This window comes from Mustela nivalis (genome assembly GCF_964662115.1).
Source record: "Mustela nivalis genome assembly, chromosome: 1".
Lineage (NCBI taxonomy): Eukaryota > Metazoa > Chordata > Mammalia > Carnivora > Mustelidae > Mustela > Mustela nivalis.
This window is the reverse complement of record NC_139020.1, coordinates 17,988,178-18,132,356: the sequence shown is the minus strand read 5'-3', so window position 1 is coordinate 18,132,356 and position 144,179 is coordinate 17,988,178. Positions and strand designations below refer to the sequence as shown.

The following is a 144,179-nucleotide window of genomic DNA, read 5'->3' as shown; positions in this document are numbered from 1 at the left end:
CTTGATATTGACCCAAAGGAGCTGAAAATTTATGTCCACACAAAAACCTGCACACAGATGTTAATAGCAGCTTTAATCTCAGAAATGCCAAAAAACATGGAAGCAACCAAGATTTCCTTCAGTAGGCAAATGGATAAACTGTAGTACATCCAGATAATAGAATATGATTCCCCACTTGGGCTACCGAGCCATTAAAAGACACTGAGGAATCTGGACAAAGCCCATATAAAAAGGCGGTGCTTCCAACTCTATGACGATTACATGGAAAAGCCAAAACTACGGGGAAAATACAAAGATCAGTGGTTGCCAGGAGTTGCAGTGGTGAGGCAGAGCTAAACAGGTAGAACACAGAGGAGTTTAAGGGCAATAAAAATTCTCTGAATGATATTATGATAGCAGATACATGTCATTATACATTTGTCCACCCAAGAGTGACCGCTAAGGTGAACTCTAAGTTTCGGATGACCAACATGTATCAATGTAAGTGTATCATTTGTAACAAATGTACCACTCTTGTGGGGAATGTTGATAATGGAGGAGGCCTTGTATGTGTAGAGACAAGGAGTATACATGAAAACTCTGTAACTTCCTCTCAATTTTGCTATAACCCTAAATGTGCTCTTAAAAAAAAGAAGAAGTCCTAAAACAAAAAGAAAAAAAAAAAAAAGAATATGCAACTTGTCTGGATTCTCTTGTTCATCCTCGGACACCTTCTCAGTAGGTGCACAGTTCCAGGATACTTAACTCCCTGAAAAATATTAGAGTCTGCACACTGTTTATTCCTCCCAAGAGTCCAAAGTTGTTTAGATTAGTAATCTATACACACCTTTTCTCCATATGGTATTAGATCTTCTGTTTTCTACAAATTGACTCAGTGTGGGTAGAACTTCTCAAATTCTTTTATATCATTTCTCAGCGAGGGTAATTTGTGAATGCTACTCCCTTTCATTCACTTTTTCCCATTTCCAAGGCCAGCACTGAAGTCCTTATTAAATTACACTCAATTCTTCTTAAAACAGGCATGGAGGGGTGCCCGAGTGGCACAGTAGGTTAAATGTCTGACTTTTGGTTTCGACTCAGTCTTGATCTCAGGATTGTGAAATCAGGCTCCACACTCATCATGGAGCCTGATCGAGATTCTCTCTCCCTCAAACCCTCCCTCAACGCACTCTCTCTCTCTCTAATATAAATAAACCTTTAAAAAAAAAATAAAGGCAGGCACAGAGATGCCGAAGAGTATGCAAAAGAGCCACTGCGAATATTTAAATAATATTTGAAATATAATTATAACGTTAGAAATAAATCTCTGTAAAGAGACAACTGGGATTATTTTATTTACATAAAAATACAAAAGGCGGGTGCCTGGGTGGCTCAGCTGGTTAAGCGTCTGCCTTTGGCTCAGGTCGTGATTCTGTGGTCCTGGGATGGTGATTCTCCCTCTGCCTCTCTCTCTCTCTCAATATGTGACTCATGAATAAATAAATAAAAAATCTTTTTTAAAAATACAAAGAGAAAACCTAATATATTATCAAAGTCAAGGAGTGCTATGGACTAGACTGCATACCCCCCATGGACTAGACTGCGCACCCCCCCCCCAAATTCATATGTTGAAGCCCTAACTGGTCACCAATGTGATTCTACTTGGAGATCAGGTTTTTAGGAGGCAATTAAAGTTAAATAAGGTCAGGAGAGTGGGATCCTAATCCAATAAGATTAGAGACCTTGTAAGAAAAGAAAAAGAGATCTCTTCAGATGCGCGCTCTCAGAAAAGGATATGCGAGCACATGGTAAGAAGATGGTCAGCTGTAAACCAGGAAGAGAGTCCTCACCAGGAATTAGACTGGCTCACACCTTGACCTGCACTTCCAAGCTTCCAGAACTGTGAGCAGTAAATGTCTGTCGTGAAGCCGTCCACTCTCTGATCTTTTGTTAGAGCAGCTAGAGCTGACTAAAGCAGGGAACAACATCAGGGTAGTACTGAGTTTACAGCTGGTTCCAGGTGCCTGTTTATGCAGGATCTTCCAGAAGAAACAGAACACAAGAACAGACAGTGCTGGCACTTGAAGAAGTCTCCCTGGACATTTCAGAGAGGGGGGCCGATAAAGACAGTGGAGAGTGATTTACGAAGAGTGACTCATCAATTCACCAACCGAAGTTGAGAACAGGGAGCCAGGCCAGGGCAGATAAGAACGAGGCTGAGGTCGGATAAGGATGAAGTGAGTGACGGGGCTGGGCAGAGGAATTGTCTCTGTAAGCGATGCTGGTAGACATGGAAGCAGAATGGTCGCTGCCGACATTGTTCATGAACCAAAATATTTTCAGAATCCTATTTCAGTCCTGAGACCCTAACTCTTCACCCGTCACATAAAATATTTCCAACAGACTATGACAACCTGGCTTCCCAAAAGCAGAAGACATGAGCCTAGAGCAAAAGATCTTTACTCTGAAAAAGTTTAAACATGAAGATTATGGAAGAAGTTATGTACAGAAGGCAGCATATATGCAAACAAAGGACGTTCATGAGACAACTGGTGCATACAAATGATTAAACAATTAGGGCACAGCTAATCAGAGCCTGAAACTCCTTGCAATAAACACTACTGTCCTATTCAGAGATTTGACTTAACCTCCCTGTGCTTTGGGAGGGGGTGAATGGGAAAGATAAAGTTGAAAGGTTAATTCTCTGTAATTTGTAAACTCCACCTCTTGGACAGAAAAATATATATATATTTTAAAAAATTAAGGCCACTCCTTTATCCTCTGAAGGGAAAGGCACCGCAGCATTTGAGAGTGTCCCATAACACTCTCAACCAGGAACCCATTTACAGAGGAAATGTGGCTGAGAAAAACAGAAGAGTTCATTCAGATTTGTGCTTCCAAGATGTTATAAACAGTGACAGGAATAAAAATTAAATTATAATAGAAAAAAAATACTTCTGAGGCTTTGTGTCTGAAAAATAAAAACAAACACTATTTATTAAGTCTGAACATCTTCTAGAGGCAACATTTTTAGCCTCGGGTATTAATTACGGTTGCGCCACTAGGGGTCTAGAGGAAGACAATTCAACCCCACTCATCCCCAGGGAAAGAGCATCCACAAGTTCACAGAGTCATGCATTATTTCCATTTCATTGTCCAACAGAGTAAAGAATGAACTGAAACCCTGTGCTGCATTAAATAACCTGGCCAAGCCTGAAATGCCCATTTCTTAGCCCACCCTCTAAAAAGTATTATCTACTTTGAGAAATGTCTCTTATACTCTTTTAAGTTTAGTATTCAGCCCTTAAGGAAATATTTTTTTCTCCATGATTAATTTTTAAGGCAAGAGACAGTAGGCTGGTTCCTAACCATTCCCTGTGATTAGTGAGTTTTCTGCAGAATCTGGGGACTTACGGTGCTTTTAGCAACACTTCTTCATTAGCATGTAATTAAACCAGCTGCCGCAATCTATTCATTGTTATCTACAGTGTTGTGTCAACAAGTGCAGCTCTTATCTGGGAGGTCACTGGGTTGACTTGTTCAGTCCCTGGTGGACCTGAGGAGTCCTAGAGGACTAAGGACGCCAAACAAACCAGCAAAAACATCCGGATCCATTTGCTAGGGCTGCAAATGTGTTAACAAAGTAACACAAACTGGGTGTCTTGAACAACAGATGCTTATTGCAAAGAAATGTATCTTTTCATGGGGAAGGTGGAGATCTAGGTGTTGGCAGGATGGATTCCTTCTGAGTCTTCTGAGGGAAGGTTCTGGTCCGGTCCTCTGCCCTCGGCTTGTAGCTTGCCATCTTCTCTCTGTGTCTCTTCATATCCTCTTGCCTCTATGTGTGTCTCTTTCTCTACACACAGCACCTTTTTTATTTATTTATTTTTATTTTTTTTTTTGGCATAAGTACACCAGTCCTATTGGATTAGGAACCCACCTTCACACTGCCCCTTAATTAATTACATCTGCAACGACCCTATTCCCAGATAAGGTCACAATCTAAGGTACTGGGGGTTAGATCTTCAATATTTAATTCTGGGGGGACACAATTCAACCCACAACAACATCTATGGAACAACAATCGTGCCAGCAAATGACCTTTACTTAAGCTTTTACTTGGAGCAAGCACTTTGCATCCATCCTTTTTATTAGCTGCTATAACAAAATACCATAGATGGGTGACTCAAACAATGAACACTGATTTTCTCACAGTTCTGGAGGCTGGAAAGGCCAAGATCCAGGTCAAGCAGGATTCTGGTGAGAACTCTGTCCCCGGCTTGTAGGCAGCATGCCTCCCACTGTGTACTCCCATGACCTCTTTGTGCAGATGTGGAGACGGCTCTGGGTCTCTTCCTCTTCTTATAAGGATAAGAGCCTCACTCTTCTGACCTCATTGAACCCTGGTCACCTCTTCATAGGCCCTATTTCCTAATACAGTCACATTACAGGTTAGGGTTACAACACAATAATGAATGGCTGGAGGTGGGGGCCAAGACACACGAGTCACTCCATGGCAATCCCCAATGGAAAATCCTATTCTCCTCATTTTAGAAAAGAGAGAGAAATGAAGAAGAAGAAAAAAGAAGGAAGGAAGGAAGGAAGGAAGGAAGGAAGGAAGGAAGGAAAGAAAGAAAGAAAGAAAGAAAAGAAAAGAAAAGAAAAGAAAAGAAAAGAAAAGAATAGAATAGAATAGAATGAGAAAACTGACACATAGGAAACTTAACCCCAGGTCCCACAGCTAGAACTATATACAATGAGATGCAAGTTGGTTTACTCCCAAAAACCATCCGTCCACGATTATTGGGTGTCCCAAACTAGGACGTAACATGAGGAAAGGGAAATCTAGATAGGCTTTGCAGCTGTCTATACTCAGCAGAGGGGTATGACACACCCTGGTAAGGACCATGGTTCCTTTCCCCACTGGCAACTGCACTGTTCTGCTCCAGATCCTGAATGATCTAGAAGGCAGGGAGGCTGAACAATGGGAGCCACACACACGGGGCCGGGGCTGGGTCTGAATCATATCTCCGCTACCTACTAGGACCGAAAGTGAAGTGTTTGATCTCTCTGTGCCTCAGGGTCCTGCATGGAAAGTTTCAGGCCATGGTCTGGCACATAGTAAATTTACACCTGCTTTAGAAATGTTACTTGTTATCATTATGGCCATATAAGCCTTAAGAATGGAGAATTTTTGTTAAGATTTTATTTATTTATTTGAGAGCGAGGGAGAGCACGAGAGAGAGAGAGAGAGCATGAAAGCAGAGGCAGAGGGAGAAGCAGGAAGAGATTCTGCACAGAGCCGGGAGCCTTGATCTCAGGACCCTGGGCCCATGACCTGAGCCCAAGGCAGATTCTTAACAGACTGAACCACCCAGGTGCCCCAAGAATAGAAAATTTTTAAATGCTTCCAAGTTCCTTAACCAACCCCCCGCCATCTTTAAGGACTATGTGCTCTAACATGCTTTCAGAGGTTCCAGAAATGAATTTTCTGGCATCAGCTTAATACACAGTCTTCTAAGCTGTCGTCTGCCCTAGGGATGGAGACCCGGCTATGAAAGAGCTGCTCTGGGATCTAGCAGTGATTCTGCCTTATCTAGGACAAGGCGCCAATCCCAGGGCGATGAGGCTAAATCCGCATCAGACCACCACCTCTCTCGCCACATTTCTTTCTTCTTCCTCAAGGTCTGAACGTTGATTACACTAACGCACAAGAATGAGTTACTCCACGAGTCTTCCAGCAGATATGTCCCATGTGTTAGATCCGTTTTAGTCCCCAGAACCCTTTCAGTCCCCTGTGTCAAATGACCTGCTCCCCGGAAATGTCCCCCTTTTGGTAGGATGGGAGAGGTCAAGAGGAAGACGGTGAGGTCAACTCTTTAAAACACTGGAGTCTCCTATGCTCCAGGAAAATGTCCTGAAGGTGGTAAGGGGGCAAGGAAAGAATGCTGCAGAGGTCGACGTCAAAGAAGTTTCGAGCCCTGTATCCCAGCATCCCCAAAGACAAATGTGGGCAACCCGGCCTATACCTCTCAAACCGAACTCTTGACTCTGGAAGGGTCAAGAGGGGAGCTGTCCCATGGAGGAGTCACTTGGGCCATTTCTTCCTCTGTTAGGGACCCTCCAGCCTCCGCTGGATTTCGTGGGGGAGAAAAAAGCCTCGCGTTTACTTCTGTGCGGCTGCCCCTTCTTTCTCCTGTGGAAGGGTTTGTCGAGACACCCCTGCCACCCAGGCGCAAAGAGTAGCAACTTCCCCTCCGGCCGACCGAGCGCTCATTTGAATGCGTTTCCTTTTCATCACGAACAAAGGTTGGAGTCCGAGCCTGGCAGCGCGGGGGCAGGAAAGTACGCGGCGTGTGTCGGGAGAGAAAACACAGAGAGAATGACCCGCGAGAAAGGGAAAGGGGGAAACACCAGTCCTCGGGGGCGCTGGGCTTTTTCGACTTTTCCTTTAAAAAGAAAAAAAAAAAAAAAAAGTTTTTCAAGCTGTAGGTTCCAAGAACAGGCAGGAGGGGGCCGAGGCGGGGGGTTTTACAGCACAGGCGGCCGGTCGGTTATGAGTCACAAGTGGGTTATAAAAGGGTCGCACGTTCGCTGGCGCGGGCTTCCTGTGCGCGGCCGGCCCCGTCGGGCCGCCTGCAGCGTCGGGACCGGAGCAGACGCGAGCGCCGGGACAGCGGAGGCCGCCGGGCCGCCAGGTACGCCGACCCTGCCCCCGCCCTTCCGCGCGCGGCGGCCCGCGGGTCCCACGGCCCCCGCCCGGCCCCAGGGGCGGGGGCGGGGGCGGCGCGCACGTGGCCGCCGGGCGCCCGTCGGAGGGGCGCTGTCCGCGGGGCCCGGGCCGGGGAGGGGAGGGGAGGCCGCGAGGGGTGGGGGGCCGCGAGGGCAGGGGCGCGCGGAAGGGCGGCCGGGAGCCCCGGCCCTGGACGAGCTCAGCGCGCGGGGGGGCCGAGTGTGTGCGAAACGCACTCGAGAGGGACAAGGGTAGAGCCAAAGGGACTGCGTTCAAAACGAGTCCTCTTTCTTTTCTTCTGAAAAGCAGCTAGGAATCGACCTTAGTTTTCTAAGGGTTAGAATCCGAACTTACCGGATACCAGTGCCTGTTTAAGGAACCTGAGGCCGGAGCAGCACCTTCAATGAACTTTGGGATGTATTCGCTCCCGTGGTGCCAAGGGTGCAGGTTTTTGGCAGAGCACACAGAGCTCTTTATCCCTAAAACCCCTGTGGGTGTCTATCCTCCACATTTTACAGTTCCCGAGGGTGGGCCGGGTCTTTTGATTTTTACCTCATCCTAAGCAGACTTATTAGGATGATTATGAATCAAACTGAAGCTAGAATTACTGAAGCTGACGGCTGGCAAAGATCTAAATGAGAATCCAGTCCTTAACGATGAGGGACCTTGAGGCCCAGAGAGGTGAAGTTACTGCTCCAATACCACACAGCAAGTCTAGGATTCCCCTATGATTTGAAGAGGCCAACAGTATCTAATGATGGTCATAATTTAACTTATAATTTGTGTCAGATAGATGAGGTTCAGTGGAGATAGACTTTTCACATGTTATGTAGATATTTCAAAGCCCGAGTCACTCATTAGGTTCATTTATCCCCCTGAAGAAATAGTGCCTCTTTTATATGGCTTTAACATAATGGATAATCTAAATGAGCTAAGGCAGCCTAACTTTTAATAATCCTGGGACTGATCTTTTCAGTCCCAGGGTATGTATATTTAATTGCTTATCTGTGTGAACAGGAATATAAGCTAAAAAGTTGAGGAGGCAGTTTGCTGCGCATTGTCTCATTTGATAGTCATAATGATAGGAAATTGGCAGAGTAGGTGGTGGTCTGCTCGTTTTGCCCACGAGGACGTGTGGCTCACAGAATTTGTGTTTTCTCTGGTAAGGTCATTAGGTTCTTAGTGTAAAGCCTGCCTTTAGGCACAGATGTGAGATGTGGGATGTGGGATGCTGGGGGTCGGGGAGGACTCGGGACATTAAGCCCTGTCAGTTCAGGCTCATTTCCATCAGACTTTGTTGCTTCCATGATTTCGTCAGAGGACCCAAGCGCATTCAGTAATTACTTCTGTTGCACGGGCTACTCCTTAACCGTCTGTAGTAACTGGGTTTCCCCCACACGGCCAGTCGCTCACCTTGACCACAGAACAGAGCTTCCTAACCACACATATCAAGAAAGAGAAACATGAGCGCTGGCCGAGACCCGTTTCAAGGCAGAACAGTGGCATTTGCACAGATTTCTACTCTGTTTTTATTTTTTAAGATTTTATTTATTTATTTGACAGACAGATCACAAGTAGGCAGAGAAGCAGGCAGAGAGAGAGGAGGAAGCAGGCTCCCTGCATCAGGATGCAGGGCTCGATCCCAGGACCCTGGGATCATGACCTGAGCCGAAGGCAGAGGCTTTAACCCACTGAGCCACCCTGGCGCCCCTTCTACTCTGTTTTTTACCTGACTAATCATATGTAAAAAGTATAACTTAGTGGCCTTTAAAAAAAAAAAAACAGAATCTCTAAGTGTCACGTTCCCTGCACGGGAAGGCCATCATCACGTTCTGTCTGTGCCAAACACCATGCTGGATGCTGGGGAGAAGTCAGCAGGGATGACAAAAGGACAGCCCTGCCCTCATGAATCTTAAAAATCCAAGAGGTGGAAAGGGCTAACAGTACGTTGCTCTGCAAGTTGGCATGTCAGCTGCAGTGAAATAGTACTTAAACTAGTTCGGATGTGCTGTGAATTCTGTCCTTCTTTACTTTCCAATGGCCAACACGGAGAATGAATAACCTTCATCTTTCTTCATAGCTCAAGTCAGTCTTCTGTGAATCAAAAAATCCACTCCCGAAAAGCCCTCCTAGGTTTCAACTTTCAAATAGGTTTTTTGTTTTTTTAAATCAGCTATTTTATGTCATGACCAAGATCTGCCATAAAATCTCAAGGAGGTTTTTAGAGTATTGGTTCTTAAGCCCCTTTTTCCCTACCTGAAATCTAATGGAAGCTGTCTGTGCTTTGCTCAGAAATTTTAAGAAGAGAATATACACGCATCCTCACACACAATTTTGCATTCATGGCAGTGGGCTTCAGGCTTCCTTGAATCTCAGTTGTGACCCCTCTTGGGGTGGACTTTCATAATCCGTGTTCTGAAGCCAGTGGAAGTAAATAGCTTGAATGATGGTGAGTGGCGTGTGGAGCCTCTACCTCACACCTAGACAGAACACCTCTGTCCTTGACTAGTTGGCATCTCTACATTTTTATGAGTCACCAGCTGTGAATCATAGCTGAAGCTACCGATTTTAATAGCTTTACTGCTCTGGTGGTATGCCTGGAACCCACAGCACACAAGCCTGGTATTATGGGAAGGGCACCAGCCTGAGAACCATGGTAGGATTCTTGTCCCACCTCTGTGCAAATTTCAGTGCCTCGTTCTGCTCATCTCTAAAATGGGTGGCTGGGTTTGAGTCATTTCTAAAGTCCCTTAATCTGATGAAGAAATTCTATGACCCCAGCATGACTACCACCTCACTTCACTTTCATACATCTTCTAAGGCGCAGCTGGACTCAGTGAATTCATATCCTCTGTCCAAAGAGAGTCAGAGTAAGTAAGTACCAGGATCATTGACTGGAGAATGTATGGTTGTCTTTCACTGACCTTCAAAGCTGCCACATGTTGGCTGAAATTGGATAGAATAAGAAAATTGTGAAACCCTTCTTCTCAAGGATAGATGTTTAAATTTTTTAAAAGCCTCTCTCTATCCCACCTTTGCACTGACTCTGCTCTTTCTTAAATGTATTCCCTTTATCTCAGTCTCGTAAGGAAAATAGCACTTTTAACGGGATGACTGCTGTGTAATTCTCACCCACCATGAAACACGGAAGCTCTGTCCCATCAGTCTTGTCTTTGGGTTTCCAGTTCAGGGCCAAAAGCACACTTATCCTCAAAGTAACACGTCGCACGTCTAAGCGATTCAGCATCCCTGCTCACCAGACTTTCAGCAACATCAAGAACAGAGAACCGAAAGGCACAGTTCCTACCCCGACACACGATGACGTACTAGGTAGAAAAACAAACTTCATAGCAGTCCAGTAGCATGGTTTAAAATTTAGATTTGTGCCAATTTGGTACCAACAGTGCCCAGTTCTGAAAAACAGCATCCACGTTTGGCAGATGGGGGTTAAGGCAAGGGCAGAAAGATGAGTGAAGAGTATCAAACAGCTGATTTAGTGAAGTTGTGCAACTGGTGTTTGGGTAAGGCAAAATGACACACGACGATGACATCTGTGGAAGTCTCCATAATGAGAATGTTCTATACACAGAGGAAGCAGAGGAAGCTCCTGGCTATCCTAACTAAATGCTGTGCTTGGCCACTCTCGGGCCAGCAGAGTGGTTCAGAGCATGGACGCCAGAGCCAGGCTGCTTGAGTTTGTGTTCTCCAGTGCCCCTGCCCACCCACTCTTTAACCTGGGGCAGATGACTGCCCTGTCTGAGCCTCAGGGCCACCAGGGATCAGAGGGGAGGATGATCTAACTCACTCCCAAAGCCGGTCTAAGGAATAAGAAGTCCAACTCGTGCCTGGCCCAGAGACCCATATAAGTGTTTGCAATGAGTTTGTATACATGTATAACCTTGCATATTTCAAGAAACCAATTCGGAAAGTGAGATATAAATTCAATTTGTAAAGGGTATAGGTACAAATGGTCTCTAGTTCTTGACAAGGTGAATACTTGTTTGGTTGTAAAGAGTTTTTGAGAGTTTCCTAACACACTTTTTTTTTGTCTCCTTAACCCAAAGAAAAACTAATAAGACACTTCAGAAAACTCCTAAGGAAACATTTTGGTATACATTTATGATTTGGAGATTAGGATACCAAAGAATTGTTTTCCTTTGACTTGTGTTTGTTGATAACCTCTAATTTACATAGTGATTCAGTCGGACAGTTGTAAATGTATCTTGTACTTTTCAAATGACAAGTTCAACAGGTGGTAGCCGGACAGGTACCTGCAGGCCCTCAGCAGCGACCCACGACTGATGCCGCTAGTACCGCAACCAGCATCCACTGAGCCTTGACTAGGAGCCTAGCACCCATCCTCAGTGTTTCACGTTCACTGTGTCCTTCCATCTTCACAGTGACCTTTTGAGTAAGTTCTGTCACTATCTCCATTTTTAAAGAAGCAACTAAGACGTAAAGAGTTTAGTTAAATTGCCAACTATCACACAGCCAGGAACACTGCTGGGGTCAAGAAAGGAACCCAGGCAGGCTGAAAACAGCAGAGCAGGAACACTCCAAGACCTTCCACTTAGACTCACAACATTTGTCACATCTGCCTTCTTTCTCTCTGTCCCTATCCATCTCTCTCTCTCTGTTGGTGTCTGAATCACCGCTGGCATCTCACCTCTAAATGCTTGGACATGGGCACCTGGGTGGCTCAGGCATGAAGCATCTGCCTTCTGCTCAAGTCATGATCCCAGGGTCCTGGGATCGATCCCGCATCAGGCTCTCTGCTCACCACTCCCCCTGCTTGTGTTCCCTCTCTCTGTGTCTCTCTCTGTCAAATAAAAAATAAAATCTTTAAAATAATGGAATAAATAAATAAAATAAATGCTTGGGCACATGTCTCCTAAGAATGAGGGCACACTCCTCCACAATGAAATGAAAACACATATTATTACATCCAAGGATGGTTTTAAAAAACAAGAACCTAATTTTTACCCATAACTTCAGATGATTATTTCTGGTAGTATCCTCCAGCTTTATCCTATAATGGCCATGCTTTATGGAAGGAGATCCAAGCCTGAAATCCCCCAAACATAAGTAGTCCATTACTACTGCGGAGTAGCACCAGACCTCATTAGTGTATTTCCACATTTATAAGCTTCTATGATACTAGTTCTCCAAAAATCTGCATATTAGTTCAATCTCACTGAGTTGCTCCAGTGCCAGAGCCAAGCCAGTTGTGCAAACAGAAATGCCTTTGAAGTATCTCAAGCATTTACTCTCAGAACTAATGAGTGTTAGCCATGTATCAAGCTCTGAAGTAGGACCCTGTCTCTGCCCTCAAGGATACCTCAGCCCTGAGGAAGAGACAAGAGAAAATCACAGCATGGTGTGAGGCAGAGAGAGAGGGTCACACCAGGACCCGAAGAGAGCCCCGCCTCCAGGAGTTCACTGTCTGTAAGAAAAAGAAAGAAAGCAAGGTGAGCAAGCCCGTATCTGAGAAGCAATTTAAGTAGGTAGACAGTGCCTAAGTGTACTTAGGACACACATCTAGAGACACCTTGAGGAGTACCAAACATGACCCTCTTTTGGTGTGTTAAGACACTGAGTAGAACACTGTGGGGATGTAAGTAATAAAGGGTATGGTGTATGCCTTGTAACAGGGTATTCCCATATATCATAAGAAAACTTTTAAACAGGCAAAACCAAACCTTTTGTTCCCAGAACTTGCTCAGTTTTTCTGACATAGTTCCCAGTACACAGATTCCCCCTTGTTTGAAGCCATGATCACGTGTAGAGAAGTGTAAATAGAGAAGTGTAAACTGTGGCTCATAGAAATAGAAAAGAAGACTTTTCCTAGGATGCCAGACACACGGGCCCTAGTACATGTAATGGACAAAGTGGTTACCCATAGTGTGTTCCAAAGAAGGCATTTTCTAGAAATTCCACACTGAGAACAAACACTGTGAACTCAAATGGAAGAGGAGGAGGTCTCTAGAAAAGGTAACTCTTTAAAGGATGACAGAGCAGTCCAGAGTTGCTAACTGCCATCATGTCTCCTTTATCCCTTGGGAAGTTGGGGATAGGGATAGGGGTAGGGGAAGGATATTGAAAATAAATTATAAACAAAAAAAGAAAATTATTACAGTTCTCTTGTGGAAATATATTAAAACGTTTAAGTGGTTAGGCATGTGGAAAAGCTTTGGAGAACTTATGAAAGGAGAACGAATGGCCATGATTTAGAAGAAAAGAATGCATCTCCCTCCTGAGCTCTCTCCTTCCTGCCCGTTGTTTCTATCCAGGTTGGTTTGGTAACATTTTCCCCACGTTTCGGGCCAGCAGCTGAGCTGGCGGGAGGTTGGGGTAGTGAGGAAGGCCCTCCGCTGTGACACACTGGTTCAGGATGGGGGCTGGACTCGGGCTGGCTCTGGACCTCCTCCTGCTTACTCCACAGAATTGCTCTGGGGCAGATGCTTCTAACCTATTTTCTCCCCCATTCTTATCTGAGAAGTGAAGGTATTAACACTGGCTGTTGGGAAGGCTGCTTAGCTTGGACATAAGATCACAAGTGGTTTCAGCAAAAACTTTCTAGTTCTAAAATTGGGGAAAACAGGGATGCCTGGGTGGCTCAGTTGGTTAAGCGCCTGCCTCCAGCTCAGGTCATGATCCCAGAGTCCTGGGATCGAGTTTCACATCGGGCTCCCTGCTTGGTGGGGAGCCTGCTTCTCCCTCTGCCTGCTGCTCCCCCTGCTTGTGTTCTCTCTCTCTTTCTGACAAATAAATAAAATCTTCAAAATTGGGAAAAGCAGAATAATCCTCTGTGGTCCAGATTCTTTCTCATTTGTACATTCACAGTTAAACGCCACTCATTATGACGTTTCCATAGTGATCCTATGAATTCCACGTTGGTTTTCTTCGGAGAGAGTTCAAAAGTATGTCACACTTAGTTTTATGTATTAATATCATTACTGGCATATATCTTTAGAAACATTCATTTTCTGTATTTCAAGATACAGAAAGGTATGTTGTATTAAAGCTGTCTTGCATGCAAACCAGTCTTTTCAGCAGGAGCTCTTAATTTAGAAATAGTATTTTCCTTAAAGAATTCCTAATTAGGGGCGCCTGGGTGGCTCCGTGGGTTAAAGCCTCTGCCTTCGGCTCAGGTCATGATCCCAGGTCCTGGGATCGAGACCAATATCGGGCTCTGCTCAGCCTGCTTCCTCCTCTTTCTCTGCCTGCCTCTCTGCCTATTTGTGATCTCTGTCTGTCAAATAAACAACTAAAATCTTTAAATAAAAAAAAAGAATTCCTAATTAGAATTATCAAAGGATGTTAGATTTTTGTGAAAGCAGATGACATAAAGAGTTGGTCATTTTTTCCCTGGCAATGGCTTATACAGAGAATTTTTCTTAAATGTAAGAAAAAAGTTAATGATATTAAAAAGTGATCTTAGCATTCACCAAGAGGTCAGGATATGGGTGACGCTGACAGAACAATCCATTTTACTTTTAGAAGATGCATTTCTGTGCTTTTGAAGACAGGAAGACAGGTGCTACTTCCAACCGCAGTCAGTAGCAGGCCACACCATCAATTCCTTTTCACTGCTGGAACTTGGGTAAATTCAAAAGGAAACATAATATTCTTTGCCCATTTCCTGACAGCACAGAAGTTGACTTAGCTTTAAAATCAGTTACTGACAGGGCACCTGGGTGGCTCAGTCGGTTAAGTGTCTCCCTTCAGCTCGGTTCATAGTTCCCAAGTCCCATGGGATGGAGAACTGAGTCAGGCCCCCTGCTCAGCGGGGAGCCTGCTTCTCCCTCTTCCTGCTGCTCCCCCCGCTTGTGCTCCCCTCCTCTCTCTCTCACTCTTGTTCTACCTCAATAAATAAAATCTTAAAACTCAGTTACTGAGATGTAACATAAAATAATCACATTCTACAGAAAACATGATTTTTAAAAATTCATACAAATAAACAGTTTAGAAAACCAGCCACTTGAATATTTTTTGTCACAATACTAAAGGTCTTTATGAAGAATTACTGAAAGAATACACTTTCTAGGAGATTTTAGACCATGTAGGGAGTTCAAACACAGAGGGCTGAACTAACAGTCAGGTGCTACTGTTTTAAATCATCTGTGACTGTTCTAGGCTGGACATGAAGAGGGTGAGCTCTTGAAATATTTGGAGTATATCCTAATCTCTTCTCTAAATCATTCTTTATCCCCATTAAAACTTTCCCACCCTGAGTCCTCTCTCCTCAGTCCTTTATCTCTGATTCCAAAGATGACTAGCTAACTCACCTACTAAGTCCAAGTGCCGATGGGAGGGGCTTCAACTCAACCTTTTCCTTCCTCTCCAGACAACTTCTTTCCATTTCAACAACAGCTTACCGGAAACCTTGCCAGCCAACTTCCTTCTCTCACCCCAAGTATGGTACTAGTGGTAAGAAATTCAGACTAAGTGGAAGGGAAGGGAAGCACTATGACAGATGTAGAATTTTTAGAGGGGCAGGTTTTTGAGAGATCATGTTTGCAGCCACCTTTGACCTTAGGTCAAAATGGTAATCAAGAAATTGTCATTCCAAAGATTAACCATGACAGTTCCAGATTTTCTCAGGATCTGGATCTTCACATACCTGCATTAATCTTCACTGCTTATTATCATGACCTAAGCCAAAACAGCAACTTCCAAATATAAGAAATCAGAGTAACTTCTGGGGAATACCAGATATGCTTTCTTAGGCAATTAGTCACTAGTCACTTGTAGTGATTGGATCCAAATAGGGATCAACACTGAATTCCATTTTAACGCTTGTGTTTTTTACCGGTATATAAGAAAATTAAATAAATGTGGGAAATACTTCAAAGAAATTATCTGCATTTAACCATTTTAATTTTCAAAAACGTAATTTCTTTTCACCCATTAAAATGGCTTTGGATGAGAATTTGTACTGCTCCATCAATATAGGATCATGCCTGTTAGCAGAAATTGGTGTACATTCCCTTCATAACAACAAATAGTTTCCAAGTAATTGCACATTTCAGGATCAATAAACCCATGATGGCTGAGTTATGAAATTCAACCACTGTGACTCTTTTTTAAAAGAAAATTCTATGGCATGCAGTTCTTTTGGTAGGCAAATATTAAGTAGCTGGTGCTAGGAATAAGAAAAATGGGAAAATATACAGGCATATACAATTGTGGAAGGCTATAACTTATAATTCATCATGAAAAGAGATCCTTAGTGACAAATTTAGGACATATTCTGTTCTGAATATATAGCTGATACCATCTTTCCTGGCAAATCAGTAAGGTAAGAATTAAAGGATTGGGGTACTTGGCTGGCTCAGTTGGTAGAGCACGCAACCCTTGATCTTGGCATTGTGACTTCGAGCCCCACTTTGGGTGCAGAGCTTACTTAAAAATGGGGGGGGTGAGCCTGGGTGGCTTAGCCGGTTAAGCATCTGCCTTCAGCTCAGGTCATGATCCCAGCGTCCTGGGATCGAGCTCTGCGTCGGGCTCCTTGCTTAGTGGGAAGCCTGCTTCTCCCACTCCCTCTCCCTCTCCTTGTGTTCCCCCTCTTGCTGTATCTCTCTCTGTCAAATAAATAAATAAAATTTTTAAAAAATAAATAATTTTTAAAAAGATAACATTGAAATCATGTGGCCCTCCTCAAAAAAAAAAAAAAAAAATCATCCTTTAGGAAAGCTTAATTTGAGGAAAATTTTCCCCAGAGTGCTCCCTTCAGTTCTTACTACCAGAGGAAAAGTAGGCTTGCCATATGATGAAAGATATCTGGTACTATTATTTATCTAGCATATACCGAGGGCTTCACCTTGGTAGATTTTTATCTAAGGTGAGAAGGGACGGTTTTGACACTCAATTACTTTGAAATCCTAGACTTGTGCCATAGTAAAGCTTATCTTGACAATGGATGTGAGCCTACAAGTACTGTGGAGTGAGGGGTTTTGAAGCAGGTCTTCAGAACCACTCTCGTGAAGACTCCTGCTCTAATTTATATTGTGTGATCCAGACAAATTTCTCATGTATTGCCAAACACTGGAAATTATGCTTGTCACAGTCTTAACAAATGCTTAGCAGCTGTGGCTATTGATTGCTGGGTCTAGAATTACGTCCAATTCGTGTCCTACCACTCTACCGGTGGGATGGCTGTATTCTGTCCTCACTGCCTTGTGACAGCATCTTCTGCCCAGTGTCTTGGCTATTAGCCCAGCCTTTGTTGTCTGTGATCACTAGTTTTCGTTCAGACACAGAGCAATTCTGTCGTTGCTTAACTTAGTTAACAAGCCTCGTCAAAAACACTGAGAGTGAGCTCAACTTCAATACTCATGGGCCTTCTGGCCAATCGGATTGTCTACAAGTCTACTGAACATACTTTTTAAAAAGCTGTTCTCGGATATTTTCTCCTTTCTTCTGTTTATTGGGGTTAATGTTTTTCATCTCTCATTGTTTTTAACGATTTTTTACGATTGTTTTACGATTTTGTAGTAGAGTCAAACTGCTCATTCTCTGCAGTTTTAGGAATTCATCGTGCCTGAGAAGTCTGTCTAGATACATGTACCACAGTTTCTGCTTGAGCACTGAGATCAATGATGCTTTTCATTTCAGCATACCTTCAGAGTCTGAGCCAATAAAAAGAAAGGTGTTAGAATGTTTAATACAGTATATAGCACATTGTGAAAAACATTTGTCACTTTTCTGAGCACTCTAATCAATTTGTGAAAAAAAGATGAAAGACAAAAAAAAGAATCCAACTATTATACTAAATGCATTTTTTTAATACCTGTGTTCAGATGTCATCTTTAAAGAACAGGAAGAAAATGTGTGGGTGGAATAAGTATGCTATTTACCTTTAATATGAATTAGAAAAAGCTCTTTAAAAAAGGTTTGAATTATATTGGTTGGAGAAGAACCAACATAAGGATATTAATATTTATGGAGTATTTACTATATCTAAGGCACTATGGGTAGGGGGGGAAGTTATTTTTACAGTCTTTATTGACTAAAAAAAATCTGTAAAAGGCATTAAAATCCTCAACTGACATCATTTGATTCAAAGCTCTTCATCTTTAAGTTAATTCATCTCAAAAAAAAGCAAAGGTAAGAAAAAAATTACTATCAGTAAGAATGATATATTTCCTTGGTTTGGAAATTTCCAAACCACGATATTCTGCCCTGTCAAAATACATTCATTGGGGAATTTTTTACTTTAGAATTTCTTTTGAACTTAATCACAGTTTTTACATCTAGCTGGTTTCATGATTAAATAAAAGAGAAGGTGATTCCCCTCTTGTATGGAGGAGACCACATACTTGAATAGTACTCTAACTTCTAGGTTCTGCTATAGTAGCACTGAAACCAGAAGCTTGTGGGAGAAATGTCACTTTATCTGAGAGAGTAAAATCAGACTCTAACAGGAAGTAGCAAATTCATCTTTTTCTTTTTTCTTACTCCACTCACTGCTGAAGACAAGAAGTTTGAGAAACAGTACTTTTTAAGTCATACTTCCTTTACGTAGATCAAAACCAAAGCCACTGGGTGGTGCTTTCCCCACGGGAATCTCTAAAGAGCAAATGGGGCCATTTAATGATGGATTCATTAAAGGAGGGACCCCGCTGCGTATACCACACCTCTTGAAAAAAATAATAAAGCTAAAGCCTCAACTGTTTACTACAGAATAAAAATCTAGCCCGAATCTGACCTTTATAAACCAGGTGAATTCAGGTTTAATTTTCACAAATCATAAAACACTATTTTGAATGTTTTGGCCTTTTACTTAAATGATCTAGTTCCCAGGTAAAACTTAAATCAAAAACATACTGTCAGAACTCAAGGGTCGCCTCTTTACATTTTAGCGTGTGGCGACTCTGAAGAGTTGTTTTGGTTTTGTTTTAAAAGAACATAATACATATGCATAAGTAACTCCGAATTTAAAATATAGATTTGAAAATAGTCCTCAAATACACTTAAAGGTAAAAATGCCTTTTAATCGCCAGTTTCCCTACCCTTTTCAATAAATTACTTCCTGGGATTCAGTGAGCTCACTCTCTGTCTTAAAAGGAAAATAAAGACTGTTTTTGCTTTCAGATTTATATTCCCTCACTCCAGCTTTATGACTGCATGTGCACACACAACCATTTCTCTCTCTCTTGCAGGTGGCGCAGACCAGGAAGGGGAAATCTGTGGTTTTAAATTCTTTATGCCTCATCCTCTGAATGCTGGAGGCTTGCTGTAGGCTGTATGCTGTTAATGCTAATCGTGATAGGGGTTTTTACCTGCAACTGACTCCTACATGTTAGCATTAACAGGGTATAATGCCTGTTACTAGCATTCACTGGAACAAATTGCTGCCGTGGGAGGATGACAAAGAAGCATGAGTCACCCTGCTGGATCAGCTTAAGACTTCAGGCTTGATTGTTTTTGTTAATCATAATCTGGTCACCGAGAAGTTCCACCTTCAGTTTTTAAGAGAGTAAGGTCATTCAAAAGATTTACCAGCAGCATTCTGAATGCAACCACTTTTACATGAATCTTCAAGCCCACATCTTTGTTTTTATTTTTAGTGAAAAATGTATTTGCGTAGTTTTTAATTCAAAGTTATGGTGTGTTCACTGTAACTGTTCAGCAGCACTCTTCATAACTCAGCTGAAAGACATATGAACTAAACATATTCTGAAACAAATTTCTAGAATATCTCTGTAATTAAAAATTAAAAGGACCCTGCAGTTGCATCATGGATGGCCCAGCAACATTTTTAAACAGATTCACAAGTTGGCATTTTTCCCCCCTCATTTAACAATTTCCTATTTAGACAGTAAACACTTTTATTTGAATCTTAAGGGGGAACTGTATGGCTATGACAATGAGTTTTTTTAGAAATGAAATATTTTACCAATTAGCATGGTAAATGATGCCTGAGATAAACCTCTCTCTTTTCCCTACAAGGCACAAAGGCTTAATAAAAAAAAAAAAAATTTTCATATTTGAAAAGAAGTCCCAAATCTAGGTTCTTGAGTTTAATAGCTTGGCCACATAATCATGTTGTGGGGTCAGAGAATCCACTTTTCCTCTCAAAGTCTGTGTGTTCATCCACAGAATGGGGCTAACACTTTACAAGGTTGGTGTGAGGCTTATGTGAAATAGAACTAATTTGTAAAATAGAATGTGTTACATTAATGTTTTAGTAAAATTCATCCAAGAACTTGTTACCCCCCACACACACTTTGTTAGAGAAAAGCGAATGATTTGATTTACAGAACTGTTCAGATTTGGATTTCTCTGCAGCTGGTTTTTTTTTTTTTTTTCCATAATTGACTATATCATTTACAAATAAACAGTTAATCATAATTGTTAGCATATTTAGCGATACTTGTATTAGCAGCTCTTCTCAACATTTTGTCAGTTGTAAGCCAAATAAACCTCTTTTAGTCACTTAGTTGATTTAAAATAATTTGTTATGGCCTTTTTTCTTTTGCAAAGTATAAACTGTAATTTCAGAAGTCATTTATGCAAAAAAACAAACCCAAAAAAAGACAATGGGAAGAAATTATGAGAATACCAGCGGGAACAGTCCTGATCCCCAGGACGTGGTAGTCTCATCTCAGGGCATCCCCTCCACCTGGCCCGCATTTGTGCTTGAGTTGTGTGTGCTGCCAAGATAAATTTCTCCTTTTTTTTTTTTTTAAAAAAGATTTTATTTATTTATTTGACAGAAAGAGGGGGGGAGAGAGAGAGCACAAAAAGGGGGAGTGGCAGGCAAAGAGAGAGGGAGAAACAGGCTCTCCACTGAGCAGGGAGCCTGACTGTGGGACTCAATCCCAGGATCCTGGGATCCTGACCTGAGCCGAAGGCAGTTGCTTAACCAACTGAGCCACGAAGGTGCCCTAAATTTCTCCTCTTAACCCTGGAGACGGACATTTGGCTCCAAGGAACCCCAGAGTCGGCACACCACATTGAAGGGAGTTCCTTCAGACCATGCATTTATCTGCACTGCTCATCTCTAAGAGGAGTCCTTGTTTGGAGTCCCAATTCTCCACACCCCTGCTTGCTGCCTAGTCAGAATGTTAGGCCTGGAATAGACTCATCAAGTATTACGTTCCTGCTGTGATAAGGAAAAGCCATGAATATCGAAAAGTCAGCTTAAGAAAAACTCTGCCATGAGGGACACCTGGGTGGCTCAGTCAGTAAAGCATCCAGCTCTTGGTTTCGGCTCTGGTCATGGTCTCAGGGTCCTGGGATCCAGCCCCACGTCAGGCTCGTGCTCAGCACAGAGTCCGCTGAACATTCTCTCTCCCTCTGCCCCTGCCCCTGCTCGCGCTAAGTAAATAAAATCTTTAAAAAAGAAGAGAAAAGCCATGCTGTGAAAGGCTTTATTTAAAGAGAGCTTGAGTACATGAAACTTGGGTGAGTTCCTTAATCTCTGTGAGCCTCAGTTTTCTCACGGGTGACATGATAGGTCTATTTCAGGAGGACGGGGAGCTCAAGCGAAAGAGGGCGTGTAAAGAGCGCAGTGTCTACTACACATTACGTGTTAAATGAACACCGGCTTTAACACTTCCAGATTTTGGTTATCAAATCCAATGGGCTCTCCCTGACGGCACACTAGCTCCAACCTAACCATAATCCCATGGTGACAACCCAGTGAAGCGAGACCTGCCACGGGTGCTGGGTGTTCTCTGATACCCAGCTCTTCCTGATTTCCCCATCTATTGGTTCTCTTGACCGATAGGCTCAGCTGTGCCAAAAATTCTTGGAACATGCATGACACTGGGTGTGTCTTTATGTTGGAGAAAGGGGTAAGTAGCAAGTGTATATATTTTGAAGTGACAAACTCAGGGGGCCTGAAGTGAAAGCAGGTGCCGTGGCAGATGGAAAAGGTAAAAGGAACCTGATTTTGTACACAGAATGCTGAACAGAGTGAAGCATGACATCATGCAGGACATGGTTTCTTTAAAAAAAAAAAAAACAAACTTTGAATATTGAATATCAAGACAGTTGCCTAGGATCTGACCCACTTCCCTAGAAACTTGCTGAATTAGAGACTACTCACTCTTAGCAAAAAGACTCAGTAACTAAAAAAAAAAAAAAAAAGAAGAAGAAGAAGAAAAGAAAGAAAGAGAAAAAAGAAAAAATAGAATAAGGATGGGGAAAGAAATAAAGTCAGGGAATTCAAGACTATAAACATGGAGTATGAGAATTTTTCCAAAAATAAAGAGATGACAAGTACTTTGATCAAAGAAAGTAGGGAAAACTTCTGAAGAAGAAAAAGAGCTTGAAGAAAGTAAGAAGTCTGATAAGGAATAGCATGGAGGACATTAGGAGAAGGAAAGGAAAGTGAGTTGAGGGGAACTGGAGGGGAGACAAACCATGAGACACTGTGGACTCTGAGAAACAAACTGAGAGTTTTGGAGGGGTGGGGGGTTGGGTAAGCCTGATGGTGGGTATTAAGGAGGGCACGTATTGCATGACCTTGGACTAGCCATAAAATGCATAAAATGAATCTTGGTACACTGAAAATATAAAATTAAATTTAGAAAAAAAAAAGAAAGAAAATAAGTCTGTAAATGGGAAGCACTCAAAAGAAGTTGGCCCATTAGGTGGTTTTTCAGGTAATATTGACTAGGAAACAGTGAAATCAAGAGTAAAACTTGCACCTAACTGTTCAGCTTTCCACTCTGGACTTCAAATTCTTTCACAGCAGTAAGGGTAAGGAAATAATGTATACATAGAGGGTTTGGGTTTTTCTGGTACTATTATAACAGATCTAAGTGTTCAGGAGGAGCCTTCATCTGCTTAATCCATATACTCCTAACCACTGGAGTACGGATTTGTTTTAGATAGATTTCTCAAATATCACTCTTCTACGCTTCTTTGCAGTATTCAGGGATTTCCCAGGTCACCGGCTCTAAAACACTCCATCACAATTTGTTGTGATGTATAAATGACTGCACTAGAACAGGCGTATCCTAGAGGCCAATCCACTGTCTTGTAGGTTTATCTCTTATGCAAATACTTACTGACTTAATCACACCGTTACTATTCCAAGTCCAACTGTCCAAACAACTTAAGTTTAAATATACTGAACATTTTACTCTATACCCACAGGCTCAGAGAGGTGATTTTTAGTAAATAAAAGGTCATTACAGCAAACAAATGACTGAAAAGTTCTACATACAGGTGAAGAGCTGGGGCAGTGATTCTTACTTTGGAAACATGTCAAGGTGCAGGCTCTCAGGCTCCCACTGCAGAGCTGTGATTCTGTAACGGAGCTCAGGAAGCGACCTTTTACCAGGTTAACCAAGTGATCCAGATGCAAATGGTTCCTAAATCAACTCTGAGAAACAGCGGTTTATACCCAGTGCTACTGCTGATGTGGCAACCAGGAATGGCGCCCAGCAGAAATCCTGCAACACGCAGATGTAATTCGGTTTCCTGTTCACACACGGTTTATTCTGTGTAATGAGAGGTTCTGCCACACGGGTGGAGCGACAAGGTACCCAATCATTTTGGGGGATAAGCAGCCATTAAAATGCAGGTCCCATTATCCACCCCAACCAAAAACATTAACGGCCTTGGACTAGCCATGCCCATACCATCAGCGGCGGCTTAGAGCAGTCATTAAGGAAGGTCAGTGAAGGGATCGGGTGTCAGTTCCTGCCTCAAGAGTGGCTTGACTAAGAAAACAATCACAAAATATCACCACCACCTTAACTGGCTCTGTGCTGCCAAAGCTTCACCAGTCAGGAGACTGAAGAGTCCACTTAGGAAAATCCTACCCTTTCCCAAATGCTGACAACTCAACAATTTTGGATCCTTTAGCTTGTGCCTAGCACATAGGAAAAGAATGCTAGAAAGCATTGCACCCACAGTGACTTTTCTAATCAGTTCTCCCAAAGTACAGTATGTAGCTCTCCTATAAAAGTGCTTTGTGGGGGCGCCTGGGAGGCTCAATGGGTTAAATTCTGCATTCAGCTCAGGTCATGGTCTCAGGGTCCTGGGATCAAGCCCCACATCAGGCTCTCTGCTCAGCAGGAAGCCTGCTTCCCCCTCTCTCTCTGCCTGCCTCTCTGCCTACTTGTGATCTCTTTCTGTCAAATAAATAAATAAAGATCTTTTGAAAAAATAAAAAATTTTTTAAAAAGTGCTTCATGCTGTGCCCATACTTATCTGTGTACATGTTGCCCTCTCTTCTAGATCATGAGCTCCTGTAGGAAAGAAATATCATTTTATACTTGTCTATATCCCACTGAGCTTAGGGCTTGAGTGGAATGAGAAAATGTATCCAAGTTTTCACCGCCTTTGGAAATACAGCCTGTTCTGATGTTGAGACTATCTGTGCCTGGCATATGTATATGTCTTGATTATAGGAACCATTTTTTTAAGTTGACCTGTATGGACTCATTACAAACAGCTCAAGCATCAGTTTGGCTTCTCTTAAGTTCTGCAGATAAAGAAGGCTATCTCCATATTCATTTTAAGAAATTCCATTATTGGGGCACCTGGGTGGCTCAGTGGGTTAAAGCCTCTGCCTTCAGCTTGGGTAATGATCCCAGGGTCCTGGGATTGAGCCCCAAATCAGGCTCTCTGCTCAGCAGGGAGCCTGCTTCCTCCTCTCTCTCTCTCTCTCTGCCTGCCTCTCTGCCTACTTGTGATCTCTGTCAAATAAACAAATAAAATATTTTTTAAAAAAATAGGAAAGAAAAAGAAATGCCATTATTGAAAGACTATATATGAAAATTTGTCCTTTTAATCTCTACAGACAGTCTTGACAATAACACCCAACTTGGAGATTCCTTAGAAATAACACTGCAGTAGTAACCTCTCCTAAAACTTCCCTATTTTCACTTTCTTTCAACATATGTAACCATATATGAAAGCCTTAAATCTGTTCATTGAATAAATTTATCTTTTAGTACGTTATCTATACTATCAAAACTTAAAATGTACATAGTCTTTGATCAACAGGATCACTTATAAGAATTTATATTATAGGGGCACCTGGGTGGCTCAGTCAGTTAAATGTCAATGACTCTTGATTTCAGCTCAAGTCATGATTGTGGGGTTGTGGGATCGAGCCCTATAATGGGCTCCATGCTCAGCATGGGGTCTGCTTGTCCCTCTCCCTCTGCTCCTCCCCCTGCTTATTCTCTCTCTCAAATAAATAAAACCTTTAAAAACAATAAATAAAATAGGGGTGCCTTCGTGGAGCAGTTGGTTAAGCACCCGACTCTTGGTTGAGGCTCAAATCATGATCTCGTCGTCATGAGATCGAGCTTGGTGTCTAGCTCAGCACTCAGCACAGAGTCTGCTTGAGATTCTCTTTCTCCCTCTGCCTCTCCCACTCATGCTCCTCTCTCTCTCTCTCTGAAATTAATAAATACATCTTTAAGATAAATAAATTTTTAAGTTATAGATCTACAAGCACATGTGTACAATCATACATACGAGTTACCAATTGAAGCATTACTTTAATAGCAAATTTAAAAATCAACCATCGATTAGATAATTGATGGAGTGATTAGATAATGGTATACCTACAGGTGGAATACTGTATACTGAAAGAACAAAAATTAAATGTGTAACTTCTAAAATAGAAAGGAGGGGGCGCCTGGTGACTCAGGCAGTTAAGCATCTGACTGTTGGTTTGGGCTCAAGTCATGATCTCAGCGGTGAGATCCAGCCCCATGTCGGGCTCAGCACTAAGTGTGGAGCCTGCTTAGGATTCTCTCTTCCTCTCTTTACCTCTACCCTCACCCTGCTCACACTCTCTCAAAAGAAAAAAAAAAAGAAAGAAAATAGAGATAGTCTAAGAAAGGAAAAAGAGAAAATAAGAAAAATCAGATCAAATACTTAACAAACAATAATGTAAAGAAATGATACTCATTGTAAAATATACATGCACTAAAACTTATTAGAATATGGTAATTCCGGGCGCCTGGGGGGCTCAGAGGGTTAAAGCCTCTGCCTTCGGCTCAGGTCATGATCCCAGGGTCCTAGGATAGAGCTCCCCATTGGGCTCTCTGCTCAGCAGGGAACCTGTTTCCCTTCCTCTCTCTCTGCCTGCCTCCCTGCCTACTTGTGATCCCTGTCTGTTAAATAAATAAATAAAATCTTAAAAAAAAAAAAAAGATGGTAATTCCAAGACTCGGTTTTAAAAGAAAATGACAATTTCATGCTATTTGCAAAAGAGACTTGAAACATAATGACAAAAAAAAAAAAAGTTGAAAGTAACAGGACAGAAAACCAAATACCAGGAATATAGTAATAAAAGCCCAAGGTAATAACAGAACGAGATTAAAGAAAAAATAAATTAAGGAAACCAGATTAAAGGGGATGAAATCATTATGAGGGATACAGAGGATCCTTATTTAGTGATAAAATGTGCTAGCAAGCTACAAAAACCCAAACCAGAATACATGTGTTAACAAAAGAGTCTTAAAATACAAGCAAATACTGATTTAATTACAGCAGAAACCATCAAAGCCACAATCATTGAAGGAGCATGGATTTAAGGGAGAAAAAAAGATTCCTCTATGCTTTTTTAAAGAGAAAACTTAACATAATGACACAAAAAGCTGAAAGAAATGAAAAAATATTTATCATATCCTGAAGAAACCTCATGGAGAAATTTCAGTATCAGAAAAGCAGATTTAAGACAAATGGCTCAGAAGTTGACAAGATGATCCCACAATACCCACTATAATGTTGAAAAAGAAGACTAAAAAAGGACTGATCCTACCAGAACTCTGACTTATTTAAATTCCAGTTAGTTAACATCCAATGTAACACGAGTTTCAGGTGTAGAATTTAGTGATTTCATCACCTAGTGTTACTTCAACACCCAGTGTTACTTCAAGTTAGAAAAGGCTTTCTTGAATTTCTTAGGCACATATAAATCATAAAGGAAAAAATGGATAATTCGACCACATTAAAAATAGACAACACAAAGTTAAAAGGTAAGCCAAACTAGAGAAGGTATTTACAGTAACAAAAGTTTAACTTTCTGAATATATGAAGAACTCCTGATGAAAGGACCAAAGATCCACTTCAAAAGGAGGTTGGGGGGATAAACTGGTAACTCACAGAAGAGGAAACCTTCTTGGATAAAAAAACAAATGAAAAGATGCTCATTGTCGCTCTATGTTCAGTATTAAACAAACTGATTAAATGTTAGGATCAGGCATATCTAACCAACCTGAATGTTTGATGAAGGAGAGGGGAAACAGACCCACCACTGTTGACAGGGAGTAAACTGCTACAACTATTGCAGTAATTAATAACATTTAGTAAAGCTGAAGATGTTCCACTTCTAGGTATATACCCTAGAGATACTGTCAAATGTGTACACAAAGAAACATACACAAGAATGTTTTTTGTAGGGGCGCCTGGGTGGCTCAGTGGGTTAAAGCCTCTGCCTTCGGCTCGGGTCATGATCCGAGGGTCCTGGGAATGAGCCGAGCCCTGCATCGGGCTCTCTGCTCAAGTGGGGAGCCTGCTTCGCCCTCTCTCTCTCTGCCTGCCTCTCTGCCTACTTGTGATCTCTGTCTGTCGAATAGATAAATAAAATCTTTTTAAAAAAAATGTTTTTTTGTAATACTAAAAAGGGGGCACCTAGTTAGCTCAGTTTGTGGAGCACGCAACTTGATCTTGGGGTTGTAGGTTTGACCCCTATGTTGGGTACAGAGATTACTTGGAAATAAAATCTTAAAAAAATAAATAAAATAAAATAAAAAATCAAGACCATCCTCAATGGCCAACAACAAGAGAAGTGAATTAACTGTGGGATTAATCACACAACGGAATAGTAAACGTTATCAACCAGCTCTGCACATTAAACTAGCTCTACACATATCTACATGTTAAATGTGAAAACTAAAATGCTGAGTGATAAACTTTAAAAGGATACATATCATGAAACAAATTATATTTAGTTTAAAACACAGAGGATACTATACATTGCAAATCATGAAGGGTTAAAGATGTGCATGAAAAAGATGGTAGTTCTTGGAAGAAAATAACAAAAGGGAGATTTTCAATGGGCAATGGGTAGGTAGCTTTTTATTTTAAAAGAAGGATCTGAAATGAATAAGGAAAAGGCTAACAATGGTTAAATTTGGGTAGTGACTATATGTCAACATTCTTGGCTGCAAACAGGATCTGCTCTTGCCAGTTTAAGCAAAAAAACAAATGGCTCACAAATGGCCTCAGGCTTGGCAATCTGGTTATACAACTCCGAAACATGTCATTACAGCAGAGCAGCTGTAGGGGCAGAACTACTGAGCATAGCTCTCTGAACCACTGTGGCCTTGAAAGCCACAAGTCACTGCTCCCCTAACAAAATGGATCCCATGAGCCACACTGTCTTCGTGGTGTCCCGTCTCAATTTCATACAAGTATGTCTAACTGGGGACCTAGGATGCCTGCCTGAGCCCCCAGCTACAAGGAAATTTTGGAAATTATGTTTTACTCTTCTTCTACTCTATGGAGAGAAGATCCAGAGTGGGAAGTTGTCAGAGTGGATGTTCAAGCAGTGCTAGGTATTCAAAAAAGGAGAATAAATATCTACTTAAACAGGGGTTAAATTATTTTGTTATTTTTCTGTATGGTCAAAATAGTTCAGAATTTTTTAAAAATCGAAGTATAAATTCACCAAGGGGATGGGAGAGGAAAGCTGCCGCAGATGAGAAATTTCCAAAAGATGGGACTAATAGAACAGCAGAGGACGTCACCACTTAGAATGTGGAGAGAACCTGTCAGAGAGACAGACAACCTGCCCAGATGAGCCTGGAGAAGCTCCGGTGGTAGAAGACAGAAAACAGAAGAAGGGCTAAAAAGAAAGGAATTAGAAGTCTATATACAAACCAGCTGACCTTGACCCCTCATCCCCATGAACCCCAGTATTTCCCCCCCAGGTAAACTAATGGAAGGATCTCGTGAAATAAGTGGGAGCACTATCTGGGAAGAGTGAGAGCAGTCAGTAAAGACATCTATGACCAAGGCTGAAGAGCTCTTCATTCTAGCATTGAGAAAACCCCCATCATAACTGTCAGTGGTATAAGAAGTTCAATTAAAAAGATTAGGATATAAATGAAAAAGAGGGGGGAGGGGAAATACAGGAGACCAATACAGAAGACCCAAAATCTAATAAAAGGTATTAGAGAAACAGAAAAGAAAAATATTTAGAAATAAAAACTTCCTGGAGCTCAAGAGATATCAAAAAAATGTTTTTTTAATCTAGATACAGACATAAAATTTACCACTTTATAACACCAAGAATATTAAGATCCTAAAAGTATCCAGGGTGTGTATGTATGTGGGTATATGGCAGGGTGAATGGTATGGAGGAAGGCAGGGTTCCAGAGAATAGCTTATATAAAAAGGAACACAATCACATGAGTATCAGATTTTCATTAGCAACATTGCCAGAAGATACTTGAGTTGCTTTCAAAGTCTTGACAGAAAATTATTTTTCAATCTGTAATTCTCTACCAGCCAAACAGCTGATCAAACTTAAGTTTGCAAAACAAAGGTACTTTAGACATGCAAGGGCTTAACCTCTTAGATGTTTTTTCTCAAGATGTAACTTACTGTGGACTCCAGCACAATGAAAAAGTTAATAAAGCAAAAGGAAGATACAGTCTCTAGGAAGAAGTAGATCCCACCTAGGAAAGAAATAAATTCAGAAGAAACCTGTGCACTACACCCAGAAGAAATTTTTTGGCAAAAGTTTTAACAGACTGACAATCAAGACTTGCCCCAGTCACGGGAAAGCAGAACTCTGTTATTGGGACTGTCATTTGGCAAAACCTTTGGGAGGCTAAGATCTGGTAGCATCTGCCAGTAACTCTATCAGAAATCTATTCCTACAAAGTATTTATATGTGAGGCAGTGCAGAGGATGAGTGAAGTTACTTGGGTCTAAATTCCAGCTTTGCTATTGGCTAGTTCTATGGTCTGTTTCCTCATTTACAAAACAGAAACACTTTCTCAAACGTTGTGAGGATTAAATAAGAAATTCCATGTGAAAGGCTTAGCATCATGGCCAATATATAATGAATATTCAGTTAATTAGTAAATTCTGTTAACCTATCCACAAAACACTTGCACTTTTGTGTTTTTTTGGTTTTTTTTTTTTAAGATTTTATTTATTTGTCAGAGAGAGCGAGCTAGAGCGAGCACAGGCAGACAGAGTGGAAGGCAGAGTCAGAGGGAGAAGCAGGCTCCCTGCGGAGCAAGGAGCCCGATGTGGGACTCGATCCCAGGACGCTGGGATCATGACCTGAGCCGAAGGCAGCTGCTTAACCAACTGAGCCACCCAGGCGTCCCAAACACTTGCACTTTTGTACAAAAATATTTATTGTGCCATTGCTTAAAATGGCAAAAATGGAAACTAGTTTTATGATCTTTTATGTTTTTAAAAGATCCCATTTGTATTTATACATATATGTTTATACATGTAGAAAAAGGACTGAACAGAGAAAACATGTCAAAGTGTCCTATCTGGGGAGTCAGAGAGGACAGGGTTGTTTCTGCACAAAATTTTTACTGTGAACAGCGTAAGTTGTTTTAAACTTTAAAGAAAGTAAAAAGTAAATAATAATAATAGAGGGAAAATAAACATCAGTGTAAGTCTTAGGGAGAAAAAAGATAGTTAATTTTCTTTTTTTAAGATTTCTTTATTAATTTAGAGGGAATACTCAAGGAGCGGGAGGGGCAGAGCCAGAGTGAGATAAAGAATCCCAAGCAGGTGCTCGCTTCGGCAGCACATATACTAAAAAAAAAAAAAGAATCCCAAGCAGACCTCCCCCTGAGCATGGTGTCCATATGCTGAGCACGGAGCCTGACAGGGCTCAATCCCATGACCCCAAGATCATGACCTGAGCCAAAACCAAGAGTGGGACACCCAACCGAGACACTCTGGTGCCCCAATAGTTAATCTTTATAAGAACACACAAATATTTCATATAAAATTTTTATTTTATTATACATATTTAAATTTTAGGAAGTTATTAGGTCGATGCACTTTCCTCTGTAGGTTTAGTTTGATCTTCAGTTACCTGTAAATACATGAATACTTTACTTTTCTAATAAATAACCACTTTTAGTTTTACTCTTCCCCCACCATTTTAAATCATTCCATAGTCCTTTTCCTATTACCCTTGGTCTTTCTCCTTCATTAGTAATTATTACAGAAAGTTAAACAGAAAAAGAAGAAAATGCACAAGGCCAGGTTCCCAATATAGATTATCATGTAAAGTACAACAATTTCATTAAAAATATAATCTGAAGCATATAGCTAGGCTTCTCCAGTCTGTCATTTTATTTTTCAATTACAAAATGAAATCACTCACGTACGAAAAATACCAGCAATGCTGTCACACAGTATTTTAAATCAGTGGATTTTCTTGGGAGGTATAATTCTATTTTAAATATGGTATATTACAGGTTTAGTAGAAGTAGGTATCTGTACATCCACATTTCTACTCTGTGTCACTCAAACACATCAAACAGCTAAACTTACTCCTCATTACCCTGACACTCACCCCCACCTCCAGCATTATTTATCCCTGTGAAGGTCTCTACCCAGCTGCCCACACCTGCTATTCGAGAATCCACTGTTCTCTTACGTGCATATTCAACCAACAGTCCTACTAATTCTACCTGAGTGACTCTCACTGCCACACCTAAGCTTCAGGACCTCACCACCTTCTATCCCTCTAACAGGACTGCTAGTTTAAGCCACAGCTTTCTTCCATGCTGCTCCAGAGTAAGCATTTAAACACAAATAGCTGACCCATAGGTTACTTCCTTTTTCACATTCCCCAGTAACCCCCAATCACTTCCAGGAGGGGAATGCCAATTCTTTAGCATGGAAGACAAGCCCCTCTTCATACGCTATTTCCAACAGACTTTGCTGGATTCGTCACCCACCCTACAGAAGACTGTACATTCAGATCCATCTTCTATTCCTCTCTCTCTCCATTCCTCCATCTCTCTAGGCATTATCTCCTCTGAGATAACCACCAACCCAACCCCAAGCAAATTATCTGCCAGGCCCACTTTCAGTCATCCTCTAAGCCAACTTAACCAACTCCAATCCCTGGGAACCCTCCTTAACCGATCCTCCAGCTTAGTCCAGGTCCTTTGCGGTATGCCAGAATTCCACTTGTACACCCAACTGTCAGCTTGCAAGTCTAGTTTCCAATAAAGTAGCCTCCCTGAGGCCAGTAAGTAGGTTTTATTCATTTCTTTACCTACAGCTCCCGGCACATAACACACATTCGACATGTCTATGCTAGTTGAATCAATGCACCATATGTTTAACCTACTCCCTTTAAACAAAATGGACAGAAGGAAACTGAACCAGAATAAATTTTGCAAAAACAGCTATTCCCTGATTTCTATTACATACTCTAGGTTACTACCCCCACTATTTTTCTACATCTATGATAAACTCATTTCTCCTCTAGTTTCCTAACCTAAAATGATGATTATGGTGAAGGGGATTAAGAGCGCACTTAATCGTGACAAGCACTGAGTAATGTATAGAATTGATGAATCGTTGCACTGTACACCTGAAACTAATATAACACTGTGTGTTAATTACACTTGAATAATATATATGTATATATATAAATTAAAAATAAATAATAAAATGATAATTGTTACCAAAGAAACAAAATTTTTCTATCCATTCAAAAGTACTTTCTTTTCATGAGGAAATTATATGTACTCTTTACACAAGAACATTATGACTAAGTGCCTCAATAATAAATTCTATCTGTAAATTCATTAATAGAGACTAGGTTTGTACATCATCATAAAAAATTATCAATACTTACCAGGTAACCCATACACCAAAGGTTGGGCTCAAAATTTGCCATGACACATATATAATAAACCCTGAATGGGTTAACAGACTGAATGTAAATGCACTAGCAAAAACAACTGAAAAACCGTATGAAGAGATATATAATCAAGTGGAAATTGTAAGAATGGGTATTTGTTCGGAGGTCACTTTGCAAATGGTTCATGAAGACAGTAAGACTTGGATGAGGTACTGAAGAATAAGTAGGATGTATTCATTCACAGAGAGGAGGAGAAAAGGACAGAGAGTCCAGACAAAAAGTGCCATGAGCAAGCAAACTTGAAAATAAGTCGGACTTAATAATGTTAATATATATTTGAAAGTTACTGAGAGTAGATTTTAAAAGTTCTTACCACACACACAGAATATGTAACTCTGTGAGGTGATGGCAATGCTAACCTTATTGTGGTAATTAGTTTGCACTACATACAAATATAGAATCATTACAATGTACATCTTAAACTTACACAATGCTATATATATATCAATTATAAAGCTGCAAAAAATAAAGTGATATAAGACTGCAAACTAAAAAAAAAAAAAAAAAAAAAAGAAGAAGAAGAAGAAGAAAAAAGATAGTTTGATATATGCTTGCAAGCTTGAGTGGAAAATCAAGGTAACTAGGAAGGGTTTATGAGGCCAGATTACATGGACCAGCTAATCAATGATGTACGTAAAGGACGAGCACTTAGCCTATGAACGAGTAAATAGGGATAGCAGAGGTCAAGAAATACAATCACTCCTACTGGTGAAATCACAATCATCCCTACTGTGTCAGTTTAAAGGCCTGACACAAAATGAACTACAAAACACAAGAACTCAAATACTATTCTTCAGGACATCTGCACATTTAATATGTCAACCAATGTCAAGGCAGTTTCAAAATATATCTGACAAACTTTAATCTTCCCATGCTCATTAAGTCTACAAAAAAATTATCAAAGACATAATTAACATCTCTGGACCCTCTAAGAACTATTACTACTATAGAGCAGCATTCTTATTCTTCTTCAAGTTCTACAGTATCCTCTCCATGATATTAACAAACAAAAAGAGAAGAAATGCCAAATTACAACTATTCTCTTGCCAAGATACTACTGGGGTCACCAACTATAACACTGCTTTAGCTATTGAGACAACTAATTACTTTTTTCTTTTGTTTTCTTTTCTTCTCTTTTTTATTTGTTGTGTTGTTGCTTGATTCCAGTAAAAATTTCTTCATGGAACAGTAGTCATTAGCCGTCAAAAACACTTACCATTTTCCGAGATCTTTCCAACAACTTATTCCATATCGTAAAATGTGCCTTGAAAAGAAAAGATTCACTATGAATTAAATAAAGCAATGAAGTTAAAATAAAAGGAAATGAGTCTTAAGTAGGTTTTAAACAAAACAAATACATAAGAAGTCAGGCAGTACTAACGAGCCTAAGTAGTTACAAAAGTAGATTCGAGGAGGAGAAAAGGTACTTTACAGGACAGCTGCTGTGTCTGGCATGTAAGAAAAGCAGACATAGCACTGAAAATGCCACTCGTCCTCTTTTCTCCTTCCTAATCACCACCATCGCAGACAGCATTCCTTCTAATGGGAAGCAAAACTCTGCCTCATTTTCCCATGGGCTGTAGTTCTTTCCCTAAATAGCCATTTTCAACAAACTAGAGGTCATTCTTCAAACCACTAGCAATCACAAGGAGAGATTCATCAAGAACTGATATGACCAGTGTTGACCGACGGTGACACCTTCACACTGAAATGGCAGTTTTAGAGGATTTAACACATTACCTTAAAGAACAAGTAAAAACTAATGGAGACAAAATAATTATAGAACCAATTACTTAATCCTTAAAAATTGTATATAGTTGGGGATTCTCAGAATGCACAGATGAAAACTGTGTAAAATGCATTAAGGACTGCATCAATTTTACTAAGTCATTTAAAGGTGATACTGAGGGATACGGGTGGGCCAGTGACTATGTCTCACTGAATGACCTGGTAAAATCTATGATAAAAGATAAAATTACTGTATGTACATGTAAGCCCTTCTGGAGAAAAGAGCAGCATTGTATGTTTAAAGGGAAAACCACACCTGACTCCAGCAGAATGGACAATGGGTGCAGACCCTCCGGTGTGGCTGGAAGCCGGTGGATGATGGAGAAAGTGGTATGCGAGGTCAGAGAGGCAGGCAAAGGCCAGATAATGTAGGGCTTTGTGAGACAACATACAGGGCTAGGATTTTTTTTTTTTTTTTTTAAGATTTTATTCATTTCAGATAGAGAAGGAGAGAACACAAGCTGGGGGAGAGGGAGAGGAAGAAGCAGGCTCCCTGCTGAGCTGGAAGCCCAATGCAGGGCTCAATCCCAGGACCTGGAGATCATGACCTGAGTGGAAGGCAGATGTTTAACCACTGAGTCACCCAGGTGCCCCCAGGGTTGGGATTTTTAGAAGAAGCCCCTGGAATGTATAGGGCAAAGGGATTACATGATCTGATTTGTATATGAAAAAGGTCATTCTGGATACTAAGTAAGGAATGTGCTTCAGGGGCCAGAGTGAAATCAAGGAAGGGGTAGAGTAAGGCGGGTTGGAAAGGGTGGTGGTAGCAGATGTGATGCTATGCGACAGAGGGACTCCGGGCATGTTTCAGTGTTAAGAATTTAAAGGCCTTGCTGATGAATGGGATAGAGCATAGATGGGAGGGAAATGGAGAATCAAGGATTACCTCTCAGCTAAGTAGATGGTGAAATGCAGAAAGCTAGCAAAGGAAACGGGTACGTGGAGAAAAATCGAACGTGTCAAGGACAAATGCTAAAAAGTACAAAATGTTGATGAATGAGATGAAGGATTTAAATGAAAGATATACTATGTTCATAGACTAGAAGATACAATTTAGTAAAGACATCAATTCTTCCCAAATTGATACACAGGTTAAATAAAATTCCTATCAAAGTCCAGTAAGACTGGTCAAAACAGAAAGATTATCCTAAAATTAAATGAAAAAGCAAAGAACCTAAAATAATTTAATCAATTTTTATAAATAATAACACAGGATGAATTCTTCTACCTGATTCAAGAACCATTTACTGCTACAGTAATCAAGACCATGATACTGGTAGGACAGACACACAAACCAATGGAACAGAATAGAGAACCCAGAAATAGAACCATAGGGATATCCCCAAATGATTTTAACAAGGTGCCAAAGCAATTTAATGGAGGAAGGAAGACTTTTTAACAAATGATGTTGGATGGGACGCCTGGGTGGCTCAGTTGGTTGGACAACTGCCTTCGGCTCGGGTCATGATCGTGGCGTCCTGGGATCAAGTCCCGCATCGGACTCCCAGCTCCATGGGGAGTCTGCTTCTCTCTCTGACCTTCTCCTCGTTCATGCTCTCTCTCACTGTCTCTCTCTCAAGTAAATAAATAAAATATTAAAAAAAACAAAACAAATGATGTTGGAGCAATTTGACATGTATAGGCAAGAAAAACGAATCACAACCTGAATCTCAGACATTATGTAAAATTTAACAAAAAATGGAACACAGAATTAAATATAAAACTATAAAACTGTTAGGGGGAAAAAAGGAAGAAAATCATTGGGCTCTAGGTCCAGGCAAAGAATTCTTTGAATCAACACCAAAAACATGATCCATACACAGAAAAACTGATAAACTAAACATCAAAACTAAAAACTTCTGATCTGCCCAACTTCTAATCTTCTGTTAGAAGGATGAAAAGATGTAATTACGGACGGAAAATATATGTAAACTTGTTATATATATATACAATGAAAGACTAATAGCCAGAATATACTAGGAAAAAAACTCTTAGAAATTCAACAGCAGTAAAAAAAAAAAAAAAAAAAAAAAAACTAATTAGAACATAAACAAAAAAAATAAACAGACATTTCACCAAAAAAAATATACAAATGGTAAACACATGAAAAGTTGTTCAACAAAATTAGCCAACAGGAAAATGCAAATTAAAGCTACAGTATGAAATCACTACGAGCCTATCATAATGGCTAAAAACAGTGACAATGTCAAATGCTGGCAATGATCAAAAAACTGATTACTCACACACTGTTGATAGGAATGGTCAAATGGCAGAGTCACTCTGGAAATCAGTTTGATAGTTTCTTAAAAAACTAAGTATATGCCTACCATATGAGCCAGCAATTGCACTCATGGGCATTTATCCCAGAGAAACGAAAACACATATTCACAAAAATGTTCATAGCAGCTTTATCCATAATAGCCAAAAAACTATAAATATATATATATATATATATATATATATATATATATATCCTTTAACAGGTGAATGGTTAAATAATACACAGTAGGTCTATACCACAGAATACTATACAGCAATAAAAAAGAACCAACTACACAACAACCTTGATGAATCCTCAGAGAATGATGCTGTGAGAAAAAAGCCAATCCCCAAAGATTACATAATGTATTATTCCATTCATGATATTCCTGAGATGGAAATTTGTAGGAGAGAGCAGACTAATAGTGGCCAGAGGTGAGGAGGTGGAGGTGGGGCAGAGAAGAGTGGGTATGCCTATAAAGGGCCAAAAGGAGAGAGCCTTGTAAAGAAATTGTACTATATCCTCATTATGTCAATGTCCATACTCTGGCTGTGAAACTGTACTGTTAGTTTTGTAAGACGCTATCATTGGGAAAACTAGGTAAAGGTAACTTGGAATCTCTGTATTATTTCTTATAACTACATGTGAACCTACACAGATTTTGAATTATCTCAAAATCCAAAGTTGAATTTTTTAAAAAAAGGCATTAACAAGGAGTGGGAACAATATGGAAAATAACAGACTCTGGGTCATAAATAGATTAGGAAAATTAAGGAGAAAAGTCTGCCAAACCTAAACCTGAAAGACATTCCAGAAGGCCTTACCAATATGCACGCCAATAATCTTCAGTGCACCCTCCTTCCCTATACTAACTCGAAAAATTAAAATTACTATCCCAGTTTGATTCAACTTTTTCAACTAGTATTTCTTTTGTGAATGATCAGTTTACATTCCAGCGAAAATTGTTTTTATCATAAACCTGAATTTACAAAGTATTACTGTCACACAACTTAATGAAAATTAAAATGTCTGTCCTTCAAACTGGTATAAAATCAAGACCAGAATCACAATCACTCCCCAAACTGGATGATCTGAAACTTTAAACTTTACTTACTCTTAAGTGTACGGGTAAAGACAGACCCTGGAATCTTCGTACAAGACCCAATGGGGTGGCTTGAAGATTATGAACTGCCGACACTTCATACTGGAAACAAATACTTGTTCTTGGGATAAGAGGACCCTCACTCACATCAATGAAGTCACCAAACCTGATTTGATTTTAAAAACAAACACATTGAACCTCAAAATGAAACCATTTACAGTAGTTTAGAAAAAAATCTATTTATTCTCTTTGGGACAATGTCCCCAAGTCAAGAACATTTCATGTGGGTCAATTCAGTCTCTACTGCTCCTGACACAATAATCTCAAGTGAGGAGGCTAAAACTATGAAAATTAAAGTCAAGCGAACCCTGTTCTTCATTAGCACTGATAAAATTTTACAGAGACTTTTAGACCACTGAACGTAACATGCTATCGAATGAATCCAATTTCTAAAACCTTGTAATCTATAACCTTGTAACAACTCATTGTAATAGAGTTAGGAACTCAATGTATAAAACAGATTGTCCGAAGAGCAGCTTTGTAGAAAAAAATTAACTCTGAGCCAAGAAAACATGAGACTGAGAAAAAAAGATATAGGTCACAAAGTCACTTCTGCGCATGCATTATGCATTGTCTTATCTCCCTCATCCCTGTATCAGAAAGCACATTCCTATTTTACTTACTTATATGTAACATAAGTAGTAATTAGTATTGACATTTGTGAATACACATGAATTATGTTCAATTCGTAGCAATGAATATTTTGCCCAATTTCAAAATTAACTTTTGAAAATCACATTTTTAAACAATGGTTTTCAACTCTTAAACAATGGTTTTCAACTCTTGAAATGCTGAAATAAAAATAACAAACAATAGAATGAGGAACAGAAACCAGAACTGCTCCTGAAGATAATTTAAATCATCCAGTTACCACCCTACAAAAACAATGAACAAAGCAACAGAAAATAAGATAATGAGAATAACAAATTTGAGTACAAATGCATCTTTTGCAGTCATACACCACATTGGGTAACCACAATAAAGCTACATCTTCCTATAAATTAGCATGACAGCCAATTTATTTTTACTTACCTGTGTAGCTTAACTATTCTCTCAGGGTTCTGAGACGCCTTCTCTTCTATGAAATCCATTTTGTACCTAAAAAGTGGCAAAGAAAAAAAAATTTTACTTCTAAATATACAAAATTTTTAAAGGGCCCCTCCTTTTCTCTTCCCCTTTAGCCATAGTTTTTGAAAGAGGGGTTTACACTTGGGAGCCTCCCCTCATGCCTCACGTCCTTCAGTCTGGCCACGATGTCACAACTCCACCAAACTCCATCTCTCCGAGTGCTCTTTTCCTCTGGCCTCCATGACACTCCCTACTGCTGAATACTTTAACTCTCTGGCCACTCTTCCCCCTCTCCACTCTCTAGTGGACCTGTCCTACAGCCCCTTTTCACTAAGTAACCTCCCTGGGCTAGCTCCTTAACATGCACAGCTTTAATCCCACTTCTGTTTTCCTCCTTCCACAGTTCAGCTTTTAATCCACATCCCTCTTATGAGCCCTGAACTATATATCTAAGACCCTCCTGAACATCTATTAGACTGTTTCACAATTACCTTACACTCTGCAATTCTCACACAGAGCAAAAATTTACTCCTTCTTTTCCTGCCAAATGTATTCTTACTCCTGAGTTTCCTAGCTTAGTAAATGACACCGCCAACTACCCACACGTCTAAGTGAAAAACTTCAGAGATTTCCTTGATTCCTGCTTCTCCTGCCACACCCCCTCCATCCAATTCATTGCCAAGTCATGTCAATTCTATGGCCTAAATGTTTCTCAAATCTACCCAATCCTGTTACTACAGCTAATAGCAGAGATGGAACTGCATAACCCAGGTTCAAATCATAGTTTTACCACTATTAAGAGCCCTCTTTACCCCAGAGCTAAACGAGTATTAGGAGGGTGTATGTCAAAGTTGGGAAGCATGAGTTGACGTGAAAACATCCACTTACTCATACCCCTTCTGCCAAAGCCCCCCATACATTATTAAGGGAGCCAGTTCCCTTAATATTTGTCCCTTTTGACCCACCTCTAAGAGATGCACATGTCCCCTGGGAGTCAAAGCCATGTAAGGCTCCCCCTACAGCAGAAGGCCTAATCACTGACCTACCTTAACCATCCAAAATTCTCTATTCCCTCAAACTTGCCCCCAAACCATCCCTAAACCTCCTTCCACACATTCAGCTAACTTTCTTACAAGCCCTCCTAGACTTGTAAAGTGGAGTGGAGAGAATGGGAAATCTCATGGAATGAACATCTAGAGTACACTATGGTGGCTATGGAGCACTTAATGTAATTAGCCCGAAATGAAATGTGCCTTCAGAGTAGAGGGGGGCGCCTGGTGGCTCAGTGGGTTAGGCCTCTGCCTTCAGCTTGGGTCGCAATGTCAGAGTCCTGGGATCGAGCCCTGCATGGGGCTCTCTGCTCAGCGGGGAGCCTGCTTCCCCCTCTCTCTCTGCCTGCCTCTCTGCCTACTTGTGTTCTGTCAAATAAATAAGCAAAATCTTAAAAAAAAAAAAAAAAAAAAGTAAACTACATGAGATTCTGAAGACCTAGCATGAAAAACTGTACAGTATCATCAATTTTGTAATATTATTTTTTTAAAGATTTTATTTATTTATTTGACAGAGAGAAATTACAAGTACACTGAGAGGCAGGCAGAGAGAGAAGGAAGCAGGCTCCCTGCTGAGCAGAGAGCCCGACGAGGGACTCGATCCCAGGGCCCTGAGATCATGACCTGAGCCGAAGGCAGCGGCTTAACCCACTGAGCCACCCAGGCGCCCCCAATTTTGTAATATTGATCACATGCTGAATTACCATTTTAGATATATTGTTTAAATAAAATGTATTACTAAAATTAACTTCACCTTTTGACTTGTTTAATGTAGCTACTAGAAAATTTAGTTATATAGATGGCTTACATTATATCTCTATTGGACAGCATGACCCTAGAATTGTAGCACAGGAAGTATCTTGGTATGTTCTAATAATACAAGGAATTTTCTTATAGAATCAATGGTGCTTTGGGTCTATAGAACTACCTGCAGTCTAGTTCAGTTAAACTAGTATGTTCCTACTGCTTTCTTAGTACACTGGTTCCAGGATATGCGAAATACTATAAACTAACCCTATGCAAACTTACATCTCATTTTATAAATACCTAAAGAAATTCCAGCCCATAACCTTGAATGAATTGCAGGGGTATATTCTGTCTTAAGAATCTAGTATCTGTTATTTTTTTGCAATGAAGATTTCCCTAATTAGTTCTAATTTCAATTAGATTAATATTAAAACATAGTTTATGTTGTTACAATTAGTAGAAGGTGGTAAAGTTTAAGTTTTCTGAGTGAGAAAGGGGACTGAGGACCCAGGGAAGATTTAAAATGTTGGCAAAGAAAATCCACCAGATGAATAATTCTGGTGCAGAAGACTAAGACCTGGCTATGTGAATGTTTTATTTTGGTGTTAGCTCCCTCCAGAGGACTGGCATTCTCTATCTCACCCCTGTAGGAGGGTGAGAAGGAAAGGCTGCCAAATGAACAAAATGATACAGTTCCATGGATGCTATCACTTCATGATGAAAGGAAAAAGGGGAAACACACTGCAATGCTGCTATGAAGTGAAGGACTTCTCTGGTCAAAGAAACAGAGAAGTAAGACAAACAGAATTATCGAGGGGAGGTCTTTTCTCTGTGAAATAAGCAATGAGATGAATCAAAGTAAATAGGCTGGTACAGAAAAAGAGATCTGAGAGCTAAAAATAAGTGTCCTTTGCACATCAGATATAGAGATTCTTAAGAGCTAAATTTTCTTCATTACATATAACTTCAGGAGGTTGAATCTCACTTCCAAGGGAGCCAACACTTACTTGTTGTGCTGAAATATTTCTAATGCCACTTTTGCTTCCACTTCCAGAACTTCAAATGGAAGATCTTTATAAATTAAAGTGTGAGCATCTTTCGTGAAGGAACGTAGATTCTCCTTCAAAATGAAAGTATTAACTTTTTGTAACAATTGACTTAAAAGCATTTCTCCATAAGGCAGATAAAACTGTATGCTAAATACTATAAATCCAACTAAAAGAAAAAGCAAAAGCAACTTTGTTAGGAGTTATTAATTTATAACAATTAAGTATTCAGACCATAAATTTAACTATTGAAACTTGTAATTTACTTGTAATTAAGATATTAACCTATATTAATTATTATAGATAATCCTACAAAGAAATCTTAATAAACATTTCATTCAAATTATACAACCCTTACAGTTTATTAAAACATGACGCAATTAAAAATGCTAATAAAAAGATACAAAAATGTGTTTACATTTTAAGTAAAACTAAGCTTTTTTAAATGAACAGGGAAATTATTGTTTGTCATTCAGAACATTTTACCAGGAAATACAATGTCATCATTGGCCTTGCCCAAAATATAGCATACATTTAATATAAAAATTCATGTTTAATAAAAAGTCACTTTTATGCAATTAAAATGACTGATTAATACACATTAACAATATTTATGACACTTTTAATAAAAGCTGTAATTGAGTTTTCATACTATAAATCATTTTTAATACACAAAAGACCAAGCACTGTTACGCAAGTAATTTTTGTAATAAAATTCTTTCCATAAACTTCCTATTAGATTTTTTTTGCATGAAATGACTCTTCTCCATTCTTAAAGGGACAATTTATAACAAAGCCACATTCATGATTTTATACAACTGTTACTTGAATGTAACTCTTCACCACTTTTTCTAAGTGATCCACCCAACCCCATGGTGCCTGTAATTAGTACATTTCTTTTTTATTTAAAGTTTTACATTTAAAAAAAGGAAAAGAAGGCAGCAAGTTTCATACATAATGAGAACTCTTAATCTCATTAGTTCTTACTTAACCCCCCAACAAGTGAGAATCCTTTCTTAAATCTGAGGGCATATCTGAGAGAGAAATTACACTGACACCTGTTCAGAGACCACAGAGTTCCAATCCCTTCCCTGTATCCCCCTGCACCCTCCACCTTTCTTTCTACATCTCTTCCCTCTCCCCTCTCTCCCTCTCTTCGCTCCTTCCTGTTTCCCTCTGCTGTCCTTCTTGATATTAACCAATTTAAGCAGGATTATACAAGAAATAACTTCCAAAGCCAGAATTACTAATTACTAGACATAAAAAAAAAACTCCAAAATTTTGCAATAAGGAATTACAACATTTCACTAAATCTAAAATATACCATTAAGAAAAAACGCTACCATGCTATCTATAGTAAGATATATTTTTTTTCCAGAGATGTTAAAATGTGAAAAAAACGTACACAGTAGCATTGATAAAATGGTATGGTACATCACCTTTCCTTTCCTGATCTCCAGACTTCCATGTGTAGGACATACAGTTTGGCTTAAGAATCAAGTATTTGCCTCTTCTCCCCAGTGATAACTGAATTTCTAGGCTTGACAATTTAAAGTCATCAGTATACTCTCCTTACAGGGCATCTGATCTAAATCATCTTTGTTAGCCATGTGCTACCCAGTTGCCAGACCAACAAGGACAACACTCATTACACAATCAGATCATTCACCAATTGTCTAGTTTGTTGCTATCTGAGTTAGCTTTGTCAAAGCCTGATTCTTAATTCACTCTATCCTCTACCCTCTATCCCTCCTTTCAGGGTAACCTTTGTGTATAGGGAGATCTCACAGCATGCAACAAGCTAAAATCGTTTAGGGCAGTGGTTTTCAAATTGTGCTCGGATGATTCAAGAAAGTAAGGCTCCAAGCTTCCACCACTACATCAACCAAGATGGTTAACCTTCTCTATTTTATATTCTGGGCATCTTGAAAACCACTATCTTAAGAAACAGAATGAACAATACTAGGAAAAAAGTACTTCAAGTAAGACACAAAACTTCCACACAACTGACCACATTGTGAATACCCTCATTCATCTGCCTCTATCTTAAATTCACTGAAAAAGCCAACAACACAGGTAGGGAGGTAGGTAAGTAGGGTCTTTTAAATTAAATATTCTTAACATGCAGTAGCATTCAACAATTTAGGACTCATTCTAACAACAAAAGGCCCAGATTCTAAAATTAATATTCCAAACACTATACTTACTTTTGTTGGCATCCACTCATCAAGTCTCTTATCCAGAACTACATCATAGCAGAAGGCTCCACAGATTACTGTAAATCCAACCAAAATGAAAGGCAAAGTCAAATCTGTTACAATAAAGTGACTTATTGGGAACAAATATTTAGACCATAAAAAGAAGGGCCGACAATCTCTCTGCACTCTACAAACTAAAAACTGTCACCATTATCCCAGCTCTTGCCAAAGTTCTACAACTTGGCCCCACCCAAAAAACTAATTCACCTTTTGTTAACCCAAAATCACAAGTATGTTTTTCAACATTCATGTTTTCTTCCAGAATAGTATCACTACAGAGATTTCAAATAGTTACTAAACATAAAAATTCCAAAAGAATATTTAATATGTAGGTGAATGACTAAATGGACATAAAATGTTGAATTTTTTGTGTTCTAAACTGCCTTATTTTTGTTGTTTTGCCTTTCTTAGAATCATTCATTGAGCTTTTTAAATATTTTTGGTGTACATACTTCTATATATTTTTTAAATTACAAATGTGATCCTACTGCACATACTGATGCAAAATCCTAGTTTCACCAAAATTACAAAGAGTGTGAACTCTTGATTCTTCCCAATATGGTTCCTCTCCAGAGTAGTAGATGTTTCTGGTGAAAAAGTGCCACCTAAACACAGCTTTCTCCAGAATTCTATTTATATTCTCATTTCTTCTTCTTCCACATATTTGATTCAGAAATACATGCTTAAAGGCAGGAAACAAACGCGGAGACAATGTAACTACATGAAATTCATATTCAAAAGAAACATTCTCCTCGAATTCCGTTATTACATAATGGACTCCATTAATTAAATAAGACGTTTCATTACCCTTTATAAATGGAATATATGTATGATAGCAGTATATATTATATAAAATTAGACATAAGCTAAAAAAAAAAGCATCTCTATAAAATACCAAAAATAGGTATGAAACCACTGAAGGATTATAAAAATATGCAAGTGTGTGTGTACATTACCAGGAACTTCTGGAGCTCGGACCAAACTGACCACATACTCATCTTTGAACGCCCTCTCTATCACACAGCCCATGATCATGGCACAAGAACGCCAATAAGCCTGGGAAAATAAAATACACACAAACATAATACATACGAAGATTCACTAACATTTCTTCAGTATTAAAATTTAGGTTAACTTTTGACTTAGGAGCTCTTTCTCTGTCCATCCTCAGCATGGAGCAACAGGGAACATCAGGCCGTGGCATTACCTCTCCCAAGCAACAGGCACAAAAGAATGTGCTGTTAGCAATGTTTCTGTGCCAGATGCCATGCACTATGTTATCAAACAATACATAGTTTTACTATCTGGTTGCAACTTTATGTTTAACCCAAGATAAAGGTAACTTGTTAACAAACCTGTGCTAAAGTAAAAATAAATAAATAAATAGTATTAATATAAACCTGTTTATACCATATATAATAAAGAGGAAAAACTCAACTTTTAAGAATTTATGACTCCTGGGGCGCCTGGGTGGCTCAGTGGGTTAAAGCCTCTGCCTTCGGCTCAGGTCATGATCCCAGGGTCCTGGGATCGAGCCCCACATCGGGCTCTCTGCTAAGCGGGAAGCCTGCTTCCTCCTCTCTCTCTCTGCCTACTTGTGATTTCTGTCTGTCAAATAAATAAATAAGATCTTTAAAAAAAAAAAAAAGAATTTATGACTCCTACACTCTAACTAACATCACAAGGCACATCACTCAAGTTATTTGTATTTACAGCAAAGCAACCTATTAACTGGGCTTTCATTTTACCAGCACATTTGACCCATGGACAAGCTTAATGTGGGTATCCATGCAATGACCTGATCAGAGTCATAAACAGAAACACAAGTCCCACAGCAGACCTGCCCATACTATGTCCCATACTGGCACCACTATAACTGGGCAACTGACCTTCATAAGCACTTCTCACCTGAGGACTAAAAAACTGGGCTCACTTGGTTGTGTGCAGCAGAAACTGCTCCAGGATTTACTCTACAGAACCACATACCATATATTAGAAATAACAAATCCAAGCTTTGAAGGCAAGTAGCAAAATGCAGCTCATCTATCCTACTTAAATGTTTTTAATGTCTGTTGAACTCCAGAGTCAGAACACCTAGATTAAAATCCAAGCGCTACAATCTCCTAAACTGGTAAACTAGGTCAAGCTACTGAACCTCTCTTTGTTTCAGTTTACTTATCTGGAAAGCAGGAATAACAGTACCCATTTTTATGGGATTTTTATGAAGAGTAAATGAGTTAATGCCTATAAATCAACTAAGATAGTGCCTGATACATAATTAATACATGATGTGAGCTATTATCATGTCTATCATTTTCTTAAGTGTTTCATTTCAACATATACTTATTGAATACCTACTGTATGTAAGTCAAGAACTAGGTCCAACAGGGGACATAATCCCTGTCTTCACAGAGCCAAGAATCCAACGCGTTCAATGGTTCATATTGCAAGGCAATATTAAAATATTATATCTAGAGACATTTATCCAAGTGCTGTGAAGCCCTAAAGAGGGATTCGTTCTGACAAGAAGAAACTGACAACATCCCAAAGAGCAAGTAGCATTTTAATTGAACTATAAAAGAGAAATAGGATTTTAAGAGGGAGGAAAGAAAATACCCAGAGTTAAAGAAGAACATCAGCAAAAGCCAGGAGGCTAAACCATTAGTGACCAAGGCCCTTAGTATAACCAGAGCAAAGAGGAAGTGGAAAGCTGCCACGAAAGTAAGCTCGAAAGCAAGGTGGGCATCAGATCATGCACGGGGCTTGAAAAGGAAGGGGAATAACCTTCATGTCCTTCCTGAAAGTTAGCAGGTAGGAAAAAAGTGGCACAATCTTTAGTCATGTCACTTAATGAAACTCTTACAGGGCTACTCAGGAAGACTTTAGAATTAAAAATGGGGGCAGGACGCAGAGTTAAAAAGTTACTGAAATAATCCAACAATGATCAAAGGCTGAATTGAAGCAGTTTTGGGAATGTAAAGTAGAGAGTGATCGATAAATGTCAGTGCAGCAAAGAGATGAATGTAAAGACAAGTTAAATAGTTTTTCTCACACCAAAATACAAAGAAAGGATGCCAAGTTCAAGGATTTTTTGAACTGTGGAAACGCCTAATCTAACAAGCAAAACACTGGTTATCTAGTACATTACATTTGACCTTGGCCACATTTGCACATTTAATGGTCTGTAGCAAAAGTATTTTAATTAAAAAAAAAAAAAAGAAGAAGAAGAAGAAGAAAACTAAGGGGGAAAAAAGAACACAGAGGCAGAAATACCTTATTCACTTCTCCTGGATCACGATCTTTGAAAGTAAGAAATTCAATTTCACAGGATTTGGTCAAAGGTTTATACATGTCCCAAGGCTGTCCGTCCACAAGAGCCAGAATGGACTTCCTGCAGTACCACTCACTTAAATCTAGAGATTTAAAACAGATTGAAGGTCTAAATCTAACAGAACCCAAAGTGAAAACTTACATGTTTATGTGCTCCATTAAGAAATAAAACAACAGAAAAGCAAAATTCTGCAATGACTTCCTTCAGGGGAAAAAAAGTCTTACAACTTACATCTGTAACTAATAAAAAAATATTCAACACATCCAATATATTCTTACTAACAAAACTGCCCAAACTATTTACAAAAATCATTAAGGCTAAGTCTAATTTCAAATTAATCTGTCAATTATTAAGTAGTAAAACAATTTTCCAAGAGCTACACTTAAATATTAAGAGAGCAGTATCATGGATATATTTGGGTATGTACCCACATAACTTTATAGAGAAAATATCTAAATATATATCCAGAGTAAATCTGGTCTAAATGGCTTTGGGGTCTTGCATCCAAACCACCTCTTACTTCCCTAACATGGCCTGTTCAAGTTAAATACCAGTAACAGTTTTTAATTATCAGTACGAATTCACATATAAGCCCATCATCTCTGGCCTGTTCTTTGACCAGAAGGCAAGTGCAACTCCAACCCTGGTTAGATGTTTTTCAAGTACAGAGCTACTCACAGAAGGGGTCAAGCTCCTAGTACAGGGTCTAAGTTCCATACAGAGGGGTCAGGTCTGGTTTTGTTCACTCATTCGTATACGCAGAACCTAGCACCATGCCTGTAGCATGGTAAGGACTCAAAAGCGTACTGGGTGATGTGAGAAGGTACGAACGACGAGCCAGCATCAGTGCAGGAGTCGAGCCAGCATCAGTGCAGGAGTCGTGCTGAGGGCACTCACAGGCTTCGTGTCGATGTGCAAAACGTACAAAGCTCCTTAAGGACCTGTACTTTGTCTTAACCTCCTCTGTAATCCTAATGCCTATCACACAGCAACGGTCCAGGAAATGTTCACAAAAGTAGTAAACAATGATCATAAGTACTAATTCAAGTGCCCAAACAACGGAAGATCCAGAGTAATATGCTAGCTTAAGCTTTTAACTGAAATTATTTATTACTTAAATGAAATCATTACTGAGTTTTTCAAAAGTTTAAACAATGCAGCTAGCCCTATATATGAGCACGCATGCTGGTGTACAGATCTATTTTGAAAGTTTTCTAAATTTCAATATGACCAGTTCTATCAAAGGTACTTTAAAAGCATTTTGATGGGGGCGCCTGGGAGGCTCAGGTCATGATCCCAGGGTCCTAGGATAAAGCCCCACATCGGGCTCCCTGGGCACTGGATGCCCTGCTCAGCGGGAAGCCTGCTTCTCCCTCTCCTACTCCCCTGTTCATGTTCCCTCTCTCGCTGTGTCTCTCTCCATTAATAAATAAGTGAAATCTTTTAAAGTTTAAAATAAAAGCATTTTGATCACAAATAATCTATACAGAGGCCCTGTACCCTTCCTGTACACACTGAATCACACAGAGGGCACAGTGATCTCCTTTAAAATATGAACACAACACGTAATTTGACCCTCATCACATGCACCCCATGCAAATACCACTGACACATTTACTAGGTAGACACATGGCTGTCAAAACATAGTATGGACAAATCGTAACGCACAAGGAGGCAAGTGGTAAGCAGGTAAGACTGAAAGGAGGCCATAAAGACTAGAAACAGGAAAAGGCGGCCAGAAAAGCTGGTCATCCGAGGTCAGGGCTGTCCCTCTACCCCAAATTTCTTTGATGAGCTCCCCACAGTGACCGCCCCCATCACCCCAGGGTGCTGTCTAAAAAGGGCAAGCACACTAGTGACACCTCTGCCTCCTCACGCCTGGACCAGTTAACAGCACCCCAAACCCCGACGGATTCAAGCGAGTCCGGGGACCACCGGTGCGTGACAGGGCCGGCGTTTCTAGACCCACGGGGAGTCTGAAGAGCTCAAGGCAGCGATCAGAGAGCGAGAGCAAGATGCCCGAGAAAGGAGAAGGTCTCCAACCAAGTTCAGGGAGCAACCACCGAGTCTCGCCTCCTCGGAACCCACTCTTCCGCAGAGGTGACGCAATAAAACAGCCAAAACTGGATCCTGGTTCGCTACTTACGCATGGCACAGTTGTAAGGAGTGGAAATGTTTTTATTCATCACAAAAACCGTGCCAGGGTCGGTTTTCCCAACGTGTTTAACTTCGATCTTCTCGGTGCGGGGAGTGAAGGACAGCTGCCTGTTCTTCTCTTGATTGAAGAGATCGTTCTGCCTTTCTGCCCGTTCGGTCGGGGACAGGCGGGAGGCTGGCGACGTCGCGATCGACCCTGGGTGGAAGTGACAAGCCAGGTCGACGGGGAACCAACGCGTAAGGCGGCGGGGATGCCCCACCCCGCACCCCGCTCCTTGCTGGACCGGGGAGGCCACGCCATTTTAAACCGCCGCTTGCCAAAATGCGCTCCGAGGTCAACCTGAGGCGCTTTCCAGGGTTGATGATGAAAAAGGCCAGCGGAAGAAATCCGCCCCGGCCCGGACCCCGGCCCGGACCCCGGCCCGGACCCCGGCCCGGACCCCCGCCCTGGCACGCGGCCGCCTCCCCGCCCGATCTGCACCGCCCGCCGGTCGGCCGTCCCACTCCGAACTCGAGGACCCCAAGTCAGCCCCGTCGCTGGGAAGGGGAGCAAAGCGGTCGCTCTGGAAGACCCTGGGGACGAGAAAGCTCCAGAGCACGGAGCGCCCTCGCCCAAACGATCCATCCCAGAGCGGGAAACGCTGAGCCTGTTTCCCAAACCCTAAATGAGAGCGGATGTGCAGTCCTCCCACGGGAAAACGAGCCCCTGTCGCGCCGGGGACGCGGGGTCCTTCCCGGCCGGCCCTGAGCTCCTCCCGCGCCCCCTGCGCCCCGAGGTCTGGACCCTCCGGCCGGGAGCCGGCGGCGGCCGCCGCAGCCGGGACCTGAAGCGCCACCTCCGCCCTCGACCCCGTACGTGGGACCTCCCAGCACCCGCCTCGGGCCCCATCTGAGTAGACACTCCCTCAAGCCTCGGTTTTCGTCCGCTCGGACGCTGACACTCACTCCAGCCAGCCCCGCCACTGGGGGCGGCCCGCCAGAGGCGCAGCCCCCGGATCCCCACGGCCATTGCCGCCGCCTCTGCCGTAAGAATCGCCTCGCGCGGGTCCTCCTCTGCACCCCCTCCCCGGAAACTCTAAGCACGCACCCTGCGTTCCGTAGACCAGATTAGTTCCGATGCCCCCGCGCTCGGGCCGCGGGCCGCCGCTAGGGGGCGCGCTTGCGCCTCGCTGAAGATCAGTGCCGGGAGGGCGGCGTGCAGAGCTGGGGTACGTTCCAGGGGCGCGTAGCGGGGCATGTCCGCCAGCCCCGCCGGCTCTGCAGGGAAACATCCTCCCTCTTTGGAGTCGCGCAGTCTGACTGGCTCCCTCACCCGCCTGCCTCCGCGAGTTCGAGCCCGGAGAGTTGGACGAAACCCTTGCTTCCCGCAAAGAGTATTTCTGGGGAGGAAAAACCGGGGAAAGACGACGCCCGTGGTCACCCGGCGGGTCACGCTGATGACAGCTCAACTCTCGGTTTTGCAAGGGTGAGTTCTTGGGTGGGCGGAGGGACCTGTGCCAGGCTTCTGCGTTTACTGGGCCACTGAAGGGAACTCTATGAGCCATAGAACTCTTTACAAATTAGTTTATGTCGTGTTTGGAGTGTAGAGAGAGCCTGTTAGAGGCATCCTGGTGATGCCGGCAGGTCCTCTAGGAGCCCTGAGCGGGCGCCGCAGGCCCAGCCTCTCGAGAGGACCCCTGGCTGCGTGCAGGATGGAAATGAAACCCGCGCCCGCAGGAGGGGAAAGCAGAGTTGATGGAAGGTCTGGAGAGAGCGCGGGTCCAGACAGGGTGTCTGGGAGACTCCGAAAGGAAAAGAGAGAGCCTCGTCTTTGCTCGGAGCCTGGGAGTTTTTACTGAGGACGGCGGTGTCCTCTTAGGCATCCAGGAACCAGTTAGAACAGAGGTGAGGGCTCAGGTCTTACTCCTGTGATCCGGGGGGAGGGGGGAGGGGGGATCTTGGTGTCCCGATGTCTAGCTCTGGGGGTCTGGAATACCATAGGAACGCTTCCTCGCCATTCTCACCTGAATGGAATAGAAATAATCTGTTCTAAAGAAATCATTCGCTCCTGGTCCCTTCAAAGAGGATACACACTGTTAGTATTATAAGGCACGTGTAAAATGCGGGTGCAGGTCCTAGCAAGAATAGAAACTGGAAAAGGAGCAAAAAGCAGATTTTTATAGAGTCCTTCATTTTCCCTATCTCACTGGGGTGGAAATTTGTCTCTTATCCCAAGGGGCACAGCCCTGCCGGGCACACAGTAGGCACTCAATAAATACATATTGAATGATTGACTTCCTTTGCGGGAAGTTCCAGCTCAGCGTCTAACTCCTCTGTCCTAACAGCGTATAGGAAGTATAACTTGGGTGAAGTATGATAATGATGTTTATTCAGAGTTGTCAGACGCTGTGGCATTCCTTGGGGCGTTTTAAGGTTACAAATTAAGCCCGTGGCCTTTTCTCCTCGGCTCCGACTTGCAATGGGAAGATGTCACCACCAGGGGGCGGCACCGGCTAAAGAACAAACACTGGGCAAGGCACCCCTGCCTTCCCTTTGGGGACCTGGATGAAATGTGGTCAGCAAGTAGACTTCCAGCTATAAGATCAATCGGTACTGGGGAAGTAATGTCCAACATGATCACTGTAATTAACAATATGGTATATTTGAAAGTTGCCAAAAATATAAATCCTCAAAGTTCTCATCACAATCTCCAAAACAACAGATACTAACATCCTGTGCTAATCCTTGGGCGATATGCATGTGTTTCAAGTCTTTGTGCTACACCTTAAACAGTGTTGTGTGCCAGTTACAAAACTGGAAGAAAAATGAAACACTCCCTGCCTCCATACATGGGTCTCCTTGTTCCGAATTTGACATTCACATCAATTGCTCAGGGAGTGTCATTCCTTTCCCTTGTAAGATAAGAAATGGAAGCCAGCGACCTTGGACTTAAAGCCGGTCAAGTATTACTACGCCACCTCTCATTTAAGATCCTATTTCAAACCATGAAGTATACATATACACCTGCGGGGGATGTGTGTGTGTCTTTTGCTTCCTTCTTAAACTTATGTATACTTACTCCCTTGAAAGACCGTTGTTCATAAGTCCTTTAGATTTTACCCCCATCTGGCTGTAGAGCAATATTTAAACAAAGCCTCAGAACATAAATTTAAACAAATTTAATCATAAGTCAACCACAGTGGGAACAGTAATTGGAAATCTCAAGTATCGCAGAAATTAACTTGGTTGGAAGTATGTTAGTAATGGTAATTGAATGTTGAACATATGCCAATCAATCAGGTTTGTTCATTTTTGCAAACCTACTCATTCAATAGGCATAATAATCTTTATTTTCCAGAAGAGGAGATTCGGGTTTGGGGAAACCTGAGAGACCTACCCAAGGTAAATCTTTGGTCAAGAATTCCCTCAAGGGGCGCCTGGGTGGCTCAGGGGTTAAAGCCTCTGCCTTCGGCTCAGGTCATGATCCCAGGGTCCTGGGCCTGCTTCCTCCTCTCTCTTTGCCTGCCTCTCTGCCTACTTGTGATCTCTGTCAAATAAATAAATAAAATCTTAAAAAAAAAAAAAAAAGAATTCCCTCAAAATATTTGCTAGTGCTAAATCTTTTCAGCCTTCTTTATCAGCTTTCTCCCCAAATCTTTGTCTCATTCTTAGTCTCGTTCCCAAATGAAAAGAACCATCAGGTCTGTGGCAGTAAATATCAAAGTTCAGCCTAGAACATCTTGCTGTGCCAGAAAACAAGAAAACTCTCAAAAGGCAGGCAGAAACATGTAAAAAGGACACAGGATCCAGCTTGACAAGAGCTCCCGTTGTACAAATTCAGGACAACTTAAATAACAAAAAGGATAATGATGGAGGATTATCACATTATATATGTTTTTAAAAATCCATGAGTCCATAGTGATACTCAAAAATAAATGGGAGCAGAGAGGAAGTTTTCTTTACAAAATCCACATAATAGAATAACAGAATGGGGCGGGGGGGGGAGGGGCAGTTGGCACCAGGGAATCATCTGGTTGGAAGTATGTTAATAATGGTAATTATTATCCAGATAATAATTGATTCAGAAAGGGATCACCTATGGATGCTGAAAGCAGTGGAGAAATTTTGTTGGGATCAAGATATTTACCAAGTATCTAAGTATCACCCCACAGATTATCCCCACAGAGGGATAAAGGAAACGTCATTGGAGAAATCTGGTGGACAACACCTTAACAAGGGGTCAGAATTTATCATCACCCCAAATGGAACAATCACATTATTTGTGCCTCCCGGTTGGAATAAACAACGGGACACGTGTAATATTCCTGCCCCAACTGTGTGACCTGAATCTGAAGAATCATGAGGAAGAGAGATCAGATATATCCGGGAAATGATACATTCCACAAAACAACTGGTCTAAGCCCTCGGTTCCGCGAAAGAGGAACCAAAAGAGTTCAGGAACTGTTCTAAATGGAAGGAGACTAGAGAGATAGATGATGAGTAGCCGTGTATGATCCTCACCTGGGTTTTGGATCAGAAAGGAAAAAAAAATTCCAAGGATATTATTTTGACAAATTTGAACATGAACTGTGTGGTAAACAATATCACTGCCGGTGATAGCAGTGGTAAATAAAAAAAAACTGTGTTTTTTTGGACCTGGCAACAGTATTATGGTCACACAGGAGACAGTCCATGTTCTTAGGATATAACGTGGAAAGATTTAGGGGTACAGCACCATCATGTCTATAACTCCAATGCCTCAGAAAAAATCGAGGGCTTTATATCTAGAGTGGGGGGCAAGAGAAATTTAGCAAATGTGGCAAAATGTTAGCAACCAGGGAAGCTACGTGAGGTGTCGATCATACTACCCTTTCAACCTTATTCTGAAATTTTTATAAAAATAAAAAGTTGAGGGAATAACCACAGTGGTTTTCAACCACAGAAGTTTGCTTTGCTCTCATGACACATCGCGGGGGGGGGGGGGGGGGGGCGTCGGCAGCTACAAGCCAGCTGCGGCTCAGCTACTTACTTTATTCCAAGAATCCAAGCTGTCAGAGAGCCCTCTGCCGCCTCCCCACCCCCAATACCCACTCCCTGCCCACCCTTCCTCCCCCACCACCCAGCTGCTCCCCGCTTCCCCCTAGCTAGGGATTTGTGGTTCCCTGGCGGAAGGAAGGGACAGCAAGATCTGCTCAGTGTGCTGGTTCTTGAGAGCCTCTCAGACTCACTAGCTCGTGGCCTCACAGGCCCCTAGCCTGAGCCAGTCCAAGGCCAAGCCCAGTGGCAATGGGGTTGGCAGAATATGCCTTCTTGAGAGCCAGTGAATGAGATCATAGAATTCAAGGAGAAAAGCAACTCACTGATATCTGGAATCCAAGAGCCCAGTGACCCTCCCGAGATCCATTATTCTCCCAAAATCACCAGCTGAGTGGAGACTCAAACTCGGATCCATCTCCAAAGGGTATACTTTGTTTTTCTCTCCAATTCATGTTTGTTTTTTTTGTTTTACTCCAAATATATAATTTTACATTTTCAAATTATTGTAAATTTACTTGCCTGGAAAATCAAGGAACTGTTTATTATAGGGTATACTTTGAAAAGTTTCTCTCCCAGCTCTTGTCCCCATTCATTCTTCCCAAAAACCTCACATAGGATACCACTGTGATTAATTTCTTGTGCATTGCTGAGAGTTCTTGGGCACGTCCATCAGCTAACCCAAATGCATAAACTCCCTCTCTTCCTCCTTTATGTCTCCTTTTAGTCTTTGTCTTGCAAAGCTGTGCTTTTCATCAGCTTGAATATGTTGTTCTGGTTCTCCTGAGAAGCAGAGGCCAAGACTGAGTTAAATATGCAAGGATTTTCTTCCATGAGAGAAGAGGGGAAGGCTGCCTCCCCCTGAAGCAGAGGAGGAAGAGAGCCTAGAGAGGCATTCCTGCGTGCCCCAGCAGGATAGGGAAGCTGGTCAAGACCATGAAAGGAGGGGGCTCAGTCCTTGAGCCCAAGTCCAGAACAAGAAGGATCCCAGTCTTCCAGCGGCAGGCCTGCCAGACTGAGTGTCCCCGGCTGAGAGCAGCCGGTGGAAGGCGTGCCCTCAGAGCACACAGGATGGATTTCAGAGTTACAACAGCAGGGGCTCTCGGTTATAAACCCCCACCCTCGTAGCTGTGAAGCACTTGAAATAAGCTGTGTTAAAGAAATCAAATAATTAAAGAAGCGCTTGCTATGCATTTTACACTTACTATGTAATAAACACACACACACATTTCTATCAATGATCTCCTATCCAGGTTCTACACCCTCCACTTCCACCTGGCCTGAAAGGTACAGACAAACACACAACTCCTAAAAGTGTAAGAACAGAGGAAAAAGCAGGTGCCAACCGAAGGCTTTTCTTTCTATTAGTGTGCTACCATGGGTCAAAATAGTACCTTCACTTCAACATCACTCCTTACCAACTCCTTAATGTGCTAAGGTAGCCGTGGAGTGTGGGCATGTGTGTACGTTTCCGCAGGCTTCTGGAGAAATGAAATGCAGTTGAATATTAAAGTGTACATATAGATGGGACACCTGGGTGGCACAGTCAGTTAAGCATCTGCCATTGACTCAGGTCATCATCTCAGGGTCTTAGGTTCAGAGCCCTGTATCAGGTACCCAGCTTGGCAGGGGAGTCTGCTTTTCCTTCTCCCTCTGCCTCTCCGCACGCTCATGCTCTCCTCTGTCTCTATCTCTCTCTCTCTCTCAAATAAATAAAATCTTTAAAAAATAAAGATTTTTTTAAAAATGTATGTACATATAGGGAGCGCCTGGCTGACTTAGTCAGTGGAGCACGCGACTCTTGATCTCAGGGTCACAAAGTCAAGCTGAGTGTAGAGATTACTTAAAAATAAAAAAATGGGGGCGCCTGGGAGGCTCAGTGGGTTAAAGCTTCTGCCTTCAGCTCAGGTCATGATCTCAGGGTCCTGGGATCGAGCCCCACATTGGGCTCTCTGCTCAGCGGAGAGCCTGCTTCCCCCTCTCTCTCTGCCTGCCTCTCTGCCTACTTGTGATCTCTCTCTGTGTCAAATAAATAAAGACTTTTAAAAAAATAAAAAAGTTAAAAACGTACATAGAGTATACTCCTGCTAGCATTCCTCCTTTAAACTATTCCATTCTTCCTTATACCACAGAAAATGTTACTGGTTCTTCCTTCTTCGCAAGGAAGAAAGAACCAAGGATACAGATCACCAAAGTATAGAGTTTCTTCTTAGGTAGTGTTTTATATTTCATTTTACAAATGCATGTGTGTGTGTGTGTATTTCCACATGTGTGCATGTGTAAGAATTGTGTTAGGAAATTTTTTTTTCTAACCTTCATTAATAACTACAAAGTAATGCTTATTTAAAATCCTAATGATTCAGTAAGTCTGGAAAACGATACATTAAATCACAAGTTGAAGGGAGACTATGGATCATTTGTTCCAGCCACCTCATGTACTAGAGAGAGAAGATGACTTCCAGAAAGACCAGTATTTGGCTCAAGGTCATACAGAAGGCTAGTGTAGCATCTGGGATCACTGGAAACACCAGGGCATGTGGAAAATGCCAGGACTCCTGAAACTGGCATGCACTCCTTAAAATGCTCTGAATCATCCCACGCTGCGGCAGCCACACCAGACCCTTCATTTCATAGTTCTGTGAACACTGCAAGAATTCTCTTCCCATTTGCTTAGGATTTCAAAGATGTACTAATCCCTCAAACACATGTTAAAACGGATTTTCTTTGATGAAAAGGGACAGATAGGTTCCCCAGAATAAGCTCCTCCTTCAGTCCTCTCTGCTCTTTGAGCTTGAGAAATCCTATGAGAGTCCCCTCAAGCTCACTTAGGGTCTTTTAGGATAAGGGTTTATGGTGAGTGAAAATAGGGAGTGGGGTGAAAACTGGCCAAGGTGACACTTCTTTAGTGAGACAAAATACTTTCCTCCAGAATCCCTCTCCCTAATTTATACATAACTTCTTTTTTCCCACTTTTTATTGTTGGTTGAAACTCTTGACTTTTTCTGTCTAATTCACTGTTCCTTGGCTATGACACTGGCCTGTCCTTGCTCCTCTCCCCAACATCCAATCTTGACCTACCCTGGGAGAACATACAAGTTGAATTCTGAACACCAAAAAGCCACCCACACTCACTAATTCATGAAATGTAGTATTGTGAGCAAGTGAAAGCTTCTGTTAGATTCCCAGATCTCTACTTTCTGAGCCGTGTGACATGGGGATAGATAGACCATAATTTACTAAACCATACTCCCTTTGATGTACACTTAAGATATGTGAAATATTTTGCTGCAATCAGCATCTGTCTATCCAAAATCTGTGCACTGGTATATTTCTTCAGAAGAGGTTCCTAGCAACAGAATTGCTTGGTCAAGGGTATATGTGTTTGAAATTTCGATAGGTGCTGCCAAAGTGTCCTTCAAAGCCTTTGAACAAGACAAAGCAGAGATAGGTTTATTCCAGATGACAGTTGCAAATATTATCATCGTGGTAAAAGACCACACTTTCATGCATGTTTGACTTGGTGAATGAGGTCCAAGGTCACGCCCTCTAATCTTCTACCTTTCCCTTTTCAGATACAAGAGCCTTTTTAACCTGACTTGGCATTTATCTGTTGGAGTCATCAGAGAAAATGCAAACCCAGAGCCAGTAATTTCTTGTCAATCTTTATTTCAAAGGGCTGGATTATATCTCTCAATCCTGTTATAAAAGCTTGTACCACCTAATTGCATATCTTCAATTACAATGACTTCATCTATCCAGACTTTTCTTTGTGTTTTTGTCTAGATTCCCCCTCAAATGGTTTTTAAATTTTTATTGCTGTTTTATGTTACACAAACAACACAGTCTCTATAAAAATGCAAACACAGAGAGAGTAGAACATGAGTCATCCTTCCCAATCTCACTGCACTCTATATCTCTGTTTCCATACCTAGATCTCAGATAGTCTTAGTTTCTCAATCCATTGTTTAAGACTCAACTGCTCCATATAATGTTCAGGTTATTCAAATAAATCCCCAAGGAGTGGCAAAGGCAATGAAATATAGGAACGACAAGAATAAAGAAACATAAACTCCCTAAACAGTTCTCTCTGTGACAACTGTGGGAGTATTTTGATAACTGTTGGCAGCAGGGCGCTGCATGTGATGTGGGGAAGGAAACCTTGGCATTCAAACAAGCAAATGGTTTGGCGACAGTTTATTAAATTTCTGCAATGCTTGCAAATGCTGGTAACAATTTCTCAGACTGCAGACTTACTACATGTGACAGGTTTGAGAATGGTTCACAATTGTCATCAAATAAATCACTCTTCAAAATTAAAAATCATAGGAACTCTGAATATTTGTCACCACTAAAACAAAAGCTCCCTGGAGTTTCTGTGTTTAACTTGTGGGGTTTGGTTGCTTCCTTACCACAGAATCAGAAAGTAAGTAAAGACATCCAAGTAAAATTATAATTAAATCTCACTGGTTAAGTTTTTATCAAACTATTAGATCTTCTTTGTGCAAAAAAAAAAAAAAAGGAAGTCCACATTCCTTCCTAAATGTATATCTGTAAATGCCTGCATTAAAAAAGATTTTCAAAGCAGTAGCTAACATTATACCTTAAGGAACTAGAATAAGAAGACCAAAGCTAAAAAAAAAAAAAAAGGGTAGGAAATAATAAAGATTAGAGCAGAGATCAGTGAAATAGAGAACAGAAAAACAACAGAGAAAGTCAATGTATCCAAAAATAAGTTACTTGAAAAGATAAATTTTTTTCTTGGCTAGCTAAGAGAAAAGACACAAATTACAAAAATCAGGAATAAAAGAGGGAACATAACTACCAAACTTATAGTAATAAAATAGATTATAAGGAAAGCTATGAACAGCTGTATGCCAACAAATCAGATAACTTAGATGAAATGGACCAATTCCTAAAAAGACACAACCAGGTGGTGGGTATTGTAGAGGGCACGGATTGCATGGAGCACTGGGTGTGGTGCAAAAATAATGGATACTGTTATGCTGAAAATAAATTTTAAAAAATGGAATTTAGGATTTAAGGACAGTAAAAAGAAAAAAAACTACCAAAACTGACTCGAGAAAAAAAAAATTAAAAATATGAATAGGCCTATAATAAGTAAAGAGACAAAATTAGTAATTTTTAAAATTTCCTACCAATAAAAGACCAAGTTCAGATGACTACTGGTGAAGTTTACCAAATGTTTGAAGGAAAATTAATACTCATTTTTTGCAAACTCTTCCAAAACACAGGAGAGGCAGGAACACTTTTCAATTCATTTTATGAGGCCAGAGTTATTTTGATACCAAAACCAGAAAAATATATCACAAGGAAAAAAAAAAAGAACTATAGACCAAAATCCTGTATGAATATAGATGCAAAAAATCTTCAACAAAATAAGAACAAACTTAATCCAGCAACATATAATAAGATTACATACTGGGCCAAATGAGATTTATCCAAGAAATTCAAAGGTAGTGTCACCTTTGACGGATATCAATAAATGTAATACAGTATATATAGAATAAATGACAAAAACCACCTGATAATTTCAACAGATGCAGAAAAGGCATTTGGTAAAATCCAACATCCTTTCTTGATCAAAACAAACCAGGAATAGAAGGGAACTTTCTCAATCATCCACATCTAATATCATACATGATGGTGAAAGACTGAATACTTTCTCTTAAATCAAGAATAAGAAAGAAAAGCATGTTCACTCTTTGACATCTATTTAACATCTTACTGGAGATGGACAATTAGGCAAGAAAAAGAAGTAAAAAGTGCTCACTTGAGCAGCACATATACTAAAATTTGAACAACACAGAGAGGATTAGCATGGCCCCCGCACAAAGATGACACACAACTTCATGAAACATTTAAAAAAAAAAAAAGAAAAGAAAAAAGAAAGAAGGAAGGAAGGAAGAAAAGTTTCTGATTATAAAAGAAGTGGCAAAAATATATTTGCAGGTAACATGATATTGTACATAGAATACCCTAAGGAATCCACTTAAAAAGTAGTAAAAGTAATAAAAGAGTACAGGAAGGTTGCAGGATACAAGATCAATATAAAAAATCAATCCCTATTCCTATAGACTAGCTCTGAAAATAAAATTAAGAAAACAATTCCATTTACAATAGCATCAAAAAGAATAAATCACTTAGGTATAAGATTAGTAAAAGAAGTGTAAGACTTGTACACTGAAAACTATAAAACACCACTGAAAGTAATTAACGACCTTAAAAAATGGGAAGATATCCTATGTTCATGGATCAAAAGACTTAATATTGTCAAGATTGTAGATGCAGTATAATCCCTATCAAAATCCCAGTGGCTTTTGAAGAAATTGACAACTCATTATAAAATTCATAACGAATTGCAAAGAACCCAGAATAACAAAACAATCTTGCAAAAGAACAACAAAGTTAGAAGATTCATGCTTCCTCATTTCAAAACTTACTACAAAGCTACAGTAATTAAGATAATGTGGCACTGGCTTACAGATGGACATACAGAATGGTGGAAAAGTTTAGAGTCCAAAAATAAATCCTTATTGAGTTTTGACAAATGTACCAAGACATAATAGGGAGAGGATAATGTTTTCGATAAATGGTGCTGGGACAACCAGATATCCACACACAAAGAATGGAATTTATTTACCAGGATATATCTCCCATACCAGACAACATACACAAAAGTTACATGACTATACCACAGCATATACAAAAAGTTCATTCAAAATAAATTATAAACCTAAATGAAAGAGCTAAAACTAGAAAACTCATAGGAGAAAACATAAGAGTAAATAATTTTGACCTTTAGGTAAGCAGTGGTTTCTTAGACTAAAAAAAAAAAAAAAAAAAGGCAGAAGTAAAAAAAGAAAAAAAGAATGCAGTAAATCATACTTTGTGCACAAATCATCAAGAAAGTGAACAGATTCCCACAGAAGGGGAAAAAATTTTGTAAATCACATATCTGACAAGAAATTTGTATCCAGAATATATAAAAAACACAACCCAATAACAAAAAAAGGGCAACTAATCTAAATTAAAAATGGGCAAAGTATTTGAATAGTCATTTATCAAAGAAGATAAACAAAATAACCAGCAGGCATGAAAACCAAGAAGATGCTCAACATCATTAACCATTAGGGAAATGTACATCTAAACCCAATGAGATATTACTTCACACCCATTAAGATGGCTTTAACTAAATAGGCAGTTGTTGACAAGCTCTGAGGAGGATGTGGACACACCATAACCCACACACTGCTGGTGGAGATGTCAAGTGGTACGCTGCTTTGGAAAACTGACTGGCAGTTCCTCAAAATGTTGAGCATACAGTTATCATGCAACCTAGCAATTCAACTCTCAGGCATACACCAAGAGTAATGAAAACATACAACCAGACCAAAAGTGGTACCTGAATATTCATAGAAGCATGAGTCATAATAGCCAAAAGGTAGAAACAACCCAAATGTCCATCAACGAATGGATGAAAAATAAAATGTAGTGAATCAAATCAACGAATATTACTCACCAGTGAAAAGGAACCAAGCACTGATACATGCTACAACAGAGGTAAGTCCAGAAAACATTATGCTAAATGAAAGAAACCCATCACGAAAGATCGCATAGATATGGTTCAATTTATATTAAGTGTTTAGAATAGGAAACTATTATAGAGACGGAAGGTAGGTTAGTGGTTGATTAGGGCTGGGGGTAGGGGGGTTGAGAGTTGGGGGTGAATGCTAACGGGTATGAGCTATCTTTTAGGAGACACTAAAATGTTCGAAAATTAGATGTGGTGATGGTTGAAACACTTGGGTGGCTCAGTTGGTTGAGTTGCCAAATCTTGATTTTGGCTCAGGTCATGATCTCAAGGTTCTAGGATGGAGTTCCATGCCTTGGAATCCAGTTGGGATTCCCTTTCTCCCTCTGCCTGTCCCCTCATTTGCTCATTCTCTCTAAAATAAATAAATACATCTTCTTTTCTTTTTTTTTTTTTTAAGATACGATGATGGTTTCACATACCCATAAATATACTAAACAACACTGAATTCATGCTTTGAATGGGTGAATTGTATAGTATTTGACTAATATCCCCTTATTAAAACTGTTTTTAAAAAATTCCCGATTAGTCGGGCTGGACTTTTTTTTTTAAAGATTTTATTTATTCGACAGAGAGAAATCACAAGTAGGCAGAGGCAGAGAGAGAGAGAGAGGAGGAAGCAGGCTCCCCTCAGAGCAGAGAGCCCGATGAGGGGCTCGATCCCAGGACCCTGGGATCATGATCCGAGCCAAAGGCAGAAGCTTTAACCCTCTGAGCCACCCAGGCACCCTACAGGCTGGACTTTTAACAAGATACCTATTCCTAGTCCCTTGGTCATGGCTCTAGCCTACCTCTTCCTGTCAACCTTGACATGCCCTAGAGAGGAAGCCAGGTGGGTCTTGACCACCTAAAACCACTCCCAAATTAGTTGGATACAACCAGCATGAACTGCCAATGAGAGAGGCGAGCTCCAGGGGAAAGCTCCCTTTGTTCAAATCCCTGCTCTCTGCTTCTTAGCCCTTGACTTGTATTAGCTTATTTGCACCTCATGCTTCTAATTAATCATGAAAAATTGGAGTAATTATAATACCTTGTAGCACTTGGGGATGATGAATGCACCGGCATTCAGCTCATTAATAGGTACACTTAAGGAGGTCAGTTTTTGGGGCGCCTGGGTGGCTCAGTGGGTTAAGCCGCTGCCTTCAGCTCAGGTCAGCATCTCAGGGTCCTGGGATCGAGTCCCACATCGGGCTCCCTGCTGAGCAGGGAGCCTGCTTCCTCCTCTCTCTCTGCCTGCCTCTCCATCTACTTGTGATTTCTCTCTGTCAAATAAATAAATAAAATCTTTAAAAAAAAAAAAAAAAAAGGAGGTCAGTTTTTGTTACTGGGAGAAGCCTTCACATTGTGACCCTTGTGGAACAGGTTCGGGCCCAGATTTGGGTGATTTCTCATTTTATTTCACATGGAGATGACAGCAGTTGCCTTTGCTGGCCTCCCTAACCTAGCAGAAGGCACTAGCTCTCTCTGCTATGCCAGGGGTTGGCCATGCATATTTGGACATGAGAGGTAGTTTAGCACATATCCATAGTTAAATGGAATTATGTATTTTTAATTAGAATATTCTGTGCATCAAGTGTGCACTAAGGGGACTCATTACCTCATTCTTAGAAAAATAATTACACATAAAATAGGAGTATAAAGAAGTGCATTTAAAAGGTAATGTATATTTAAAACATCAGGAAAAAGGGTGTATTTATAATTCCAGTTGTAAATCTCTCATTTATTTGTAATCTAATTTTTTATTCAACTCAGGTTAATTTTCATGTTCGTATAAGTCATCTCTGATCATCATTCTGTATTTATTCTCATCCCTCTCCTTTGCAATTCATAATATTTAGATGCTTGATAAAGGGGAAAATTCACCGCAGCATCCTCTACAATAAAAAATTTTCATCATGTTTATCAATGAGAATTTGAGAATCCAGGTAGTAATATATAACAGAAATCTTAGATGTTGGTGACTGAGTGTTTATAATCAGGCAGTCTGTGCCAGTTTCATGAGACTTTATAATAGTTTAGGGCAGTGGTTCTAAACCTTCCATCAGCAGTTTTTTAGACATTTTTCCTGTGGCTCCTCCTGACATTTTATTTTCAAGAAATCTCCACACCCAATGTGGGACTCAAACTCATGACCCTGAGACCAAGAGTGGCATTCTCTACCAGCTACCATGACATTTTAATATCACTGATAATACAGTTGACCCTTGGACAGCATGAGGGTTAGGAACACCAACCCCCCACACAGTTGAAAATCTGCATGTAACTTTTGATTCCCCCAAAACTTACTCCTAATAGCCTGCTTTTGACTAGAAGCCTTATGGATAACATGAACGGTATATTAACACATAGTTTATATGTTACGTGTATTATACATTGCATTCTTACAATGAAGTAGGTTAGAGAAAAGAAAATGTCATTAAGAAAGTCATAGGGAAGAGAAAATACATTTACGGTACTGTATTTATTGAAAAAAATCCATGTATAAGTGGATCTGCACAGTTCAAACCCCTGTTGTTCAAGAGCCAACTCTACCATATATCTGTTTCAGCTTTTTTATTTCCAACAAAACAATCTCCTCCCCTTTGGGGGCAATATTGCACCCACTGAGAATTGATGGCCTTATTCTAGTATTCAGATTTCATACAGTAAGAAAAAGTAGGATGAGCTCATTGTTATTTTGGTAGCAGAAATACATTGAAAAAAACTTTAGAATATTGCCAAGTTAATGGAGGGTGGATCACAGATCAGCAGCAACACCATCACCCGGTAGTTGGTTAGAAATGCAGACTCTCAGCCCCACCGCAGACCTACTCCATCAGCATCTGCATTTATCTTATTTATTTTTTTTTCTCACCAGAGCACATACCCTTCCTAATGTCTGTCACCCAGCCATTTCATTCCTCCCACATCCTCCCCACTCCTCGCCAACCCTCAGTTTGTTTCCTGAGATTAAGTCTCGTATGGTTTCTCTCCTTCTCAGGATATAAAATCAATGTACAGAAATCAGTTGCATTTCTATACACCAACAACAAGACAGAAGAAAGAGAAATTAAGAAGTCTATCCCATTTACAATTGCACCCCAAACCATAAGATACCCAGGAATAAATCTAAAAAGAGTCAAGAATCTGTACTCAGAAAACTAGAATACTCAAGAAAGAAATTGAGGAAGACACAAAGAAATGGAAAAACGTTACACACTCATGGATTAGAAGAACAAATATCGGGCGCCTGGGTGGCTCAGTGGGTTAAGCCACTGCCTTCAGCTCAGGTCATGATCTCAGGGTCCTGGGATCGAGTCCCTCATCGGGCTCTCTAATCAGCAGGGAGCCTGCTTCCTCCTCTCTCTCTCTCTGCCTGCCTCTCTGCCTACTTGTGATCTCTCTCTGTCAAATATATAAATAAAATCTTAAAAAAAAACCACAAGAACAAATATTATGAAAGTGTCTATGCTACCTACAGCAATCTACACATTTAATGCAATCCCTATAAAATATCAAAATACCAACTTTTTTGAAGAAATGGAACACATGAAAAAGACCATCTATATTTTTAACACAATCCTCTGTTAATTCAGATGCCCGTTAGCCTGAGAAAGCATTGGTTTACAGGACAGGCCTCTACTCAGGTGGGAAACATTAAACTAATGTGTAAATGGAAAAAAAGGTGCATAAGCCCTAAAGCCAGTTTTTAAGTAACCCACGCCTTCCTTCCAAGTTCTGACTCACACACCAAGTTTCTTTGGTCATCAGTATCATTTTTTAAATGTACAACTGGGTGTGTTTTGTTTCATTTTACTTACCACTAGGCAAGTGAAAAATCCCCAAGAGGCCTCATCTTGCTGCCCTGCCTCCCCTCCCCTTTTTCTCCATTCCCCCTACCCCTCTTTTCTCCCAAAAAGCCGGTGCGTTCCAATTAGTTGGAGAGAACAGGTAAATAAAAATAAAGAGAAGCTTCTCTTTTTCTCCCCAGTGAATTAGACTTCCAGTGTCCAGTCAAGGCTTCCATAAAATTAAGTTTGTTTTGACAGTGATAATTTCTCTGGGAGCAAGTGAATTAGGTGGATCCAGTAATAAGGGCAAAGAGGTTTTATCTACTTTCCCATTTTGAAGAGCCAGCAAGTCAGCATGGGGGAGAGAGGATATTGGATTAATTCAATACACTTTGGTTCCTTATTTATAAAGATTTATAAAAACAATAATTTTTCATTCATTTTTGAGGGGATAAGAATGAAATTTTGAAATATGTGTGGGGCTCCTGGGTGGCTCAGTTGGTTAGACAACTGCCTTCGGCTCAGGTCACAATCCTGGAGTCGCAGGATCGAGTCCCGCATCAGGCTCCCGGCTCTGTGGGGAGTCTGCTTCTCTCTCTGACCTTCTCGCCTCTCTCTCACTGTCTCTCTCTCAAATAAATAAATAAAATCCTTTAAAAAAAGGTGGAAATATGAGTGAAATAAATCTGAAAACACTCAGCCATAGAGACAAAGACATAGTATGACAATGCCACGGACCCACCACCTACATTAACAATTGGCCTCATTTAATTGCTTCTGTGTTTTTTTTTTTAAGCATTTTTAATACGAGTTACAAATAGATGACAGTTCAGCCTACTTTTTCAAGGTGTCTTTTTCCAAATGAGGATTTCTTTCTTTTTTTTTTACACAAAACATGAGTTTTACTTAACTAAGACTTTGGAGGTTCAAACTGGAAAGATTTCCACTACCACAAAGCTTCCATTGTTATTCCCATCACTATTTCCCCAACCAGCAGGAGATGAGAAAACAACAACAAAAAAAAACTGGACCTGTTAAAATTGGCCCAAATACCAGCTGAGACTTTATTTTTGTTGTTTCCAGAAGAGTCTTGACAGCAGAAAGCAACGTTCTCTTGAATTCCACACTATTGACGAAGACCGTGGTCAACTTCGGCCAAAAGCCAAAGCTCTCCTCACTGAAAAATGCTGCGGAGGGTTTACCTCGGTACAGCCGCGTTTCCTCAGTTAAAAATCTCAGCTAACGTGTTGGAGCTTTTATTTTTTTAATATTTTATTTATTTATTTGATAGACAGAGATCACAAGTAGGCAGAGAGGCAGGCAGAGAGAGAGAGAGGAGGAAGCAGACTCTCACTGAGCAGAGAGCCCGATGCGGGGCTCGACCCCGGGACCCTGAGATCATGACCTGCGCTGAAAGCAGAAGCTTAACCCACTGAGCCACCCAGGCCCCCCGTGTTGGAGCTTTTAAAAGCAGAAAGAAGGGAGTATGGAAAAGAGGTAAGAGGAAGATCAGAAGAGAGAAGACGCAGGAGAGTCTTATAAACCCCAACTCAAATGGCAGGCAAAAGGCATCTCTTCCTTCTATCCCCTGATATCCCTTTCTAGTCTAACTCATGCTCACTGGGATAAACTTAAATGTAAACAGTTAATGAGACCCGTGTGCGCAGGTGCGTGCGTGCGCTTGCGTGGGTGCGTGTGCGTGTGCGCGTGCGCATGTAGTGCTCGCGGGGGGGGGGGGGAGGAAGAGAAGGAAAAAATCTGTAGCAGTTGAGTGGGGGTTGCTTATCATAGGGACATCTTTCCAGCAGCAATGTGTGGTATCGTTTTTAGAAGACTAGCTTATTCTTCACGTTTCAGTTGAAAGACAAAAACACGAGAGTTGTCTTGTTTTAAAGTACCTTTACAATCACACACCTCGGTCCCCTCTTCCACGTAGGAGGAGCTGGAGTTCCAGAGGCGGGAGGTGACTTATCTCAGAGCGTGTCTAGGAAAAGGAAGTGTTGCTTCTGGAATGGCCCGTGTATCCTCACTTTTGATTTTCAGTATTCCAGGATGTTTAGTCCCTATCCTAGGAAGGAATCACCAGGAGGGCCACTTCCCCCAGAGGTTCCACCCCAGGCATCCTGGTTGTTAAACAGCATCCATCCCCAGGGGGCATTTTCAAAGCCTGCAGTGCTCCAAGCCCCTGTGTTCACTGGCTCCGAGCCAGCAGACAGGCATGTGAACTTCTGTGCCTGGGATAATGCCTGGCACTTCAGGGAATCAACAGTCCAGCTTTCTTTATAATATTACACTTCCAGGGGGAAAAAAAAAATTTTTTTTTTGAAAAGTGTTCTAATTCCTAAGAGTATTTACATCTAAAAGGCACAATGCAAGCCTTAAAAATTCAGTGAGATGACAGGGTTTTAAAAGATATCATGTGAGAAAATATGCCCTCTCTTGACTTTTCAAAAAAAAAAAAAAAATTAAGGGTTGGCTCATGTGGTGGACAGAATGTTGTCACTTAGAGTATTATCAGTGGCGAAACTAAATGTTCATTTGAACTACTTTTTCATCAGAGCCCAAAAGAGCATTCTGGAAAGACTAAAACTATCCACCTGGCTTAAAGGAGACAGATCCAAGAACACAGCGGAATTCCTAAATCTTTGCAAGTGAAAGGGTATCCTTCTGTTCCTTGTCCATCCCATCCAGGCTTTGCCAGAGCAAGGTAGATCAAGTTCACTTGTGTTCTCCAACACCTTCCCAAAGATCTTAAAGGTTTTGAAAGAATGCAGTTGAGATGCTGGTAAGAAAAGTTCTTTTGAGTATAGAATTCCATCACCATTAAGAATTTGATGATGTGGGGCGTCTGGGTGGCTCAGTTGGTTAAGCGTCTGCCTTGGGATCAGGTCATGATATCAGGGTCCTGGGATCGAGCCCCACCCCCATCAGGCTCTCTGCTTAGTGGCAAGTCAGCTTCTTCCTCTCCCTCTCTCAAATAAATAAATAAAATCTTAAAAAAAAAAAGAATTTGTGCAAAACATTAAAAGTTTATACAGACATATTGAAGAGAAATATGTTTGGGATATAAACACCAAATAAATAATAAAAAGCCTGTTTTGCTACCCATGCATTTTTATTTATCTGCCGTATGTTGGAGTACATACTAAATTCCATACTTCAAAGGAATGCCTTGAGGACTAGGCTCAAAGGAAAAAAGGGCTACTATCTTTTTCTCTCTGTAATTCAAGAAAAATTAATCAAAATGCAAAGCATACTTTTTAAGTCATGTTTTTCTTCATTAGCACAATGGCAGAAATACTCTCTTGGCAAATAGACAGGTAAGAGACTCTACTACTAAAAACTCACTATTGCTGTTACCAATTTGGCCATGAATCAAAGGCTCACAGATTTCTTACCCATCAACTACCTTGTAGAGATAAGTAGACAAGACCACAAATGTATAAGAATGTGCATCACAATTTATGATGTCAAAAAACAAAACAACCTCAAAGTAAATAAAATGGGAATCTGTTAATTAATTGATACTTTATTTATTATTATAATTATTATATTCCTCTGATGCTAAGGTACCATAAGAACCCATGCTGCAGCAGACTGATTGACTTGGAAAGACAGTTACAAGAGTGAAGGGAACATGTGAGGGTCAGACCTGGAACCATGTCTTGTCGGGCCCTTGACCAGCTGAGTGTCCTGGGGCAATCTTTTAGACTGGGCTCCACCTCTCACTTCCTCCAGTGTGCAATCAAGGGAGATAATGGAAATACGGTACTTAGCAATGAGATTAGCATATAGAGAGATTGAAGCTTAAAAGTACTGTTGACTTTACAAAGATATTGTTAGATGCTATGGACCAAATGTTTGTGTCCCCTCAAAATTCATATGTTGAAACTGTAATCCCAATGTGATGGTATTTTGGAGGTGGGGCCTTTGAGAGGGGATTAGGTCATAAGGGTGGAACCCTCCTGAATGGGATTAGTGCCCTCTTAAAAAGAGGCCATAGGAGCAGCCTGCTTTCATTCTGTCATGTGAGGGTACAATGACCAGGTGTCTATCTGCAAACCCAAGGAGGACCCTTGCTAAACCCTGATCATTCTGGCATCCTGATCTTAAGACTTCTGGCCTCCAGACTGTGATAAATAAACTTCTGTCATTTAAAAGCCACCTTGTATCTGGTACTTTATTACAGCAGCCTAAAGAGACCAAGTTATTAGGTTAAAAAATACAGCAACTCTAGTCCAATCACATTCTTGTCAAGTCAAAGGAATAGGGATCTGTAGATTCATCTAGTAGCCAAATATTTAGTGAGCATTTAATAACAAGGCCATGTTAGGAAAAGAGGCTATAATAATGAAATGAAAATCAGATGAACTCTGCCTTCGTAGGGTCTAGTCCATTACTGATGACTGAGTGTGACCACCTGAGTTTAAAATCCCAGCTGTGATGCCAGAGAGGAAGGAGGTAATGAGAGCTTGTGATAGTAGGATTTGACTCAATCAGGAAGGGCAGGGAAGTTTCCTAAGGAAACTGCAGTTTAGCAGAGACAGAAGGATGAAGAGGCCTTGACCAGAGGAGAAGGAAGTATATGGGAAGCAATGCACTTATAAATGGTTAAGCCCATTGAGTCTGGAGTGAGCCAGGTACTATTCCAAACCTCTCTCTGCCACCCACAGGCTATTGTGATTCTGGTCTGTGGCTCATTCTCACTGTCCCAATGACCTCCCCTGTGAAACGGACATAATAGCTTTCCTTATTTAACATGATTGTCATGATAGTTAAAATTGACAAAATGAAAGAGTAGGTATGGTGCCTACTACTTGGAAGATATTTAATAAATGCTAGATAGCACCAAAGGGGGGGGTGTTGGAGAAAAGAATAAAGATCCAAGTGCAAAGGGGGAACAGGATATGCAAAGGCCCTGTGGGCACATGATGACAAAAAGGGAAAGAAGCTATCTTGGTCAATCTGAAGCTCCTGGAAGCCATTGATTTAAGCAGTGGGCATTCTGTGGTGTTCATCATTCTCCCTCTCAACCTTGGTGCTACGGGCCCACCTGCCAACTCTCATTCTCTAGCACTTGTCACAAGGCATTCACACGTGATGTTTCCTCATCATAGACTGTTCTTTCTACCTCTCTTCTCCTACCTCCTTCAGATTTTGGACTGTGTTAGTCCTTCAGAGAAGACTTCCCTGATGTCCCAACCAGGCAAACCCCTATTAACAGCTACTCTAGAGTGCAAGCTTGCTTTGCCTAATTGAGGTCTACCTCCCTCACCTACAACTCCAGAGATGAGAAACTGTCTGTTAATGTGCTCATTGTGTCCACAAACATTCACACAGTGGTAGGCTTCTATTTCATATTTCATATTATGTAATGGAAGACAAATGTTGAAAGAGAAGCAGGAAGGTTAAAAAAAAAAAGTGGAGAAAAAATGAGGTAGGGTGAAGAAGTGATGAATCAACTCAATTTTAGACTTAATTTTAAAATTTTAAAATCAGGGATGCCTGGGTGGCTCAGTCGGTTAAGCATCTACCTTCGACTGGGGTCATGATCCCAGGGTCCTGGGACTGAGTCCCACGTCAGGCTCCTAGCTTGGTGGGGAGCCTGCTTCTCCCTTTGCCTGCCGCTCCCCCTGCTTGTACACACGCACTCTCTCTCTCTCTCTCTGACAAATAAACAAATAACATATTTTAAAAATAATAAAAATTGAAAATCAAATTGATTTTGAGTGGCCCATCTATGTAAGATGTTCTTAAAAGAGAGAAGAGTGATCTGGAGTTTGAGATCTAAGCTAGAGACATACGTGTCCACTAAGGCGTTGTTAGGGAGAAAACCCAAGCAAGGGAATGGGGAATAGCAGGGTCTCTGGAGACAGATGGTTTGGGGTCCTACCTGCATGAATGTGAGCAAGCTGCTAAGTCTCTAGGTCTCCTAAGAACCGAGAAGGATAGTACCCTATCACAGCTAACCACATATCCAAACAGCATGCTTCCCATATGTCTGGGCTGCCTCATACACAGCCAGTCACTCAGAGTACCCTGAATATTAACCATACAGAAATGGGATTCTCCTATTGGCTTGTCCTGGAGTTTCTCAAGTGTGGACTGCTATCTGTCAGTTATAGATGGGGCTGTTAAAATACGCATCATTTTACCTTTCCCCAGCTCCCTCACTGGGTTATGCAGAGAGCCAAAGAGAAAATGCATATGAAAAGACTTTCAAAATCTCAAAAGAAGTCAAACAAAGGAAGATGTCATTATCGTGACAGAGACCAAGTGACAATATTCATGATGTCTTTTTCTTTTTCCTAGGGGAAGAGAAAAATGCATCCCAATGGAGTCCATCTTTTCAGCTATGTTAGCAGTTAGCATATGTCTTGGCAGTCCAACAAACCTGTGCTTAAATCGGGCTCAGTGATTTCCTAGTTGCCCGCTCCTGAGTCAGGGACTTAATTTTTTTTAGTCTTTCTTCTCCTCTGTAAGATAATAATAACAGCACCCCTTCACAAAGTTGTTTATTAGATAATACCTATGAAGTGCTTTGCACAGTGCCAGGCATTAGAAGTACTTAAAAATTTTTAACATTTTTTATCATTATCTTTAGGAGTGTTCTGGAGAGCAGTGACCAAATGGAAGAACCACTGAATCTTGCCAGACTCTTTCAGCATCCTCTCATCTGGGCTGTATTGTCCCAGATCCACGATGTTGAGTTAGAAGTCAGAGCTCCCTTCAGCTCAAAGGAGAGTTCTTACTGTCTCCACTCACTCTTTAATTAAGGACATATATGAAGTGTGTTCATCCCAGGCAAGGGATTCCTGGGGGGATGTCAGGTAATAACTTGGGTCAGGGTATACACAGAAAGGCAAGCCTGCTCCCAGACAATGCAGAGGAATCCATGCTGTTTTAGGAGAAAGGTCAAGAGTGATCGATCATTCCAGGCCTGGCTGTCTCTTATCTTGCCATGTGATCTTGAGTAGGTCATGTCACACTTTGGGTCTCATTGTCTATTTTTTTTTTTTTTTAAGATTTACTTTTTTAAGGGTGGCAGCCTGGCTCAGTCGGTTGAACATCTGCCTTCAGCTTGGGTCATGATCCCAGAGTCCCGGGATCAAGTCCCACATTGGGCTCCCTGCTCCGCGGAGAGCCTGCTCCTCCCTCTATCCCTCACCCTGCTCATGCTCTCTCTCTTTCTCAAATAAGTAAATAAAATCTTAAAAAAAAAAAAAAGATTTACTTATTTCCCTACTTGAGAGAGAGAATAATCAGGAGGAGGGGCAGAGTGAGTGGGGTAAGTAGACTCCATGCTGAGTGGGAACCTCAATATGGAGCTTGATATGGGACTCGATCCCTGGACCCCGAGACCATGACCTGAGCCAAAGTCAGACTCTTAACCCACTGAGCCGCCCAGGTGCCCTATCTATCATCTTTAACTGTGACAAGAGAAAGGGGAGAAATGGAGGGAGGAACAGAGTTGTGAATTATCTCTAAATTCTCCCCAAGTATTAGTTGTTACGGTGCCATGCTTATGGACTAATTGGTGCCTGTCCAGTCTTCATTGACCCTAACAAATGTTTGTTAGTTGCTAGCTCCTCCCTGAAGGAAATCCATGTATAAAAAAAATCATTTTCATATTATCTAATTCATATTATCTAATTTCATATTATCTAATTCATAATATCTTTCATCTTATCTAATTGCTCATTATCACTCAAAAAAGAAGCCAACCATTGAGTTGGCAATAAATGTGCTTTTTAGAAAGAAAGAAAGCATTAATAATTTACTGATCGCTGGTGAAGTTCACTTAACTGGCACGTAGAACCACCTTAGTGATGTTAAGTCATTTAGAGCAAAGAATGGGAAAGAAAGATATTCCTGCTTGTAGTAATTAGAACCAGGGTCTAGGGAGGGTTTTCTCATTTGTTGTTTTTCTTGGAAGGAAGTTTGGTTATAAGGTACCTGAAGAACGATGTCACTTTGGGAGAGAGATGTAGGGTACGTGCTGGAGACACTGTGGTTTTCTCTGAATAGGTTTATTTGGCTGGAAAGGGGTGTGGTTTGAGCATGAGCCATGAGTGTGCTTGTGGGCATATCAGAATGAAATGCTGAAATGAGGATTATTCCAGAAAATGATCTGAGGAGATAATAATGAGGGATAAGTAATGAGGATCCCATTAGTTAAAGACCTTAAATTGTATCCGCAGCTTAAAATTATAGGAGAGGCATTTGAGAATTTGCATGGTTCTGGAAATGAAAGACTTTTTTTTTTTTTTTCCTTTTTCTAAATTGTAGAGTGTAGGCACACTTTCCAGCACCTTCTCCACACCCATGAAGAAAAATAACCAATCCAACACAGAAATACCAGATCTGAGGTGTTGTGAGAAGTCCCTCAATTTAAACCCAGCCATTCTCTCTGTTGCCTGTTTTAGGAAACGTGTCTCGACACCCTCCTCAACGTTACCTTGAATTCGGAATACAAGTGGGTAGAAAGAATAAAAAATGGTACAAAAGCACCAAGTCCCCATTTATGGTAACCTGACAAAACTGTTTATAGTGTCAGAATGATTACGACCCTTGGGGAGCGGGGAGCCCAATATGATCATGGAGAGTAAAAGCAAGTTTGAGGGACTCTCTGTATTTCCTCTCCATTCCTCCCAACAAGCTACCTCAAGCTCCCTACCTCAATCCCTAGGGCAGGGATTCTTACAAACAGAACATTAATGAAACCAACTCCCAACCACTCATTGATGAAGCAGTATTAACCATTGCTATTTCTTTCATCACCTGGCTGCTGTTGTAAGCATGTCACTGTTTTTTGTTTGTTTGTTTGTTTTAATCTTATGCACTAGTTTTATACCTAGTATTAAGTATAGAACACAAGTCTCCAAGTATTTTCTACAAGATTTTTGGGGGCTTGCTTTCTCTCTCATCCAAGGGGTCAATGCCTTTGTAATTGCAAACTGCAGAAGAAATTCTCAATTGCTTTTTTGGCATGTGATACTCTAAACACCTCCATCTTTGCTTCTATTTCTCTCCTGGTTTCTCTCACACTTTCTGACTGCTTTCTTCTGTGATCTTGCCCTAGGTCTTCTTTTGTTTAACTTTGTTGCTAGATTTTGCTTTTTTAGCTTTTTTAAAAGATTTTATCTTTAAAATCTGTCTCTATTTGAGAGAGAAAGAGAGAAAGCTTGCACAAGCGGGGTAAGGGCAGAAGGAGAGGGAGAAGCAGACTCCTGGCTGAGCAGGGAGCCTGATGTGGGGTCCGATCCCAGGACCCTGGGATCATAACTTCAGCCAAAGGTAGACACTTAACCCACTAACCCACCCATGCGCCCTGAGTTTGCATTTTTTTTTTTTAGAGCAGTTTTTTTAGAGTAGTTTCACAGCAAGATGAAGGAGAAGGTACAGAGATTTCCCATGTACCTTCCCCCATTATTAACATTCATCCAGAATGGTATGTTTGTTAAATTCATAAACCTACATTGACACATCATAAGCACCCAGAGTCCACAGATTACACAAGGGTTCACTCCTGCTGTTGCATATACTGTGGGTTTGGACAAATATGTTTTGACATGTATTCACCACTGTAGTATTATACAGAGTAGTTTCACTACCCTAAAACTCCTCTGTATTCCACCCCTCTGTCTCTTCCTAATCCCTGGAAACCAGAGATCTTTTTGCTGCCTCCATAGCTTTGAATTTCCAGAATGTCATATAGTCAGGATCAAACAATATGTAGCCATTTCAGATTGTGGCTTCTTTCACTTAATAATATGCATTTAAGGTTCCTCCAGGTTTTTTCATCGATTTGTTTCTTTTTAGCTGTGAATATTATTGCACTGTCTGCATGTACCACAGCTTATTTTTCCATTTGCCTGCTGAAGAACATCTTGATTGACAATTATGAATAAAGTTGTTCCAAACATCCATGAGCAGGTTTTTGTGTAGACATAAATTCTTGACTCCTTTGGATAAATACCAAGAAGCATGATTGCTGGAGTGTATAGTGTGATATTGTGATATAATAAGAAATATATATTTGGTCTTCATCCCTGGCTCCTTGTACAGAGCTTCTAAAATCCTTGTAACTTCCTGAGTGATGGGTGATAGGAGCATCTTTGTTATAATATTTGACCTTCGTCCCTGTTTCCTAACACAAAAGCTTCTAAGACACTTGGAATCTCTAGAATGATGAATGTCTTTTGAATGCTAATGAGATGTCTAGTGGCTGGGGGCCCCTAGATAGCTTCAGATTGGGGGCTGCTCACTAGAAAGACCAAGGCACGATTAGAGGGTTAGCACTTTCAGCCCCATGCCACACCTCCAGAGAGGGGAGAGGGGCTGGACACTGAGTGAATTGCCAATGGCCAATGATTTCATCAGTCACATCTGCTAATGAAACTGCCATAAAAACCTCTAACCACAGGGATCGGAGATCTTCCAGATTGGTGAATGTATCCATACCCCAAGAGGACGGCACACCCCAACTCCATGGGGCAAAAGCTCTTGTGCTTAGAACTCTCCCAGCCCTCACCTTATGTATCTCTTCATCTGGCTGTTCAGTAGTATCCTCTTTATAAACAGGTAATAGTAAATCAGAACACTTCCCTGAATTCTGTGAGCTATTCTAGCAAATGAGTCAACTCATCCCCAAACGGCTGGAACTATGTATGCTCCCTATGTTTCTTACTCAGTTAATTTATAACCACCACATCATTCCATCCAGGCTAAAAATCTCAGGTACCTTCTCCCCTTCCTCACCTCTACACCTAATTGCTGACCTAATCCTGTTACCCAGGTTTACGAAATATCATCAGAATCTACCTGCTTCTTTACGTATCCCACTGTGGCCATTTACTTCATGCCTCATCTCTTTCCCAGAATATTGCAATAGTTTTCAGACTTGCCTAACATTCTAATTCTCTTATCCCTAATCCAGTCTATATTTCCATAGGAGTCATCATTTTAAGGCAGCAGAGTCTTGTAGAACTTTCTGAAATGATGGAAATGCTATCTTCACTAGCCAATAGGATAGCCATTACCTCCTATGTTGCTATTGAGACCATCAAATATGGCTCGTGTGGCTGAAGAACTGAATTTTAGATTTAACTGAATTCAAATCTACACAGCCTCATGGATCGAGAGGCTACCATATTAAACAGCACAGTTCTAAAACATGGATTTTTTTTTTTTTTAAATATCCTACCGTGGTGCTTTCAAAAGTTCTGTAACTATAGGATAAGGTCTAGAGTTTGTAGTATGACCCTGAGTGACTCTCATAATCCAGTCTCTTTTCAGTTCTGGCCTGTGCCTCCTCTGCACCAATCCCACATACCATCTAGCTCTGTCGAACACTGCTTCACCTAAACAAGCCATAATTCTTAGATCTTCCAGCTTTCGATCCTGCTCCTTCCTCTACCTAGCATGCCCTTTGCTTATTTTATTCCTTTACAATCTGTGACTTTCCATGCCTCCTAAAGCCATGCACACACTCTCCAACAGAGAGACATCCCCTTATCCTTGACCTTGAACAAGTTAGTAGAATCTCTTAGCCCAGTTTTCTCATCTGCAAAGTGGGAGTGATAATATTTTTGGCCATACACCATTGTTGGGGGGATTAGATTAAGGCTATCAATAAGAACTGCTGTTACTTTTTTCTGTTCTCCCACAACACTTATCATGTGATATTAGAGGTCTTTCCAGAGGGGACTCTCTCTGTCTCAAGACTATGAGCTCATGTGCAGCAAAGACTCCATCTAGCTCCTCATCATACACCAGCATCTGACACAATGTAGCTATTTGGCAAATGCTTTAACTGGGTGACAAATAATGGGCGAATCAATTATTCACATAGGATGCCACAGAATACTCATAAAAAAAAAAAAGTATGACTTTTTGTGAGTATCTTTAGAGAGGAGTTAAAGAGATATACAGTGGCAAGAATGAGAAAAGAGAACGCCATCAGCTTCTCTTGTAAAGCATTACATTTTTCTGGTTGCCGCCCAGAAAAACTGGCCTAAGTCTGTTGTTAAATCTGTGTCCTCTCTCCTTGCTTGACTAAAGTATAGCTCTAATGTTTTGGCCATTTTGACTATCTGGGTCCTCTGCCCCACCCTGCCTTGGGTATCAAGCTTCCATCACCGTCACCAAGGAAACAGCAGGGATGGCTCCTTCCTCACAGTTCTGCATATCTCAACTCCGGTCGCCTTTGTCCAGTGAGCTAAATTCTTCATGTGCACCCCACTAAATCAACTGTCTTTTATTCAGTACTTAATCCATTATTCTACCTTAAAAAAAAAAAACTGATGTATAACATTTTTTTTTTTTCTCTTGGGAATGGTCTTTTTTCCAGACCTGTCACTATTCTTAATGCACCAGACATTTTTGGTCCCTGGGGAGTAAATACAAAAATTGTCTGTTTAGCCCTTGGAGTGTGTGCAGTATAAGTGCGGGTCAATTTTAAAGAAGGCAACAGAGCATTCATAATGGGTTTCCCTTTTAAAAGCACAGTAGACCAAAAATAAACCTGACAAAGGGCAGCTGTAGAGTTTTAACATGTGGAAAACTCCACAGGCAGCAGTTATGTAACTGGAAAGAAACATGATAAATATTTTACACCGTTAGATGAACTTCCAACTCTGACACGTGAAAAGCAAGGAACACAAAACACAGCTCAACTCTCCAAAGAGCAAAATGCTTAGACTGAGAAGGGACCAAGGCTATTGCTAAAATCGGAGTCCTGGCTTCCAGCACGAGTCTTGATTGCTCCCCCCCACCACCACTCGCGTCCAAGGAGGAGCCCGCGAGCCCCATCTCCCCCGAGCGCCTCCCCCGCAACTTCTCCGGTTGGCCAGAAATTTTCCCCAAATCTCCACCCCTAGGCTGAAAAACCCCAAAAAGTTTTGTGCTACGGAGAAGGAAGACAGGAGTTGGAGCGAGGCAGGCAGAGTTGCCCTCCACCGCCGCCTCGCCCCAGCCCCCGCGGCCCGCGCCTCCCGCCCCCGGGCTCCTGGCCCCGGGGACAGCTGGCAGCCCCGCGCCGGACCAGACACAAAGCCGATCAATCCCGGTGGCGCGGGGGCGGGGGGACGCCCGCCAGGGCTTCCCTTCCGCTCCTCGCCGCCTCCGGCCCCCTCATTAGGACCCAGCCCACACCTCGTCCGGCGTCCGCGGCCCTCCCCCCTCCCACCCCTCACCGCACAAAAGGAACAGCCCAGGCCCCCCCGCCCCCCAGCCCGGGACGGGCCAGACCTGCCCCTAGGCGGCCAGCTGAGAAGGCGCCCCCGGCGGGGGGAAGCTGACATCCATCAGGGTCCGCCCACCGCTCCCCTCCTCTCCGCGGAGCGAGTCTCTCCGCCTCGCCTGCCCCAGAAGTTCAGGGGCCCCGCGCCCGGCCTCCCGCGCTCCGGCCGCCGCGACCCTCGGCCTCCGAGGAGCAACCAGCTCGGACCCCGGGAAGATGGCGAGGAGGAGCCGCCACCGCCTCCTCCTGCTGCTGCTGCGCTACCTGGTGGTCGCGCTGGGCTGTAAGTCGCGGGGGTACCTCCGCCCTCCCACCCACGCGCGCCGGGACCGGCCCCGCAGACTCCCGGCCCCTGGACGCGGCGCTCGCTGACCGCTGTCTCTGGGGCCCTGGACTGCGGGTGCGCCGCGGGGCGTCGGACTTGGCACCCAGCGAGCGGGGGTCGGGGGGTGCAGGCAGGCGCGGGGCGGCGCGGGGGGTCTCCGGTTTATGGCAAATGGCATCTGATTCTGTCCGTTCTGGGGGGAGAAAATTGAGTCCACACGCGCAGGTTCTCACCTTCTTCCAAAGTTGGGGTAAGTTTTCAAAGACGCAGGGACGCGCACAGAATGCAAAACGCGCTCCGTGGAAGATGCCGGGATCTCAAGATGGCATCGGAGGGAGGCAGGCGCCGGCCGCACGCGAAGTGCCGGAGAAGGGGATGGTGTTGGAGTTGCCTTGATTTCTGGGGCTTCCGACTGCGGCGAAGAAAGGCGGTGTCCTTGTGGGGCAGGGGCATGAGGGGAGTTGGTGGCTGCTGAGCCACAATTACTTTTATCCTTTCCACCTGCACATCGATATTCAGTGAGGGACCTGTGGTCTGGGGACTCCAGCCAGCTGCTGTGTCCTCTGGGGACGCCCGACGGAACGGTTGTTAGAAAGAGGCAGAAGCTGAATGAAACGGGGGTGGGGGGGACGTCCCAAGGCCCATTTCACGGGGTGGTGCTAAACAGGATTTTCACGGATTCTGGGCTCCGGAGATTTAAAATCCTGGGAAGGTATCCTATTATTTTGTTTTCTTCGCGTTAACTTTTTAGGAAAATAGAGGAAATCGAAATAGATCTTAAGCACTTCAGCAATGAAATCCTTTTTCTATTATGTTTCGTTTTTCTTTCTCTTTTTTTCTTTCTTTCTTTCTTTCTTTCTTCTTCTTCTTCTTCTTCTTCTTCTTCTTCTTCTTCTTTTTTTTTTTTCAATAGAATGGGTTATTATTGTTGCTATTCAAGTTCTGGGGATATTTAAAATAACCCGCCGGATGAGTGTCTAATACCATAATACAATGACTTTTTCTCACGCTCTTATTGCCGAAGTGAGTATTGCTGAACTCAACGTGATGTGAGCTTTGTTCCTTAGTGGGGGAGGAAGGAGCAAGTTGTTTCGGTGAAGGGACATGTGCTGACCTATATTATAGAAAATCAAACCAAGAAGGCAAGTCCTCACGACAAAACCATTATGCAGTTTTGAAATTGGTATCGTATCGGGCACACAAAGAAAAAATGCAGGAATGGTGAAGGGCAACAGACAGGCTAGAGGAATTGTCACAAAACTGCTGGGAAAGTTATATATATATATATTTGATGATCCTAAATTTCAAATTAAAAACGACTGGCTTTACAATTACCACTAATTAAAAACAGAGAAAATGGTTTTACTCTTCTATTATTATTCAGTGATCAAAATAGAAACAATACACCCTAAGTTTGAAAGTGTAGCCAAGAAATAACCAAGAGGTAAACACAGGCTTAGATGAATGAGCAGAAAAACCTCTTCTTCAGACTTTGGGTAAATTGAACCCCCTGGCTCTACACCTTTTCTTTCTTTCTTTTTTTTTTTTTTTTTAAGGCTTTTATTTATTTAACACAGAGAAAGCACAGGCAGGGGGAGTGGGAGAGGGAGAAGCAGGCTCCCCACTGAACAGGGAAATTGATGCAGGCCTCAATCCCAGAACCCTGGGATCATGATATGAACCAAAGGCAGATGCTTAACCATCTTAGCCACCCAGGAGCCTCTAACCATTGGTCCTTCTTTTTTTTTTTAAGATTTTATTTATTTACCGGACAGAGAGAAATCACAAGTAGGCAAAGAGGCAGGCAGATAGAGAGGGGGAAGCAGGCTTCCCGCTGAGGAGAGAGCCCCATTTGGGGCTTGATTCCAGGACCCTGAGATCATTACCTGAGCCGAAGGCAGAGGCTTAACCCACCAAACCACCCAGGCACCCCACTATTGGTCCTTCTAACCCTGACTCCTGTGGTGGGAATAATTTGGGAGTATGTGTAGATCTTTTCTATGCTGTTCCCAGGATGCTAAAAGGTCTGGCATTGCAAGAATATTCCCTTTCTTTCTTTCTTTTTTAAAAATAAGCTCAGTTATTTTATAACTGAGTACAAGTACATTTAAAGAAATATTGTGAAGATAGTATGGAGAGTTCCATATATACCACATCCAACTTTCTCCTTTTAATTATATTTTATATTAGTATGAAATATGTCATAATTAATGAAACAATTTTTGCACATTATTATTAACTAATGTCCAGACTATTCAAATTTCCTTCACTTTTTCCTAATGTCCTTTTTTATTTCAGGATCTAATTCAGAATACTTTATTCTATTTAGTCGTTCTGTCTCCTTAGGCTCCTCTTCGCTATGACAGTTCCTCAGATTCCCTTGGTTTTTATTACCTTGACAAGTTTGAGGAGTACATGTGTAGTATTTTGTAAAATATCCTGTAATTGGTGTTTTTCTGATGTTTTCTCATGACTTCTATATCAGTATGGGCTTATGAATATTATTTTATACTTTGGATTATTGTCAAATATGATTTTATTTATTTTATTTATTTATTTATTTTATTTATTTTAGTACTAAAGTTCTTCCAGCTTTGGCCACTAGGAGTTCTTCTAGTGGTTTCTGTATCTTCTAATATACCCCATTATTTTATTATATATATAATGATAAGGTATGTCAAAGGATATATATATATATATATATATATATATATATATTATATATATTGACATATATACATTGTTATATTGTCATATGTCATATGTCATATTGACATACCCCATCATTATATATATATATGCATTTCTGTTTGTTTTGCTTAGCAAGTCCTTGCTTTTTGGCAACACAAAGTGCTTCAGGCTGATCTTTTATGTTCCCTGATCCAGTCCTAGAATCAGCCATTTCTCCACAGAGTGCTGGTTCCTTTTATTGGAGAATGGTATTAGAAACCAAGATTTGAGTCTGCCGCATACCACCCTGAATACACCTGATTTCATCTCATCTCAGAAGTTAAGCAGGGTTGGGCCTCCTTAGTACTTGGATGGGAGAAACCAAGATGTAGGCATTGAGTATGATCTTGGACGAAAGAATCCAAGAAACAGGAATTGGGTACACTCATTGCTATCAGAGTGTTGTTGAAAAACAAGAAAGTTTTTCAGGGCTAAGTTTCACTCCACAGTCCTATTTGTGATTTATCCACTCAGGTTTCATGTCCAGATCCAATAACTGTATATTAAAGACTTTATATATATCAGATACTGTTCTAAGGACTTTTTTGAATAGTCTCTCTTTTTAAGTTCTCAGAAAATGCATGAAACAGAGCAAATCTTCAGATTACAGATAATGTCCCCCAAGGCTCAAAGAAAGCTCATTCATGTAGGCTAGAAAGAAATGGAACTGGGATTTGAAGATCTGAGAATTTGTTCCACAAATAATTGGGCTTCTCTCCTTTTTCTCTCTGAGCAGTTAACTCCTTTCACTGTCTTCATTCAAAAAAAGAAGACCTTGTGGATTTTTATTCTTTAATTACATACTTATCTTCTTAATATCCATCCCCAATATAACTGTACCACCCTTTTGTCCCAATCCTATTATATATAATATCATGCTTATTCCATTCTTTTATTTCCATTTGTCTATATTCTTATTTCTTTCTTAGTCGTCTGGAAGATTTTGATGGTTGCTGCTGCTGTTGTTAATTGGACTACCAGTTCAGTGCACCTGTTGATATATGGACGTTTACGTGTGTGTTTATGAAACTGCATTTTTCTTTACCATGAAAGTGGGAGTTCCATGAGGGAAGGAGTTTTTTCATGTTTGCTCACCATTCTATGTAAATTGCTAAGCAAAGCACCTGGTTAGTAGGAGGTGTAAATAGATGTCTGTTGATCAGATAGGAAGGGCATGAGTGGAGGACGTGGAAAAATGGATGGATGGAATTAATGATTGCAATATAAATCATGAAGCTGTAACTAATCCTAGGTAGGTGAGGTGTCTGATTTCTCTGAGGTGACATTTAAGCAAAGCATTACATCAGACAAAGTTGAATGTAACTGATAGCCGTGTACTGGTAACGGTCCTCAATTCTGGACTGGAACCCAAGCCAGGCTTACTTGGCCTGACTCAGTAATCTCTCATCAGCTGATAAGGACTGGGGAGCAGGGAGAGGTCTGGACTTTCTGCAAAATCCCAAAGTTCTGCCCTGGTGGCGGAACTGACCCAAAAGAGTACTCCAGGGAACCAGTGCCAGGAAAAGTCTGCCCTCTGTAAACATTGTTAAGAACAAAGCATCATCATCAATCTGCAGAGGAAGACTGGTTTCTTCCTGGCATGGTCTTAATTATCTGATGAACATATAGGTCAGATTGGGCTTGCTGGTACACCTGATAATGGTTTTAAAACTGAGACAGAGATGACATTCAAAAGGAAGAAGTCTAACCCCCCCCAAAAAAAACAAAACCCAAAGGAAGACATCTAAAACAAAAAGTCAACATAAAGATAACAGTTAATTCCCTAAGGCTGATGATATTCATTTTCCTTCCACCAGAGCAGTTTAATGAGAGGAGCGCATGTGCATTTACACATGTTTTCTCTACCCATGGTTTCTATCACATCGGTTTCCTCCAGTAGGCCTTGTTGGTAGAGAAGATGTTTTGAACTGGGGAAGTTAGAGCTGCTGCGTTTGCTGAAGTGGGACCAGAAGAAATCTGTACAGGCCATTTTTTTTAAATGACCTTCTCATGCCATAGCACCGCTGAGTCAGTACTCCAGTGTACCTGGATTGCCAGATTGATGCCTTGAGGAAGACAAAGGTCAGTATAGAAAAGGGGGAATCAGAATCTAGGTCAAGGGCTTGCTTTGGCAAAAGCAGAGAAAGAAAACTTAAAACTGGGTACTGTTTTCTTGGGAGGTGTTACTATTAACGTGACCAGAACTCAGAAAAACAACCCAACTATATTATTTTTCTATTGCTGCAGAAACAATCACCATAAATTGAATATAACACAGATTTATTATCTTAAAGTTCTAGAGGCTAGAAATCTGAAATAGGTCTCACTAGGCTAAAATCAAAGCATGAGAAGGGCAGCTATCTTCTGGAGATTCGAATGGAGAATCAGCTCCCAAGCTGTTTTCCCAGCTTCTAGAGGCCACTGACTGGTGGCCCCATTCCTCCAGCTTTGAAGCCAGCAATGCTAGGCTTCCATAAATCTGTTTTCTCTCATATACCTCCCTCTTCCACTTATAAGGACCCTTACACTTACACTGGACTCATTGGACCCACCTAGGTAATTCAGATTAATCTATCCATCCCAAAGTTAGCTGGTTAGCAACTTTAATTCTACCTACAACCTTAATTCCCATTTACCATGTAAGGTACCATGTTTTAGGCTCCTGGGATTAGGATGTGGCCATCTCTGGGAAACCATGACACCAACCAAAATTAGGATGTACACAGTAACAGTGTAATCAGCATTGTACCCAAGAATATTCTAGATCCCATGGAGCAACCATAACTTTTACCTTTAAATTATAATTTATAGTGATGTAGAATTGTAGTTTTTTTTTTTAAATTTTATTTATTTATTTGACAGACAGAGATTACAAGTAGGCAGAGAGGCAGTCAGAGAGAGGAGGAAGCAAGCTCCCTGCTGAGCAGAGAGCCCGATGCGGGGCTCGATCCCAGGACCCTGGGATCATGACCTGAGCTGAAGGCAGAGGCTTTAACCCACTGAGCCACCCAGGTGCCCCTAGAATTGTAGTTTTTGAGATCTATTTCAAATCATGTAGTGTAGCAGTAAAGAACATGTACTCTGATGCTGAATTCTGTGTTAATTTGCTAGCTAACTGTATGATCTGGTACAAGCTATTTGATTTCTCTGTGTGTTGGTTTACCAATCTGTAATGGTGATAATCCCAATAATAGACTTACTTCGTAGGGGTGTAAGGTAAATTAAATGTGTACACATTTATAGCATACATAGCACTTGGAAAACTGGTCTTGTTATTATTGATAATATTTGGGGTCAGTGGAGCTAAACATTCATATTATCATTTATAATGGATTTCCTACATTTCTGAGAGTCCTATCTAAGCACAAATAATGGGCTGTTTCATAAGTATTATACTAATATTAACAGTTTGTTTTATTCATTTTTATTATTTAAAGAATTTATTTTAAAATGTGTTTTTTAAAGTTTTATTGCAAAATACACAGATATATTTGTATTATTACACAATATTCACACATATATATAGACACCTGTCTATCTACATGAAAAGAAGATGCCAGGCAACTGAAGGAGAGGGCAAACCATCCCAGATACAGAGGAACAGTGCTGTAGAGAGGTACTTGAGCAAAAGCAATAAGGAAGCAGAAGAAGTCCCCTATAGCCAGAGCATGGAGGACAGGGGAAGACCAAAGACAGCAGCCAGGTGGTAAGAGGGCCTTGTGGGACATATTTAGGATTTTGGATTTATCCTAAAGACTAGGAGAAGCCATTGAAGGCTTTTAAACACTGAGTACCAGTTAGATTTGCCTTTCAAAGAGAACACATTGTATGGAGTGTGGAGAATGGGCAGGATGGGTGGTGGGACATGGAAGTGGGAGCCCCGTTAGACGTTATTGGTGGGGTCCAGGCTGTGATTTCCTAAGTATTTCTTTTATATGGCTGGTTGAAAACATGTACAGGTACATGTATAATTAGACATTTACATTCACCCACAGAAAGTTGTTTTAAATCTGAAATGTAGTTAATTAAATTTTATCAGGATTTGAGGAAAACAACTCTTTGGTTTTTAAGGAATTTAAAATGGCGTATGCTGCACGTTTTTCCAACTCTCTCTTCAGCTCTCGACATCTAAACATGAAACTAGCTTTTGGGGCTACTATTTATGGTCTTTCAATATTATTCTCTAACACTCTCTGCCCCCCCCCGGGGGGGGTTGTCTTCCCTTAGCTTTGTTTTTACCTTATTCCCAATTTGCCATCCTTAGGAGGATGATTGGAGTAGATTTGTTGGAGAGAAGGGTGTCCTTCTGTGTTACTAAGCATGTGAGGGTACGCCTGTATGAGAGAGATGGAGACACAGAGAGAGATAGACAGATAGAGGGGTAGAGGTGGAGAGAGAGGGGGAGAGAGGAAACAGGGGAGAGAAGGAGAGAATGTGTGTGCTCAGATGAATGCCTGCTAACAGGACCCGCAGAATCCTACTCTTGGAATCCTCAGGCTGGTGAAGGGTTTGGAAATGTTTACAGTTTAAATTGTTCCCACATTTTATGAACAGAAAAGCAAAGAACTACTGGACCAGTCCTATGAAGGCGTTTCAAGAGCTATGCTCTTAGCTCTCCACTGTCTTGGCTCACACAGTCCTGAGCAAGAAATCTTGTGATCTTCGTCGTCATCGTCTCCTTCTTCTTCTTCTTCTTCTTCTTATTCTTTTTCTTCTTATTATTATTATTCTTATTATTCTTATTCTTATTCTTTTTAATTTAGAGGTAGAGAGAGAATCCCAACCCCAAGCAGACTCCCCACTGAGCACAGAGCCCGAAGCAGGGCTTGATCCTAGGGCCCAGAGATCATGAGCTGAGCCAAAATCAAGAGTAGATGCTTAACCATCTGAGCTACCCAGGTGCCCCAAGAATGCTTATGATTTTAACAGATGGAAGTTTTAGTTCTTTACTGAAGAATTTTGCCTTTCTCTCTCTTCGTAGGTCATTGGCATTTTTAATTTGTTTTGCTAAATTTTCTGTTTTGTTTTAGTTTTCAAAATTTTTCATAGGGACAGTTTGGGACTGAGTTGTTTTTATACTGGTAAGGAGTAAAAAAGCCTAATTTGGTCTTTCTCCTTCATTCTAGGTGTTTCCAGATCACTCACTCTCCTTTTGTCAAAGCAGTCACCTGCTGTTTTTCGTTTTAGCTTTGCTCACACTGTAAAAACTTGCTAAATACTTTATTTATGGGCATAATTCAAGACAAAGAATAGATCATTGCTGAATGCATTTACTTACACATTTTACTTAGAAAAAGGTATGTATCTGGTAAATTCAAACAGTACAGAAATGAAAAATAACTCTCCTTTCTAGCTCCCTGACTTCTATTCCACTCCTTACAGATAGCCTACTCTTAAACTTTTTGCATATAGTCCAGAAAAATTGGGGGGAAAATACAGTTCCAGTATATAAGAGCATACTTGTATAGCTTCTTTAAAAATAAAAATCAGGGGTGCCTGGGTGGCTCAGTTGTTAAGTGTCTGCCTTCAGCTCAGGTATTGATCCCAAAGTTCTGGGATCCAGCCCCACATCGGGCTCCCTGCTCTGCAGGAAGCCTGCTTCTCCCTCTCACACTCCCCCTGCTTGTGTTCCCTCTCTTCCCGTGTGTCTCTTTTCCAAATAAACAAATAAAATCTCTAAAAAAGTAAAATAATAGGGGCGCCTAGGTGGCTCAGTGGGTTAAAGCTGCTGCCTTCGGCTCAGGTCATGATCCCAGGGTCCTGGGATCGAGCCCCACATTTAGCTCTCTGCTCAGTCAGGAGCCTGCTTCTTCCTCTCTCTCTCTCTCTCTGCCTGCCTCTTTGCCTACTTGTGATCTCTGCCTGTCAAATAAATAAATAAAATCTTTTTTTTTTTAAAAAAGTAAAATAATAAAAATAAAAATTTACTACGCTTATTGTTTTCACCTTCCAATAAATCAAATCATATTATATATGATATTCTATGCCTTTCTGCAAAACTTTATTTTTTAGTTTCTTAAAGATTTATTTTACAGGGAGGTAGAGTGTGCATGTAAGTGAGGGGAGGAGCAGAGGGAGAGAACCCCAAGCACACTCACAGACTCCCTGCTGAGCACAGAGGGCTGGTGGGTTGGGGTTTGTTTGATCCCACAACTCATGAGATCTTGACCTCAGCTAAACCAAGAGTTGGAAGCTTAACACACTGAGCCACTCAGGCTCCCCATGCAAAAATTTATTTTTACTAGTAATTAAGCCACAACCCAAAGCTATCTCACAAATAGGACCATGATAACACCTTGCAGAGGCCTTTAAAATCCTTACGCTGAAGTGCAGCAGGGGTTACCATCTAATTAAAACCAACAAAAGTAAGTAGTGAAACAAAATGAATATAACAAAACAGAGGGGAAATAAACTCCCAAACCAGTGATCAAATCTAGAAAGGGAAAAATTCCAACTCCGATGCTATGAAAAAAGTCCGGAGTAGAGGATAAGGGCCAACGCCCAGAGAAGACCAGCACCAGCACCAGCTAAGACTTACAGACAAGTGCAAACTGTTACTATTTTTAAAGGAGACCAAAGAAGTAATGACCGCAGATAAAAAGGGAACATGTTGAACTACTGGGAAAGTGTTAAATCTGAAAATGGAGGATTGTGCTAATGTCTTTAAAAATGCTCTAGAGGCACTTTAAAATGGGAATGGGTTCTGATCAGAAGTTGAACGCCCACCGTAGAATAAACAGTAACCCAAGGGTCTATCTGTTTAGTAATCTAAACACAGCAGTAGGCTAGGTCATTAAAACATAGGATAAAAATTCCACATAAGGTGATTGGAGCTGTGGATCATTGGACTTTGGCTCCATACAGTGCTTTTGGTCCCAGAACAAGTCAGGTGCTTTGTGCCCTGCCTGTGTGGGTGTGTGTAAAGGAGTGAACAACTCTGTCATTTTAGATACAATGTTTCTCCTTCCCTGCCATCTTCTCTTTTCTTGTGTTGTTATTGTCCCAGTTTTCTCCCTGTGGCAAGTGCAATTACTCCCTGAAGGTCTAAACCCCCTCTTTCTCTTGAACCCTCTCCAGCTCATCCATTCCTCAAAGCTGAAGTCTACCCACATGTATTATACTCCTGGCGTTCTTGGTAGGTTCCTGGTTCTCTTTTGTACTTCCTGGGCTATACTGTCACCATGTTTTTTTGTTTGTCCGTTTGCTTTTGTCACCATGCTTACATGGGTTTCTGTCTGGATTGTGAACTTGTCAAGGACAGAGAAAATACATCTATGTGTCTCTAGCACCTAGAATCCTGCCTGACACATGATGATTCTCTAATACTTAACTGAATAGAGGTAAGTCACCTAGAGTTTAATGTTTATTTGCTTCTTAGCTTCATAAAATGACATTTTAATACTAAGGATCCAAGGACATGTATAGGGTGAATATTACGTAATGAATGCACAATTTGACTGCTCTTAGAACTTCCTCCTTCCTCATGAACTATAGTGTCCCTAGAGTTTAGACTGACAAGGTAATATAAAGACTGGTCTGCCCTATAGAGTTTTAAGAAGTTTTGCTGATTGCTTGATGCCTTCTTGTATTGTAAACAAAACAAAACACACACACAAAAACTAATGTAACCTCCTCTTGAATTAGTAAGCACTGATTAAAGGTTCAGATGAATCCAACAATACCTCTTCGCAAGGTGCCTGAGATAAACTACAGCACAGAATGGTAGAGAGTTGTGCAAGTACTGCCCGGAGCAGGGGATTCCAGACTTGGCCCTCATGGTCCAATCTCTTTGCCACTCAATTGGTACCATAGCAATCCACGCTTCATGGTAGGTAAAAGTTTGCTAAAAAAGAAGGGAGGGCCTGATAAACTGATCTTTATTTCCAAACCAAAGATGGTTTTCTTAGGCATTCTTGTCCAGTAATCATATCTTCTTGCAGTGAAAAAGAAGAAAGTGAAAAACTTTCTTCTGGATCAGGTGACTCATCTGCTAAGTCCAAGGGTATTCTTCTATCGCAAATGCCAAGATTAGAGGCATCCTAAGATTTTCAGCCCTACTGTGCCACTCTCCCAGAAAATCTGAATGAGGATGCTAAAATATTCAAAAAACACCTGCCTGGAGAGCTAGTTCTTCAGACTTTTTTTTATTCCATGTCCTACTTCTCTTAAAAAGAGCATATGCCCCAACATACGTTTTCGGTATTGAATGATATGCATGTATTTCTGCATCAATATGTGATGTTAATTATAAGATATATATAAAATAAGTATCAGACAAATGAGGTAATGAAAAATAAATCAGCAGTAGTGCCTTTGGGTGGAAGTGAGGTGATGGTTGCCCTAGATTATAGCACTTGACAAAACCTCTATCATTAAAATACTGTGAGGCTGGTATAGGAATAGGATGATAGACCAATGGAACAGAATATAAAGTCCAGGAATTGGCCCTAGTTCATTTGGAAATTTAGTAGAGATGTGAGATGTGTCTTTCCATTTATCTCTCTATAAAATAGAAGCATCTTAAACCATAGAAAATGCTTAAACCATACAATTGGGTAGCTATTTGAGGGAAAATGATAGGATATCATGAGGATAAACTCCCAATGAATCAAAGATCCAAATGTCAATAAGTAATAAATTCACCCTCCCAAAATAACAAAAGCATGGATGCATTCTTTTAAATAAAACTATATATCAAGGACACCTGGGTGGCTCAGGTGGTTAAGCGTCTGCCTCTGGCTCAGGTCATGATCCCAGGGTCCTGGGATCAAGTCCCAGGGAGTCTGCTTCTCCCTCTCCCTCTGCTGCTCCCCCTGATTGTGCTCTTCTCCTTCACTCTCTCTCTCAAATCAATAAGTAATAAAATCCTTAAAAAATTAAAAATTAAAACTATATATCAAAAGAGCATCTGCTCAGAAAAAATACTAAAATACCATAAAAAATCAAAAGGCAAATGACTAATTGGGAAAAAGACATCTGCACTCCAAATCTCAACCAGAAGGTTCTCAGTCTCCTAAGTCTCAGCCTAAGAGTATTGTCACTGACATGCAACAAGCCCTGAAAAAATGGAAAGAAATAAAAATATAAAGAACAAAATAGAAAAATGGCTCACATACAACACAAACCCGAGTTCCCAGAGAAAAATTATAATAGTTCTTTCGGATATGACACTGCACTCAACATCACTTAAATGCAAATTAAACTGTCACAAAGATAATATCTCTTCCCTGCCAGATTAGCAAAAACACATAACTCATCTGCATCTTCTGTTATTGAAGCTGTGAGCAAACAGGCACTCTGACTGCTAAGGGGCTGTGCAGTGATCTGCTATGGAGAAGAATTCAACAATATGTAGGAACATTGCATGTCTACTCTGACTCATCAACTTCACTATCGGGAGCCTATTCCAAAGCTGTATTTGCAAAACATAGGACATGATTGGGAGGCCTGGGTGGCTCAGTTGGTTGGACGACTGCCTTCAGCCCAGGTCATGATCCTGGAGTCCCGGGATCAAGTCCCACATTGAGCTCCCAGCTCCATGGGGAGTCTGCTTCTCCCTCTGACCTTCTCCTCGTTCATGCTCTCTCTCAAATAAATAAATAAAAAATCTTAAAAACAAACAAACAAACAAACATAGAACATGATTGATGCATGGTATTATTTCAAAATTATTTATTATAAAGAAGATTGAAAACAACCAAACGCCCATCAAGAAGAGATTGTCTGAACAAAGAACAGAGTGGCATGCTGTGTATGCATAAAAGGGATCAAGGGTGATCTCCGTGTGTTAGTATAGCAAAGGAAAAAAGCCAGGTGCAGAACTGTATAATGTAGCATGCTATATTCTGTGTAAGGAAGAAATACTGGAAGGTTAAATGAAAGCCACTCACAATGGGTGGAAAGGGGCAGAAATGGAACTTGTTTCTCTTAATAACTTACTACACCGATTTGGTTGTGAAAACTTAAATGTTCTGTTTCAAAGAAAAATTCACTAACATGGCCATCTTAAAAATTGAAAATAGGGGAACCTGGGTGGCTCAGTGGGTTGGGGCCTCTGCCTAGGGCTCAGGTCGTGGTCCCAGGGTCCTGGGATCGAGCCCTGCATTGGGCTCTCTGCTCAGCAGGGAGCCTGCTTCCCCCTCTCTCTCTGCCTGCCTCTCTGCCTACTTGTGATCTCTGTCAAATAGATACATAAAATCTTTTTTTTAAAAATTGGAAACAAGCAGAAATGAACCTACTGTGTACCAAACTATTGATGTAACTAACCATGCAGAGGAAAGAATTTTTCCAGTCTGAGTTTAGAATATAATATACCACTGAATAGTAGAATTCATTTTAAGGATAAATAAAGCTGCAAAAAGATAAACAAACAAACAAATAAATAAATAAAGCTGCAAATACATTTTCAGTGAAAATAATTGAAAACAGTGGTGTTATGTTGAAGTTATACTACAGGATAATGCAAATCAATAATTATAATAGCATAGATATCAAGATTTTCAGTGAAGGAAAAAAAGAGATACAAGTATTATGTTTTTAAAATGGTAAAAGTCCTATTATGTATATTTGAATTGAAAATGTCAGCATGAACTCCTAATGCTTTCTTGTTCCTAAACTGTGTATTTCTTATCTCTGTCTACTAAAAAAGCCTAGATTAAATCACAACCTGTATCAGTTCATTTCAATCAAGTGACAGATAACCTAAGAAATCTCAGTAGTTTGCCACCATACACAGAACTTTTGCCTGCTTCCCCTTTTGGGGGCCCCATGTCAGCAGCAGAATCTGGGCTCTGCATGTCTCGCTCTCCTTCCAGGCCCCAGGCTGAAGGAGCCGACCCCGTTTGGGACAGACAGTGCTTGTGGCCACAGGAAAAGCAAGAGACCGACTAAAAACTATGTGTTTGTTCTTAAAGCTTCCACTTACCAGAGCATATGTTTGTTGGTGAGAACAATCCCACGGTCAAAACTGCAAGTGGGCTGGGGAAGTGCATCCTACCAGCCAGGACGCCCTGGATATCACGTGATAATAAGTGGGAAGGGAAATAGAGAAGTTGGGAATAGGAATGAAATCTATCCTACAACACTATAAAAGTCAGCATACACATTGTGATCTCTAAATACCATTCCTAGCAGTGACCAGGGAACCTTTGGCGGAACATCTGATTCCATATCTAGGGTTGGACATATATAACCCCGGAAACATTTATTTTGTTGTGCCAGAAAGCAAGAAAACTCTTCAAAGTTAATGGGGTCGTGTCTAAAGGACACAGGATACAACATGAAAAGACTCACTGTGGCCAAATTAGAGGCAATTCGAGAACCAAAAGTGAGGGAAAAAAAAAATGAAGGCAATTGATTTAAAGATGACAAACATGTTTTTAAGTGTATTCATGACAGACAATAAAAAGAGAGTTGACAAAATTTTAAAAAATCATTACACTTTGGTCATGATTAGAGCCAACTACATCAATGGCTCCCTACCCTGATTTTTAACAATTAAAATAAAGAAGTAAGCCTTCATCTTCTTTTCCTTTAGTGTTTGATATAGCCTTAACGGATAGGGGAAATTCTTCTTTATGGAAGTCAAGCTAGTAAATGTGCAAAGATAATATGGAAAACAAAAGAATCTAATCATCATCATCTTGCAACATGTCATTGGTTCAGGTTATGATTATTCAAAATTAGGCAAAATGTGATAGGGACCTTTAAAATGGAAGGAGCAGTCTGTTATCACCTAAAACCACAGATTAATCTTAGCATCCTTAAAAGTAGGACAATCATTGTGTGATACAGCAGGAGGCACATGACATTCCCTACGTAGTGTCTGTGCTCATCCCTCAAGAAAATAATAATAATTGACCTTTATTTGGATCAAGCCACTAGCAAGCTACCTTCTCTTTACAGGAGAGTAGATGCACAGATTAAAGACACAGATAAACTTAGAAAGTGGGCTGTTCTACAGAATAAATAGCTAGATTTCCATGATAAGACAATGGATGGGAGAATAGGTCAGGTTAGCTCCGGATTAAAAACAAAACAAGACAAAAATCTTAAGAAGCAAGTGTAATGCTTTAAAATGCGGATCCCGATTCAAAAAAGACATTACATGAATTTGACTAAGGCAGGGCATTAGATTATACTAAGAAATGAATTATAATTTGTTATTTTAATGTCATTATAGCCATATGTCCTTAATTTGCATTGATACCTCCTAAAATAATAAAGAAAATGATTGATATATATGATTGGCTCTAAAATTTCTCAACAACAAAAAGGATAGATGAAGTAAACATGGCTGCTGTTGAATTCAAATAGCGAGTATATGGAGTCTATTGTTCTTTTCTCTCTGCTTTGGTGTGTATTTGAAAATTTGTCATAGGAGCACCTGGCGGGCTCAGTCAGTAGAGTATACATTTCTTGATCTCGGTGTTGTGAGTTCAAGCCCCATGTTGGGTATAGAGATTACATAAATAAATAAATCTTTAAAAAAAGAATAAAAGAAAAGGAAAATTTGTCATGATAAAAAAACTAAACCTATAAAAAAAGAATGTGATAAATATATAAAAATTCCGTATTTCTTTTCTTTGCCCCTCTGCGTTTTATTGGACAAGCCGCCTTAGAGTCTCCTAGTTAAAGAGAAAATAATAGACCAAAGTGAGTCTACTTGAAATACCCGCTCTCCTAAATTCTACGCCTTACTTAACCAATATAAGAAAACTGAATTCTGTCGGAATGGCCCCCTTTTTAAATCTAGCTAGTCTGTGTCACACTAACAGAAAAATAAAATGCCGGACAACAAACCAAACACCCTGTTATTAATCGAACTCCAAGATCCTGGGTTAGTAAATCTGCATGTAACAGCGACGTTTTTCTTCATAATGTAGTGTGGGCCTTTCAGTTAATTTCCTTTGAAAGGGACTTAAATATTTCATTCCCTAAAATCTAGAAGTACCCATTAGATAAGTGCATGGCAAAGTCATAGACTGATGACAAGAAAAGGAGAACATAAGGAAGAGAATTGATTAAATTCCTAAAAATGTCAAGTTTTTCTCTTATATTTATTAAATGGAGACCAGTCTGATCAAACCTCTTTCGTCTACCCTCTGGCTCTTCCAAATAACAGAAGAGACCACTGCAGCTTTTTTTTTTTTTTTAATAGGGTAAGGGTATCTCCAGTGTTTAACATAGCAACTCAAGCACATTTCAAAATTGCTCACACTTCCTAAAATATTCACTTAATGCTCAAATCCATGTCATTAAAACTTAATATCAAGTTCCAAATGAGTTCTTTATATGCTTTAATTTCCCATGGTTCCTTTAACCTTGAAGACCCCGAAGTTCTGAGGATTCTCTGGAGAAGACTCTGGTTTGGGAGAAGAATGAAAGAATTGGGGTCATTTAGAAGCCGCCCAGAGCTGTGCCAGCCACTTACGCACACTCTCATTGTAGCCCTTCATGTCAGAAGGGATTTCTATGCGGGATAACCCGTTCTCCAAATACACCATGAATTCATGTGCAAGAGAATGTAGGCATTAATAGAAGCCGGAGTTCACTTCACCTCCCATCCCGTTACCTTTTAGAGTGGAAACAAGACTGCATCATATTCCCCACATAGAATTTATACTTAGAGTCCCAACTATGCGAACAAGCAAGCCGTTTTCCTCTTGCTTGCATCATTCCACACATTCAACTATTTATCTTTGGGGGTGAGATACCAAAATCTGCTGAGTGATGATGAGCTCATTCAGGACAAGCCTTTCTCATTACATGGGCTGGGACACTTGAGGAAATTGATTTTTTATTATTAGAAAATAAAAAGATACATACTTTTGGAAATCAGTTATAGAAATACCTCTTTTTTTTTAAAGATTGATTTTATTTATTTGACAGAAATCACAAGTAGGCAGAGAGGCAGGCAGAGAGAGAGGAGGAAGCAGGCTCCCTGCCAAGCAGAGAGCCCGATGCAGGGCTTGATCCCAGGACCCTGAGATCATGACCTGAGCCAAAGGCAGAGGCTTAACCCACTGAGCCACCCAGGCACCCCTCAGTTACGTTTTCCATGATGGAGTAACTCAGGGGCACGTTCACACTGACTGGAATGGTGGGCAGAATCATGTTCATTTTTCATTTTTCAGAATCATGTTTCATTTTTCAGAATCATGTTCATGTTCATTAATTTTATAAATTGGAGTTCTCAGTCATTTGGCAGGGATGTGTTATTGGATTCATAAGTTATATGTCCAGGTGAAACGTCTGTACTAGAGGGTCAGAAGACCTTATACCTCCAACCATAAATGTCACTTGTTTACAAGGAAGCAAAAAGTATGACATAAATCAAATGGAGCTTGGGATGCAAAGAACTAAGATTGTGTTAGTTCGCTCTTAGTTTTTTGTAAGGCTTTAGAAAACTATTGTATTTGGATCTCATTTTCCTTATTTGTAAAATGAAGGGGTTTATTTAAAATGATTAGATTTCTTCATAATTTAACATTTTGCTTTCAAATGGGGAAAAAATGTCCCATACTTAGATGCTAAAATTATTTTGTATGGTGTTGAGAACTTATTTTCATTCTAAACTGCCTCTTTCAGAGTTCTTATTGGTTAGAACACAGAGCTTGTTTTGAAAAGGAGCAAGAAATGGTTTGATATTCATGGAGTTGATTGTATATTATTTATAAAGTCTCTGTTTGATGCTGTGGGCCATCAGGAAGTTGCCAGAAGTTTTGAAGAGTGAAGCAGTATACCAAAAGCTGGTATTTAGGGTAAACAATAATTTTGAGCCTTACATACTGAATAGACTTAGAAGGAAAGAGGTGACTATACTCTGAGTATTAGGTAAAAAGGTACAGGATTAAGGTAACAGCTGCCAAAATTGTTTAAGAACAGTTAAATCCAAAAGACATTGAAAACAGAAATTGGTAAGATTTAGTGGTTGATTAAATATAGGGGGTCATCAAAGACATCGAAATAGTAATTTCAAGTTTGTAAATTTGAAGAACCAGAGAAATCATAGTATTTACATTGAGAAGGAATGATTATTTTGTATATATCAAGAGGCAACAAAATATCCAACTAAAAAATGTCTCTATAGAGCATTGAAAAGAGGATAAAGGTGTAAATCCTCTTGTACCTATCCCCTGTACGTATGTGGTAAACAAAAATAGGGAGATTCACTCTGGGAGAAGACGTTCTTGGGGAAAATATAGAGGTTGATTAGTAGGGGCAAAGGACAGAAGTCTGGAGAATGTGCTCAGCTACAGAATATAAAAGATCAGAGACAATGAAGAAAACGTGCCCAGGGAAATAGTGCACAAAGCAGGGAGGAATTTTGCCAAGTCAGTTATCTGGAGGCCAGAAGAACCAAGGGAGATCAGAGCAAAGCTATGGCTAACCTGAAGGATTAAAAAGAAGGCAGAATTAGCATTTGAATGGAACTTTGGGATTGACAAAACACTTCATACAAATAACATTACTTAATTCTCCTGTTAACATACCCATGAGGTACCCGGAACTATTTTTATCAAGGTTTCATAAATGAGAAGCAGAGGTTCGGAACATGTTTAGGGAGACACAGAAGCAGGTCTTAAGTAAGTTAGAACTGTTGACTCCAGATCCCATTTTTTTTTCTATGTGGGAGATGAGGCTACTGTGAAGTGTAAGGAAAGACAGAAGGCAGAGGAGATTTTTAGGGGAAATAGAAGGTGCTCTATTCTGGTGTTTACTCTGGCACTATAAAGGCACAGGGAGAAGAGAGGGGAGCCTCTGTCGTAGCATATATGGATTTAGAATCGGCACACAGTATCCTGCAGGGGCATTGAAGGATGACTAATTTTTTTCTGGCGTAACAAGAAAATAATTTGAGTATTCCATTTAGAGTGTGGGTGATGGCTTATAGATCTTAATATGTTATTAAAATTCTTTCTGACATTCGGTTTATTTGTAGTGCAGTTGTCTCTTAACATATATATGCCTTCTGTTCACAACTCAAATTGAATTCAAACCAATATGAACCTGAAGGGTAAGCCATTAGCCCGAAATAAGTATTTCATGATCTGAAAATATTGTTTAACTAAATGGGAAAAATATCCAAACATGAGCTCATCCAATATTGTTGAGGGATTTATTATCAAATTTAGTCACACTCTAGCATCATAGATCATTTAAAAGGGAAATAGAAAAAATCCCCATAATTTTCTGGCTTTTTTCCTAGAAGTTAATATCAAAAGAAAAATATGAATATTGTCATAAGCAAAAATAAATATTTTCATATATCACACACTTCCTAAATTTTTTATAGGTCTTGCCTTTTAAGTTACTAGGGGCTATCTGATAGTAGGACCCGAGGATTTTTTTCCCTCTATTTTGAAATGAAGAATAACTCTTTTAGCTAATTTCTGCGGTACCATTTTGTCATTTCTGCTGTCTTTTACTACTTCCCAAGTTTAGTTTCCATGGAAACAGGATCAGTCAGAAAATATTTGGGACTCTTTCAGAATGTTGAGTCCAAGATTCCTAATTAGGCTTCAGGCACTTGCAGCTTAATTAATATGAGTGTCTGTGTTATATCTTTGAAGGTAACGCAGACTGGGTTAAGATTTCATGATATGTTTGCCTTTTCAAAGATTTTTATTAAAGATTTGGATCAGAGAGCTTTAAAATCATTTAAGTATGTGGCAGAACATGCCTGGAGGAAAAAAGAAAAAGAAATATCTTTAGGCATACTATTCTTGACAGTTAAGAAAACTTAAGAGACCAATTATCCCAGTTAGATCATCAAAATTGGTTAAACGTTTCTAGCTGAACGTGTTATCCTTTGGAATACAGCATATTGTGAGTAGGCAGAATTATATTGGGCTTAGACTTGGAGCAGGGAGTAATTAAAAAATCAAGAGGTAAGAGAAAATTACAGAATTGAAAAGCCAGTAAACGATACCAAAACGGCCTCAATAAATCCTGTGTCCTCTCCAATATCTCCTTTGTAGTTTTATAGTGAGAACTAATACCACCAGTGGAACATGGGAGATCATAGGTTTACCCTTAAAAAATCAACTTTAAGGCCATTTATGGGCCACATCAGCTGTGTAAGTGGAGAATATCCAGTTTGTAATGGTTTCCATGAAAGCTTTCAGGTTTTTATTAGCTGAGTCTGTGTTCAAGGAATTCGACGGGGAGCTACCAATGGGTGTTACTGCCCCAGGGAGTGTTACGGAGTTCTGGGGACCCATTTGATTGTCACTATGATGGTGGGTGCTGTACACTTGCTGGGCAGGGACCAGAGCCGATCAATATCTGTGTGCCAGACAGTATTGTAAAATGAAGAACTTCCCTGTGCCCCTCACCCTTCCTCCTTCATCCTGCAACCAAGCCCCATATCATGTTCAAATAAGTGAAATCTTTATAATGATCTGAGCCTATGACTTACACTAATTTAGCTGTAAACGGAATTTTTTTTTTTTTTTTTTGCACAGCCTTAATGCATAAGTAAATATCCACAGTGAGCCTGTTTTTTATTTTCCTGTACCATTTGGAATGGCTTCAGGTCTTTTTCTCTTAAATCCAGCTTAACATTGTAAGTATGGACTAATACCAGAATTTTTCAATATTGTGTATTCTAGCAGACTCATGTATGAACATTTATAAATCAAAATATATAATATTTTACTATATATTGCTTTCTTTTCGTTTCTCTTTGATATTAAAGGAACACTATATTAAGTTTTCCAAATTTTATACATGTTTATATATATTTATATGTATGCATATATACACATATGCACATGGAAAATGTTATATTACCCATAAATTTTGTTTCAGGACAGTAAAGGGGCAATGAAAAATTTATTAGAAAAAGAGGTCTGGAGTGGGTGGGTGCCTCAGTTGGTGATGTGTCTGCCTATGGGTCAGGTCATGATCTGAGTGAGGATCCTGGGTTCCCTCCTCAGCAGGGAGTCTGCTTCTCCCTCTCCCTCTGCCCCTCCCCCATCCCTCCTGCTCCCACGCGCGCGCACGCGCGCTCGCTCGCGCTCTCTCTCTGTCTCTCACGCTCTCTCACTCTCAAATAAATAAATAAACGCTTTAAAGAAGGAAAGAAAAAGAGATTCTGGTAGTGCTGAAAACCAACCAATTAAAATAAATGGATGCAAATTACATGTATTTCATTACTGCAGTAAATTCTTCAGTTTGTGAAGGACAGGAAACTTATATTCTATTTTTAGGGAAGCAGTTTTTCCCTTCCTAGGGTTCATTTTTAGCTGATACAAGAGAAAAAATTAAATGGGAGAAAAATATTAAAATAATGACTCTGTAGAATGCACTGAAGAATAACTGTTCATATGCACCCATGTTTCACTCAAATATGTCGTTTTTTTCCTTTTATATGTAATTAGAGTGAGGGTAGTTTAGAGTCATGCAATGTGAAAGTTACTTTTAGATTTTCATGCAAAGAGGCTATAAACTTTAATATTATCAAAGAGTTATTAAAGTATCACTAAAGCCTAGTATTGTATTTTAGTTCACCTAGTATTTGTGAGTCTAGTGTGCTAAGCAGTGTGCTAAATTACAAAGATACGTAGTTTATACCATCTTTTTTTCCATCTTTAAAATATATTTCATGCTCTATGTAAATATATTATTTATAAAATATACTAAAAAAGTTTATACATCGTATTTGAAGACAAGACCTTTTCAGTTTTGTTTGGAACAGACATTTAATTATCTCTAATTGTGTGTGAAGCACGATGTAGGTACAAATGTGTCACATAGTTCCTAACAGTGTCATGTTTCGAATGCTATTCAATGGAAGACACAGATATGTCAAAGATAGTTTGTAATAAAAAATAATAAAGGTTTCTAAAAAGGGCTGCATCAGAGAGAGAAGGGCTGTGTACAGAAGGGTAGAAGGGACTGGGGAAGGCTTTGCCTTTCATGATGTTTGAGTGGGGCACTGGATTATCTATGGACGTTCCCCATTTGTCAGGCGAGGGTTGGAAGGAGGGGATTCCAGGGACAGTAGAGGATGGAAAGACTTGTGGTGTTCAAAGAGCAGTGGGAACCCTCTGGGTGTGGGGGAGGACTTGAACACAGAGTCTGTGGGGGTCAGTGATTGAGGGGGAGGCTAGAAAGACAAGCCAGTTCTGAAAGGCTATTTGAAGGAATTTGGCGTTCATCCTGAAGGCAGGGGGGGAAGCCTCTGAAGGAAGCTCAGTATGATCAGGTTGTGGGGCGCTTGGGTGGCTCAGTCGTTTAAGCGTCTGCCTTTGGCTCAAGTCATGATCCCAGGGTCCTGGGATCGAGCCCCACATCAGAGTCCTTGCTCAGTGGGGAGTCTGTTTCTTCCTCTGCCTCTCTCTGTCTCTCTCAAATAAATAAATAAAATCTTAAAAATAAATAAATAACCGGATTATATTGTGAGAAGGTACCTCATGAAGGAGAGAAGCCGATGAATTCATACCTGTGCACATCCGTGTCCATCTTTAGCAATTTCCCTCCTGAACCAAAATTTCCCTCTGCCCCCAAAAGCTCGTTTCTTCCCCGTGCTCAGGATGATACTCCTCCAGTCTCCTTGGGTCCTTTGTTCCATCTTCGCTTATCTTCATTGCCAGCTCTCCATCATGGGCTACAAACATGTTCGAGCCTCTACAATTGCCGTGGGAAAGAGCTTACCATGATCCTGTAATGAAATTCTTGAATCGGTGATCTGTATTTATCTCCGTTTTTGTAATGACCCCTCAGCCCACTACAGAGTGCTCCCTTGCCATGCCACTGAATTGCCATCATTGTATCACCAGTGATTTACTGACCTCTAAATTCACAGCTTACTTTCAGTTAAAACCTTACTTGACCTCTCCGGAACATCCAATATTGTTGACGCTCGCTCCTTGAAAGTCTGCCCACCCCTGACTTCCATGACATCATTCTGCCCTAGTTTTTCTTTTTTCTCTGATTACCTCTTCTTGGTCTTCGACAGAACTTTCTCTTCGGCTTTATTCTCTCTAACTCTATTCCACGGTTCATGCTGTAAGTTATGGTTCCCCTTGGAGAATCACAGTGCTCCTTAGCATGCCAAAAGCTCTAGTAACCCCTATACTAGAGAATTTTAACTCTTTTTTTTCAAGGATTTTATTTTTAAGTAATATCTACACCCAACATGAGACTCGAACTTACAACCTCAATATCAAGAGTTGCCTGTTCTGGGGCACCTGGGTGGCTCAGTCAATTAAGCATTTGCCTTTGGTTCAGGTCATGATCTCGCTTCCTGGGTTGGAGCCCAGCATCAGGCTCCCTGCCTGATGATGAAGTCTGCTTCTCCCTCTCTTTCTGCTTGCTACTTTCCCTGCTTGTACTCTCTCTCTCTCTCTCTGTCAAATAAATGAATAAAATCTTTAAAAAAAAAAAAAAAAGTTACGTGTTCTACCGACTGAACCAGTCAAGCACCCGCGCTTAACTTACTAACTGGATGTTTCCCAAACCTTTATGGCCATGGAACCCTCATCTTTCTAAAAGTCAGAGGCCAGTCTCAGGGAGAGGAGACAGGAAAGGAGCATCAGAGATGAGAACAGGGAGAGAATGTTGTCGCAAAAACTGTCAAATGTGACAAATCATAAAAGGCTATTTAATTTTATCAAAGTGGATTTTGTCAAGATGTTACTTAGAGTTTTGGCAGGAGAACTTTTTTTTAAGTTGTTATCTATTTATTTATTTGACTGCGAGAGAGAAGAGAGAGTGAGGACAAGCAGGAGGACAAGAGGAAGAGGGAGAAGTAGGCTCCCTGCTGAGCAAGGAGCCCTTGCCCTGGTGCTCTGACAGGAGAACTTTCTAGAAGTGGTGAGACTTAGGAGAGGTCTTAAATATTGGATAGACTTTTAATGGAGAGGAGACGGAGGCTTCACTCCTATGCACACCTCCCCTCCAAGTGAAGGCTGTGTGAAAAGGATAAGGAAGACTATCCGTTGTCCTTGAGGGTATAGACGTGGCTCAGAGGAGGGTGTTTGTTAAGGTTTAAAGGAGAACAACTGACTACACTAGGTTGTTCTAGGTCACTATTCTTGGGATATAAATGACTGTGAGCATTTTTAAAAATTATAGTGTATTGCTGAACTTCCACAAAGAACTCCTAAGATACAAAGCACCCTTGTATTAGACACCCCCAAATTAATTTATTACTGTAATTCAATATGATGCTTGTATTGGAGTTCTCCAGAGAAACAGAACCAATAGGGAGTGGCTTTAAATAAAAAGACTTATTTTGAGGACTTGGCTCATGGGATCAGAGAGGTGAGCAAGTCCAAAATCTGCAGTGTGGGCCCACAGGTTGGAGACCCAGGAAGAGTCAGTGCTGCAGTTCAAGGCCAATGGCTGTCTGCTGACAGATTCCCTCTTGCTCAAGGGAGGTCATTCTCTTGTTCTGTTCAGGCCTTCACCTTATGGGATGAAGCCCACCCACGTTATGAAGGGCAATCTGCTTTACTCAAAGTCTAGCCACTTAAATGTTAACATCATCCAAAAACACCTTCACAGGAACATCCAGAATAATGTTTGACCCCATATCTGGCATTGTGGCCCATCCAAGAGGACACAAAATTAACCAAAATGCTGTTTTAAATTATATATTAAAACTTTTAAAACAAGTAGTTTTACTTTAAAAAATAAAACCTCTCACTATGGGGTGCTGAGTGGCTCAGTTGTTAAGTGGCTGCTTTTGACTCAGGTCATGATCCCAGGGTCCTGGGATGGAGCCCTCCATCGTGCCCCCTGCTCAGCAGGAAGCCTGCTTCTCCCTCTCCCACCGCCCCCTACCCCTGCTTGTGTATCCTCTCGTGCTGTGTCTCTGTCAAATAAATAGATAAAATCTTTAAAAAGAAAAAAAAGAACTCACCTTGTGTTATTAAAATTAGAATTTTTAAAATGGATATTTTTAAAAATAGGAACAGTGATTTATGGCTTTAAAATCACATTTTAGGTAACTCTTCCACATACTTCATACTGCTACTGCTATGTACTTTTTTGCTGCAGCACAATATGAAAATTAATTCTGCACAGTGATGTTGTGATGCAGTGTTTTTGACTTCAAAATTAGCTGCTTCAGAATCGTTCATTGATTAATTTTGTGCAACTCCTCCTTTCATTCAAAAAATTAAGCATAGCTCTTTATATTCTGTTTCCAGTTTCTCCATTATTAACTTTGTTTCCATTCATTTGGCAAATAGTTGCTATTATCTACTACAAATCAAGTAATTCTTGGCCCTGGGGGTATAGATCAGAAAATAAAGCTCCCTGCCTTCAGTGCATAAGTACATCATAAAGTGTTAGAAGGTGATGGGTTCTATGGAAAAAAGAAAAATCAGGATTAAGGAAATCAGGGAATTTGGAAGGAAAAAGTTCAGAGGGAGGTAGGGTTGCAATATGGAAGAGGGTGGCCAGAGTAGACTTCATTAAGGAGGTGTCTGTCCTCTGAGCAAAAACTTGAAGAAGTAAGAGAGTTCATAGACATCTGAAGGAAGAGTCTTTCAGGCAGAAGGAACAGTCAAGCTTGGCCTATTTTGAGGATGAGCAAGGAGGCCAGTGTCCTTGGAGCAGAGAGAGGGAGGAATTGAGGAAAGGGGGTGGAAAGGAAGCAAGGCCAGATTGCATAGGATTTCCAGGCCAATGTAAGGGTGTCTGCATTGGGAAAATGGATAACTGATCGAAGGTTTTGAGCAAAAGTGCCATGATCCAATCTAGTATTTTAATGGATCTCTCTAGAATGCATTGAAATCAGATTTTAGAGGGACAGGATAGAGTAGAAGGCCAGTCAGGAGTCTGTTGCAAGGATCCAGGCAGAGATGATGGCACTCCGAGTGGTGGCAATGGACATAGTAAGAGATAGTTCTGGATGCATTTTGAAGGTAGAGCTACTAGGATTTGCTGATGAATTGGATCCAGGCAATGGTAACTGGAATCATTAAGGATAAGTGCAAACTTTTTGGCCGGAACCACTGAAAGAACAGAGTTGCCATCATCTGAGTTGGGGTAAGTGGGGCAGATACAGAAGGAAAGATGAGGTTTGGACATAGTGTTTGAAATGTCTGTTAAACCTTTAAGCGAGAGAGTTAAATAGGCATTTGAATCTGAGTCCAGAGTTCAACAGAGACGCCTCGACCGGAGATATATATTTGGGAATTGTTAGTATCTGAGGGTGTTCAATGCTGTGAGTCTGGATGACCGCATTAATGGAGGAAGCCTAGGCAGAGAAGAGGAGGTGACCAAGGTCAGACCTGTGGGAAGGAAAGCTAGGAAGTGTGCGGTCCTGGATGCTACGTGTAGAAGGTGCTCTCAAGGTGAAGGGCGGGGTGAACTGTGTCAATAAAAGTAGTTAGGGAAGGCGTCGCCATCATTTATCGTGTTTTACAGAGGACGAGGCAGAGCCCAAAGAGGCTGTAGCTGACCCAAATGTGTCACAGCAAAGATACAGCGGAGGTCGAATTTAAACCCAGGACTTGCCACTCTGAGCAGCCACTGTAATGAAGACATCATGTTAATCATTTAAAGAAAGGAGAAAAATACAGAACCCTGGCAACGCATTCTGTGCTAGCTATCATCCGAATACATGATTAGTGTGGAATCGTTTGTAAAACACTCCGCTTGCATCGTCCCATTGGATAAAACGCACTGTCGTGAGAGGGGAGAGCTGAGAGCTGAGAGGCGAGTATTTGTAGAGAGTCTGCTGCAGGCCAGGAAGTAGGCCAAGCCATTACATGCTTTATTTAATCTTGTAACCCATTAGGGAAGGCGCTGGTAGGTGCATTTTACTTCAGTGGAAACTGAGGTTTGGAAGGTTAAGGCTGTAACTTGCCCCAGGCGATGTGACCAGTAATTCAGAGCACAGGGTATTCAAAGCTAGGGGGTCTCCTTTAATCTCTATCAGCTGTGACTTCCTGAAGACAAGGACCGATTCTGTCCCCAGCTGTGATGAAGTCTTGGGCCACCTTTATAAGAGATAACCCTTTCTTCACCCATCTGGACTTTCATGTTGCTTTTTGTTTGATTTCAGATATTTAATCAAAAAGCCAAGCTGTTGAAAATGGTGCTGCCGGCGGTGGTGCAGTGCTGTTGAGTGCTTTCTCCCATTGGGTGAGAAGCCAGGTCTGACACCACCTCAGCAAAGTAGGACATGCTAGGGTTACCTCTACAGCATTTCAAAGTATCTGGTGGATTTTGTGACCAATGTAGTCCTCCTCATGCTACCTGGGACATCCAACAACAATTCCACTTAGTTTTTTTGTGCCAGTTACACTTTTAGACACCATTTTTGGACACAATTATCTTTGTCCATTTTGTAAATGCTTCGTCTGAAAAAGTTTCGAAAATTGGATCTCTCCTGGCACGTGCTCATTTCCTAACCTGCTCAGGATGCAGCTCAGATTGGAATGTAGGCAGATCGCCTTAGTTTGCTAGAGCGAAAATACCATAGGCCGGGTGGCTCAGAAACAAGTATCTATTTCTCGCAGTTCTGGAGGCTAGAGGCTAGAAATTCCAAGACAAGGTGCTGGCAGATTCCGTGTCTGGTGAGAGCCTACTTCCTGCTTACAAGCTGCGGCTCTCTTGTCGTGTCCTCGGTTGGCTGAGATGGGGATCTCTGGAGTCTCTTTCATAGGGGCCATATTCCCATTCTTGAAGACTCCATCCATGACCTACTTAATCATCTCCCAAATGTCCCCACCTCCTAATCTCTACATACTGGCCATTAGGATTTCAACACACAGATTTGGGGGGAGGAACACAAACATTCAACCCATAACACAGATTTTCATTAAACCATTTCTTTTACTGGTCTAGGTGATTGACCCTGACGAGTTGGTTTTGGTGTTGGATGTGTAGAACCAATTTTGAAATAAGAAGAGTGAGTCAAGGAAACTGTCTTTGTGGAAAGAGAAGGGGGAAATTCTAGTTCCTGCTTGTAAAGCACCTGAGAAATGAGGGTAATTAATTCTGAGGGGTCTTACCTGACAGTTGTAAAATATGACAGCTAAGCACTGCCAAACCATTGTTTCTATGGTCAGCATTTCAAAATAAATCATTCTTGTTCCTTTGGCTTCCTGAAGACTAATCAAAGGAAACGTGAAGCAACAATAAGCTGGGAGAGTTTCCCTTAGGTTTCGAATATCTTCTGGAACCATTTATGGTAATAGAATTTAATTAGTAACATATGTATGAACTGGAAGGGCCAAAGCTTTTATGAGCCATCCTCCAGCAGGAGAGTTGAAAAATTAAATTCATACAACCGCCATATTGTAAGAGTGAAGTTTAAGAGGGAGGGAAGTGCTAAGTTGTTGTTCATATAAAATCCTTAGTATTTTGAAGGTTGAACTATTAGGCAGTGAACTCTGGAGGTCACTTTCTTTACTATAAGTGGTCAAGTCCAGAAAGCTAAATAAACTTGTTAATAAGAAGAAGCCCATCATTTTGTGCAAAGATAATTAGAGCCCTCACTAAGAAAAATTGTATCTTGGGATGCCTGGTTGGCCCAGTAGGTTGGACCTCTGCCTTCAGCTCAGGTCATGATTTCAGGATGATCAGATAGAGCCCTACATTGGGCTCTCTGCTCAGCAAAGAGCCTGCTTCCCCCTCTCTCTCTGCCTGCCTCTCTACTTGTGATCTCTCTCTGTCTGTGTCAAATAAATAAATAAAATCTTTAAAATAAAAAATTTAAAAAAAGAAAAAGAAAAATTGTGTCCCAAAAAATCTGATCTTGAAAGTTTTTTGTTTTTGTTTTTGTTTTTTAGAGAGGGAAAGTGTGCAGGCACGCTGGGTTGGGGAGGAGCAGAGAGAGAGAATCTCAAGTATACGCATGCCGAATGCAGAGCCCAATGCGGGGCTTGATCTCATAACCCTGAGATCATGACCCGAGCTGAGATCAAGCATCGGATACTTAACCGAATGAGCCCCCCAGGCGCTCCTTATTCTCGCAAGTTTTGCAAAATATGCACCTATTGCTAGGCCCCCCACTTCACCGTCAGGGCCTCTGGAGGTGCTCATGCAAGGGAGAGCTCCAAAACTTACACCTCATTTAATTCACGGTCAGTCCTCCTTCCTTTATGTGTTTATTCATTACATTTTATAAATCTTCTGATTCAAAAAAAGATTTAAGACATTAGCAGTGCTCTATCTTCCTCTAAGAAATGCAAAGATAACTTCATTTGCAGATTATAAATTTGACGGATTAGGAATATTAGAGAATATGTTTGACATTCTGTGCTGATCCCTGTAAAACTCAATTTGTATCCATTACTGCATGTTTGCGCTTTCAAAAATGAAAACATGGGATGCATCAAAGTGGTTCCCCAAATTCATTCAGTAAAGCAGAGAAATAAGACACTGGAGGTACCAAGAGCTTAAAACAAACATCTGTGTAGGCTCAGTGTGGAAAGAGCTTGGTAGATGGTAGAATTCTACTGACATATGTTACTTAAGTGGATTTCTACGTATCAGATGACTGCAAAATCACCATTTCACTATCCCTGAAACACACAGCTGTGTGTATCAGCTGTCAGCATGTTTTGCACCGGGATTCCCAGACTCGCCTACCTTGGTGATTCAGAACCAGGGTTCAGAGCCCAGATTCAGAAATCTGCTTTGAACTGTTTGTCCAGAGCTGATCAAAACTCTGGAGAAATGATCTTTAATACCTGCTCTCAAAAATTATTTATTTGAAGGGCACCTGGGTGGCTCAGTGGGTTAAACCTTCTGCCTTCAACTCAGGTCATGATCTCAGGGTCCTGGGATCGGGCCCCACATCAGGCTCCCTGCTCAGCGGGGATCCTACTTCCCCCCTCTTTCTCTCTGCCTGCCTCTCTGCCTACTTGTGATCTCTGTCTGTCATATAAATAAAATCTTAAAAAATTATTTATTTGACATTATACTGGTATGTTCATTTCTACTGAGAAATATAATTGTCAAATACCGGCGATGACTCTGGGCTTTCTATCTTGAAAAACTATACTGAGATTTAGGAGTTAGTCTCTGCAATGTCAGATTAAAAGGCAGGGAATAATCTTAAATTAAAATGTCATTGAGCTATCAAAGCCTGATGTGCCATCTGTAGTAAAAGGATGTGCCGGGGCACCTGGGTGGCTCCAGTGGGTTAAGCCTCTGCCTTCGGCTCAGGTCATGATCTCAGGGTCCTGGGATTGAGCCCCGCATCGGGCTCTCTGCTCAGCAGGGAGCCTGCTTCCTCCTCTCTCTCTCTGCCTCTCTGCCTACTTGTGATCTCTCTCTGTCAAGTAAATGGATAAAATCTTAAAAAAAAAAAAAAGAAAGAAAATGGGTGTGAAGCCATCTTCAGAGCATCTCACAGAGTAGTGTTTGGTATGTCTTTCTCCACAATGCCTTGTGCCAATCCGAGAATGGGGGGCAGGGGGAAAGGAACCAGAGTAACTAGATGTAAATGCGTATCTTTGCTTCTCTGCATTCTAGCGTTGTGACCCTGAGCAAGGACCTCTCCCAGTCGTCATATCTGTCTAGTGAGGATTTTAACACAAAGGAGTCACATCTTACTTTGATGCTAGGCTCTTAAGGGGAAAATTTATTCATAGTCAAAATCACTCTTTAATTGTTTAGGTCATCATTAACTCACCAGAATACCAGCGACGGGTAGCTCTAAAGCCAAGCAGATCTTTTATTTTTCCTTGCATTTCGGTATGGTTTCCCTTTCTCTCATTAAAAGGGCCCGAAGGATTGGCTGGGTGGCTTCGTTCGTTTGGCAACTGGCTCTTGGTTTTGACTCCCATCATGATCCCAGGTTTGTGGGATCTAGCCCTGCTCTGCGCTCAGCGGGGAGTCTGCTTCTCTCCCTCTCCCCCTGCTCACATGCTCGCTCTCTCTCTCAAATAAAGAAATAAATCTTAAAAAAAAAAAAAAAAAAGGAAAGAAGGGCCAGAATGTCCAGTGTGAGAGGCTAGAAGGACAGGTCTCTGTTTCTTTCTCTGTCTTCTCTCTTCCTCCTATCTCCTTCTCTCTCCTTCCCCCTCCCCTCTCCCCCTCTCCCTACTCTCTAAACCTACTATGGTCGAATCATAGTGAGATAGATGAGTATATTAGCCTAACTCCTGATTCCTACTTCACTGGGATACATTTGACCCTATAAAGATTTATCCATAATAAATCCTGAAAGTACTCTACATCGGAAACCAATACTACATTGTAGGTTAATTAACTGAATTTAAAATTTAAAATTGCAAATATAAAAGAGCGTCCTTTTTAAAAAATATAAAAATAAATAAAAATTAAAAATCTCCTTTAAAAAATAAATAAATAAATGCTGGGTAATATTATTTTATGTTACTACTAGCCCTGTGCATCTTTTCTATATTTGTTAATACAATAATTATTTATTAGGGATGTTCAAAACCACATGGCTATTAATTTTCATTTTTGAAAACTTACAAAATAACTCATATCCATGGTTTTTATAACTTGCTTTTATCATGGTACTCTGTAATGTGCTCCTCTGTAACACATCAATTTTCCCTCATCATGTTTCCAATTAAAAGTGTTACTTTAAATACTACTCTCATAGTAGATTTAAAAATTGTGGTATAAATATAAATATTTATTCTTAGTCATACTAAATGATCCTTAGTCACACAAGAATATTTTAGATGATTGATAGACAACATAAGAAATTTTATTCTTAGAATCGAGGGTGAAGAAACACAAAAGATTTTGTTTGGTTAGGGATTACTTGACTTGGAGTTGTTAGCAGTTATGGAAATAATCATCTCTTAACCTCATTTTATGAACTTCTGCCCATGATTTTGGAACGCATCCAAAACTATTAAAGATGTTTTGTAGCTAACTTTAAAACAATTGTTGACCTCAACTAGCAGACCTCCATGACGATTTTTTGTTTGTTTTCTTTTTTAACTCACTCTGGAAAGGTGAAGAAAAAATAAAAATCAGTCAAGAAAGCAACCAGCAGAGACTCTTCCCAACATCTGCTAGTGAAATGTTGGTACAAAATCCAACATTTTGTTTTCATAAAGTCATTGGGTTCAAGTTAAAACACACACACACACACAACTGAATTCCAAGACCAGAAAGGCTAAAAACAAGAAAGAAATCTTATAATGTATAATTATTTTTTTAAGATTCAGAACTTTCTGTTTAAATAAATTCATCATAGGTGACCACACATTTTAAGTGGTTTTACTTGATTAAAAAGCAAACCTTGAAGTAAATAGAACCAGACAAAGCAGCATAGCTAGAAAACACTTAAAATCATAGAAATAAATATTCAGGTACCAAGAAATAGTATCTATTTGTTAATTTACTAAAACCAATCCTCTTTATAGTTGCTTTGCGTTCATAGTTTTGTCAATTCAGTGAATCTTCTCTTTTTTGGTGTTTGGGACATTTTTTTTTTCTATTCAAACATATACATATGAAAGTTCTGAAGAAATTAATAAAATCCCTGAGTTAATAGCCGTTTTTTACATAGAACTTTTAAAGTGATTTTTGAAAATTTAAGAAATTTTTCTTTAAGGGTGTTTTAGCAAGTAAGAAACTGGAACTGAGAAAAGGGGAAAATATTTGGACCCAGTCCTGAATCCTCCAATGTCAGATCAGACTAACATTCGCCTCAAATGAAAGACGACCCAAGCCAGCCGAAGAAAATAAACACTCTCAGTAGGCAGTGCAGGGTTTGAAAAGTTCAAAGATATGATGATGTGGAGGGAACAAAGATTATCTTTTTCTATTTTGTCCAGATTTTCCCCTCCACTGGTTTCTAGGGAATATGAATCTTCATTGTTCTGTCTAAAAAAAAATCAACGAAAAGAGTTCAAAAATCATGAGAAATGCTTGTCACAATCAGAACTTCTCTAAGGGCACTAATTTACACATTGCTAGAGAAGAAAAGAGGCTTTTTCAAAGTGTGCTTTGAAAGTTTCACAGAATAATGATTTAGAATCGGAATCATCGGATAAATGTTCCGCGATCGTGTCATTTAAATGTAGGTGTAACACAGAATGAACGCAGGAGGTCCTGGCTTTCCTGGCTTGGCGAGCGTAGTGTCTTCCCTCCCTCTGGTCCTCTGAAGATCTGGACCTCTTTACGCTCTACAAAATAAAACTGGGGAAGGAGAGGGGGAACTGGAGAAGAAAGGCTTATGGGGCGAGGGTGAGGTTCAGAGGATTATGGGACATAGTCTGGTATGTGGCAGAGTATATGGAAAAGGGAAAAGGGGATACTTAAAAAGTTGTCTTGGACCCTTTCATAGTTTTTTGTTTTTTTTTTTTTAATACACAAGCAGAAGTTGTATTTTGAAATCACTCTTTGGTGACCTGTCATCTCTCTAAACTGGGCCACGTAGGTCCCTTCTTTATACACACAGATTTACAGTTGTCAATAAAAGCAATCAGCCCAGTTCTACATTCTTCCCAATAGACACCAGCTTTGCCGATGTGTCTAGTGAAGAGGTTTGCAATTTAGAGATACAGAACCTGAGTAGTTGAACAACGTTAGATGGGAGAACTAGAGACTTGAGGCCTGTAGGTTTCTAAGAGTTTTCATTTCATTCACAATTATGTTTGCTGTCCAGGCTTCTAAGACAGAGAAAAAGAAAAAAATTTTTTTCCCGAATAGCATGTATTCCTTAGGAGCACAGTGTCATAATTTACATGTCAGTGTCCCTACAGATGAATAAATCAAAGATGGCGTGCTATGTGAAACACTTTTCTCTCCTTCCCAGAAATGTAATACATTATTTCATACCCAAGAAATCCTGATCTCATAGGAACTTTTTTTGAAGTCCTTGAACTCATGGTTTTTTGGTCCTTCTTTAATGTATTTATTTCTATTCCTTGTTCTTCAAAGCAGCCTCACTGTTATGTATAAAGCAGTGGTTTTCCACCAAGTATAATTTCCCCACCCCCACCCCCCGGGGGCGTTTGGGAAGGTCTGGAAACATTTTTGGTTGTCATGACTTGGATTTGCCATAGGGGAGATGGAGATTCTACTGGCGCACAGTGGGCAGAAGCCAGGGATACAACGAAACGTCCTGCCTTGCCCCGGGCAGCCCCCCACAACAAAGAATGAGCTGGTTCCAACTGTGAATAGTGTCAAGATGGAGGAACCTCAGCTACAGCCTCCCTGCTGAGATGACCATGACGTGCTACTTCTCCAGTTACCGCCACCCAGCTTCCATCTTCCCACTGTACTTCAGAGCCAGTCCTTAGCCTTCCTTATAACCACCAGTTTCTCACCAAATCCCAACTTCATTAGATCAGTGGACCTTTCCACCTGGCATCCTTGCTAATCTGCAGTGCTTCCTCATAGGTCAGCTTGGGGGAAACACCATGTGGGGCCGGTGTGGTCCTACAGTAATAAACTACTCGGACTACTGGATGAGTTCAAATCCCAGCCCCACTACTTACTACTTGTATAACCTTGACCAAAATTTCTTACTCTCTCTGGGTCTGTTTCCCCATCTGCAAAACAGACGGATAAATAATGGTACTGGACCACAGAGAATTGTTGTGAGAGTTCAGTGAGTTAATGTTTGCAAAGCACTGGGAGTGTTGCCTAACACCAAAGTGCTTAATAAACGTTAACTGTTGTTGAGGTGCCTGGTTGGCTCTGTCACTTGAAGGTCTGACTTTTGGTTTCAGCTGAGGTCATGCTCTCAGGGTCATGATCTCAGGGTCGTTACATTCAGCGCCACATGCATCGTGGAGCTTGCTTAAGATTATCTGTCTCCCTCTGCACACCGCCCCTGAAATAAATAATAAATCTTTTAAAAATGAAATTTTCTGTTTAAGTTTATGAAAGTGATGATGAGCTCATCGTCGTTGTCATATTATTTTCAGATCACATTAGCCACTGTAATTGGTCAGTCATTTCAATCCTATAGACTATTCTGGAAAAATCCTTGAAATGTTCGGGAGAAAAATAAAGATGTTCTGCTTGCATTTTTCATCATATGTATATATCCAAGGTTTATATACAATATATGTTATATGTACCTTTGCTAGTCAAAAATACATTAAATGACCCATTTCTATATGATGTAGGTGTAATCAGGGTTAAGTTTGTAAAGCAACTTAAACCCTTAAATAATTAGCCTTTATCTTAAAGGGGCAATACCTTAAGCGCTAGAGCAAATTGGGCTAAATTAAGGACAAAGCCGCCTGGGGCCTCCTGAGGGGCTCAGTCCATTCCACATCATTGGACTCTTGGTTTCAGCTCAGGTCATGATCTCGGGGTCCTGGTATCTAGCCCAGACTCAGGCTCTGCACTCAGTGGGGAGTCTGCTTCTCTGCCTCACCCTCTGCCCCTCCCTCTGCTCATACTTTCTCTAAAATAAATAAATATATCTTAAAAAAAAAAAAAAAGCCTTTCACAGTCAGGCTTGTCAGACTGTGTTGTCTGTCCTGGGGCCCTGACAGATCCATGGGTTTTGCTTTGGGAAAGGAGAGCAGAAAACCACAATACAGAAAATGGAAGAGACATAGATGGTTTGACTTGGTTTTTTTATTTTGATACTTTAAAACTTATGGGTTCTGCATGTGTGAAACAGTCAGCAAACTTTAGGCCCGTTTTCCTTAATGTTGCATTCCATTCAAACATTTACAAGTGGTCTTTGGTGCTATTTTAATTATCCTATCTGTTTTAATTTTTCAGATCATAAGGCCTATGGATTCTCCGCCCCAAAAGACCATCAAGTGGTCACAGCGATAGAATATCAAGGTAGAGTAACTTGTGCTTCTCACGGACTGTGTTGTTCAAATGACTCACAAGTATGACGTGTGTGATATTATCTATTTGTTGGACTATCTGCCTTCCCTCACACTAATTCTTCCTTCCGAAATGCTGCTCTGTGCTGTTTCCACTTGAGAACTTTCTCCACCGCCTCAGTGGAAATTTTGGACATTTGATGAAAGACCCGATGTACAAAGAAGGCCTCTAATTGCGTATATTATCTGCAGCAAAGCAGATCTAATTTCTAATTTGTGGAACTGGTAAATAGAGGGTCCTGCAAAGTTTCCAGCCAGCTGGATGTGGTAAATGGAAATTAATGCTGCAAACCCCACTCTACTTCATGTTTTTTGTTTTTGTTTTTTTGGGGGGGGGAGGGGTAAAGAGTCTGTTCCTTTTTTTTTTTTTTTTTTTAAGATTTTATTTATTTATTTGACAGAGATAGAGAGAGAGAGACAGAACACAAGCAGGGGAGTGGGAGAGGGAGAAGCAGGCTCCCCGCTGCGAAAGGAGCCTGCTGCGGGTCTTGATCCCAGGACCCTGGGATCATGCCCTGAGCCAAAGGCAGAGGCTTAACTGACTGAGCTACCCAGGCGCCCCTCTACTTCATGTTTTTAAGATGACATTAATATAGATTATTTTGGGGTTCCATCTTGTTATGTATTTAACTTCTTAAATATATTTACAGTAGGGAGTTGGTGTTTAATGGGTGTAACATTTCACTTCTGCAAAGTGAAAAAGTTCTAGAGATTGATTGCCTAACAATGTGAATATACGTAACATTACGTATATACGTAATAATTATTAAAAATCATGAAGATGGTAAAAAATTAAAAAGTGTTAAGATGATAAATGTTAAGATACGTGTATTTAACCATGATTAAAAAAGTAAAGCCTCTAATACCCAAAGAGAACTTTATAAGGCTTTTATAAGTTTGTTTCAAATATTGACCACCTAGTACTGTTATGAAATCTCTTTTACCCAGAACACAGTAATACTAGGCAACCGGAAGATTTATCGTATCCTAAGTGTGATGCTCGTTTGAGCTGGAGATTGTAAACATTTAAGAAACAAGTTTTAAATGTGTCTGAGCTCTTGTCTTCAGGCACATCGTAGGTTCCTGGAGTTGGAAGAGATAGGTTTGAAGGAAAGAGACAAATATTAAAGAAGAGAACTATCGGTAGGAAGGAACTAAGTAAATTAGTATTTAGCTAATACTAATAATAGTACTTATAATATAATAGTGCCCAGCCCACAGTATTACATGTGTTTCGTCAGTAAAAATATGCTACAATAAGAATCAGCCTGCATTCACAAGTAACACATCACTTGATAACAAATTACTAGAACAACTATTTCAATTAATGAGCTCCTAATCTATTATATGATAAAGTCAAAAACACTCACTCTTTATCATGAATTAGTTTTAAGTGGAAAGACGTGGGAAGAACAAATTAATGATTGGGAGTGATGTAGGGCAGTGAAGCACCTGTAGAGGGGATAGACAGGGCTGGACATGGTGTTGAAAAGGAGACCAGAAAGGCCAAAAGAAGGACCACGCAGGGAGAGGGAAAGATGGGCCAGGACTCTGTAAGGACAAAAGAAGTGAATTGTCCTACTCTGTGCTTTCCTGAAGGTTCTCACTGTTGGGCCCAACTGGTACCATGAATATACATCCCGACCCCTCCACCACCACCCAGGTCCTATGACGTGTTATCTCAGTTAGGATGCCAAAGTTATACTCTACAGTCTTCTATTACTTAAAAAAAAAAAAAGTAGTAAGGTGAAATTCACATAACATAAAACCAGTACATTCAAGTGAATGGTTCAGTGGCGTTTAGTACATTTACAATGTTGTGTAACTCCCACCTCTGTCTAGTTCCAAAAATTTCCATCACTCCAAACTAAAATCCTGTGCCATTTACATTATTTTCTAGAGTGTTTTCTTTTTAATATAAAAAAAAAATCCTTCTTTAATTTATTGCAGCCAAATGTTTGTCTTACTCCTGAAAAAGTATTTTTTATTTTTATTTATTTTTTTAAAGATTTTATTTATTTATTTGACACACAGAGAGACATCACAAGTAGGCAGAGAGGCAGGTACAGAGAGAGAGGGAAGCAGGCTCCCCACTGAGCAGAGACACCCCCTCCCCCCCAATGCGGGACTCGATCCGGGGACTCTGAGATCATGACCTGAGCCGAAGGCAGAGGTTTAACCAACCCACTGAGCCATCCAGGCCCCCGATTTTTTATTTTTTGTTTGTTTGTTTCCCCTCTGCTCTTTTTAATTAAGAATTATAGGGGCACCTGGGTGGCTCAGTCGGTTGAGCATCTGACTCTTGGTTTCAGCTCAGGTCAGGATTTCAGGTTCCTGAGATAGAGCCCCACATTGTGGGGGCGTTGGTGGGAGGGGTCCTGCCCTCAGGTGGAGTCTGCTTCTCTCTCTCTGCCCCTTTCCCCACTCACATGCTCTCTGTCTCTGTCTCTTTCTCTCAAATAGAATAAAAACATTTTTAAAGAAAAAGATGTATATTCTGATTCTATTTTATATGTGCCCCAGTTGTTCCAACTTGGCTCTCCTTAAAGCAAAAATAAATTTCTATCTTCTTCCACATTTTTAGTAGTAGCGTATTTCATGCAGTGGCTTGGTTTTAGTTAAAGTCTAAAATATCTTGTGATTTGTGTATATGTGTAGGTATGTTCCACCTCATTCATTTCTTTCTTTTTTTTTTTTTGGTCTCTTGTCTCTTTGATGTCAACAAATCATGAATTAATGCCTTCTTTGCAGTACTGCTGTTTCGTATCACTTCCCGTAGTGGTGCCAAGAACAGAACGAGACCGGAGTGAGAGCAGCTTTTCTAGGCTTATAAATTATATGAGCAGCCTCTATGCAGAATGTCCAACACTGTGAGCTATGAATCAGTTTAATAGCACGCTTTTCTTCACAGAAGTAATTTCTTGGTAATTTTTCAGAGCTGTCTTGGTTGTAGCAATTCTATTTTTGCATTACATAAGATTTTGATGATTTTTAACTTGAGCACAGAGAATAAAATCAGAAGATAATTAGCAGAATCCTAGAAAAATTAAAATTCACAATGATTTCTAGCGATGTGATTCCTAAAATGACTGTTTTGCTACATGAAAATATTACTGCTTATATGCTTTTTCTAAACAAAAGAATCATCTTTTCCTCAACCTAAAGGAAACATATTTTTGAGAATGAAATAATCATCTTAACAAAAGAACTTGAAGCATTTTTATGCTTTAGTATGCCTTGTTTTGCAAAAATAGGAGTTATGTCTGTATCCTATCCTGCTGGCTCAAATTTGAGTGATTCTTAGGTAAATTTGGGTTGTAGAAAGCGAGGATTTCTATCATGTCAAGGCGTACTTACAACTACAACTAAAAGAAGTTTCTCAGGGGTGAAAGCAATAATAACCATTGATGGAACACGCTATGTATGAAGTACCACAGACACCCAAGTGTATCAATAATGTATTCCCTCACTTAATCTCACAACGGCTTCATGAGATGAGTACTGTTATTTTCTTTCTTTTAACAAATGTGAGGATAGGGATGCCTGAGTGGCTCAGTTGGTCAGGCATTTGACCTCGGCTCAGATCATGATCCCAGCATCCTGGGATTGAGCCCCCCTCAACGGGCTCCTTGCTCAGCGGAGAGCCTGTTTCTCCCCTTCCCCTCACCCTGTTCGTGCTCTCTCTCTCTTTCCCCCTATCTCTATCAAAATAAATAAAATCTTTAAAAACAAACAAACAAACAAATGTGAGTATAATGTTCAAAAACAGTTAGTAATTTTCCCAACAGCGCACACATAAGTGTATGGCGGAGGTCTGACTCCAAAAGGCTGTGCCTTAAACTACTACCTTATGGTATGATAATCCTAAGGGCTGCATATAAGATTATGCTGGTCGTGCATTTTAACTGAAAATAGAGAGGAGAGTCCATGGTAGTTAGCTTCTCAGTTCATCTGGTTCTTTATCCTTGGATGTTGACCCCATGGTTCCAGCTGACTTACTGACCCCCAGTTATGGGGGTCACGGAGTTGGCACCTTCAGATCGAGGCACTGACTGTGGTGCAGCCTGTGGGCACCAAGTGCCTTTCTCTGTTTACCTTTGGGACACTTGCTTGGAGTGTCCCAAAGAAACACATGGTGAATTCCAACTTCGAATTCTAGGAAATGTGTTCTCACATTCTAAGGAATCCTAATTTCTTTTTTTTTTCCAGTCTTTAATCAGATGGGTCACTCTCTAAATCAGTTGAAGTCTGACCACTCAGGTGTTTTGTAATTGCACACTAACACTCCTGTTCTACTAAACAGAGTAGAGTAGAGCACTCATTACCTCCCAATGTAGCATTTAATTCACCTTATGATATTTCTTTTAAACAGTTTTTTAAAAAGATTTTATTTATTTATTTGACACACAGAGAGAGATCACCAGTAGGCAGAGAGGCAGGCAGAGAGAGAGGGGGAAGTAGGCTCCCCACTGAGCAGAGAGCCCAATGCAGGACTCGATCCCAGAACCCTGAGATCATGACCTGAGCCGAAGGCAGAGGATTAACCCACTGAGCCACCCAGGTGCCCCTGTGATATTTCTTGTGTGCCTGACTCCCCCTGAAAAGTGTGAGAGCTGAAGGAATGGAGATCTTTGTCTTGCTCACTGATATAGCTCCGGAACAATGCTGGACACAACAGTAAGTACTCAGCGTCTGAGGATGACCTATACCATCACTTCACATCTTCCATGGTCATTGTGAGTGAGGGGGAGCGGGGTCATTGCATTTAGGAAAATCATAGGTTTTGTTTTTGAATATAATTTGTGCAGAGGTTTTCCAGAGAGCAAGGAGGACAAAAGTCATATCTTCCTGGTGAAAAAGGCCGTGTGTGCGTGCGTGCGTGTGTGTGTGTGTGTGTGTCTGTGTATGTAGTTAAATATAAGAAACAATGTGACTGAATACAAATTTATTCCTAAGACTAGAGCGTGTGGGCTAAAAATGAATGTGGGTGTGTGTTTAATTGTTGGAAACTCAACAAAATACGGGAAGGAAACCTATCTCAAACTCAAGACTCCGGAAAGTCACCACCCATTCTCCTTAATCAACAGAACAGAACCGTGTTTCCTCAGACAAGTCCCTCAGCACACATTTGTCTTTGTAGCCTAGTTGTAAACATGTCTGTAAAATGATGTCTCTTTGTCATATAAAACCTGCTCTAAAAACTTTAGGCACCCTTGAAAACAATTTTGTGGGTTTTTTTCTTTCCCTTGCCTTTCTTTTCTCTGTCCTATTTTCTGTTTTCCATTACCTTGTTCTATTTCTCTATTTCCAGCAATATGTGTGGAACTAAAAGGAAAATTAGAAACTACATATAACAAAAAGGAACACCATAATTCTATCACATAGAAATCATCACTAGGTTCATATTTTTGTACACATTTCTATAAGCTTTCTGTCCATATCTATGTGTATGTTAATAAAACCTGGGGTAATAGAAGTATTTTTCTCTAATCTACCATATCATGTAATATTCTGAATTTTTTTTAATGGCATTAAATCTGCTACATCAAAACCAGAGGTATGGAAAGGATTTGAACATAATTTCTCCTCTAGTCAAAGATGTGTGCTTTTGGGGTCAAACTGTATGCATTTAAAAAAAAAAAAAACCTGTATGCATTGTGAGAAAGAAAAGTCTCAGAACTATGAAGGTGACACTCTAGGGAGCGTGATTGAAATGTACTTTAAAAATATTTACAACCAGAGGTTTCCTTTTGTCAACGCAAAGCAGCTGGTAGGTAAGTGCTGGGCTCCCACACCCCCACCCCTACCATGGCTAGTCATCTTGTTTGGACAGTTAAAAGAGGGGTTCCTTCAGAGGTTCCAGGAATTTTTAATAACTTTAAGTATAGTAAATTTCCTGCAATAAAGTGATTTAAATGGGTTACAGTGAGGCAGTTAAATGTGATGCCAAGATTAAATCTTCTCAGAATTTATCTGGATAGAGATAAGAAATAGAAATTCATGATTTAATAGAAGATCATATCAGGTTTGTATCAATATATCCACACAAAGGATTCTCAAAGAATGGGTCTGAGTGAGGACACAGCATGTTGATGGCATGTTTGTGGATCCCACAGGCTGCACCAAGTGCCTTTCTCTGTTTACCTTCCTGGCACTCACGGCACTTATCACAATGGAATAAAATTACATTATCTTATTTGTCTCTTCTTTCAGGCTATAAACTCCCTGACAACTGAGGCTGGGAATATAAATGATAATGTAATATAAATGATAAATAATTATCATAACTGCCACTTTTCAATTACTTACCATGTCCAGGCATGTGCACTCTGCATATATTACTGTATTTGAAGACTCACTACAACTCTGTGACATGCTATCTTATTTCACAGTTGGTAACTGAGGCTCACGAGCTATGGTCAGTAGCCTAGTGTCAAACAGTTGTTATGGAGAAGAGCTCTAATGCTTTTGGTTCATCGTTGGGCTAAGCCATCATGGTGCCCATTGAAGTAATTTATGAGAGAATGAATGAATGAATGAACTAAATTATAAAGGAATACCTAAACGTTATTTAAAAATTTACTTAAGTAAAATATAAATTCATAGGGACAATTAGAAAACAAGTATTTTTGTTGTTGTTCCTAGAGGTTATTTTAGCCTGTAAATCCCCAAAGAAGACCATTTCCTCCAGATTAGAGTGGAAGAAACTGGGCCGGAGTGTCTCCTTTGTCTACTACCAACAGGCTCTTCAAGGTAAGAAGCCATAGACTTGATGAGGTGAGAACAGGAGAACACCAAGTATAGCCTGAGTTGTTTAGTTTACAGATGAGAACAGGACAGGACTAATTATTGAGAATATTGGGTTTTTAAATCATTTTATTTTGTTTTGTTTTGTTTTGTTTTCATCATGGTAAGTGTACTCTTAATCCCCATGCCCCTACCCATCTTCCCTCTGGTAACCATCAGTTTGCTCTCTGTATTAAGAGTCTACTTCCTGGTTTCTCTCTCTCTCTCTCTCGTTTCCCCTTTGCTCACTTGTTTTGCTTCTTAAATTCCACATATGAGTGAGATCATATGGTATTTTTCTTTCTCTGACTGACTTATTTTGCTTAGTATAATAACCTCTAGCTCTATCCATGTTGTTGCAAATGGCAAGATTTCATACTTTTTGTAGCTGAGTAACATTCCATTATATATAGATCTACCACATCTTCTTTAGCCATTCATCTACCAATGGACACTGGGCTGCTCGCATAATTTAGCTATTGTAAATAATTCTGCAATAAACATAGGGGTGCATGTATCTCTTTGAATTAGTTTTTTTATATCTTTTGGGTAAGTACCCAGTTGTGCAATTCCTGGATTATAGATAGTTCTGTTTTTTAATTTTTTGAGGAAATTCCATACAGTTTTCCATAGTAGCTGCAGCAGTTTGCATTCCCACAGTGCACAAGGGTTCTTTTTTCTCCTCATCCTCACTAGTACCTGTTGTTTCTTGTGTTTTTGATATTAGCCATTCTGACAGGTATGAGATGATATCTCACTGTAGTTTTGATTTGTATTTTCCTGATGATGAGTAACGTTGAGCATCTTTTCATGTGTCTGTTGGACATCTGTCTGTCTTTGGAGAAATACCTGTTCATGTCTTCTGTCCATTTTTTAACTGGACTACTTGTTTTGGGGGTATTGAGTTGATTCAGTTCTTTATATATTTTGAATACTAACTTTATCAGATGTATCATTTGCAAATATCTTCTTGCATTCCATAGGTTGCCTTTTAGTTTTAATTGTTTCCTTCACTGTGCAGAAACTTTTTATTTTGGTATAGTCCCAGTAGTTTATTTTTGCTTTTATTTCCCTTGCCTCAGAAGACCTATCTATTCAAGACATATCTCCAAAGGCAAAGGAAACAAAAGTGAAAATGAACCTTTGTGACTTCTTCAAGATCAAAAGCTTCTGCACAGCAAAGGAAACAGTCAACAAAACCAAGAAGCAAAGCACAGAATGGGAGAAGGTATTTGCAAATGACACTACAGACAAAGGGTTGATATCCAAGATCTATAAAGAACTCCTTAAACTCAATACCCAAAAAACAGATAATCATGTCAAAATATGGACAGAAGACATTGGAGACACTTCTCCAATGAAGACATACATCATCATTAGCCATCAAGGAAACTCAAATCAAAGCCACATTGAGATACCACCTTACACCAGTTATAATGGCAAAGATTAACAAGACAGCAAACAACAAATGTTGGAGAGAATGTGGAGAAAGGGGAACCCTCATACAATGTTGGTGGGAATGCAAGTTGGTGCAGCCACTTTGGAAAACAGTGTGGAGATTCCTCAAAAAATTAAAAATAGAGTTTCTCTATGACCCTGAAATTGCACTTCTGGGTATTTACCCCAAAGATACAGATGTAGTGAAAAGAAGGGACATATGTACCCCAATGTTCATAGCAGCAATGGCCACAATCACAAGCTGTGGGAAGAGCCAAGATGCCCTTCAACAGACGAATGGATAAAGAAGATGTGGTCCATATATGGAATATTATGCCTCCATCAGAAAGGGTGAATACCCAACTTTTATATCAACATGAATGGGACTGGAGAATATTATGCTGGATAAAATAAGAGAGAGTCAATTATCCTATGGTTTCACTTACTTGTGGAGCATAAGGAATAACATGGAGGACATTATGGGAAGGAAAAGAAAAGTGAATTAGGGGAAATCGGAGGGGGAGATGAACCATGAGAGACTGTGGACTTTGAGAAACAAACAAGGTTTTAGAGGGAAGAGGAACAGGGGGATGGGTGAGCCTGGTGGCGGGTATTAAGGAGGACACATATTGTATGGAGCACTGGATATGGTGCAAAAACAATGAATCTTAGAACACTGGGGAAAAAAAAAGGCTTATCTAGAAAACTTGTTACAACCAATGTCAGAGAGAACCTCTGCTCTCTTCAAGGATTTTTATGGTTTCAGGTCTCATATTTAGACCTGTAATCCATTTTGAGTTTATTTTTGTGTATGGTGAAAGAGAAAGTGTTTCAAGTGTGAGATGAAACCAACAATGCCTGAAACTTCGAACACAATCACCATGATAACAGAAGAAGGTGAACTTCATGGACACCCTGGACCCTTCATATCTCAGCTCAGCCCTGAAAGATGTGAAATGGACTGATGTTTGCTGGCTCAGTAGATTAGACTTTTGAGAGTCTTGAGAGAAGAGCTGATGTGGAAGTGAGATGGAGGGTCACTGCTCGGTGGTAATAATTTTACCCTATCTCCACATCACCATCTAGAAAGCTAGGCCATCACTAAGAAGCCTATGGAGTTAAGACTTAGACTTATGGCGGGGAAGGTAAATAAAACTATTGTTAACAAGGCTTTATTTTAATTATTTGTCATACATTTCTTTCCACTTGGTATTTTTCTTGTTGGATATATAATGAGCTTTTGAAGTATTTATGATAATGGATAAAATGCTATGATGTCTGGGATTTGCCTCCAAATAATTCAGTGTTTAGAGGTGTAGACAGAATAGGAAGGCTGTGTATGATGGATTGCTTTGTCACTGGGTGATGAGATTTATTTTAAAATATTCCGTAATTTTTTGTGCACTTGAAATTTTCCATTATAAACATTTTAAAAGTTGGGAATATAATTTAACAAGTGTAAGAGGCATGTTATTATTTTAGATGCTATGCATTACTTTAATTTTAAAGAGTTAAACATGTGAACAAATGTTCAAAGTCCATAAAGAATTTAAAATACCCCCCATGTTCTCATCTGTCAAGATAGAACTGCTGCAGTCCTCAGGGATATCTTTGCTTGAATTTTCTGCCATTGCTAGTCTAGCATCTGAATGATATCCAAAACGCTATCTTCATTCTGCACCGAAAACGTAATCAAAAGAGTGTTTTTAAGACCCCGTCACCTTGTCTTTGTGGCAGTCTGATGTGGGCCACTGCACGTAATTTACTGTTCTAGGTAATTGAACTAGAGTCTGCAGTGTCTTCTGAAGGCGGGAATGGTCGTATAAGCATATTAGAAAGGGCCTGAGGCAGGAATGAGAATTGAATCCTCTAAAAGATGAGAATACTGAACTGCATATTCTTTTGGGAACTGTGTGTCACTCTAAAAAAAAGGAAATTTGAAAATAGTCACATTTGCATACAGTGTTTTGAGTCTTTATTTTTTTTATTTAAATTCAATTAGCCAACATATAGCACATTATTAGTTTCAGATGTAGAGGTCAATAATTCATCAGTCTTATAGAACACCAGTGCTCATCATATCATGTGCCCTCCTTAATGCTGGTCACGCAGTTTTCCCATCCCCCCACCCACCTCCCCTCCAGCAACCCTCTGTTTGTTTCCTATACTTAAGAGTCCTTTTTGAGTTTTTAAACTGAGTTTACTAATAATAGGAAAATAAATCCTTTGGTCACTGAATGAAGTGACTCGAGGAAAGTAGTATGTAGAAAGCTATTTGCATTCTTATTAACATCATTGTCTTCTTTTTCTAAAAGGTGATTTTAAAGATCGAGCCGAGATGATAGATTTCAGTATACGGATCAAAAATGTTACACGAACTGATGCTGGGAAATATCGCTGTGAAGTTAGCGCCCCATCTGAGCAAGGCCAGAACCTGGAAGAAGATACCGTCACTCTAGAAGTCCTAGGTGTGATGTGCTTGTATCTGTGGGACCCTCTTTCCCATCCGGAAGGTTCTAGAAATCAGCAGCACCACCTTCCCTGTAAAATCTTGGCGATAGCCCCTTCTCACCTCATCCGCTGCTGAAATTTTACTCTTATAAATTTGTTCTAACAAAATCTCTTTTCATTTCAGATTAAGGTAAATCTTAATGGGCCTATCTTGTACATAGGAGCATTTCCCTGAAGAACTTATTTTTCAATACCTTTCAGTATATGTGGACTATCTCTTACCATATAAAATCCTAACACATGAGGTGACAGAAGAGCAATAAAACTAAAAAGTAGGGCAAGTAAAGTATTAGAAGTTATTTGGGAGAAGAGAAGACAAGAGAAGAGGGGAGAGGAGAGGAAGACGTTATTTAGTAAAGAAGGGAAATTGGCATTTATTGTGCAACTAGTGTATGTTAGGCTCTTTAACATATGTAATTTTACTTAATTTTTTACTGACAACTTCATTTTTATAGATGAGAAAATAGAAGCTAAATGATTTTCCCAAGTCTACACAGCTAATAAGTGTCTGGACCAGGATTTGGATCCTGGTGGGACTAACTCCAAGGCCAATATATTTAGCTACTATGAGAAACACTGATAGATATTAACAGCTCATGATGACAACTGGTGGAGGAACATCTTCTTGCCTTTCCACAGATGTTAGTATAAACTGCTGATCATAGAGACTAAAATGGCTCCTCTTCCTTTTTCTTTATAACCCAGGGTCTTGCTAAAATACTAGTGATGCACTGGTAGAGAAGAAATTTAACTCAGAAAACCTTGCAGGAGATTCCACTGGTGTATTAGCCTTCTCTTGCTACATACAAGATGATCAAAACCTGGCAACTTAAAACACCACCCATGTATTGGCTCACAGTTGTGTAGATCAAAAGTCTAGCTTGGCAAGGCAGGGCTTGCTGCCCAGGGTATTTTAAGATAGAAATCAGGGAGTCAGTGGGCTGAGTTCTGGTCTGGAGAAAAGTTGCTCTCATTGTTGGCAGATTCCAGATCCTTTGGCTATCTGTACAGCTGAAGATTCAGTTCCATGCTGGCTGTGAGCTGGGGGCCACACTCGGCTCCTGGGGGCACCATATTCCCCATCACATGGCCCTCTCCATCTACAGCCCAACAGAAGCATGTTGAGTCTTTCCTGTGCTCTGAATTTCTGACTTTCCCATCTGTGACCACCCAGAGAAAACAAGTTTTCAAGGGGCCATGGGATTAGGTCAAACCCATCTATGTAATCTCCCTATCTTAAAAGACAATAGATTTGGGACCTTAATTGCATCTCCAAAATCTCTTCAAAGTAGTACCTAGACTCGTGTTTATAGGTAAGGCCTGGAAATGGCATATATGACGTTTCCCACATGCCATTGGCCAGAACTCATGCTGGCAAATGTGGTCTGGCTGTGTGCCCATGAAGAAAGGAAATGGATCTCTTGAGCAAGTAGCCAGTCTCTCTCACAGGTGTCTAATAAGCCCATCTTGACCTGGCTGTTAAAATCCTTGTTTAACTTATAAATAACCAGTGCCATTTGACTTCTCTCCTTTAGTGGCTCCAGCAGTTCCAACCTGTGAAGTACCCAGTTCTGCTCTGAGTGGAACTGTGGTAGAGCTTCGATGTCAAGACAAAGAAGGGAATCCCGCCCCTGAGTACACATGGTTTAAAGATGGCATCCCTTTGTCAGAGAATTCAAAACTTGGCTCCCAAAGCACCAACAGCTCCTATACAGTGAATACAAAATCTGGAACTCTGGTAAGGTCATTTCAAGCACTGGCCTCATAGCTGTCTCGTATTTGGAGAGGAAAAATTATTAGAACTAAACTGATGGAGAAGAGAGGGCTGATACCATTGCTTAAGGGGCTGCAGGAAAGATGGCGGTACACGCCTTGGGAAGTGATGGAAAAGGCACTACCAGAGATGGGCAGACTATATAGAGAACTAATCATAATAATTTTAAAAAATTTTGAAAGTTTCATTCTTTCACTCTACTAGTACATAATAACTTTAAAAAAATAGATCCTCTGGTAAATAATAAAGCATATTTAATAACGTGGCTAAGTAATAAAGCATATCGATGGGCTTTGTTCCTTGAGGAAGACCGTGGTCCCGCCTTCCGCGGCTCCAGCAGGCTCAGTCAGCAGGTCCGACAGATTTTACACTGAGAACTGAGGCAGAAAAACTGCCGTCACACATTGCTATATTTACTTTTCAAATTTATTTTTTCTCAGAGCAGGTGATAAAAGCCCCAAGGCAGGTTTGAGACAGGTTCACTTTCCCCGCTTAGCCTCAACCCTTGAAATATCTCATGATGTCAAAGGGATGCGCCAGGTCAGAACAAGGGTGGGTTCTTTGCTGAGAAATAGGCAACAAAAGACTCCGGTGTATGAATGGCAATGACCTTCTTTTCATTACCAGTTGTGTGCTAGTAGGTCATTTATGGTTTTAGTCTAACTTATCATTAATGACTTACCCTTGCCCATGCATTGCTGGTGAGAAATTTTAGAGTCTGGCTTTTGGCACAACGAGAGAGGATTTCATAAGGTGAAACACACAAGGGGAAACTTTCTGTCCCATCACATTGAAGTATACAAAGAGAAAAAGGATGTAAGTAGTGGGGAATGACAAGTAAGAGAGAAAAAGGGATTCGTAGATCAAAAACCTGGCTGCTTTTCGGAGCATGTATTGCATGAGGATCCAAGCCAGTGAGGAGGTGCTCCTTAGAGACTCATGGCTATCGTGGCTGTGGTGCACGGTGACCACGGCGGTATTGAGGGTGTGCGTGACAGGAGGACACCGAAAGCATGCTTCTGGGCGTCCTTCTCACCCTCTGTGCTGGTCCTGGAAGGATCCTTTAAGGTGTTCAGGACCTACTGTGTTCCCTCCCTCCCTGACTGTCTCCTAACTTCCTCCCTCCTTTCGCTTCCTTGTCATCCATCCGTCCATCTTTGCTTTCTTCCTTCCTCTTGCCTCCCCTCCAGAAATCCACCAAGGGGATCAATCCACTCAGAGCAGTTATCAAACCTATTATACCAGAGTCTTACCTTTTGGTTGTTTTGGCAGAGAGTAGAAGGAGCAAAGGTTAGAGCATTATCCTTTCAGAATGTTCGAAGACGCCGCAACTGATAGAATTTGTAATCCCATAAACCACACTGATTAAGATCTTCCTAGACCCTCTGCTACTTCCTGGTAGCAGTTCTGGTTCCTTAGAGGAAGTGTTCATTACTTGCTGCTGTAGGGAACTCACTTGTGGCTGAGGAAACTGCCTTAGCCCTTTTAGGCCGAGGAGGCCTTTCGTTACAAATGGTGTTTCCTGGGAATTAGAAATACCACCAAACTTTAAACTAGCATGTGCTATAAACTTTAAAAAATGCCCATTGCCTTCCTAACCATACCCACTTCCATGGTATCACGAAACAAAGACACTTCCCCATATATATTTAAGACTTTCTCTGTCAGAATAAACAGGAAGCCCAGCTCCTTACCCCTTGAAGGCATGGCCGAGTTTTGAATTCACAGTCAAGACATCAAGTCCTAACTCATGACAAAGGAAAGACTAACTTCATGCTAAAATTCAAGAGACATGGTTAGTTGAGGAGTCTTCTTGCAGATTCATGGCTTAAAATATATATTTATTTTCCTTCCACAAATAGCAATTTAACACTGTTTCGAAACTAGACAGTGGAGAGTATTCCTGTGAAGCCCGTAATTCTGTTGGACATCGCAGGTGTCCGGGGAAACGAATGCAAGTAGGTAAGCCTGCGGTGCTGGGAGGAACGATGGGCTGCAGTCAGAGCACACGTGAACTTGGGGATGGGAAGGAGCCAGCGGTGGGACCGTGCCTGACTGGCTAGAAGAATAACCAGAGGGAGTGTTTAAAATTAGCTTGACATAATGTGTTGCAGAAAGCAAACATGCTGTTCTTAGTCCATCTCCCAAACAAGCCAAGAATATTTAGCACTCTACTCTTCAAGTTTTTGGATTTTTCAAACCATTTAAAAAAAAAATATTCTTGTCCTGGTGTTCTTTCAAACAAAAGCGGAGAGTCTTGTAAGTTGCTCAGGGTCAAGGATTGGGGAGTTCAGTTTCCAGCTCTGTCACTTACTAGCTACGTATTCTTGGGTGAATTATTTAACCACAGTCTCCCCAAAGTAGAGGTAATAATACGCTGTCTCCGTTGTGTTACCGTTCCATCGGTAGAGCATGTGACTGTTGATCTCAGAGTCATGAGTTCAAGTTCCACATTGGGAGTACATCTTACTTAACAAAAAGAAAAAAATAATCGATATTTGAAAGGGTTAGAATAGCACTGGCATATTGCGAGCACTGCCAGGAGTCGGCCGTCTTAGTGGTGGATAATTTTTTCAGTCCCCTAAAATACAATGCTTTACTTATCCCAGAGTGGGCTCTCAAGAAAGACATGTCAAATGTAGTTATGGATCTTTATTTGCTATAAAACGTATCTGCCATATATTTCACAAAATAAGCTTCTTAGAAGTCAATAAAATTAGTACAATAAATTAGTACTCAGGAATCTTTTCAGATTATATGAGTTTCAGGGAAAACTTTTTTTTCCTTTTATTTCTAATTTGGTTCCATTCTCCCTTGGTGAAAGTCCTGTGTTTTGAAAAAGATTATGTCATAGGGCAGCTGGAGATTGCTCTTGTGGGGTTAAAGGTCATTCCAGAGGGCTGCACCCCGAAACAGAATACGTACGGGTCCCCTTCATTCAGGAGTTTGTCCTCATCTCTGTGAGGTCAGAAATTCATGTCTTCAATGTGCAGATCTATGCACCCTTATTTGTGGTGTTTATGTACGATTAAACTCTTGGGATTGTTTTTTAAAGAAAATATAATCTTATTAGACCTTAGAATGCCATAAAGGATAAGATACTCAGGAGTGTATTGTAGTTTCCACAAGTGTCTTTTTAAAATTCAGGGTTACATATTATCCATCCAATTCACTCAAGTGTTGACAGTTATAGTCAAACATAAGCATTTGCTTAAAATATCAGAAGTATCCGTCTTAGTGCTGGAGTTACCATTAGAAAAGTCATCAGAACATATTTAAAACTAATGCATGAATACCGTGTTTTCCTAATTGCATTTATTCACATATTACCCTCATGGTTTTTTTTACTTATGCCACCAGCACTATTTATTCTTTCTTTAAATGGTCCTGTTTAATTTCAATGCCTAATTTAGCCTCATCTCAAGAAATAATACCTTTGATGTCATGGCCTTAACATATGAATTACATTTTCCAATCATGCAATTTTATTTGGAATACGTTATTCCAAGCATGCATGTTTACTTAAAATGTGAAACAGCTGAAATTTAATAGTTTGCATTACACTAGTTTTGTTTTTTGGGGTTTTTTTTAAAGATTTTATTTATTTGACAGAGATCACAAGTAGGCAGAGAGGCAGGCAGAGAGAGAAAGGAAGGGAAACAGGCTCCCTGCTGAGCAGAGAGCCCATTGTGGGGCTCAATCCAAGGACCTTGAGATCATGACCTGAGCCAAAGGCAGAGGCTTTAACCTACTGAGCCACCCAGGTGCCCCACGTTGCACTAGTCTTACCAGTTTAATTTGACCATGATTTTCACATATCTACTCTTTTTGTTATAAATCAGCTTAGAAGTTAAAATTTGTTCATTTAATGCTCATCCATTGATCCTAGATGTTTCATGACCTTGGGTTGAAATTGAATATCTTTGGATACATAAAAATTTGTGAAATCCTATGTCAAGTTTCCTTCATGAGTTATCACTAATAACTTACGACCAAACCAGAATCTATTCTAAGGCAGCTCTTTTTGAAGTATAAAAAGAAAGTAAATCATGGATCTGATGATTATGCCTAAGCTGCCCCCTGTAGAACTCCCAGGAGACCCTGCTCACACTTAGCATCTTAACAGTTTGGTTCCTTTTGTTTCGGTTAGAATGATGATGCCTTCCTTTTATAGTGACTTTTTTTTTTCAAAGAAAAAACAAAATATTTTTGTACATGTTGTTACTAACTCATCTCTAACTTACAAGTCTTCTTCCATTTCACTGAGAGAAGTAAAGTAAAATTTATACCATAACTTACAGGATAAGACAGGTTTTTGTTGTTGTTGTTGTTAGAATCTGCCTTGAGGTTGAATCCTTCATAGATGTCAAGTTCATTGACAAACTATAGAACGGATATTTGTCTGATAATAGCCCTGAGATTGAAACCTTTGCAGACGTCACATTTGTTGACTGCTACAAAGAAAATAGTAGGTACAGTTTGGTTCTGTAGTTATTAACTTAATTTTGCCTTATTATAATTAGTGTAGGTTTTTTCCTTATTGATTTCATTTTGCCTTAAATTATTAATATTGTGGAATGTTTTTCTCTGTCTGCTACTTTTTTAAGTAAATAAATAGCTGGGTCTTACTGACCTCTCAATGCTCAAGCAAAATGAACTGAGTTTTTTGTTTGTTTGTTTGCTTTTTAAGATTTTAGTTTATAGTAAAATCTGTACCCAATGTGGGGCCTGAACTTATAACCTTGAGATCAAGTGTCACATGCTCTACTGATTGAGCCAGGCAGGTGCCCCTAAAAATGAACTGACTTTATACCAAGCAATAATTAATGTTTTGTAGCGTAGTCAAATTGCTCAGCCTTCCAAAAAATGTATTCAGGTTTTTTTTCTTAAAAAATCAGTTAATAATTAAGATATATGAGAAAATTAATAAACCTTGGTGTTAGAAAAAAATTTTGAGACCAAAAAGTTTTATGATAAGGATACTCACTTAAATAATATTTCTTAAAAAAATCTTTCCCAAAATGTGCAGTGCTTTTAAATATCTACAATTACTGTTGAGAAAATGCTACCTATATTTTCTCCAAATTATTTAATCACATATTAATTAATACTTGCTTTTAAAAACAAGAACCCTTTGAGGAATTGTACCTTTAACAAGTGTAGGTAATTTATATATTAATCAATATATAGGAAGTATCCAAATGATGGAAAGGTGTGGCTCATGAAATCCTGATGGACAAGCTGGAGAAATGTGACCCAGGTTAAATATTTAGATGTATTCACACAGTTGGAGCCCATACCCAGAGGGTATAATAAATTCCATTATATGAAGGGAGGTGTGTAATAGCCTTTCCATAATTCTTTGCCTAACAAAGTCATAGTCATCATTTTATTAGCGATCTGAATGGGGGTGTTTTTGATGTTGTTCCCAATTGCATAAATATTAATCTTGGAAGGTTCATAATCTAATCCTTGGACAACAGAATCAGTATCTGAAAAGAACCTCGCAGGTTAGTAACATGGTAGTGATTTCAAACTTGGGTCCAAAAAATCCAGTTGTATTAGGTTAGAGGAAAGATCACTTAATAGCAAAAGGAAAAAGCCTTGGGGAGTGTAGTTCATTTTAAAATTAATGGGATGATAATTTAATGGCATATATGTTGTGGGTGTGTATGTGTCTATATGTACCCATACAAGCCCAGTTAAATTCAAGAAACATGTTTCCAGCTCTTATTTTATAGAACAACAGTCACATGGCTTTCTTGGGGGCTGAATGAGTTTTCCATTATTGATAAAATTGACCCAGATGATGGTGTAGAAGAATTCTGAGTAGAATTGGGGTTGTGTGGTGGTTTAATACTTGACCTCACTGAACCTTGAAGATCACTTCCAATCTGGTATTTAATCCGTTGAAGTGCTATTTCCCCAAATGAATGCAAGAGAATACCATACATGTTATTTCTGAATCATGGAACTTCTTTCAATTTAAGATTCTTGCAAAACTTAATTCTGTTAGTATTTTCAGTCAGTTTTGAACTTTGTCCTGGAAGGGAATCAACGGAACAGGCTTAGCAGCATGGAACCACCCATGTTAATAGTATAGCGACCAATGGGGAGCTTACTTGAATTTTCTCAATTTAATAACTGAATCTGTCCGTATATTTGACCTGAATTCATGCATGGCTTGTTTTGCATTCCAGATGATCTCAACGTAAGTGGCATCATAGCAGCTGTAGTAGTCGTGGCCTTAGTGATTTCAGTTTGTGGCCTTGGCGTGTGCTATGCTCAGAGGAAAGGCTACTTTTCAAGTAAGTGAATCTCACTCTTCTTTTCTAGATAACTTCCTGTGGATATAGAGTTTTCTTACAAGACCTTGTATCTCTCAATTAGTTCCAACAAATTCTAGTGGGTATTTTTCCTTGGTTTTTCTGCAGCAGAAAATGTCCCAGGTGACAGGTAGGTGAGTTATGAAGGACCTTGGCAAACAGAGGGAGAAAAGGCAGAGCTTCCTCATCACAACGTTCAGGAAACACCACAAACTATGTGAGAGGCACCATGGGGTGGCTTCATGGGGTGATACTGACAGATAGTCAACGCACTTGGATATTTATAGTATATTGACATGTATTTAAGAGCCCCTTAAGTTAGGAATTATGTATCTCAAGATGTAAATGGATTTCCAGTTTTATCATAAGAAGCTTCATTGAAATATTTTATCAGTGTTGAATACCAGAATGTTGAATGTCAACTTAGAATAACTATATATATAGCCTTGTTCAATAAAAACTAGAAACCTGTAGTATTACAGTTGCTTCTGGACAAAGTTTTTAATTCTTAGGTTTAGACCTCTTATAACTCCAAACACCCATTTTATGATAAAATGGGTTTAATATGAATGAGATTTGAAAATAATGTATTATTCTTTTAAAGTATTTCTTTACTCCCCATCTTTATTTAAAATTAGGGGATTTTTTAAATTTTCTGAGAGCTCAAAAGCTACAGAACTCCATCAAGTCTGTTGGAAAGAGTGTACAAAGCAGGGATTTTTTTTAAAGAGTAGTAAATTAATTTATAGCATAAGCAAGTTTTAGACCCACTGTTTTATAGTGAACATTAATTTTAGAACTTAGGTTTAAAAAAACATATTAACATAAAAATTAACCTATAAATAGATATTCAGTGTTATAAAATGTTTCCATGGCATTGTTTCAAGCATATTCCCTATAATTAAGAATAGCTGCTTTGTGAATTAATAGCTCCTTTCCTTGGTGCTCCAATCTTAGTCTAGTGTAAATGTAATTTTATGAATGGAATCCAGCTGAGGCCCCCTTCTGGTCACCGGTGAAAGTACAGACAGATAAGATGATTCAGACAAAATTCTTGTCATCTTTATCCACAGTTGCAAAATAAAGTATATCTTTATTGGAAACTTGGTAAATACATTTTTCTTAAAATGCTGAATTAATCCAAGATTTGACTTGGGTGTTAGGAATTCATTAGTGAAGAATATTACTCCCATTCTCAGCTGATAGAAAATCTATCCGAAAATCTATCTGATTTCAGACAGGAGTTGGCAGGCTATGACTGGTGGACCAAATCCAGCCTGCCACCTGGTTTTCTGTGGCTCACAAGATAAGAATGGTTTTTACAAATGAATATTTACAATCTATTTGATAAGAAGGAATACTAACTTTGAATCCCATTTAGCAGAAATGTTATACTTGTCAACGAAAGAATTCTATTTTTCCAATTAATAGACCTATACAAAAGACTTTGATTATTATTATTGTATTTTGAATTTTATTAATAAAAATTTTTGGAAACTTGGTCTCTCTTATTATGTAAGTGCCTACTTAATACTTCAATTCTACCTCTTGGCCCACAAAACCTAAAGATTTGCCTTGTGGCCCTTGACTTGTGGCCTTTGACAGAAAAAAGTTTGCCAGCCCTTGATTTAGAAAGTACAGATGTCACCAAGAGAGAATCAAGATTGAGAAAAAGAAATTAAGCCTAAACTTGCTTTTCTATGAATATGTATCCTACCATATTACTCTTGCATTAATGATATATCCTTATTCTTTTGTAGAAGAGACGTCATTCCAGTAAGTATACTTTCTTAAATGCATGTCTTTCTGCCCATACCAGCTAATTTTCGGCTAATTATCTATTTTAAGTCAAACATGGACAGTTGGGTTATTCGTGAAGGTTTTATCCTAAGGGAAGTGACTCAAATTCATCAAGAAATATATCCCACCTCATGCCTACCTGTCAATGCTGTTTAATTAGCTAGAGAAGACATGTAGTCACTAATTCGACTCTGTAGGCATTTCTGTAGTACTCTTTAAAAAATATATTTTCTGTGTTTTGATAACTTTAAATTTTTCAAATAAAAATTTACTAAACAGCCATTTTCACATTGAATTGGTTACTTTTTTGGTGCCTAGCTCTGTCCTAGGGAGTGGCCACACAGCAGTGAACAAAACAGGCTACACCACTCCCTGCCTCGTGGAGCTTACATAGAGATGGGTGGAAAGTGAACACACATGTAAACTCTACAGCATGTCAGACTGTGATAAGTGTTCCGGAGTCAGCTAAAGTGGATAAGGGAATAGAGAGTACATGGGGTAGGAGAGGAGATTGTCCTTTACAGTGGTTAGGTGGTTCATTCACTGATGAAGTGGTGTTTGAGAAGGTCCTAAAGGAGCAGAAAGAGCCAATTATGCAGATACCCATGAGAAGAGCGTTCAAGCAGAGGAGAAAGTATAGATGGAAAGGTCTAGAGTCCAGGCCCACCTGCAGTATCTGAGGCACATAGAGCGGACTGGTGTGGCTGAAACTGAGTGAGGACAGGAGAGGGAAGGGATAAGTGTGCAAACGTAGTGGAGGCCAGATGACACGGACCCCTTCAGGGCACTTGTGAGGAGTCTGACCTTAATTCTGAGTCAGATGGGAAGTCATTGGAAGGCTTTGAGCCAGCAAGTAGTATCCTGTTACTTAATTTTTAGAAGCTCACAGTCACTGCTCTGTTAAGAATCAACTATAAGGGGGGCACCTGGGTGGCTCAGTGGGTTAAAGCCTCTGCCTTCGGCTCCAGTCAAGATCTCAGGGTCGTGGGATCGAGTCCCGCATCGGGCTTTCTGCTCGGCAGGGAGCCTTCTTCCTCCTCTGTCTCCACCTGCCTCTCTGCCTACTTGTGATCTCTGTCTGTCAAATAAATAAATAAAATCTTAAAAAATAAAAAGAACCAACTATAATGTAGTGAAGAGTGGAGGAAGTTAGGAAATTACTGAGTAATTATCCAGCCAAAAGAAAATGGTGGCTGGTTATGTGAAGCAATAGGATTCTGGATACATTTGAACAATTTACTGATTGGTTGGATGTTGATGTGAGAGAAAAAGAGAAAAATCAAAGATAGTTCCATGGCTATGAGAAGAATGATGTTACCAATTTACCGCAATGTGCAAGATTTCAGGAGGAGCAGGTTTGGGGGCGTTAGGTGGGAAGGTCTGGAATGTTTGGGAATTTTAATATTTGAGATGCCAATCAGGCTTCCTAGTAGAGATAATTAGTAAATAACAGGATATATAAATCTGGAGTTTGTGGAAATAACTAGGATCAGCAATTTAAAAATCATTGGTGTATGAGATGACAAAGGTTTTTTTAAAAATATTTTTCATTTATTTATATAAGAGAGAGAGAGAGAAGAGAGCAAGCACAGGCAGGTAGAAGAGCAGAGGCAGAGGGAGAAGCAGACTCCCCGCTGAGCAGAGAGCCCGACGCGGGGACCCAATCCCAGGACCCTGGGACCATATCCTGAGCTGAAGGCAGACGCTTAACCCACTGAGCCACCGAGGCGCCCTGAGATGACAAAGTTTATGTGCGCTTGATTTGTGACCATCCTTTGGGTGTACATGGAAATGGCAGACCCAGCGCGGGGCAATGGGCATTCGCATCTACTCTCAGCTGCCATGGCTCTAGAGATGTCATAATCTTCAAGTCTTTTTGAAGATTCAGCTGCCATTGATCTCCTGTTTCCAGACTTCCTGCTCAACCCTGGTTGCTCAGTCTAATCCTATCCCAATACGAGTCCAGGATGAGTTCCAAGTTATCAGGACTAGCAGTCGAGAAGGGGGAGATTTCAGAGAACAGGGTTGCCTGATGTTATAGCCTGCCACAAGCCACCACAGGCAATTGTGAGGACTGCCACTTTTATTGAGGTAGCTGGAAAGTAATTAGAGGGTTTTGAGCAGAAGAGAGAATCAATCATCTTACATAAGGAGAAAGGTCGACATTGCTACTGTGAAGTTTATTCTTCTTTTCTATCACAATGTCTCTTAACAACCCAGGGAGGAATCTGGGAGGCAGTATCTTTACTCCAAGACACATCTCCTGACATATGTCAAATCCATGACCCTTAAAATTTGTTGGGTAATGAATCAGATGTTATATTAATTTGCTAGGACCGCTGTCACAAAGTGCCACAGATAAGTAGCTTAAACAGAAATTCCTTTTCTTATGCTTCTGGAGGCTACAAGTCCAGATCAAGGTGACAACCAAGAAGGATTGGTTCCTTCTGAGGGCGGTGAGGGAAGTTCTGTACCAAGCCTCTCTCTCTCCTTGGCTTGTACATGGTCTTCTGTCTTCATATTGTCTTCCTTCTGCATGTGTTTGTCTCCACATTTACTCTTCCTATAAGCCCAACGGTCATTTTGGATGGGGTCCACCCTAATGACGACATTTTATTTTAATTACCTTTGTAAAGACCCTGTCTCCAAATATGGTCACATTTTGAGGTATTGGTTATTGGAATTTCAGCATGAATTTTTGAGGAAGACAGCTCAGCCTATAACAGATGACTAGATAACTAGAACCCTAGTTACCTTGTAAAACTTTCTTTCCATACGGGCGGGGAGAGGGGGAGGGATAAATTTTGATTATAATGTTCAAGATTTCAAATTGCTAAATGTTAAAATGTTGCTAAGTTAAAAGTGAGTAAGTCTCTGCACATTCCAGAGAAATCTTTAGTCTTAGGCTACAAAGATACATAGGGCTTCACAGGCTGATACTTTGTTATACGGTTTTCTCTGTGAATATTGCTTATAAATATAAGAAATTCAGTTAAGAATGCTGGCATTTTTAAATATTGTCTGTTATATTCCACAAACAGGAAGAGTAGTTCTGCATCTAAAGCCACCACAATGAGTGAAAATGTGAGTATTTTAAAAACATATTATTTATAGATCAGATGTGTTTAGAAAATAGGGCAGGGAAATAAAATAATTATACAGAAGTGATGGACTGTCACTTTTACTATACTTTTGTCTTCTTGGGTCTATGACTGGTCTTTAGAAGGAGCTGAGTGAATGTTAGCTTCCATTCTCTGTCTGGAATGGTAGGATGAAGTTACCCCACATTTGTAGATCAGTGGGGCTTTGCCATACCGTTCATCCTTTTTCTCATCTTTGCTATCAGTAGCCTCCTCAGCATCATTCGGTCTGATATTATCAGCTCCATTTCACAGATGAGAAAATTAAGGCCCAAGTTCTCACAGGTCCCAATGGTGGGGCTGGATACAGGTACCTTGATTATTGTCAGCTTACCCAAGCAGATGCCTTCCCCTAGATCTGTGACTGTAAGACTCTCCTTTCGTTATTCAGACAACCCGGAAAATTTAGGAATATGGAATATCCTCTGCTATTGCCGAAAGGAATATTTCAGAAATCCCTGAAGGGGTACAATAATTATCTAATTCAGGTGTTTTAAGCAACATAAGTTGGACCCTTGTGTACTTATGCTTCTGTGAACACTATAGTGAAGCAGTAAATAACATCATTGCTCAGATTTTGTAGCTCTTTGGATGGATATTCAACCATCTGGATTATTTATTTATTTATTTATTTTCAGGAATATGGGAGGTAAGCGGGGAAGGTTTCCAGTGTTTTTAGAGGTCTAACCCCTCTCTTGAGAAATGGAACACTGGTTCTCTGAATTCACACATAAAGCTAGGGGTATGCAGTGGAAACCAGTATTTTTTTTTTTTTTTAATTTGTTAACACATAATGTATTATTAGTCCCAGGGGTACAGGTCTGTGAATCGCCAGGTTTACACACTTCACAGCACTCACCATAGCACATACCTTCCCCAGTGTCCATAACCCCACCCCCCCTCTCCCTACCCTCCTCCCCCTGGGCAACCCTCAGTTTGTTTTGTGAGATTAAGAGCCTCTTATGGTTTGTGGATACTAGTATTTTAAACACTTGAGTGATTTTAAGTGACACTAATTTACAATCCACTTATTATTCCATATATTTTTTTCTGTCAAAATTTGATTTTTTTAAATTGTCTACTCCAGAATCTCTCACAGAAGTCACTTTATTTTGTACTTTACCGCGCCACAATCATATTATTCTTTCATTAGCAGATAAGCAATAGGTAACTCCATCATTTGATCCTAGAATTTATAGAAAACACTCCTTAAATGTGGAATAAAGTAATCTTATCCTTCCAAACAGTAAGAGACACTTTGTGCCTGTATCTTTTTTTTTTTTTTTTGTCATTGTCTTCTTCCTGGTTGCCCTCATTCCACTGAGAGGTTGAGCCCCCCATTCTGGTTTTGCCATAAAGCACGATTTCTCAGTCTTAGCATTATTGACAATTTCTCATCATTCTTATATTGTAATTTCTTTATAATGAGTTCTTACAATTTTACATATTCGGGGGGGGGGGCGCTGTACCATGCATGATAGGATGTTTAGCCGCACCCCGGCCTCTTCCCTCTAGATGTCAGGAACATACCCCAAGCAGATAAGATTACCCCATTCTGACTTCTTTACTCTTTAGGCAAAGTCTCAAAGAACTTATTTCCTAGTATTTCTTTAATTCCCCATAAAACAGATTTAGTTCACTCTATGCTGGTTTGTACCTATGAGAGTCTCATAGTGCATGTAACCTTATACTGATAAAATTTATATATTTCTTTAATTATGAATTAATACATTGTACTTAAACTTATTTTTTTCCCTTTTCTTAGGATTTCAAGCATACAAAATCCTTTATAATTTAAAAGAAGTCCACCTCTGAGATACGCCAAAACCACAGTTGTTACACGTTATTAAAAGATTGTAAAACTCTGCTTTGTCTTACATTTGCAAAGAGGTACATGAGGAGATGAAGCTGATATTTCACGATAATTTTTATGATCGTTAAATTACTTGAAATTGTTATTTTAAACAAATAGTTCTGTCAGCACCTAAATAAAATCCAGTCTGACTTCTCGTGTCTGGACTAAATTAAAAGAATCACAAAACTCTGTAATATTCTGGGGTTTATGAAATATTAAATGTCCTAACTTCTAGAGGAACTTACTAAAATAAATGATACTGATTGTGAAATTAATCCACAGAGCATGAAAATATATACTGTGCTCACCTTCTGTGCAGCAGTCTGATTTAGAAGGTTAAGAAAATACTGACAGACACAAAAGGAACCCCTGGTCTCATTTCTACCAGAATCCTCTTTTCTCCCTTAATACAATCCTTATTCCGCTGCTCATTTATCACTAATCTATTCACAGAAGGGAGGTAGGAGGACTGGGTTTTATTTCCAAGGATTTGTGCTTTGTGTTTACTTTTATTTGTGGGAACCAAAACCAACATGAAAAAAAAAAAAAAAAAACCTAATGACCAGAGCCCACTCCCCCAGTGTGTGTCATTGATTTCTTCATTAAACATAATTTTGAGAGTCAAACACAAACCCAAGTGTGTTATTTCACTTGAGTTGTTTGTTGGTCTTTCCTTCTTCTAAGACTATTTTGAAGAGGATCGGCGGCCTTGACCTCAGAACTCGGCACTGCACCTACAGCGTAACCTTGCAGACACCTTTCTCTGCGTGATGGTGACTTCATACTGATTTTCATATGATTTTCTCTGAAAACCACGCAGTGAAATTCTGAGCTGAGCCGAGTCCCTTGCTAGCCAATCCTGCTTATTGCAGAGCCGGGGATGTTAAGAGAAGGGGTTATCTGACAAGCGAAACAAAAGAGCTCACTGGGCTCCCCACACTTGTTGCCTTCCTTGATACATTGAAAGACACAGGAGAAACGGTGGCCAAAGTGAAAAATCAGTCTCATCATCTGATTAATTGTAAGGTGTCCAACTAACAGTAAGAACAATCAGACTGTGTCAAAAAAAGCATAATTTTCTATAACTTATGATTATTCAATTCATATAAAATATGGGTAATAAAATATGGGTAGGGCATTTCTGATTCTGGGAAAATCTGGATGAAACTTTGTCACGAACTTTGAACATGGTTAAGCTGCTTTTAAAGGAATCTATTCTTTTTTCCCATTAGACAAAGCAAATCCCAGGATTATCTGGACAAATGGTTTAAGCATTAGCATGTACCTGGACACCACACCAGGCCACTGGAAGATGCCTGTTGTCAGACCATACCTTGCCCCCTACTTGTCTGTGGCACTGGGTGCTTCTCAACAGACTCCTTCCACATTTTCTATATAAAGGGCCAGACAGTAAATATTTTAAACCATACTGGCCTGTTACAATTACTCAACTCTGCCTTTGTAGCACAAAAGCGGCCATAGACAATAATAAACAAATAGCATGTTTGTGTTCCAATAAAACTTTATTTATAAAAATGGCAGGCGCAGACAGGATTTGGCTCCTTATACGTGGTTCCCCAACTCCTAGTGGTGAAGCATGAGAAAAATACCTGTCTATAAACATTTGCAGAAATTAAGCTAAATGTTGCCCAGGCTTTGATTTGCTTTGGTATGAGTAATGCTTTCTTTTTGCATTGCCAAGTGTCAAGGGTATATGTGAGTCTCCAAGGTGGCCCTTCAGGGGGCGTCTGGGTGGCTCAGTTGGTTAAGTGTCTGATTCTTGATCTCAGCTCAGATCTTCTTGATCTCAGGGTTATAAATTCAAGCCCCACATTGGGTTCCACACTGGGCTTGAAGCCTACTTTAAAAAAAAAAAAGAAAAAAAAAAAAAAGATGGCTCCCCAGGCATACCTACCATCACATAAGATTAATTTCTTCCACTTAAATGACACAAATCCATGTTGTGGAGGAAAATACATAGTGCCTTAACTTTACTAACAGATGAAAGCTTCTGAGTCATTTGGCTAGAGGATTCATCTTATAAAGTATTAACATACAATACTTTCTTTGAGCCAAATATATATTATACATTATTTTACCATATTATATGTAGCTAAGTAGATGTTATTGTGTGGAGAATGCTTTCTCCCACACAAAGGATATACTATAGAGCACTCATTCTCCATTTATTGAAAGTATATCGACTTGTGTCTGGACTTGTGCTTCCATTTGCTTTTGAGGGACTTGAATATTAACAATTGGTAAAACCCCATTTCATAGAGCATTTTATTTTCCTGCAGTAAAATTGTATAGTATAAGAATTAGGGCTCTGAAATCTCTAATAGAAAGTTTTGCTTTGTTTTAATTATCATTGTTGTTCCTATAACTAGATTTATTTTTAGTTGTAGGTTTAACCTTACCAAATCTGGAACAATTGATTGTTTTTTAGTACAACTTTGCAAAGACCTTCCCTCAACTCACGAGTGGCTTTGTTTGATGAAAATCTACTTTAATAAAAATAGCTGAACTTGTTCAACTTTTTAGGTCCAATTAACCGGAGCAGGGCAAGAGTCATCCACCTATTGTTCAGTAAAACCCAGGAAACTACACCCTCTCACCATCTGTGGCTACAGGGCGAGTTCTTTAGCTGCTCAAGATTAGAACCTCATCATCTTTCATCTGGCTGCCTGCCAACCTCTCAAATGCTGACAAAAATGCTCTGCAAATAAAAAGTCAAAACTATAGAACATTTTATATATGTCAGGCGGGGGTGGATGGAAGTCAGTCCTCACCTCCATCCCCTGTATACAATCTCATTCACTCAACGGTATTACCTATCATGAGGCACCTGGGTGGCTCGGTCAGTTAAGGGTCCGACTCTTGATTTCAGCTCAGGTTGTGATCTCAGGGTCATGAGGTGGAGCCCCGTGGAGTCTGCTTGAGATTCTCCCTCCCTCTGCCCCTCTCCTAAATAAATATTTTTTTTAAAAAACAAAGTTGGTCATGTCATCATTGGCAGACAAGGAATCTGAGACTCAGAGTCAGTCTACCAAGTTCACAGAAGTGAGGACTCATGGTTTACAAGGCCATGGTTTACAGGTCCATCTGCTGCTGGAGGTTTCACGCAAGGTGGTTTATTTCTTACCCCCAACAAACATTCCCTTCAAATTCTGAAGCTTCCCTCTTGTGCCACACCTCCCCTTCACTCTTAGTAACCTCTGGCAAGTTGACCCCTCCCTAGGCTCGCAGCTTGCAACATTGTTCGGTCTTCCCTGTCCCCACACCCTGTCTCAGTGCTGTGGCGGGCCCTTCTGTCCTCATCCAGTCTTCCCTCACTCCAGATGCCCAAATCTCTAATCTTGTTTTATTGTTGTTGTTTAATCTTGAAGCTAATCAGGATGACATTTAAATGCCAGCAGTCCTACCCTTCCTATCTCTGCATCTGCCCATCCTCCACCTCCCCTTACCCAGCCACGCCACCCTGCACTGGCTCATTCCGGATTGTCACTGCTTTCATCCTTTTCACCTCAGGCCTTTGTTCCCATCTCAAGTTTTATCTTTTTTTTTTGCTTTCAAGTTTTGTCTTCTACGACCTT

At 40.3% G+C, this 144,179-nt stretch overlaps 4 protein-coding genes across 9 annotated transcripts; 3 read left to right on the top strand and 1 right to left on the bottom strand.

Moving 5' to 3' along the window:
- Positions 1–5,745: 5,745 nt before the first annotated feature.
- Positions 5,746–20,168, top strand: LOC309846512 (uncharacterized protein). Its single transcript, XM_082695469.1, has 2 exons — positions 5,746–6,677; positions 18,877–20,168. The coding sequence occupies exons 1-2, from the start codon at positions 6,059–6,061 to the stop codon at positions 18,954–18,956; spliced, it is 699 nt and encodes a 232-aa protein (XP_082551595.1). The 5' UTR covers positions 5,746–6,058; the 3' UTR covers positions 18,957–20,168.
- Positions 20,169–30,677: 10,509 nt separating this feature from the next.
- On the bottom strand, positions 30,678–50,588 carry MRPL39 (mitochondrial ribosomal protein L39). 3 transcript variants are annotated; one of them, XM_082695087.1, is made up of 10 exons: positions 50,439–50,588; positions 49,483–49,689; positions 47,279–47,418; positions 44,962–45,061; positions 43,955–44,022; positions 41,709–41,821; positions 38,870–38,935; positions 37,790–37,943; positions 33,844–33,891; positions 30,678–30,776 (listed from the first exon to the last, which is right to left on the bottom strand). In XM_082695087.1, the coding sequence occupies exons 1-10, from the start codon at positions 50,500–50,502 to the stop codon at positions 30,729–30,731; spliced, it is 1,008 nt and encodes a 335-aa protein (XP_082551213.1). In that variant the 5' UTR covers positions 50,503–50,588; the 3' UTR covers positions 30,678–30,728. The 3 variants fall into 3 exon arrangements, with proteins under 3 accessions (XP_082551213.1, XP_082551212.1, XP_082551211.1); XM_082695086.1 differs by lacking the exon at positions 50,439–50,588 and adding an exon at positions 49,812–50,354 and having other exon boundaries at positions 30,678–32,622; XM_082695085.1 differs by lacking the exon at positions 50,439–50,588 and adding an exon at positions 49,812–50,350.
- Positions 50,589–50,637: 49 nt separating this feature from the next.
- Positions 50,638–60,096, top strand: LOC309846604 (uncharacterized protein). 3 transcript variants are annotated; one of them, XM_082695847.1, is made up of 3 exons: positions 50,638–50,958; positions 52,831–52,874; positions 58,079–60,096. In XM_082695847.1, the coding sequence occupies exons 1-3, from the start codon at positions 50,729–50,731 to the stop codon at positions 58,099–58,101; spliced, it is 297 nt and encodes a 98-aa protein (XP_082551973.1). In that variant the 5' UTR covers positions 50,638–50,728; the 3' UTR covers positions 58,102–60,096. The 3 variants fall into 3 exon arrangements, with proteins under 3 accessions (XP_082551973.1, XP_082551972.1, XP_082551971.1); XM_082695846.1 differs by lacking the exon at positions 58,079–60,096 and adding an exon at positions 55,298–55,740 and having other exon boundaries at positions 50,639–50,958; XM_082695845.1 differs by lacking the exon at positions 58,079–60,096 and adding an exon at positions 55,234–55,740 and having other exon boundaries at positions 50,653–50,958.
- An 18,717-nt stretch (positions 60,097–78,813) lies between these two features.
- JAM2 (junctional adhesion molecule 2) lies at positions 78,814–141,215 on the top strand. 2 transcript variants are annotated; one of them, XM_082695295.1, is made up of 10 exons: positions 78,819–79,414; positions 114,842–114,907; positions 121,600–121,707; positions 125,493–125,645; positions 127,224–127,426; positions 129,325–129,424; positions 133,663–133,770; positions 135,549–135,564; positions 138,630–138,672; positions 140,494–141,215. In XM_082695295.1, exons 1-10 carry the CDS (start codon positions 79,348–79,350, stop codon positions 140,524–140,526), a joined length of 897 nt encoding a protein of 298 aa, XP_082551421.1. In that variant the 5' UTR covers positions 78,819–79,347; the 3' UTR covers positions 140,527–141,215. The 2 variants fall into 2 exon arrangements, with proteins under 2 accessions (XP_082551422.1, XP_082551421.1); XM_082695296.1 differs by lacking the exon at positions 135,549–135,564 and having other exon boundaries at positions 78,814–79,414; positions 133,663–133,774.
- Positions 141,216–144,179: the final 2,964 nt, after the last annotated feature.

Excerpts from the sequence above, each read along its gene's own strand:
- LOC309846512 (XM_082695469.1), top strand. The coding sequence starts at position 6,059 with ATGGAGGAGTCACTTGGGCCATTTCTTCCTCTGTTAGGGACCCTCCAG. Across the intron at positions 6,678-18,876 it reads GGAGGCCGCCGGGCCGCCAG|GTGGCGCAGACCAGGAAGGG; the intron begins GTACGCCGACCC and ends TCTCTCTTGCAG.
- MRPL39 (XM_082695085.1), bottom strand. The coding sequence starts at position 50,118 with ATGGATCGTTTGGGCGAGGGCGCTCCGTGCTCTGGAGCTTTCTCGTCC. Across the intron at positions 44,023-44,961 it reads CCGAGCTCCAGAAGTTCCTG|TAATCTGTGGAGCCTTCTGC; the intron begins GTAATGTACACA and ends TTGGATTTACAG. Across the intron at positions 41,822-43,954 it reads ATGAGTGGATGCCAACAAAA|GAGAATCTACGTTCCTTCAC; the intron begins GTAAGTATAGTG and ends TTCATTTTGAAG.
- LOC309846604 (XM_082695845.1), top strand. The coding sequence starts at position 50,729 with ATGTCCGCCAGCCCCGCCGGCTCTGCAGGGAAACATCCTCCCTCTTTG. Across the intron at positions 50,959-52,830 it reads CAACTCTCGGTTTTGCAAGG|AAGAGGAGATTCGGGTTTGG; the intron begins GTGAGTTCTTGG and ends TTTATTTTCCAG. Across the intron at positions 52,875-55,233 it reads ACCTGAGAGACCTACCCAAG|TCTTTGTCTTGCAAAGCTGT; the intron begins GTAAATCTTTGG and ends GTCTCCTTTTAG.
- JAM2 (XM_082695295.1), top strand. The coding sequence starts at position 79,348 with ATGGCGAGGAGGAGCCGCCACCGCCTCCTCCTGCTGCTGCTGCGCTAC. Across the intron at positions 125,646-127,223 it reads CGTCACTCTAGAAGTCCTAG|TGGCTCCAGCAGTTCCAACC; the intron begins GTGTGATGTGCT and ends TCTCTCCTTTAG. Across the intron at positions 127,427-129,324 it reads ATACAAAATCTGGAACTCTG|CAATTTAACACTGTTTCGAA; the intron begins GTAAGGTCATTT and ends TTCCACAAATAG.